The sequence below is a fragment of the Gossypium hirsutum genome, chromosome A10, assembly GCF_007990345.1.
Source record: "Gossypium hirsutum isolate 1008001.06 chromosome A10, Gossypium_hirsutum_v2.1, whole genome shotgun sequence".
NCBI lineage: Eukaryota > Viridiplantae > Streptophyta > Magnoliopsida > Malvales > Malvaceae > Gossypium > Gossypium hirsutum.
Window position 1 is genome coordinate 115,584,866 of NC_053433.1, and position 144,179 is coordinate 115,729,044.

Genomic DNA, 144,179 nt, shown 5'->3' on the forward strand with positions numbered 1-144,179 from the left:
AGGAGGATTTAACGCAACTCGACTTTAAATTTAGTCAAGACCAAATGTGATTATTAGATATTGAAAGATTTTATACTAAGAAGAAATGGATATATCAGCATTTAGTCTCTAAAATTGACAAATTTTCTCAACTCGATTCTTGAAATTTTTTTAGCCCATAATAGGATTGGAACTTGGTAAGTCTATCAATTTTGATTCATGTGGTGACGTGGTATTTTAGAATAATGTCACATCATGACTTAATTTTTAAAATAATGACATTAAATGATACCAAAATTTCACATGATCATCACATAGGCCGAAATTAAGAAAAATATCTGATCCTAAAACTCAAATAAACAAAATATGACTTGACACTAAATATTGCTTTATCCCCAAAGTAACATAACTTAGAGAGCTTTTATCTCTCTATTAAATCCAATTTAACTCTAAACTTAATTATTGGATATAGAAAAATCTAAATTCAAAAAAATAAAATCAAAATAAAGTGATAAATTTTAATAATTTCCAATTTTCCCGCTTTTGACTAACGACGCTGTCATTTTCAGCCTTATTGGCTCCCACCACACTTTTTTTTTAGATTTTCTTTAAATAATTTATTTTTTAATTTTTAACACTTTCTTTGGCGGGAAATTTGCTTAACCAAATTTAATACTCAACTTCAAGTCCGGAACATTAACGGCACCGTCACCACTTGTCTCGAAAATTACGTATGCGGTTCGGCCAAAAACGACGGTGACGGTGGAAAAAACGACAGCCGTTAGAAAAAAGGGCGGGGAAGTGATAAGGTAAAGGACGTAAAGACATAATGACAGTTAAGCTGCCGGATCTTTACTGGTGCCACGTCATCAAAGATTCAGAATCTATGATATTTGCACAATGAGAGATTTTGATTCTCTCACCAGCGAGTTCACGGGGATTTTGTGATACCTAGGTTAGCTGGCAAAGTCTAGGGGCCCATTATTGCTTTATTTTAGGCAGGGAAGATTAAAGAGTACCTAAAAATTATGTGATTTTAATTGTCATATATTAATTATGTATAATTTTACATACAGTTGATAAATTGACAGTGTACTTTTTTTAATTCTATAAATATTTTAAAAATTGTTATATTTATAAATGAAATTTTTAAATTTCACAAATAAATTTAAGAGATTAACAAATGTCCTATACTATATAGTAAAATATTAAAAATTAAATAGACTATGTTAATTTTGCAAGACTGCTTGTCATATTAAAAAAATGCTCACCTTTTTTAAATATTTTTCTATAACTCTATAAGCTGACAGGGGTAAAGGTGTGCACGGGTCGGGTCGGATTCAATTAAAAATTTAGATTCATTTGTTAGGCCCGGGCCTAGGTCGAAAAATGGACTTAAAATTTTACCCAAGTCCGACCGGGATAAAAATGTTAAAATTTGGGCCCGACTCGGCCCGCCCATATTAATTTTTATATTATTTTTATATAATTTTAAAAAAATATAATACATCAAAAATGCTAAAAACATCAAAATAAATATTTCACAACAAACTAAAAATAAATTTATATGTATACTTAAATTACACTAAGATAGATACAATCTAACAAGCAAATGCCTTTAAAATAATAACAAAATTAATAATAAAATAAGTTTTATGCAATATCCAAACAATAATAGCAAAAATAGTAGTAACATAATAGTAAAATGGTAGCAACATAGAAAGAAAATAATAAGAAAATAATATTAAAAAAATAGATCATTTAGTGAATTCGGGCCAAAAAATGCCTTACTCGAGGCCCGCCCTGTTTTTTAAATGGGTATTATTTTTTTGTCCAAGTCTATTTTTTGGGCCTATATTTTTACTCAAACTCTCCCATATTTCAAACAGGTCGAGTGGCCCGACCCATGAACAGGTCTAGACAAGGGCCTGACCCTCCTAAAATAATTTTTTTTTTTAACTTTACCCTTCTCGACCAAGATAATGTACTAAATATTATTTTATAAAAAAAGTAATGCATATAAAAATTTATTTTTAAAATAATCTTGCAGTTATTATTATTATTCCAAATTTCTTGACTTTTTTTTTTCTTATAGTTAAATTAATTATGAAAGAGTGGAGCGGGTGACTTGTCTACTATATATGACTTTTATTAATGATTTATGTGTGCGATGGGATCTGTGACACCAACAATATGATTATAAGATATATTTCCTCAGCATTTCATTGTTTCTTTATTATTATTATTATTAATTTTTTGATAATTTTTTGCTATAAATTACTAATATAATAATAAATAAATAACACACTTGAAAAAGAAGGAAAAAACCTAATGATAACAAATAATGCATGGAGGGATGGCTTAATGATTATGTTTTGTGCTTTAATTAGGGCCATAAAATGCGGCTGATCAATGCACCATTTGCCTATGTAATTGAAGACTCTCACTATGACCTACTACATGCAAATCATGCAAAACCCTACAAAAAGTGGGACACCAATTACCCTTAGACCAGTGAAACTATCGTAGGGGTTTCTATGTTATGAATTGGACAAATTAATTTATATATATTTAATAATTCTGTTAATTTTTTTATCAATTTCTATTATTAAAAATTGATCTCAGTATATTAATATATTGTGCACGTGGCATGCCATGTGTTGTCATCTAATTATTTCGTTTGCCATGCCAGTTTTTAACAGGACAAATGAATGAAAGTTTGAATTAACATAGAGGGAACAAAATGCAATCTGATTCCTAATATAGTGGCTTCCCTATTACTTTTACCTCCTTAGACCTATTCTCCATAAGAGTGTTTCGTTTGGCACCACAGTAAGCTTAATTTATTTTGATCGAGTTTGAGTAAAAATTTACTGACTTTTCACTTACTCGATTTAGTTTAAATTCAAAATTTTAAATAATAAAACAAATTATTTATACATATCAAATTAAATCAAACTTAAACCTAAAATTTTTTTAATATTGAAGTTGCTGTAAACCTCATAAACACCTTTAATTATCGTATTTTCTTATTTTTTAAGCATCATTGATCTATCTGCATATTACCCAATGAAAAATAATATATATTGCAAAAGGGATCCTAGTTCATTTTGCGACTCTTCTAGATAACATTCCTATTAAAAAAAGAGTTTGAATATTATAGATGTTGTCCAATCAATAGTAATTCCAGAAAATATTGTTACAAAATTTTTTTGAATATCTATATCCATATATATAAAAGTGTGTGTAGAGGATTTACTTGACATGGAGGATATATCTAATTGCCCCACTTGGTGACCAATATGACTAGACTTTCTCAATGATTGCAAGTTTGTTTTTTCAAATGCTTTTTTTTCTAAAAATTGTTGTGAATGTAAGTCAAAACCCTTACATTTTACCAAATCAAAATTCTATTATTAACATATTAAGTCACTTATGCTAATTTTGTTAAGTATTTATAATAGAAAAATTGGATATATATATATATATGCGCACACTATAATAAAATTTATTGATGAGTTTGATGTCATAAATCAATTCAGCACTAACTCGAATAAGAAAAAAATTATTTTTCTTAAAGAGATTATTATCTATTATTATAACAATATTTTCATATTTTAATATTTTTATAATTAATAAAAATTTATACATATAAACATATATGCATGTTAATTTTATATCTAAATCCATTGCTTGAAGAGTTATTTTGCTGTTTTGCATTATTGCCCACTTCTCCACTAATTTCACCATTGATAGGGCTAGAAGGATGTTAAAAATGATGGTGAAAATACCCAAATTTAAGCAATTAGCAATTGATAATAATAAGTGATTTACACGTTATTATAATGAGGTTCCAAATTTTGCAATTATACCAAAATTAAACTATAGACTTTGACTCTTAATTATAGCCGTTTATTAGAACCCTTTTAAGGGGTAGAAGAAGATCACTTTGCAATTTTTGAGTGCAAGTGTGCCATCACTGATTTTTGTTAGCCAATTGTATGGTTTAAAAACTTGAAATTGAAAACCCAATTAGCCATGAGGACTGATCACTTTCGTAATTTTGAGGTTTCAAGAGTTGCTTAGAATTATCATTTTGAATTTAAGTAATATTTGTAATGATAAATTGTAATTTATAGCATAATTATAACTTGTAATTTCGAATATTGAAACCCTTAAAACTCATACAATTTATACTATAGAAATCTTAATGTACCAAGTTCGACTTCCATTTTGTATAAATCATGTTTGGGTTGTCTTTATATTTATTTATCTTTAAAACTGGTTTAATTTGGCTCTGGATGTTAGTTTAGTTGCGTTTTGTAGTACTTAATTTTGATTATAATTAATTCAAATATGTATGGTTTATAATTTTAATTGTAGTCGTAAATTTAAAAAGAAGGAAAGAAAGAGTGAGAAATATTATTATTATTTTTTATAATACAAACACTAAAACTCTTACTATATAAGGGAGGAATCCACGTATGCTGTCAAATTTAAGTAATTTTCATGATTCTGTAACTTTATATATGATTAATATTTTAACAATTGAAATATTAAATTTATCAAGGTATATATACTCGTCATGCATGTAAATTTTTGAATGAATTTGATACCTCTATCATGTCGGTTTGTATTAATATATATTTAACAGTTGAAATCCTTTTTACATAAAAAGAATAGTTAAAGATATTTAATTTATATTAAATTTAACGTGCATGATTTATATGAATAGAATATAAAATACCTGTATAAGTGAATCTCTTCCCAATATATATATATTGCAATAGATTAAGATGATTAAGATTATCAGCAAAGAAGGAGAAGACAGTAGTGGGGGTGGAAACTGAAATTCCTTTTGGATGAGATGGGTATATAGCTTACATAAAGCTTTTTTTTGCCTATTGATTTCATTTCATTTCATGTTCTATCAAACTTACTTCATTTGCGAGTTACTTGATCTTTTCATGATTTTGACCCTATACCCTTTGCAGCTATAAGCTGTCTACCATTGTACATAACATTGGTGACAGAAAAAACAAATTTAACTATGTATTTATCAAAAATCATAAAAATGTAATCATGGCACAATATTAATTTAAAGATTTGAATTTAAGATTAATTTTCCAAAAAAAAGAAATTATGTCTATATTATTGTATAAAATTTATTGTCTTTGGAGGATCTCGTTGAATAAATCACTTTACTAACGAGGTTCAACGACTAAAAATATTTTACTTACAAGAAATATTTCGTCTAGTATAATCAATAATACTTATCTCTTACATACTCTATATGTGAACCTCATCAAATCAAATCAAGACATGAAAAAAAAGGATGACAAATATCCTATGACTCAATAGCTTCTAAAAGCATATTGATATCGGGGTCCTCAAGGATCAGATAGAAAATCTATAAATACTTCTTATTAGACATGAAACAAGGGATGATAATTACAAATACTCTCGTTAAACTTCCCCAAACTCTTTCTTCCTTCTCTAACACACCACAAAGTTACTTTCTATATCTCTTAACATAATTATGGAATCGTCATCTTCAATCATCCAATCACATTTCTATATAAATAAAACTAAAAATTATTTATTACATCACAGATTGAATTGAAATTTATGTATAATTTTCATGTTTTGTAATATAAGAATATGAGCGACCACAAAAAAATTACTATATAAATTTACATAAGTAAAATGACATAGTGTAATCTCATTTAAAATATATAGTTGTAAAGTTTTATATAGATGTTATTCCTTAACATGGTTGATTTCCTTTACTTTCATTTTCTTGCTCTATATTTATAGCATAATAACATAGAAAGAAGATAAGAATGAGTGGATAACATAAAATACGTGTTGTAAGAATAATATGGTCATTGATCCATCCCTATTTACTCATAATTTTAGCTTACTTAATTCTATTTATACCAAATTCAAAATCATGAGCACTTCAGCCGCCCAAATACCCACATTATTATCTTCATAAAGAAGGTATAGATATAAGATCACTAATTTTGTGGAAAATTTTGAATTTCACAAACATATTTATAAATATGATATAATAAAAATAATTACATTTTATTATTTATTATCATAAAAAAATTAAATATATTATTTAATACAGTTAAAGGTAATTAGAGTTTATGGTATTACCGAAACCTATTCCTTTGGCGTGCGGATGATGTCCCAACGACTCATGCTATGGCATTTGCTACTCATTTTATCCAAGACTGGGTTGCTTCTAAAGTTGCTCACTCCCAAGCGCAATTGCATGCATTTGGCCTCCATCGGGCTTTCTAAATTGCAACGTTGATACACCACTACTTATGGATCATTAATGCCAAGGTTTTGTCTCCCATACTGCAAGGATAGCCCAGAGGGGTTCATGAAGTTTAGGGAAAGCCTTGGTTGGTGGAGACATGACCTAAAAGTTCATAGGAGAGGTGTCGGTATTGTGCGAAACATTAATTATGTATATTACACTTGCAAGGGTTTGAACCACCAATTGAGGATTATATTTGTTAACTTTGCATCCATGGTATAATAAGTACAAGAGGCAAAACCCTGACAAGAGGACAATACATTTTATTGACAATCTGAGACCAAACTCCCTTCAACAAGTAAAAGTAAGTTTCCATTGATGATTTGACATGGAGACCTTGAGCAACCAAGGTTGTAGAACCAACAAATTGATAACCAAGTAGATTAATGTGTTGAAATGACTAGACGACTGCTTAATAAACAATCTTTAGCTAGCCTTTTGAGCACTCTAAGGACTAGGTATAAGTATCCAAATATGTTTCATTTTCTTTCTATCTAGATTTTAGCTTCATGATTGATTAACCTAAGCTTGCTTGTTTGCTCACTCCAACTTTGCTGATGTGAGCTTTGAGAGTGTGTCACATAAGTTGTAACACTTCAAAACTCATGTTCATCTTGTATGAATGCTCGACCTTTGATTTCAGTCTATCTTCTTCAAAGAATCGTCTCCAGGCTCCGTCCATCACCAAGAAAACATTAACAAACACAAATTATTTAAGGCAAAATGCTTCAATTGGATCAAACCTTTTACGAGTTGTTCACATAATGGCCAAACTTTTCAAAATGTTGAATAAGGATTAAATCTTTTTGAAAGTACTCAAATAAGTACCAAACATTTTCAAAGGTGTTTAAATAAAAGCTTTTCAAATACAATATAGTGGACTTCAATTTAAGTTTTTATTTTCAAATAATATCTCACTCGGCTATCATGTATTCCATTCTAAATGCTTCAATATTCACTTGATTTGGTACTAAAAACTTGGGTAAATTGTATAAAAAACCTTTATTTGATCAACTTAAAAAAGATATGGCCATTATTAAACTATTTTGAAAATTTTGACCTTTAAGTATCCTCCCAAGTCATTTCACAAAGTCGGACTAGAGTCAAGCTCAACAGGGTTTTCTTTCCCCGCTAATTCTGCAAAGCCCGTTCCCTTGACCGTGGTTTCGCTGGATAGTAGACAGGGACAGTGGAAATCTCGTTAATCCATTCATGTGCGTCACTAATTAGATGACGAGGTATTTGACTATCTTAAGAGAGTAATAGTTACTCCCGCTGTTTACCCGCGCTTGGTTAAATTTCTTCATTTTGACATTCAGAGCACTGGGCAGAAATCACATTGCGTGAGCATTCGCAGGGACCATTGCAATGCTTTGTTTTAATTGTTTCAAGTCTTGTATCCGAAATTAATATTATTTGACCTTTAGCTCCCATTTTGTGTAAATCATGTATGTATTGTCTCTAGATTTACTGAGACTTAAAATTTATATTCATAACGAGTAAGTTGTTTTTAAAATTATTCGAAATTGACTTTTGCTATGATGTTTCGATTATAGTTGATTCAAAATTTAATAATTGAAGTTAAGATTAGCATATATTTTGAAATATTCCATACCAAAATCTCCCAATCTCTTTAACCAATTTAATCATTCAAATTTTGAAAAAAAATAAAAAAAACCCATCAAATCATGTGATTTTTTAGGGTTAATACAAAGAGAATCTGATGTAAGCAAGTAAAATTTAACCACTAAGAAACATCAAATCTTGCCCCAAACCCAAAAAAAAAAACAAATTATTGGTCACCAAAATTTAAAATTTTAAAAAAATTCAAAAAACAAAGAAGAACTTTACTCTCTTAATTGTTAATTAAGTTAGTAAATTAAACCAAAAGAAGACAGATGTCAGGTGTGTTGGAAAACAGGACAAATGTCTCCAACCACTGGGCCATTCCCTTTCCAGTTGTTTTTCACATCTTCCATTGGCAATTTGCCCACTAAAAGCTTCAATTTTTATTTCCAAGTTTGGGTTTTTTGTTTTTATTTTGTTGATTTTTTCCTTTTAAATTTTAAATCTTTTTTAAATTTTATTTATTTTTTCTCTGTCTCAAAGTGACCCTGAAACCTTAATAAAAGCACAGCTTGTCTTCAACATTCTCTACTCATCTCCTCTCACTTTCCTTCCATTTCCTTTCTTCTCTTTTCGGTTGGGTCCCTCTCTCTTTCAAAACCCAAACTTGGGTCCTCATTATTAAATCTTCTCTCCCAAGCAAATCCTTTCCTCCTCACCTCCTTTCATTCCCCTGTTTTCCTCTGTTTTTCTTGGTCATGGCTGAGTTGATGGACGATGCTGAGTTTTGGTTGCCGGCGAAGTTTTTAACCGACGATGATGTTCTTATGAAGAAAGGGAAATTCGAGAACGAAATCGGTGGAAAAAAGGGTACTGAGTTGTTGGTATCTAGTCATGGTTTCCCTTCTGAGTTCCCTTACGAGTTTGACTCCTTCTCGCCTTTGAGTTCACCCGTTGAATCTGTTGTTGGCTCTACGGAGACTGAAAGTAGTGATGAAGATGAGTTTCTTGCTGGATTGACTCGACGGCTCGCTTACTCAACGAGTCAGAAGCTTACTGTTCCTGCTACCTTTTCCATGGACAAAAACGAGGTATGATAAAGTTCTTTTCTTCTTTTTTCGTTTATGTTGATTGTTGAACAGATTTTAAACTTGGGTTTCTTGTTTTGAATTAGAAAAACGGAGCTTTAGCGAGTTCACCAAGGTCGACACTGAGTGGACTCGGTGGATGTTGGTCATCTTCAAGCAACGGTAGTCCTAATGGTCCTTCTCAAGTACCATCTCCACCAACAACACCTTTTGGTCCTCAAAATGACACTTGGGATCTCATTTATGCTGCTGCTGGTCAAGTTGCTAGGCTAAAAATGAGCAATGAAGTGCCTAAATATACCAACTTTAACCATGGTAGAACCTTATCCAAACCGCAAAATCATTCCTTTATGAAAAACAACACAACCACAAACAGCTTGTATTCAGACCAAACCCTTCCTTTCAATCAGGTAAACCCTTTAGTAAAATTTTAAAAATTGTATTTTGGGGCTTGTTGGGTTCAAGTTCTTATGGTCTTTTTTTTTGTGTTTTTAGTTTAATGGAAGGCAAGTTAAGGCAAGTAACTGGCAAGCACAGGTTCAACAACAGCACCAGCAACAGCACCAGCACCAGCACCAGCACCAGATTCAGACTAGATTAAGGAACAATGTTGTTGGTGGGAGACCACTGGGGCTACCACAATCTTCATGGCCTCCACTTCAAGCTCAGCCCCAACAGCAGAAACATTCACAAAATGGGATGAGAGCTATGTTTCTTGGTGGATCTAGTGGTGTCAAGAGGGAATCAACTGGCACTGGTGTGTTTATACCTCGCAGATATGGCAACACCACCAACACCACCACTCATGAACCTAGAAAGAAATCAGGTACTAAAAACATAAATTAGACCACTTCCATGTTCCATTTTGTAGGGATTTTTTTCTAAGTTCTTTTCTTGGCTTTGTTCTTTAGGCTGTTCAACAGTGTTACTACCAGCAAAGGTTGTTCAAGCTCTAAATCTCAACTTCGATGATACCAAAAACCATGTTCAACCTCAATTCAATCCCACTTTTGCATCAAACTATGGTATAAAACTATAACTCCAAAGATTCAAATTCCTTGTTTATGTTAAAACCAATGTTCTTATTGTTCAAATTTTGTGTAGATGCTTTGGTAGCAAGAAGAAATGCACTGTTGACACAAGCAAGAAGAAATTATAGACCAGATGGAAGCTTAAACTTGCCTCAAGAATGGACTTACTGAAAATTTAGTCCAAATTTTGTCCAAATTTTCTCTCAAAATAGTGTTTATTTTGATGGAAAAAGATAGTAGGGTAGTAGCTTTTATGATAGGGTATATGGTATTTTGGTTTATATATATATATATATATATATAAAGAAGAATTCAAGAATGTGAGTGTAGTTTAGAAATAAATAAAATAAAATAGTATTTTTAAGTTAACAAGTTATGGGGTTCTTTTTTCTCTATCTTTCAAGGAGATTTGAAGATTTGCAGCTTCTGGGGGTGATTAACTCTATAGGAACAAGAATTAGGGGAAGGAATGGGTTTTTTTTGGTTGTAATAAATGGTTTTTTTTAATATTTTATATAATTTTATGAGGGTAATTTGGATTTCCTGCCTTTGAAATTTGGGAGAAAATTGTAGAAGGAAGAAAAAATCCAGACCCCTCTTTGTAATATCCCCTTCGGAAGAATATATTTTTACTAATAATAAGAAATTCTTATTATTATTTATTATCTTGCTTGGAATGCTTGTTCTAATTTGTATATACTTTCCTTAACAATTAATTGCATGCTTGTCCTTCATTGAAGGATATGATAATAAATGGAACATGACAATAAGATTTTTGCCTTCACAAATTTTGTCTATCTACTCACAAGGTTCAATTATTCTTAAAAGTACATATTTCTTGTAATTTTTTTGGATAAGATAATTTTATTCAATTTGGTCCTAAAAATATTTTTTATAATTTTTGTTGATTTGATGATTTAATACATTGAGATTATATCATATTATTTAAAAGAATTAAGTGATATCGTGGTAAAACATTAGAGTGTTAGAATTAATCCGAATAATAAAAAAGTTTAGAGACTAAATTTAGGGATTAAATATTATTTTATCCCTTCTTAAAGACTAAATCTTCTCATAGCAAGCAATTAATTGACTTAATCTAATAAATCCAAAATTAAGAAAAGAAAATCCTTTTGCCAAAAGCAATAAATCAAATAGGACTACTTTAAATAGATATAAAAAGTAAAAGCAAAAAAGAGAAAAGAAAAAATTGCATGCTTTGCTTCAACGTGAAGTAGCGGTGGTGGGGACAATGACATTATTGAAAGTGATAATTAAAAAATAAAATAAAATAAATTAGAAAAAAAAATAATTATGGGATAAAATTTGCCGTACGTTTTTAGCCTGAAATTTTAAATTTGGAACCCATTTTTATTTTATTTTTGGTTTTTGGTACTTAATTTAAATTTAATTTTTGGGCACTTTCTTTTTTTTCAAAATTTTTTGAAAAGAATAAACAATGGATAAATCTTTGTTTCTACAGCTTCTTCTCCTTGGTGTTGCTGCAGTATTGACCTAGTCAAACATCTCTACAGTCTTCATTTTAAGTATTTGCATTAAATATACCAACTTTATTTGCATTAAACAATAAAGCTTGAGTTAAAATGGGACAACTTAATTTCGGTAGAATTAATTTTAGTTGGTGGAATGATCTATAATAAATTGGAGGAATTATGCTGAGATTAAAAAGTAAAATTTCTTCACGTTTTGAGATTTTAAAATAATGTTATGATCATATGACTAAAATAATTTCAAGTGGATTGCTTATCGTATAATTGTTTGGAGAGCTAAGCGTAATATTGTTTTTTTGCGTTGTTAGTACTTTAAGAGCGTAACCACTTTATACGTAAATAATTTTTTTTTTCAATTTCATTATCCCAATTGTGATTTTTTGAAAAAGGGTAGTGAGTTAGTGTCAATTGAAGATTTAAATATAAATATTTTTTCGATTGAGTAATTCAAGAGTAATTTGTGTTATATGATGATAATTTTAATCTAATTTGCCGTGTTGAAAAAAAAAAAACGTATAATGATTTTTGTGGCCTTTCAACTTAACAAAAAAAATCATTTTAACTTATTTTTATTTTACTTTTTTTAGCTCTTGAATTTACATTTTTTAACAAATCACCTTAAAATGGATTGCTACGTAGATGGTACGTTTGCATTTAATTAATTTTTTAAAATTTAAAATATATTTTTTATATTTTAATGAGTTTAATTATTTTTAATTTTTAAAAATAATTTTTATAATTTTTTTTAAATTTTTAAAAATTAAAAATTATTTAAATGCTGATATGCTATTCACACAGTAATTTACATGCATGCAACGTCAATAAAATTAGAAAACGTTAATTTTTTCATTTATTTTGTGATAATTTAATAAAATATATAAATTTTAAAATTAAAAAAAAGATAAAAAATTAAATAAAGAGTTAAAATAAATTTTTTTAAAAATTAGAAAGAGAAAAAAGTTATTACACTAAAAAGGAAAAAAGATTCCTAACATTTACAAGCAAATTTGGTGAAGGCGGCAAGAAAGCCATAGGAGTGTAGAATCCTATGTCACGTAAGGTTAAACACTTGCAGTAAAAATGAAGTTGTTTTTGGCATCACTCACTAAATTGCTTTACAAGTAAATAGAAAATTTAAACATAAATCTTTTAATCAAAGGGTAATTCGTGTTTTATGCTGATAATTTTAACCTAATTTGTAGTGTTAGAAAGTTAGAAAAAATTTCTCAATATTTGGTCCAAAAGAAAACTGCAACAAGACTAGAGTAGAACTGTTTCAATCTTGAAATTTTGTTTGAAATTTGAGTAAGTTTAGATAATAATATTATACTTGAAAAATGAATTTATACAAAAAAATAAGCTCATTTGAAATATGGATTAGACTCAAAATTGAATGTTTGAACTTTAGTCCAACTCGACCCAAATTATTTTCTAAATTTTAAATACATTATATTATGTTATTTTTATATATTACATAATTTATAACACATAAAAATCAAATCTATAATAATATAATACTATAATGTAAGTATTAAAAAAATATTAAGATGTTTATGTAAATATTTTAATAAATGAATTTTTTTATTAAATATTAAATTAAAGCAATCTATTAATTTTTTAAATAAAAATAAAAATAATGAGTAAACTTAATATAAATTTAAGTTAGTCATTTACAAATATAAATGAGCCTGAACAAAATTTTACGTTTATATTTCGAACTAAATCAAACTTGAATAAATATAAAGTATACTTAATCTCAATTCGAACCCGATCCATTATCACTTTTAATCTATCTATGCCACTCGTAAGCTTAAACGTAAAAACGAGGAAAATTTTCGTTTTTGGTATGCGTGTCACTCAACTGCCTTATAAGAAGGAGATTTCCCTTGCCTTATCTAATTTCCATCCATTAAAATAAATAGTGAGAGTGGTTGAAGAGTAGTGCCATAAATTGAGATCTCCATTTCAAAATTTCAGGTTCATTGGTCCTACTGATTCTTAGAAGATTTGGAAAAACCCCCTTTGTTTTACTTTGTAATTTGTTTTGAAAGCAATGGCTATCCAAGATTCAAAGCATGAGGAAGAAAAATTAAGAGAGTCAAAACATGTTGAAATCAAAACATTTTCAAATAAATAAAGATGTAGCCCTCATGAATTTTTTTCAAATGTAATCTTTTTCTGTGTAAGTAGTAATATGTGACTGACCCTTTTCTTTCCCCTGTTACTGCTATCGTCGTTGGATAAGAAATATATCGTGGCAAAGTATGATTATAGATAGAAACCAAAGTTAAGTTGATGATTATTGGAAAGTTTAGATTTAAATTTTAAAGTTCGAAATTTGAAAATTTTAAACTATTTTTAGATGGAATCAAGATGAGTATTCAAGTTTAGGTTAAAGAATCGTAAGTGAGTAGATTTATAAAGACTAATTAGAGAATGTCAGAAGTAGGGTTGGGAAACGACGAACAAATCTTGTTTAAAAGATAAGAAAGCTTAGAAAATGTGTCAATTCTAGTTGGAACCATTGAGTAATTTTTTTTAAATGTTTAAGTAAGGTTTTTAGAATCAAATTGGTGGTTGAACTGATCAGATCATTTGTTATCAATTCAATTAGTTTCTTCAGTTTAATTGAATAAATTATTAATAATTTAAAAAATAAAGGAAAATAGTTTGATGCTTGTTCAATCGATCCAACTGGTCAATTCAATTGGTTTAACCGATTCGTGGTTTTATCGATTCAACCCTTTATTTAGACCAGTACCCAGACTGGTTCTTAATACAACCAATCCGACTGATTTGTTTGATCTAGCTCGCAGTTGAATAGTACAGTAAAAAAGTGTTCTAAAAGAATGTGGCTGAAGGTTAAAATGTCATTTTTAAACATGATTGTAGAAAGTTAAAAATTAATTAAGTTTTGTGATATTTAAATAATTTAATATAAGGATAAACAAAGTATAAATTTTAAATACTTTAAAGTATTTAATATAAATTATTTATAAAATTAATGGTATATTAAATATTTTAAAATCTTAAATGTAATAATAATTTATTAATAATAATTTATACTTAAATAATTTAATTTGATGATAAATTATATTTAAATAATATAATATAATGGTACATGAAATATTTAAATAATATAATATAATATATAATTTTTGACCCAAAAATCAACTATTCTTCTTTATTTTTTGTGGTGGAAAAGTAATTTCGGCTTCTCAAATGCAATTAGAAACGGTCACCAAAACCCAAGTTTAACCTCACAAAACCCTAGTAAGCCCACTACCTTAGCCGTCAACACCATCAAAATAAGGAATAAAACCAACCATGCAACAAAAGGCAGGAGGTCTCCAACGACAGCACCACATGTATGCATACCACTAAGCATGTGCTAGGGATAAAATAAAAACATTGAATGTGAAAATCAAGTAAAAAGGACAACTCAGGTTCAACTTTTATTGCCATTTTGTCTTTTATAAAATGACTTAACATTGATAAGTTGATAACTAGACAAGAGATCTAAATACAATTTTTTAAGGCCAAGTGAAAAAAAGTAGGGCAATGGATAGGCAAATCAACAGTGTTGAAATGGAGCAAAGGAAAGGCAGAAGATTAGTGTTGTTTCCATTACCATTACAAGGCCACATTAATCCCATGTTTGACCTTGCAAACATTCTTCATTCAAGAGGGTTCTCAATCACCATTATCCAGACTACTTTCAACTCTCCCAACCCTTCAAACTACCCTCACTTCACTTTCCGTATCATCTCCGAAGATTTGCCTGAAAACAATCGATGCACGAAGGATCTCATCGCGTTCGTCTCGATGCTCAATGCGATATGTGGACTGCCTTTTCGTGATTGCTTGGCTGATTTGTTGTCCGATACTTCAGAGGAGCCGATTGCTTGCTTGATTTCCGATGCTATACTTTACTTCACTCAAGATGTTGCAAATGAACTTAAGGTTCCTAGGATGGTATTGAGGACTGGTGCTGCCTCTTCCTTTTGTGTTTTCTCTTCTTTTCCTCTCCTAAGGGAAAAAGGGTACCTTCCTATACAAGGTATGTATATGACTATATATATTTGCGTATAAAAATGATTATAGCATCGTATATGTGACGGTCATATTATTCAACGGCAGATTCTCAGCTAGAGGAGCAAATAGTTGAGCTTCCACCATTAAGAGTAAAAGACCTCCCAGTGATCCACACAAATGACCCTGAAGATCTTTACAATGTGGTGGTTGGCATGGTGGAACAAAGCAAAGCATCAAATGGTATGATATGGAACACTTTTGAAGAACTAGAAGGGACTTCCCTTGCAACACTTCACCAAAAACTTGGGGTTCCATTTTTTCCAATTGGTCCATTCCATAAATGCTTTGCAGTCACTTCAAGTACTACTTCAAGCAGTTTGTTAACACATGACCAAAGTTGTATTTCATGGTTAGATAAACAAGACCCTAAATCAGTCATCTATGTGAGCTTTGGTAGTTTAGCATCAATAAGTGAAACCCAATTCTTGGAGATAGCTTGGGGTTTAGCTAATAGCAACCAACCATTCTTATGGGTGGTTAGGCCAGGTCTAGTCCATGGTTCAAACTGGGTTGAACCATTGCCAAATGGGTTCTTGGAAACATTGGGGGGGAAGGGACATATTGTTAAATGGGCTCCTCAACAACAAGTGTTGGCTCATCCATCTGTGGGAGGTTTTTGGACCCACAATGGGTGGAATTCAACTTTGGAGAGTATTTGTGAAGGGGTCCCTATGGTTTGCATGCCTTGTTTCACTGACCAAAAGGTTAATGCAAGGTATGTGAGTGAGGTTTGGGGGATTGGTTTGCAATTAGAGAAAGGGCTTGAGAGAGGGGAAATAGAGAAGACAGTCAAAAGATTAATGGTGGACAAAGATGGGGAAAATATAAGGGAGAGAATGTTGAATTTAAAGGAGAAATCAAATCTTTGCTTGAGTGAAAGTGGGTCTTCAAAACAAGCACTAGACAGCTTGGTTTATCACATTTTATCATTGGAATCACTTACTTTTCATACTCATTAAAGATTGTGAATAAGCCTCTCAATCCCCAGTTAATAAAATCTTTGGGAGCTTTAGTTAATTTTATCCAATTTCTAATGTTATGCTACTTGTTTGTTTTAGTGATTTGGTTACTCAAATAATAATAGAAATAACATTAAATTTAAATCTCAAGTTTTATATATTTTTCTAATTGACCTTCATTATTTTTCTTTTGAGTTAAATTTAACTCTTAACTTAAAAAAAAAATTAAATTTAACCATCAATCTTTCACAAAAAGTTGAATTATTGTTTTAAAACAAAAATACTGAGTAAAATGTTAAAATTTTAAACATGAAAATCTGCATGATAATCCACATGTACTTAATACTAATTTTTCCTTGAATTTTATGAATTTTTTTATAAATTCTTTTGAATTTTGAGTATTTTTATAAATTTTAAGTTATTTTGTTGACGTAGCATATAAAACAAATAGTGCCATGAAATGGCAAATCTAGAGGGGGCTAGCATGGACCCCGATCCCCCTTAAAATGTAAAATTATTATTAAAACTCTTAAATTTTTTTAAAAATTTTAAATTAGTAAAAGTGAAATTGTACTTTGGCCCTCTTAAAATTATAAAAATTAGATTTAATCCTTTAAAAGTTATAAAGATATAGACTATAAAAAATTAAAATTTCATTCGACTCTCTAAAAGATTGTTCTGGCTTCGCCCCTGATGTACATGTTCGTATGAATTACATCTAAATTGCCATCTAAGTTTAGGTCGCTACAACAACATTATTAAAAAAAATAATTTAAATTTTTTAAAAGGTTAAGGGTTAAATTTAACTTAAAAATAAGAATAAAGATAATGTCAAATTGAAAAAAAAAAAATTAACATTGAAAACTAAATTAATCATTATCCCCAAGTAAAAAAACCCGCGCATGAGACAGCATAAACAGATAAAGTGAAGTTTATATATATATATATGATTCGTTGCCTTTAAATTTTGATAGAAGAACATAAATCACATTAAAACACCCCTCAAACATATTTTTAAGTAAATTCTTTCCTTACGAAACTATAATCGTTTTGTGGTTTTCAATCTCTTCATTCTAATATCTTCAATTAGACGGTCCAAATTGTTAGAAGAAGACCCACCAATACTAACACATTGATTGATTACCTTAGCCATGTCTGTTGCCGAATTCACGAACTCCTTTTGATCCACCATCACATCGTTCACCATTTTCTCCACTATCTTCCTATCACTTACATCCTTCATATCCAACCCTATTTTCCACACCGTACTCACAACCCTACTAGTCACTTGTTGATCGGCAAAGTACGGCCAACAAACCATAGGCACCCCGGCAACGATGCTCTCCAAAGTTGAGTTCCACCCACTATGCGTCAGGAACCCACCAACTGCCTGGTGGTTCAAGACCACCTCTTGCGGCGCCCAATCGACAATGTAGCCTCGATCCTTACTCTTCTCCATTAGCTCTTTTACAAAATCCTCCCCTTCACCATCTTTTCCAATCACGGAATCTGGCCTTACAACAAACAAGAACTTCGTTTTACTGTTAAGAAGTCCATACCAAAGCTCTACGAGTTGATCCCTTGACGTGCTTGTAATGCTACCGAAACTTACGTAGATAACAGATCGATTTGGTTGCTTATCGAGCCAAGGAATGCAGCTTTTATCCTCTTCCCGAAGGGTATTCGAAAATTGATCAAATGATTCTCCATGTTTTGCCTTGAGTCTTGTGTTTAATTGAGCATGTAAGGGTCCAATGGGGTAGATGTTAGCGCATTTAGTGCGTATTTGAGATAGTATAGGTTCGTCGAGCTCGTCAGTGGTGTTGAATATCAAGGCATCGGCTTGAGTACTTTTTCGTGTTTGTTTAACAATAAGTTGAACAGTTGAATCTTCAATGTCTGGTTTTCGACAAAAACTAGGAAGATCTTGACATCGAAGATAAGTTTCCATGCCTGGCACTGTTGTTATCAACCTGTCCATGTCTTCACTTCCTTTCATATTTTAACAAAAACCCATCAACCTAAGCAAGCTTATGTATAGGCATTGACATTTAAAACTTGTTTTAGAGATCAATCATTCCAGTGTAGACAAGAACTAGACCCAACCTAAAAAACCTTACTGTAAACCTGAATGATTCAAACCTTTTATTTCTCATATTAAAAATAATTCAAATTTGAAATGACTCAGAACAAATAATTCAAAATGACTTGAATTCAAAAACTAAATCTAAATGAAGAAAAACCAAAACAAACCCAACTCGAAAACCAAAACAAACCCAACTCGAAAACCTTACTGTAAATCCAGAATGATTTGGATTTGAAATCAACAATGACATGAGCTTAAGAGTTAAACCCGAATGACTCAAATTCTAAATCACTCAAATTCAAAATAACCCAAATTAAAATATCCAAATTCGAAATGAATCAACAATCTTAAAATACAAATTAATCCAACCAAGAGTGACCCAAATTATCCAATTGATTACCATGCCATTCTTACTAATTAGCTTTAAATTAGATTTAGATACTTTGGGATTATGGTTCCAACTATTCTAGATTAGAAACAGTAGTCAACATCATTGAAATGAAAACAAATTTGATAAAAAAAAGAAGGTTGATTTTACCTCTGATAGGAAGCTCCCCAGCTTTGATTATATCAGTAATAGAATAATAAACCCAGAAACTACGAGGACTGCTGGTACGAAAACCAATGATGGGGATACCAAGCTCATTCGCAACATCAATAGCATACCCAGAAAACCCATCTGCAATTACACAATCTACCGGTGGGTTGCTATTAATCATCATCTCTCTAAAACTCTGCTTGATTTTCATTACAATGGCTTCTTCATACGTCTCAAGGAACCAATTCCCTGATCTGGGATGATCAAGAGGGAGACCATCGGTTATGGTCTTGAGTTCGAACCCTGGGTATCTTTTAAAATAGGCAACAATGTTGGTGAACTTGATCAGGCGTTCATGGTTATGGTGGGAATTGAGGAAAGTGAGCTTGAAACGGCGAGGGCTAATAGTTCAGCTAGCTTAATCATGGAGTTTATATGGCCTTGTAATGGGAGAGGGAAGATGACAACATGTGGAGGACGACATTGTGAAGGAGAATCCATTTCCATGTAAATTACAGGATTGGTTTTTTGACGGGGATTTTGAGTTTTTAAGTGCTTTAAAGATCAGTGTTTTGGGGGGCTGCTGTTGAATGGTCAACAATGTCTGTTAGGACACGGATAGGAGAAATTTAAGTCAAAAAGTAGGAATTTATGGATAAAAACAATACTATTACTAATTTGACCATTCAATATTAACATCATCACAATTAACCTTTTGATTTATTAGCAAATATTTACCTTAGTTAACTCAATAATTAATTCTATACGTTCTTTAGGCCCATTAAGAGGTAAATACTGACCACAAAGATTAAATTCTCGATCATTTATTAATGTAAGAAAGGCCTTTACCATCTTAATTAATTTCCTTGATTTATTTGTCATTATATTTAACTAAGGATAATTTTGAAGAGTTATTAGTATAATTCACTTAGTTGTTTAAAGAGGTACTCTAATTAAAGAAATTGAGGCCAAATTACACAAGTTCAATGAGGGGAGTGTATTGGTGCTACTATTGAAGATGAGTTCTCTTTTTGTATGCTTATTGCTTTAAAGTATTTTTTTATGGGTAAACTATATCATTAGTTATTAAATTATGGGTAAATTTTTATTTTGGTCATTGAATTATTTGAAACATTTCATTTAAGTCATTGAAATATTCAAAAGTTTTATTTAAGTCATTGGGCTGTTAAGTTTTTTTTTTTAAGTTCTACAAGTGTGCTCCAAGCAACAATTTAAACATATTTTAGATCCAATTCGATCTGACGGCCAGTGTCAGAGATCGAAGAAAAAGGTTAGTTGAATTTTAGTTCTCATATTCGTGACGTCTAAAGCTATTTCAAAAAAAAATTTGAACTGTAAAAGAGAGAGTAAAAGAGAGCTTTTGAAATTTTAACTGTCTCTTTTTAATCGAATTTAAGTAACTATTTTTATGAATTTAAGTAACTATTTTTATACATCTTTTTAAGGGTAAACAATAGATTTCGTTATTATAATTGGTGAATATATTCAATCAAGCATGGATATTTTAAAGATTTTTAATACGTTTCAATTATTTAATTTAAAGAGATATTACAATAAAAAAAAAAACTAAACCGAAGACCTCTCATTTTTTTGGTACCATATGAAGGTATTTGATTGAAACAAAATTTTAGCAGTTACTGCTAACTTCTATGAATAAATTCATATTGAGATAAATTCATTCCTTAAGAAACTATCATAGTTTTTGGGGTTTTCAAGCTCATTATTCTAATATCTTCAATTAAATGATCCAAATTACTATAAGAAGACCCACCAACATTAACACTTTGATTCGTTACCTTAGCCATTTCGGCTGCCGATTGTACAAACTCCTCCTTTTGATCCACCATCACATCTTTCACCATTTTCTCCACTATCTTTTTATCACATATATCCTTCATATCCAACCCTATTTTCCATACCTCACTCACAACCCTACTATTCACTTGTTGGTCAGCAAAGTAAGGCCAGCAAATCATAGGCACCCCTGCGACGATGCTCTCCAAAGTCGAGTTCCATCCATTATGCGTAAAGAACCCGCCAACGGCTGGGTGGTTCAAAACCGCCTCTTGTGGTGCCCAATTTACTATGTAACCTTGATCCTTACTCTTCTCCATAAGCTCCACTACAACATCCTCCCCTTCACCATCTTTTCCAATCACAGAATTCGGCCTTACAACAAGCAAGAACTTCGTTTTACTGTTAAGAAGTCCATACCAAAGCTCTACAAGTTGCTCCCTTGACGTGCTCGTTATGCTACCAAAACTTACATAAATAACAGATCGATTTGGTTGCTTATCGAGCCAAAAGATGCAGCTTTTATCCACTTCCCAAAGGGTGTTCGAGAAGTGATCATATGATTCTCCATGTTTTGCCTTGAGTCTAGTGTTTAATTGAGCATGTAAGGGTCCAATGGCATAGACACGAGGGCATTTGGTGCGTATTTGAGATAGTATAGGCCCATCGAGCTCTTCGGCGGTGTTGAGTATCAAGGCATCAGCTTGAGAGCTCTTTTGTGTCTGTTTTACATAAAGTTTGATAATTGAATCTTCAATATCAGTTTCTCGACAAAAACTAGGAAGATCTCGACATCGAAGATAAGTTTCCATGCCTGGCACTGTTGTTAACAACCGGTTCATATCCTCACTTCCTTTAATAGTTTAACAAAAGCCTAGTTACTAGTGTCATCATGTATAATAAATAACATTAAAAGTTTAATTTAGGAAGTGCCCTCTTTTGTGAGTCGTACATGGCTCTCCACGGATGACGAGAACAATACTATCAATTGTTGGGGTCGGGTTGATTGCTCAGCTATTGACATTTCATTAACTTCTCATTATGGAGCGAATGCCCTCCACAGAACTAAAAACAGTTCTAAACATGGTTGAAACGAAAACAAAGTTGATAAAAAAGAAGTTAATTTACCTTTGATAGGAAGCTCCCCAGCTTGGATTATATCAGGGATGGAATAATAAACCCAGAAACTACAAGGACTGCTGGTACGAAAATAAATAATGGGGATTTCAAGCTCCTTTGCAACATCAATAGCAAAGCCTAAAACCCATCTGCAATTATGCAATCCACTGGTGGGCTGATATTTTCAAGCATCTCTCTCAAACCTGGCTTCATTTTCATTTCCAGGGCCTCTTCGTACATATCAAGGAACCAATTCCCAGACCTGGGATGATCAAGAGGGAGACCATCGGTTATGGTCTTGAATTCGAACCCTTGGTATCTTTCAAAGTGGGCAGCAATGTTGTTGAACTTGACCAAGCGTTCATGGTTGTAGTGGGAGTTGAGGAAAGTGAGCTTGAAGCCGGCGAGGGCCAGCAGTTCAGCTAGCTTAATCATAGAGTTTATATGGCCTTGTAATGGGAAGGGCAAGACGAGAACATGTGGAGGAGGAGGTTGTAAGGACCGATCCTTTTCCATCTAATTTCAGGATCTGTTTGAGGGGTTTTTTGAGATTTAGGAGCTCAACAACGAAGGTTTTGGGAGCTAGATAATGGCCAAACTATGTCTTCTAGGCCATTCTAGGCCATCGATAAGGTAGAAGTGAGTATTCCATCGAGTAGATTGAGTGAAAAATTTTCGAATCAATTAAATTATTTAATTAAATAAATTTATTCAATTATTGATGGTATGAAATACAAAATTATACATGGGAAATTGGGAGGGAAATCCTCTGCCCCCAACCAGTGCCCCATCTGTGTCCCAAAACAAAACAATGCCACATATGTATATTTTTAAATTGTAAAGCATGCTCCTTTTACTAATAAGTGTTCTTTCCTAATTTATTTATTAGTTTATATATTACTCGTAAAAGAACCAAAATTAAAAAAAAAATTATTGAAGAGTGCCTTATACTAGCTTAGTAGATTGAGGGTTTTTTTTTATAAAAATAACTTAAATAATTTAATTAATTATCAAAATGATTTATCTTTTTAATTAAGTACAAGAATGACCTGAAATCTATAGTAAAAGTTGGTGGAGCCAAATCATTTGGCTCCACCAACATGTCACGTCAGCAGCGAATATAAAAAAAATTAATTTTTTGGTGGCACCATTCTATAAATACTAGGGTGATACTGAAATTTCTAAAAATGTGGGGGGACTTAAAAAAAATTAACCATTTTCTAATATGGAGCTATGTTTGTCTTTTATGTTTATTTATGTTTTGTCTTTTATGTTTATTTATTTATTATTATTAACTTTAAAAATTTGAAATATATATTTGAAATATTTTATTAATATATATATTTTTGTAAATTTTAAATATATATTTTGAAATTACTTTTTAAAATTTTAAATATTATTTTTTAAATTTTCTTAAATTTTAAATATTATTTTTTAAATATTAAATATATTTTTTAATAATATAAAATATTTAAATATTTTAAACTTTCAAATTTATTATTAGTTTTATAATAATTTGTTATTAGTTTTATAATATTTTAAATATTATTTAATTTATTTTATAATATTTTAAATTATGATTTTTAAATTATTTTTAAAGATACGAAGGGACTTAAAAGAAATTAACCAGGCGCCACCAGATTCCCTGACACTGCTGCTACTTTTTTTTTATGATTAATTTTAAAAGAATTGAAATATATTCAAACGGTTTTTTAAATTTTAAAGATAATTTAAAATTATAATTTAAAATATTATAAAACAAATTAAATAATATTTAAAATATTATAAAACTAATAACAAATTTGATAGTTTAAAATATTTAAATATTTTATATTATTAAAAAATATATTTAATATTTAAAAAATAATATTTAAAATTTTAAAAAGTAATTTCAAAATATATATTTAAAATTTACAAAAATATATATTAATAAAATATTTCAAATATATATTTCAAATTTTTTAAAGTTAATAATAATAAATAAATAAATAAACATAAAATACAAAACATAAAAAAGTCAAAAAAGTCAAAATAGTAAAAAAAGTATAAAAAAGAAAGAAACTAACATGGTAGTAGGGGAATCTGGTGGTGCCATATTAATTGGCTTCACCAGAAAATGATTAATTTTTTTTAAGTCTCTTCATATTTTCAGAAATTTAAGTATTTCTCTAGTCTTTATACATGTGACGCCATTCTTCATGGCTTCGCCAAAAAATTAATTTTTTTATGCTCCCTACTGACGTGGCATGTTGGTGGCATCAAATCATTTGGCTCTACCAACTTTTACTGTAGATTTCAAGTCATTCTTGTACTTAATTAAAAAGCTGGGTCATTTTGATAATTAATTAAATTATTTGAGTTATTTTTATAAAAAAGCTGTAGATTGAGTTTTGACAATATGATTTTTGAGTGAAATCTAAAATATTAAATCAAATCATTAAGTTTTTTTTATTAATTAAGGCTTTATATTTATCTTTGTATATATAAATCATATAATAAGTATTGTATAATTAAAAAAAAAGTTAGATTCAAATATACATGTTCAAGAGCCAAATTATTTGTCCAACTTGAAGATCCTCCAAAATTTAAGAAGGTTCAACAAGAATATTAAGACTCAAAATGAGCTTGGACAAAAAAAATTAGGCCTATTTGAAATATGGATAGGCCATTATTCATTAGTGTGACGTAGTAGATTGCTATGAGGAAAGTTATCTTCACACAATGTGTGTGTATGACGTGTATCGTGGGGTCCATTTCGTTATTCCTTTAATTAGTTCGAGGTTGTTACACTCAAGTGGTTCCCACATAATCGTATTCACATTTGAGGACCTAAAAAGCAGGTGGCTGGTCCTTTTTGAAGGGAGTGGATGGCCTTACCCAAGAGTGTTGAGAACGAGTGGTCAAGGGCGCAAGATGTTATTACTACCTTAATCCAAGTGGGTAGTCTGTCAAGGCACAGTTTCAGATGGGGTCATCAGTGAGGTCAATGCTACTTCTGATGCTGACACGTGTTTGAATGGTGAAGGAGTATAGCAATTACCCTTCTAAGTCGAATGGAAGGTTACAAAATAGCATTCCGTGAGACATTATTTTAATTAAGCATCTGATGGTGGGAAATAACTTACTCTATCAGAGAAGACAAAGAAGCACTAGAGTTATTCTAGAGTAACTGTCATATATACATAGTTTTTTTAAGAAAAGTGGCCATGATATGGAGCATTTGACACTACACAAGTGGCTATATGACATGTTTATGGCTATTTTTCTCAAAACGGTGCGTTTAAGTATGCTCAAGAGTTCTATAAATCTGGTTTGCTATCTTCTTTGAAATTACTTTTGTCATTTTAGGGTTTCAAAGTTTTCTTGCTATTATGCTATTTGAAGTTCCTTTTCGGTGGTTTCAATTTGAAATTTTTAACTTTTCATCGTCATTTTTGCCGTTTCGACAAGTTAAACATGGTTAGACTAGCAAGGAGATGAGGAATAGTGGGTAGAGTTTCACCGTCGAAAATAAGGGAACGACAATGGTTCTTAGGGGAATTGCAATGATTTAGAGTAATAAAGGGAAAATCCTTGAAGAGTAGATGGTTGTAGATAAGATGGTTGCACGTGGAGAGTATATGTGTATTACCATAGAGCGGGAAATACAGAGGGTGTTAAGGTGCAGAGGGCTTATTCAAAACAATCATAAATATGAATTTAGCGTTTTGGATAAGAAGCATTATTTGAGCTTCATGCTTAGGCCAAACTACAAAGGGGGAATGCCAAGATTCTATCTGCCATTGTATTTGTTAGAGGCATGGTTTCTCTTGCTTCTTCACCAGTTTGTCATGAACTTGCTAAATTCTAATTGTTGGCATCCAGCTAGCTAGTTGGAAGCTCTTGGTAGTTGATAATTGGATTCATAATCAAATATGGGCAAAGGGACATATAGCTTGATGTCTCACTATTAAAGTATATGTACAATCTAAAGGAAAAACAAGGTCAGAGAGGGATTTATTTCGTGGTCCAAAGTGAAGGGACGAAGCAACTTATCTATGGAGGAGTGGGCAAGCTGCAACTGGTTAAAGACGTGTCGTTGGAAAAAAGAGAGCGATTGGATAATTCTGTAACCGGTCGTCACTAAGGTAAGTTATTTTTCCCTTTTTTTAATAATTTTTTATTATGATTTTTTCTATCCTATCATGGATTGTGCAGGGGTGTGCAAATGATAAATTCCTATGAATATAATAGTCATTATAAGCCATATATTGTCAACCTTTTTCAGCTTAGAGCTAGTGGGGCTAAAGCTAATGCTATCATTGCTAAATTGGGTTTTGAAAAATCCCATTGAGTGGAAGCGATTAGCTTTTCTGATGGTATTTGGTTAGGTTGGAAAAATTCAATTGATCTAGAGGTGGTTGGTCATCAACCTCAATTTATTCTGGCTCGTATTCGTTCTTTTCTCTAATCCCAACTCATATTTATTGTCTTTGTTTATGACAGTCTTGATAGATAGAAAAAGAAAGAATTGTGGAGAGATTTAAGTCTTTCTATTCTGTGTGGGCATTATCCTTGGCTGGCCATTGGTGATTTTAATGCCATTCTTTTTTCGGAAGAAAAAAAGGCGTTCATTTGAAAGGATACAGATGCTCGCTTTTTGGTGATTTTATGGATAAGGCTCAACTTCTTGATTTGGGCTTTTAGGGCCATCCTTATACTTGGCATTGGGGTAATCTTTTTGAGAGATTGGATAGGGCTTTGGGTAATGAAGCTTGGACGGAGTCCTTTCCAAACTGCTTGGTTACTCACCTACACAGAATTAAATCAGATCATAAGCCTCTCTTTCTAAAACTTTGTCTAGACTTTAATCTCTACCGGCCTTTCAATTTTTAGCTAGATGGTTGAAGCACCCAAATTTTTTAAAATTTGTAAAAGATAATTGGATTTTTTATGGAGATATGCCAAGTACGATAGCTGGTTTCATTGATAAACTCAAATATTGGAATAAATGCATTTATGGCCATATAAAATCACCAGAAAATTTAGTTAACCCATAAGCTCTCTAATTTATAACGAGCGATGGACCTGTTTGGTACTAATTATCTGGCCTAGTGTAAATTGGAGGTCCAGGGAGAGATTGAAAATATTCTTTATCATGAGGAGATACCTTGGAAACAAAAATTGAGATGCGAATGGTAAAAACTGGGGGATCATAACAACAAGTATTTTCACAAACGTACAATTTAGGGAAGAAATTTCAATAGAATTACTGCTTTATGTAATTTAGATGGGTGGTGGATCTTTGAAACTGTTGTCCTTAAAACATAAGTAGTTAAATTCTTTCAGAATCTTTGTGGAAGGCTCTTGGCCCGGTAAGGAATTTACGTTTAAGTGGGTTTCCGAATATTAACCAAGAGGATATTGATTTCCTTGGGAGGGCTATTTCTAATGAAGAAATCAAGATGACCCTTTTTAATATGGCTTAACTGAAAGCTTTAGGAAGTGGTCATTTTCAGTGGGATAATTGTTCTTTCAGACTCAGTGGGATAATATAGGATGAGCTATCTGTGAGTAGGTGAGGAAGATTTTTGAAGGTGGAATTATTGACTCAAAGTTTAATAACACTCTTATTGTCTTAATCCCTAAAGTTCCAAATCTTGAAAATTTCTCGCAGTTTAGACCCATTAATCTTTACTATAAGTTGGTAATGAAGGTCATTGCAAACAAGTTTAAAAGCATATTTCCGAAGATTATTGGTCAAGAACAAGCGAGATTTATAGTGGGAAGAAATATCATTGATAATATAGTCATTGCATAGGAAGTCTTACACTCTATGAAAACTAAGAAGAATCTCCATAAATGGTTATCCATATTGATTTGGAGAAAGCTTATGATCGTAGACGCTTCACTCCATGTAGCATGTATTTCTTATTATTTTATTCATGTTATTATGAATGTTATTTCGACGTCTACCATGTAGGTTTTGTGGAACGGAGCTCTAACTTCCAAATTCAAGCCTGTAAGGGGAATTCCTCAAGGCTGCCCCCTGTCTTCATTCCTTTTCATCGTTTGCATATAGTGGTTGGGGCATCGCTTTCATTCGACTATTTTGTCAGAAGAGTGGAGCCTTATTCGATTATAACTTGTAGGGCCAAAACTCTATCTTTTCTTTACAGATGATTTAGTGACTTTTAATAGAGCTAATTTGGAGCACAGTGGTTTTCTTAAAAAAATTTTGGATAACTTTTGTGAGCTTTCTGGTCATAATGCCAATGCTAGGAAGACTAATGTCTTTTACTCTGCTAGTTTAAGGAATATTTAAAGAGGGGAGTTAATAGTATCTTTGGTTTCCAAGAAGTTAATGATATGGGGCATTATTTAGGAGTCTCTCTTTTTTTATCAAAGAGTTACAAAAAGCACTTTGGATTTCTTAGTGGAAAGAGTTCGTAATCGCTTATCTAGCTGGGACGTTAAAAAGCTTTCTTTTGCAGGGAGGGTCACTAGCACAAACAGTTCTGTTGAATATTCTGAGCTATCTCATGCAATCTATTTTGATTCCGAAGGGCATTTGTGATTTAATCAAATAAATGATAAGGCAATTCATCTGGGGTGCTTTTGATGGAAAAAAGAAAATGACTTTAGTTGGGTGGGATTCCATTTGCGAACCTAGATCACGTGGAGGTCTTGGGTTTCATTGTCTATGCGATCAAAATAAAACCTTCATGATGAAAATTAGTTACAGTCTTATCACCAAGGCTGAAGCTTTATAGGTTAGGGTTCTCAGAGAAAAGTGTAACACCTCCTAACCCTAAACCGTCGCCGAAATAGAGTTATGAGGTATTACCTGACATATCAAATCAAATATGAAATTTAAACAGATAATTTACATACATTTCATAAATATATCATATGTTTATCCAAATCAATTCAATTGATTTCATTCAATCCAATTCAAATACCATACCAAAATAACCCAAACATGCCATTTCATAATCTTAACTTTTTATTTATATTGTATATAACCATCCAAGGTTAATTTATAATACCATTCACAAACATGTTTCAAAATGACCTATACAATCAACCTAGGTAAATGCCATTTTACAAAAGAGAATATACATCACCACTTTGCTGAGTTTGGGATTGGCTTGGGTGCTGATCCGGAACTTTTGACTTCAACTAACTTGTGCACGGAAACAACCGTACACTGAGTATATACACTCAGTGATATTACTATAATACAAATTTTAAAAGCAAAATAAATAAATAAATATGCACTAACCTTTCATTTCTTAACAATAGCTATTTCAAATAACTTTTTTCCATTTTGATTCATACATTATTTCACTATATCAAAAATCCATTCCATGAACCTATGGTTCAAACATCTCGTTTTCACATATCAATTCAATATCTCATTCCAATTCATTTACCCCTATTAACTTAACTCGGACTTTGACGGATACACGAATCCAACCAAGCACACCAGTACAACACCTTTTGCCTCATCAGCCTTGTCGAAGTGAATCGGTACTTAGTACCTCATCAAATTTAATCCGAAGCAATAATACAACATATAGTGCCTCATCGGATTTAATCTGAAGCAATAATACGACACATAGTGCCTCATCAGAATTATCCGAAGCAATATTACGACACATATAGTGCCTCATCGACTCGAGGTCGAAGTATCCCTGAACATTTCCAATCCTATGGCATGCCAACTATATCTGACTTAGCCTGACTAGTTAATAGGGTTTCCAATTCACTTTCTCAATTCAATTTCAATTAAATTCATACCAATCACAAATTCTCATATTTTCAATTCAGTATCATAATAACTTATTTAATTCAATTCAAATAACTTTCAATTTCCAATCAATATATATTCAAATATTCACATAATTCACAATTCAATATCATTTCTTACCTCAATTCCACTTACCACACACGTTAATTAAAATTCAAAAATAAATAATAACTAAATTCGAATTATAGTAATACAAACTGTAATTTCGAATCACTCATTGTCGACTTTTCCTTTCCTTTCTTGGTCGATGTCTCCAGCAGATGTTAGCTATGAATATTAAATAAGTTAAAATTATCAATACAACATCAAATCACATCAAATATTTAAATTTTCTATTCAATTTTTACCTTAATTTCAATTTAATCCCTAACCAAAATTATTTTCATTTCTATCATAATCTATACCTTATTTTCACTTAATTTCTACTTATAACTTAACTTAACCCTCAAATTTCATCACAAAACCCTAAATTCAAATTTCTTACAATTTAGTCCTTATTACACAAAACTTATAACTTATTCCATAATTTAATCCTTTTTCCAATTCTAATTTAGAATTTCTATCAATTAAATCCTTAATTCATCAATTAATTCAACATAAACTATATCCAAAAATCTACTAACTTTCAAAATTTCAATATATACCTAATAATATTTTGTTCTAGGATCATAAAAACTCAAAAATCACAAGAAAATGAATTAAATTGACTTACCAAATTAGCTTGGAACCCTAATTTCCCTTTTTTTCTTTCCTCCTTTGTTTTTCTCCCTATTCTTCTCTGTTTTTGTTTGCTATTTTGTTTATGTTTCTTTTCTTTCTTTTGTTTATAATATAATATAATATAATATAATATAATATAATATAATATAATATAATATAATATAATATAATATAATATATTTTAATAAAAAATATCTTTGATATTTCTATAGTAAACCGCCTCAATAGTTGAAAATGGCATAATTCCCTATTTGGTCCTTTTAACTTTCTTTAATCTATAATTAAACTTTCACCTCTATTGCAATTTAATCATTTTTCCTAGTTACTCTTATTTTAAGTTGATTTACCTAACCATAACCTAATTAAAATCACAACTAACTTCGTAAATATTTTTAATAAATATTTACGAATCTATTTTACTAAAATGAAGACCAGACAACTCACTTTTTTGATGCCCGAAAATTTTGAGTTATTACAAAAAAGTATGGAATTAATGAGATTATGCCGGATTGGATCATGAGACATAGATGCTCCTTCATGTGAAAATCTGTGGTCAATGTTTGGCCTTTACTGTGTAATAATATGATTTGGTTAGTGGGTAATGGACGGGCTGTTCGTTGTTGGGAGAATGCTTGGGTACATAATGTGGGACCTTTAATTAATCATGTCCCAAGTCATGTGAATATCTATTCTGATTGTAAAGTGAATGAGATGGTAATGGAAAATGGTACATGGAACTTTGACTTATTTTGGGTATGGTTCCCAGAAGAAGTCATCCAATGTATCAGTAGCATTCCACCTCCCATAGAGTCAGCAGGGGTAAATACTCTTTCTTGGTCTAAAACTACTACCGATGTCTTCTCAATTAAAAGTGCATATTAGATGCTAAATGAGGAGTCTTGGAATGCAAAGAATGACACTCAGAAAAGCGTTCGAAAAATTTCAGGCCCTCAAATAGTTAGACAGTTCATGTGGATAATCCTAAAGCAAAGACTTTTAACTAACTCTGAAAAGGTCTGAAGGGGAATTGGTCATGATGAGTCATGTTTTCTTTGTGGTCACCATACAGAGGATGTTTTACATGTTCTTAGGGACTGTCCATGTGCGAAGGATATTTGGACTCAAATCATTTCCCCCAATCAAAATAAATGGTTCTTTGAAGGTAATATTTCGGAATGGTTGCTCTTGAATCTACAGGACCAATCAAATAATAACATGAGAGATTCAGTCGGGGCTTACTTCTTCGGGATAATACTTTGGCACATTTGGAAAAATCGTAACCTGTTCATCTTCCAAGGAAAATTAATGAATCTAGAGGAAATTATTAAGGTTTCCTACAGTTTGGGCAAAGCAATATTCCTCAGTCAATAATGAAGTCTTGGTGATGGATCTACAGCAATCTTCTAAGCGTTTGGAATCAGGTATGGGTTTTCTTTTTAATATTGAAGGTGTTGTTAATTCTATTTTTGGTTTTTTCACTCTAGGTAGAGTAATATGTGATGGGAAGAGAAATTAGATTTTAGGCTATAATCATTTTTTGGAGAAGTGTTCAGTTGTAGCTGCTGAGTTTTAGGACATATTAAATGACTTACACATACTTAAAAAACAATGATATGATGAAATCACCATTCATTCTGATAACCTCAAAGTCGTAGCAATTATTAGCGATAACAAGCCTCAAAGAACTAATCCTGCTTTAATTAAGATGACTCTAACATATTCTTGCTAACGAAAAGATATGATTATTGAGATATGTTCCTAAAATGAATAACAAAATTACAGACGTATTAACAAAAATAACCCTATTAAATGATGAAAGTTTATATATGTTTGATAGCCGTCATGGAGATTAAGATATTCTAAAAGATGAGAGCACTAGACACAATTTATTTATAAATACTTTAATATAATCCTATAGTTTTGATTATTATAAATAAAAAATTGCATTTGCATCAAATCAGCCTGCAATTAATGACAACATTGTCAAACTCGCACTTTTAAAACTTGCAAAAAGAAATCAGAAAGATTACATCTTATTGCATGTCACGTGACTGCAATTATTTATTACAACATGATTTTATCATAATTGCAATAATAAGGACCACCGACACTGTCACATGATTTAGCCAATTTGCCCATTTTCATCGACCCTTTCATGCACCATTTCTGAAAAAATAAAAAAAATAAAAAAATCCCAAACAAAGCCGACTTCTCAATTGTTGGTCCAAAAAGTAAAGTCAACATAACATTGCTCTCCATTGGGATGAAAATGTAACAACACCTAGCAAATATTGTTAAATCTTAATAATTATTTTATTATCTATTTCGTTCCATCATAGATATTTAATTTTATAATTTATTAAATATATCCATTCTCATTTTACCATACGATTGTTTCATTTTGATTTTTCTTAATTATTTTTAATATTTTAAACATAATTCTTTAAAAGAAATTGAAACATAATTTTGATTACTTGGAACTGTTAAGAGTAATGCAGTTGTAACTGCATGCAAAAAGTAGCTAGTTTGTTAAAAGCTGGTGTTAGTTAAATAGCAGTTACTTTGCTTACGTCAGTTAGACTTCACTTGTATAAATGCATGCACGTATCAATTTTGAAAGCAATGAAAAACAATAATTCTCTTCTTGATCTTTTATTTCTTTCTGTGTTAGTTTCTATTTGCTTTAACATGGTATCAGATTAAGGCTTCTCCTGGGTCAGCTTTCTCGTCTATCCGCTGTGCTACTCTTTTCTTTTTGTTGTCATGGATTGTGCTGCGGCTGATGGTGTAGTCGACAATAGGTTATTTTCTACAAAGAAGATTAGTATTCTTCTTGATGATAATACCTATTTGCTGTGGAGGCAACAGGTTCTCTTGGCACTAAAAGCGCATAAGCTTCAAGGGTTCTTGGACTCACAGCAAACTCCTGTCCAGTTTATTGCAGGTGACAATGGTGGTCTTCGGGAAAATCCAGAATTTGAGTGGTATGAACAGCAAGACAGTGCGCTTGCATCGTGGTTGCTATCTTCGATTAATCCAACTGTTCTTCCTCATCTCATTGGTATGGACACCAGTGCTAAAATCTGGGATGCTATTATTGCTTTATATGGTACGCAAACAACCTCCAAATTAATGTTTCATCGAAGATCTTTGCACTCCCAACGCAAAGGTGACTTGAGTATGAAAGAGTTCTTGATGAAGGTTAAGAGTTGTTGTGATGCTTTGGCTAGTTATGGTGAAGTTATCAGTGAGCGCGAGCATGTTACAGCAATCTTGATTGGTCTTTCTGCTAAATATGAATCTGTAATTTCTATTGTTGCAGCAAGTCAAGTTCCTTACACAGTTCAAGGAGTCATGTCCATGCTTCTTGATACTGAAAATCGGCAACAGGTTGTGATCTCTGATGTTTCTAGCTCAGCCAACATGGTGTCTCATCAGAATTCAGAAACAACTATTGTTGACAATAGTTCCGTACCTGCTTACAAATCATCAACTAGTTCTCGGGGCCGTGGTCGAGGGCGTTTCTCTGGCTCAAAGATTCAATGTCAGCTATGTGGAAAGCCTGGGCATCTAGTCGACCGCTGCTACCATCGGTTTGACTCCACTTACAAAAGTAGTAACTATCGGCCTCCTCCTCAAGCAAACATTTGTATGGTCAACTCCAGTCCCACTACAATACCGTGGTCATCACCTCCTCAACAAAATATGCAGTGGTTTCCACCAGGTTGGTGTTTTCCAATTCCCTCTCCATCTACCTGGCCTAACCCGTGTGTTGGTAGCCCATCTCAACAGGTCAGCATGCCTTCCTCTGGCGTAGCACAATCTCAGGCTTATGTGGCTACTCCTGAAACAGTGGCTGATAACTCCTGGTACCCAGACTCAGGTGCCACACATCATCTTACAAATTCAATTACTTCTCTTAGTGATAGTGACTCACACAAAGGACCAGGTAAAGTGTTTGTTGGCAATGGTTCTGCTCTTCCTGTTCTGTCTACAGGGCAGTCATCACTAATTACTCGATCTCGACCATTGTATATGAGATCCTTGTTGCTTGTGCCTAGTATTACTAAAAATCTTTTATCTGTGTCAAAGTTTGCTAAAGATAACAGGGTGATGTTTGAGTTTTTTCCCACTTAGTGTCAGGTCCGTGATTTGCAGACTAGAGAGGTTCTCCTGAAGGGTTCTGTGCATCATAGCTTGTACAGACTTCATCTCAACAAACTTCCTCAAAGTGGACTGTCTTCAAAACATGCTCAATGTCTTACAGTTAGCAAAATGCTCCTTTAAATGTTTGGCACTCTCGGCTAGGGCACCCCTGTCGTGCTATTCTTACAAAAGCTCTTTCACATTGTAATATTTAGTTTACTGATAATAAAAAGCTTGTTGAGTGTGTTGCTTGTCATATGGGTAAAGAGCATAAACTCCCTTTTTCCAAGTCAACTACAACATACAACTCTCCTTTACAGTTGATCGTTGCTGATGTTTGGGGGCCAGCTCCAATTGTCTCTAATGGTTTTCGTTACTACGTTGCCTTCACTGATGCCTATTCTCGTTATACATGGCTTTACTTCTTGAAGAGCAAGTCAGAGGTTGCTACTGTTTTTCCTCAGTTCCATCGTCAAGCTGAACGAGTTCTTGGAGCAAAGCTACATGTTTTACAAACGGATGGGGGTGGAGAGTTTCAGGCATTAAAGCCCTATCTAGCTGAACAAGGGATTGTCCAGCGTCTCTCTTGTCCATACACTTCTGCACAGAATGGCCTTGTTGAGCGCAAGCACAGACAGGTGGTTGAAACAGGTCTGTCCATGCTTGCTCATGCTACCATGCCTTTAAAATTTTGGAATGAAGCTTTTTGCAGCGCAGTCTTCCTGATCAACAGGTTACCCTCTCAGCCTTTGGGAAATATATCACCTTATGAGAAGCTATTTAAAACAAAGCCAGACTATGCATTCCTTCGAATTTTTGGTTGCCTGTGCTTCCCAAATCATAGACCATTTAACAAAGTCAAACTCCAGTTTCGGTCTTCACCCTGTGTGTTCCTAGGTTACTCATCATTGCATAAAGGCTACAAATGCCAGGACACAACTGGAAAAATCTATGTAACACGTCATGTCACATTTTATGAGCACATTTTCCCATATAAAGTTTTTTCTCCATCACTTGTCTTGTCTAACCCAGTGTCTCAGTCTAGTGCAAAACTTCTGGTCCTACCTCTCAAACAAATATCTCATGCTACCCCACCTACCACCACTTCTTTTCATAATCAACCTACACCACCTAGTCCCTCACCTACATCACCTCTTTCCTTGTCTGACCATCAAGCTGTACAACAACAACCTAACCCCACTATTTCACCGAATTCACTTTCACCTCATACGTTAACACCTATCACCCCTACGTCAGCCACCTCATCAATGTCACCTACACCTCAAACATTACAAGCTTCTCATTCAAATTCCCTCAACATACATCCCATGGTTACCATAAGCAAAGTTGGAACTTTCAAACCAAAGGTTTTTATGAGTACAGTCCAATGCTCTTCAGCAGAGGTTCCTTCTGATATTCACACTGCAATGACATCTCCAGACTGGCAAACAGCTGTTCGTGATGAATTACAGGCATTGACTCGTAATAACACTTGGACACTCTGCTCACTACCAAGTAATCGGAAGGCAGTCGGATGCAAGTGGCTGTTTAAGATAAAGAAAAAGGCTGATGGATCAGTGGACAGATACAAAGCTCGGCTGGTAGCAAAAGGCTTCTCTCAACATGCAGGATTTGATTTCTGTGACACGTTTAGTCCGGTGGTTCGAGCCTCCACTATTCGCACGGTTCTTGCTCTTGCTGTTATAAATGGGTGGTCATTAAGGCAAGTTGACATTAATAATGCCTTTCTCAATGGAGAACTGACTGAAGAGTTGTACATGGAGCAACCCCCTGGTTTTGAAGTATGTGATTCCTCGGGTCAGAAGCTCGTTTGTAAGTTGCACAAAGCTCTCTATGGTCTGCGACAAGCACCCTGTGCATGGTTCCAAACTCTTAAACAGTACCTTGTTGATCAGCTTGGTTTTCAAGCATCCAAGGTTGACTCCTCCTTGTTTATTCGTGAATCTGATGGAAAGAAACTTCTGCTCATGGTCTATGTTGATGACATTGTTCTCACAGGTAGTTCTGATCAAGAAATGGCAGATGTCATACTTCACCTTCATAGCAAATTTGCTCTCAAGGATATGGGAGAGCTCAATTTCTTTCTGGGAATTGATGTTCAGCACACTAAACAGGGAATTCTACTCAGTCAGAAGAAGTATATTGTTGACTTACTTAAAAAAACTGGGCTAGTCGAGGCCACCCCCACACCAACACCTGTGGTAAGCAATCCAAAGTTAGCCGCTTCAGTTGATAGTCCTCCATTGGTAGATGTTCACTTGTACAGAAGTGTTGTAGGGATGCTACAATATGTGTGTATAACACGGTCGGATCTGTCGTTTAGTGTCAATAAACTCAGCCAGTTCATGAATGCTCCAAGAGAAGCTCATTGGAGAGCACTAAAACGGGTTCTGAGATACCTAGCTGGTACCATAGATCATGGTTTGTTTCTAACACCCAGTCAACTCAAACTAGTATGCTACTCTGATGCAGACTGGGCATCATCCATTGAGGATCGACGGTCAACCTCCGGGTATGTTGTGTTCTTAGGCTCAAATCCTGTTGCTTGGTGTTCAAAGAAGCAGCCAGTTGTGTCAAGATCTTTGCTGAAGCAGAATATCGTAGTCTCGCAAATTGCGTTTCTGAGCTCTTATGGCTTCAACAATTGTTGGCTGAAATAGGCATTTTCCATCCAAAGTGCAAGTTGTGTGGTGCGACAATTCCTCTGCAGTCTCTGTGGCTGAGAATCCCACGCATCATGCTAGAATGAAGCATGTTGAAATCGATCACCATTTTGTCAGGGAAAAAATCCTTGCAGGTCACTTACAAGTCAATTTTGTGCCATCTGATCAACAAATTGCAGATGTTCTAACTAAACCAATTACTCCTAAGATGTTTTCTACGTTTCGATATGCTCTTAGGGTCTTGTCGCCTGATGAACTTAAAAATCAGAAATCGACTGACTAGGGGAATGTTAAGAGTAATGCAGTTGTAACTGCATGCAAAAAGTAGTTAGTTTGTTAAAAGCTAGTGTTAGTTAAATAGCAGTTACTTTGCTTACGTCAGTTAGACTTCACTTGTATAAATGTATGCACGTATCAATTTTGAAAGCAATGAAAAACAATAATTCTCTTCTTGATCTTTTATTTCTTTCTGTGTTAGTTTCTATTTGCTTTAACAGGAACAACCCTCCCAAGTAAAAAGGAAAAATTCTCTAGCAATTAATTTATCTTAATTTTCTTATATTAGCAACTAGAAATGAGAAATTAATGTTGTCAAAATTGAATTGTATTGATTAGCTAAATTGTTTGAATTGAAAATTAATAGATTTAACGATCCGACACTTCTTATTAAAATAGATAATAAGCGAACTGTTATGAACAAACTATTATGAACAAATTAAAACCTAATTAAACGGGGTTTAGAAACTTTAAAAAATCGATTAAACCAATATTTTATTTAGTATTATATTATTATGTTTTTAATTAATTTTTTTATCAATTTTTATTTTATTTTTGAGTCCTATCTTGTGAACCATGTTACAACCAGATTTGCCTCTTAAGATTTGGTGGAAAAGAAGAACAATCCGAGATTTGAAATGATACCAAAGAGATTTGAGTATTTGAGAAGAAGAAAAGAATAGAAAAAAACCGATCTTTTAAGAAATAGTTAGAATAAATGAGAAGAGGGAAAGACAAAAAGGAAGTGGAAGAGAAGTTTACAAGTCTAAAGAGTAAAAGAGATGAGTTGCATATTTGCAAGGAACTTTTAAATTCTTTAAAAGTGGATTTACAAATTTTCAATCAATGGGCAATATATAGTTTTAAAGTGGACTTACAAAACTTTGAGATTTCAAAATTTATAAAAAAATGGATTTTATATTTATAATTTATTTTTTATTGAATCGATTGATCCAATTAATTGGACCAACTGAATTAGGAATCGGTTGTCTGATCAATTTGATCACTAATTTAATTATGAAAAATTTGTCAGAAATCACTAAATTTGAACTAAGTAATTCAAGGTTTAAACATATTTTTATATTTTTACTCTTTTAGTGTTGCTATACCTCTTTGTTCCTCGAACACATGTCAATACCAGATGCATCGTAGACCTCCTATTAACTTCATTTGAAGTAACATTTTGACAGACCACCCGTTCCTCTCGGAGAGAGCCATCCGCCCATTTTAAGTATTAACATTCTCCTAGCATGAACGCACTTTTTATATGATAAGGAGTCCATTTAGGATAATAATCTCATACTGATAATGTTTATCTGGCCATGTCATACCAGTGAACAAGAGGAAATATTCCAAGGAATGATGTAAAAAGATCATTCTTTTAGCACCCTAGAGTTACTCTGAGCAATTGTCTTCTTGGTCAGCCTATCTTCTTGTTCTTGTTTCGGCTCTTGAAATCTTTAGATGAATTGACCTCCATTATAGCATCTTGATCTCCTTCTTATCTTCCTTTTTTGTTGTACATTGTATCAACAAATATATAGGGTAAAATGGTAACTTTATATAATGGGTAGGGCGGAACAAGAAAAATAATTATTATAACCGCTTCATACTCATAGTGTAAAAAAAAATCCATCTTATAATGCATCCACTTTTTAAGAAAAAAATAAAAATAAAAAGTCATCTCCAATTCTTTTCTGTTTACTGGGGGATGTATTGTTGCTACTATCGAAGGGGAGTTATTAAGAAGCTATCATTTTTTGTGAGTTTTCAAGCTCATTATTCTAATATCTTCAATTAAACAGTCCAAATTACTATAAGAAGACCCACCAACATTAACACATTGATTGGTTACCTTAGCCATTTCAGATGCGGATTTTGCAAACTCCTCCTTTCGATCCACCATGACATCATTTACCATTTTCTCCACTATCTTGCTATCACATACATCCTTCATATCCAACCCTATTTTCCACACCTCACTCACAACCCTACTATTCACGTGTTGGTCAGCAAACTGAGGCCAGCAAATCATAGGCACCCCTGCGACAATGCTCTCTAAAGTCGAGTTCCATCCATTATGCGTAAAGAACCCGCCAATGGCCGGGTGGTTCAAGACTGCCTCTTGTGGTGCCCAATTTACAATGTAACCTCGATCCTTACTCTTCTCCATAAGCTCCATTACAACATCCTCCCCTTCACCATCTTTTCCAATGACGGAATTCGGCCTTACAACAAGCAAGAACTTCGTTTTACTGTTAAGAAGTCCATACCAAAGCTCTACAAGTTGCTCCCTTGACGTGCTCGTAATGCTACCAAAACTTACATAGATAACAGATCGATTCGGTTGCTTATTGAGCCAAAAGATGCAGCTTTTATCCACTTCCCAAAGTGTATTCGAGAAGTGATCATATGATTCTCCATGTTTTGCATTGAGTCTAGTGTTTAATTGAGCATGTAAGGGTCCAACGGCATAGACACGAGGGCATTTGGTGCGTATTTGAGATAGTATAGGCCCATCAAGCTCTTCGGCAGTGTTGAGTATCAAGGCATCGGCTTGAAGGCTCTTTCGAGTCTGTTTTACAACTAGCTTCATACTTGAATCTTCAATGTCCAGTTTTCGACAAAAAGTAGGAAGATCTCGACATCGAAGATAAGTTTCCATGCCTGGCACTGTCGTTATTAACCGGTCCATGTCTTCACTTCCTTCAATTGTTTAACAAAAACCCATTTACTAGTGTCAATGATCACAAGCCCAATTAATTCAAACTCAAATCAGATTCAAATTTATTTAATCATAGAAATTTAACAACTCAAATTCAAAATGATCTAAGCTCAAACATGATCACAACTTTAAACGACTCGAACTTAAAAACAACGGGAACAAGTTACCCAAAGTGGTCCAAACTTAAGTATTAAACCCGAATGAAAACAATCCTGAAATGATTCAACTTGAAAATTGAAACAAAAAACCCAGCTAGCTAACCTAAAGTGACCCGGAAACAAAATGACCCAAAATAACTCAAATTTAAAAGTTAAATTAGTAAATCTAAATGACAAGAACCCAAAATGATTTTAACTGGAAACAATCCAAACCTCTTAAAAAAAATTGAAACTCAAAATCATTCAAACATGAAATGATTTAAAATTTTTAAATTCCGATTTAATCCAACTTAAACCAAATCAACTCGCCTAATTAACAGGAATATTCCAAACGTCTTTCTTGTTAATTTCTTCAACATGCTTGTAAAATCATTTCGACTTAAGGTTTTATTTGTGTTATTCTAAATTAAAAACAGTGCTAAACATGGTACAATAAACAAGTTGATGAAAAGAAATGGATTTACCATTGATAGGAAGCTCCCCAGCTTGGATTATATCAGGGATAGAATGATAAACCCAGAAACAACAAGGACTGCTGGTACGAAAAAAAATAATGGGGATTCCAAGCTCCTTTGCAACATCAAGAGCAAAGCCTAAAAACCCATCTCCAATTATGCAATCTACTGGTGGGCTACTATTCACAAGTACCTCTCTCAAACTTTCCTTCATCTTAAGTTCCATGGTATCTTCAAACATATCAAGGAACCAGCTCCCTGACCTAGGATGATTAAGAGGGAGGCCATCGGTTATGGTCTTGAATTGGAACCCTGGGTATCTTTCAGAATGGGCAGCAATATTGTTGAACTTGACCAAGCGTTCATGGTTGTGGTGGGAGTTGAGGAAAGTGAGCTTGAAGCCGGCGATAGCTAGCAGTTCAGCTAGCTTAATCATGGAGTTTATATGGCCTTGTAATGGGAGGGGGAAGACGAGGACATGAGGAGGACGGGATTGAGAGGATCTATCCTGCTCCATCTAATTGGAGGATCTGTTTATGTGCTAAAGAATCGACAATTTGGAAGCTATTTAATGGCCAAAAGATGTCTTTGGATAGGGTGGAAATTGTTGTCTAATTTGACCATTATATTAATTTATGAGTTGAGAAATAAATGATATATTTATCATTTTTAGGAAACTAATTAGGCTCTTATCTGTCCAAGGGTGAATTTAGAAATTTTTTTTCGGGTTGAAATTAAATTATAATTTTTATAATAATAAAAATATAATTTTATTATCTTTAATACTTTATATTTTTATAATTTTTAAAAGATTAAATTAAAATTTTATCATTTTTAAAGAGTTAAAAGTATATTTTATTTCTAATAATTTAAAATTTTAAAAGACCTACATAAAAAAAGATTCATTTTAAGGGGATTAAAGCCACTATTAGCCCCTCTAGCTGCGCCCATATACCTATCCTCAATGACCTTATTTTCCATTTCCATTCCAATGTGGAATTATGGCAACTTGCCTACTTTAAAGCATTTGGTGTGACATTCTCTCCTATTCAATCTCGTGACGTCCTAGTCACAAGCTACTGTGTCATAGTTGGTCCACTATATCATCCCACTTTCTGAGAAGCTTATTGTGAAATTGGGCAGTCAATGATTGCTTTGATACCACTTGTTATGAGATCATTACTCTTTTCCCAAAAGACACGTGATTCGATGTGTGACGCATAAGCTTATATTCTTAACGACTTTTCCTTTCTTTTTGAAATTAATATATTCTATCTTTTTTTAAAGTGCTTGACGTGATATTTATTTTCCGAATATGAGAAATTATTAAAAAACAAATCTAAAAGTTTATTTAAAAGTTGTATTATGATTTATTGGGGCTGGAAAATTAATTTTTTTTAATTTTTTAAAATTTAAGAGAAAATATGGTTATAATATTATTTTTGTTTTCTAATATTTATTTTGAACTCACCCATTTAAAGTAAGTTAATTAATGATTTTATTTATTTATTTTTCATTAAAAATATTTTTTTATTTCATGTAATTAATGTAAATTAATATTATTGAAATTGTTGAGCATAATTAAAATATTACACCAAATAAAACCTTCAAAACCATAAACAAAAGCTTAGAATGAAAATAATATAGGCTTCAAAAACATAAATAAAAATTACTAGTTAATTTATAGTCACTCGAATTCAGAAAGTTATAAAATAGTCATAAAATTATTTAAAGTTTTTATTTAAGTTACTGAATAGTTAAAATCGTTGTTGTATGGTTTTCTCTGTTCGCATCGCTTGCACCAATTGAAAACTTTTTTCCCCTTTTCTTGTATGGTTCAATTTCTTTTCATATCTACGAACCAAAATCCAAATAACTTTCTTCTTCGATCTCCAACACTGACTACCAGATCGAATTGGATCTAAGGTATGTTCTTATATTTCTTGATGGGTACTGATCTACCATACTATTCGTCGAATTGTTGTTTGGAGCACGTCAACCAAACTTAAAATTAATGAATTAAATAAAAACTTTCGAATAGTTTAGTGATTATTTTATATCTTATCAATTGAAAATCATATATTAGTATAAAAGTAAAGAAATAAGATTATTAATTTGAAAGTTGACAAGGATGCAAGAGGTAATTAAAGAAATTAGGGTCAAATTGTTTAATTCGAAATTAGCAGGAACCTAGGAAATAATTTAATAAAAAAAGTGAGGATGGGAAAGGCCCCTCATTTTGTTGTCCCTATCTCAAAATTTCACTTTTTTAACAATTTTTATTCATCATTCTTATGTCCTCAATTAGACAGTCCAAATTACAATACGAAGACCCACCAACATTCACAGATCCTTTAGCCAATTTAGCAAATTCAGCAGCTGATTTCAAAATCTCCTCCCTTTTTTCCACCATTAAATCATTCACCATTTGCTCCACAACTCTTCTATCACACACATCCTTCATATCTAATCCTAATTTCCACACTTCCTCCACAAACCTACTGTTCAATTGTTGGTCAGCAAAGCAAGGCCAACAAATCATGGGCACCCCTGCTGTCATGCTCTCCAAAGTCGAATTCCGTCCGCTATGAGTTTAAAACCCACCGATAGCCCCATGGGCCAAGACATCTTCCTGTGGAGCCCAATCCACTATGTACCCTCTTTCTTTTGTCCCTTCCACGGGCTCCATTAGTACACCGTCACATGTTCATTTGGATAATCCTAAATCAAAGACTTTTAACCAACTCTGAAAGGGTTCGAAGGAGAATTGGTCACGATGAGTTGTGTCATCTTTGTGGTCATTATACGGAGGATATTTTACTGGTTCTTAGGGGCTGTCCATGTTCAAAGGATATTTGGACTCAAATCATTTTCCCCAATAAAAATAAATGAATCTTTAGAGGTAATATTTCAGAATGGTTGCTCTCGAATCTACAGGACCAATCAGATAATAACACGAGAGATTTGGTTTGGGCTTGCTTATTCGGGATAATACTTTGGTGCATTTAGAAAAACCGTAACCTGTTCATCTTTTAAGGAAAATCAATGAATCTGGAGGAAATTATTAAGGTTTCTTACAGTTGGGCAAAGCAATATTCCTTAATCAATAATGAAGTCTTGGTGAAGGATCCGCAACAGTCTTCTGAACGTTCAAAATTAGATATGGGTTTTCTTCTTAATACTGAATGCGTCGTTAATTATATTTCTGGTTTTTCTGCTGCAGGTGGAGTAATATGTAATGGGAAGGGAAATTGGATTCTAGGAATAATCATTTTTTGGGGAAGCGTTCGGTTGTAGCTGCTGAGCTTTGGGACATATTAGATAACTTACACATGCTTAAAAAACAAAAATATTATGATGTTACCATTTATTTTGATAGCATCAAAGTTATAGCAACTATTAGTGGTAATAAGCCTGAAAAAACTAACTCTACTTTAATACGGAGAATTTAACATATCTTTTCTAACGAAAAGAAATGGTCATTAAGATATACTCTTAAAGAGAATAATAAAATTATAGACATTGTTACTCTTGAAGTTTTACATATGTTTGATAACCCTAATGGAGATTCAAGATATTCTAAAAGATTGAGCACCGGAGACAATTATTATAAATAAAAAATTGCATTTGCATCAAATCAGCCTGCAATTAATGACAACATTGTCAAACTCGTACTTTTAAAACTTGTCAGAAAGATTACATATTTATTGCATGTCACGTGACTGCAATTATTTATTACATAATTGCAATAATAAGGACCAGCGACACTGTCACATGATTTAGCCAATTTAACCATTTTCACCAACACTTTCATGCACCATTTCTGAAGAAAAAAATAAAAAAATCCCAAGCCACTTCTCAATTGTTGGTCCAAAAAGTAAAGCCAACATAACATTGCTCTCCATTGGGATGAAAATGTAACAACACCTAGCAAATATTGTTAAATCTTAATTATTTTATTATCTATTTCGTTCCATCATAAATATTTAATTTTATAATTTATTAAATATATCCATTCTCATTTTACCATACGTTGTTTCATTTTGATTTTTCTTAATTATTTTTAATATTTTAAACATAATTTTGATTACTTGGGACAACCTCCCAAGTAAAAAGGAATGAAAAATTTACCTTAAAAATTAAAAATTCCCTAACAATTAATTTATCTTTATTTTCTTATATCAGCAACTAGAAATAAAAAATTAATGTTATCAAAATTGAATTATATTGATTAATTAAATTGACTGGATTGAAAATTGATAAATATGATCAATTAACACTCTTTATTAAAATAGATAACAAGTAAACTGTTATAAACCAATTAAAACTCAATTAAACAGGGTTTAGAAACTTGAAAAAAAACCGATTAGAATAATTTTTTTTATGTAAAGAAAGAAAAAGAAAAACATGAGATTTGATATGATACGAAAGAGATTTGGGTATTTTAAGGAATAGTTAGAATAAATGAGAAGAGGGAATGACAAAAAGAAAGTGGAAGAGAAATTTATAAGTCTAAAGAGTCAAAGAGATGAGTTGCATATTCGCAAGGAACTTTTAAGTTCTTTAAAGGTGGATTTATAAATTTTTAATCAATAGGCTATATATATATAATCTTAAAGTGGAATTAACAAAACTTTAATAATGAGATTTCAAAATTTATAAATAATTGGATTTTATATTTATAATTTAATTTTTATTGAATCGATTGATTTAATCAGTTGAATCAATTAAATTAAAAATTGGTGGTCTGATCGGGTTCGATTATGAAAACATTGCCAGAAACCATTAAGTCTTAACTATGTAATTCTAGGTTCAAACATATTTTTATATTTTTACTCTTTTAATGTTGCTATACCCCTCCGTCACTTGAACACGTATCAATATCAGATGCATCATAGACCTCTTGTTGACTTCATTTGAAGTAACGCTTCAATAGACCACTCGTTCCTCTTAGATGGAACTATCCACCCACCCGTTTTAAAGTATTAACATTCTCTTAGTATGAATGCACTCTTTATGTGATAAAGAGCATTTAGGCACAATAATCTCGTACTGATAAGGTCCTATGATATACGCTTATAAATATCCTTTACACATTTTGCAGGATTGAATGTTTATCTGGCCATGTCATATCAGTGGGCAAGAGAAAATATTCTAAGGAATTATGCAAAAAGATCCTTTTTGTTAGCACTCTAGAGTTACTAAGCAATTGTCTTCTTGGTTAGTTTGTCATTTTGTTCTTGTTTCGGTTCTCAACCTCTTTAGGTGAATTGGCCTCCATTGCACCATCTTGACCTCCTCCTTATCTTCCTCCCTTATTGTATGTTGTATCAACAAATATATAGGGTAAAATAATAACTTTATATAATGAGTAGGGCGGAGCAAGAAAAATAATTATTATAACCACTTCATATTCATAGTGCCAAAAAAAAAACCTTCTTTACCATGCATTCACGTTTTAAGAAAAGAAATAAAAGCCCGCTTCCATTCTATCCTGTTTATTAGGGGAATGTATTGATGCTACTATCGAAGGGGAGTTCTCCTTTTGCATGCTTATTACTTTTAAGTATTCTGTTTATTCATAATGTTTGCTACTTGCTACTTCTTTATGTTAGCTCATTTTATGAAGATAATACTCTAGTTGTTAGTGTCAAAGGGTGAGAATGTTAGTGTCATTGATAAAGGTTGAGGTGGATGAATGTGGAAGTAGATCGTAAAGTTTGTTTAAGTCGAGAATTTGACTTAGGACTTTAGACGTTAGGAAAGAAATTTGGATTTTGACACAATTTGAAACGCAATCAAATCCAGGTTAGATAAACTTTGAACTCCATGAAGGCATCTTAACCCAGAAATGCTTGGATCCCATCCAAAAAGGCGTTGCAAGTTTGTTGATTTTCTAAACTTGAAAGTTGGCACCATCGGTGAATGAAGTTTAATAAATTTCATCCTATCCATACATAAATCATTTCCCCTTTTCTCGAAAAGATTCATCCTCAAATATTGTTTTTGACTGAATTTTGATTTGATTTGTTTGGCTTTTGACACTATTGTTGGGCTTTGAGGTAATGTGAACTCATCACATCCATTAGTCTAAAATTGGGTCTTGGGACTTGCATCATTCGTCAATTACTCAGTTAGTCACAACTCAGTTTGCAATTTAATTGTTTGTAACTTACCTATTTTATTGGCATATTTTGATAGGATTTAAGTAACTATTGTTGTACATCTTTTTAAGGTTAATAATAAAAAAATTGGGTGATTGTAATTGATCTAAGATATTCAATCATGTAAGGATATTTTTAAAAGTTTTATTGATCAAGATATTCAATCATGTAAGGATATTTTTAAAAGTTTTACTGCTATTCAATTACTTTGTTTAAAGAGATATTGCAATAAAAAAAATTAAAATGAAGAGAACCCGCCAACGGCTGGGTGGTTCAAAGCTCATTTTGTGAGTTTTTTCAAGCTCATTATTCTAATATCTTCAACTAAACAGTCCAAATTACTATAAGAAGACCCACCAACATTAACACTTTGATTGGTTACCTTAGCCATTTCATATGCGGATTTTGCAAACTCCTCCTTTCGATCCACCATCACATCATTTACCATTTTCTCCACTATCTTTCTATCACATACATCCTTCATATCCAACCCTATTTTCCACACCTCACTCACAACCCTACTATTCACGTGTTGGTCAGCAAACTGAGGCCAGCAAATCATAGGCACCCCTGCGACAATGCTCTCTAAAGTCGAGTTCCATCCATTATGCGTAAAGAACCCGCCAACGGCTGGGTGGTTCAAGACCGCCTCCTGTGGTGCCCAATTGACTATGTAACCTCGATCCTTACTCTTCTCCATAAGCTCCATTACAACATCCTCCCCTTCACCATCTTTTCCAATCACGGAATTTGGCCTTACAACAAGCAAGAACTTCGTTTTACTGTTAAGAAGTCCATACCAAAGCTCTACAAGTTGCTCCCTTGACGTGCTCGTAATGCTACCAAAACTTACATAGATAACAGATCGATTCGGTTGCTTATTGAGCCAAAAGATGCAGCTTTTATCCACTTCCCAAAGTGTATTCGAGAAGTGATCATATGATTCTCCATGTTTTGCATTGAGTCTAGTGTTTAATTGAGCATGTAAGGGTCCAACGGCATAGACACGAGGGCATTTGGTGCGTATTTGAGATAGTATAGGCCCATCGAGTTCTTCGGCGGTGTTGAGTATCAAGGCATCGGCTTGAAGGCTCTTTCGTGTCTGTTTTACGACTAGCTTCATAATTGAATCTTCAATGTCCAGTTTTCGACAAAAAGTAGGAAGATCTCGACATCGAAGATAAGTTTCCATGCCTGGCACTGTCGTTATTAACCGGTCCATGTCTTCACTTCCTTCAATAGTTTAACAAAAACCCATTTATCAGTGTCAATGATCACAAACCCAATTAATTCAAACTCATATCAGATTCAAATTTATTTAATAATAGAAATTTAACAACTCAAATTCAAAATGATCTAAGCTCAAACATGATTACAACTTTGAACGACTCGAACTTAAAAACAACGGGAACAAATTACCTAAAGTGGTCCAAACTTAAGTATTAAACCCGGATGAAAAAAATCCTGAAATAATTCGACTTGAAAAACCCAGCAATCTAGAATGATTTGTACTGGGTTTGACACTAACCTAAAATAAATGGACACAAAAACCCAACTAATTATCCTAAAGTGACCCAAAAATAAAATGACCCAAAATAACTAGAATTTAAAAGTCAAATTAGTAAATCTAAATGACAAGAACCAAAATGATTCCAATCCAAAACAATCCAAACCTCTTAAAAAAATTGAAACATGAAATGATTTAAAATTTTTAAATTCCGAATTAATCCAACTTAAACCAAATCAACTCGCCTAATTAACAGGAATATTCCAAATGTCTTTCTCGTTAATTTCTTCAACATGCTAGTAAAATCATTTCGACTTAAGGTTTTGTGTTATTCTAAATTAAAAACAGTGCTAAACATGGTACAATAAACAAAGTTGATGAAAAAGAAGTGGATTTACCATTGATAGGAAGCTCCCCAGCTTGGATTATATCAGGGATAGAATAACTAACCCAGAAACTACGAGGACTGCTGGTACGAAAAATAATAATGGGGATTCCAAGCTCCTTTGCAAAATCAAGAACTAAGCTTAAAAAACCCATCTCCAATTATGCAATCTACTGGTGGGCTACTATTCACAATTACCTCTCTCAAACTTCCCTTCATCTTAAGTTCCATGGTATCTTCTAACATATCAAGGAACCAGTTCCCTGACCTAGGATGATCAAGAGGAAGGCCATCGGTTATGGTCTTGAATTGGAACCCTGGTTATCTTTCAGAATGGGCAGCAATATTGTTGAACTTGACCAAGCGTTCATGGTTGTGGTGGGAGTTGAGGAAAGTGAGCTTGAAGCCGGCGATAGCTAGCAGTTCAGCTAGCTTAATCATGGAGTTTATATGGCCTTGTAATGGGAAGGGGAAGACGAAGACGAGGACATGTGGAGGACGGGATTGAGAGGATCGATCCTGCTCCATCTAATTGGAGGATCTGTTTTGAGGGGCTTTTTGAGTTTTATGTGCTAAAGAATCGACAATTTGGAAGCTATTTAATGGCCAAAAGATGTCTTTGGATAAGGTGGAGAATGTTGTCTAATTTCACCAATGTAAAAGCCCATTTTGCCCGAGCCCATACCAATAAAATAACAAAACCCAATAAACCAAATAAATAAAGTCCAAAGTACAAAACCTAAATACAAATACCCAAAACCCAGTTACAACCAGACCCACTACCTAAACACTAAAAAACCAACACCAGCCCAAAACAGTGAAGCCCGATAGGCCCAAGTCTCCAAAAATTTTTTGGAAAGCCAGAAACCCTAGGGTTTTTGGCGCCGTTGCCCCATACACTGCTCCACTATAGCGGCCCCATACCCCCACGCGTCTGACACCATCTGCCGCTGCATGCTCCTCCTCCACTACCAGCACCTCCATGCCCTGCAAGATCAAGACAAAAAAACATGATAGAATAATAGAAAAAGGATGTAAAAAGGGGTTATAAAACCCGAAATGAAGGACTGAACAACGGGGTTTTTTTTTTCTTCTTTTTTTTGTTTGTTTTTTTTCGGCATTTGAATACAAAAAACAGAAGTTAGAGTTAAAAAAAAATACATAGATCTCAGTACTGAGATAGCAAGCATTCGGAAAAAAGGAAAGGCAAACGGAAAAGGTTACTTTTTTTTTATATCCATTTTCATTCGATTTCTATATACATATCTATACATTTTTAAAGTTAATATAAACCTAAAATCTATATATTCTAAGACCAAGAATAAATAACAAAAAAAATAAAAAATTTTACCTTTCCGGCCACCGCGTGAGGTGGCCGGCGCCGGCGCCGGCGAGCCTCCGGTGGCCGTCCGGTGACCCCCCTTGGCCGGAAATCGCTCCGAGCTCCCCTCTCCTCTCTCCCTTTTCTTTTTTTTCCCTTCAGCTCTACAAATGGTTTTTTTTTGAAATTTTTTTGACTTTTATAGGGGGTCAAAACGCACCGTTTTGGACCCCCAGTTTAAACAAATAAAACGACGTCGTTTTGAACACGGGTCGGGTCGACCCGACCCGCACCAGGGAGGATCCGCGTGTTTTTCTTTGGAAGGGCTAATTGCACTTTTAGCCCTTCCGCTTTTTTGGGAGTTTACAATCAAGGTTTTTTTTTATTTTTAATTTGGCTCCATGGTTTCGCCCCGAATTCATCCTGGTCCTCCCATGCTGCGCAGCGTTTTAATACTTGGGTTTATTGCGCTTTTGACCCTCCAAGTTGCATGCGTGTTACAATTAAGTCCCTTTTCTTTGTTTTCATTTTAAATTGGTCCTACAACTTTGTTTTTAATTCAATTTTAATCCTTTTTTCGTTTATTTTTGTATCTTTATTAAATATCCTTATTATTTTTATATTATTAGTATTATTAGTATTACTATTATTATAATTATGTACTAGTGTATATTTTTATTACGTACGTGTATACACATATATTTTTTCGTATTTAATATTTTTCATTTCACTTTATTTTAATATTTTATTAATTTTATGTTCGTTTCTTTTATATTCCAATGTTATTACTATTATTATTATTATTATTAGTTTATGCTTTGTTATATATTTATATATTTATAATATGTATATATACGTACTTATACATACTTAAATATATTTTTCACATTTCATAATTCTTATATACTTACATATATTTATGCATATTTTACATCATATACATACTTATATATTCTTTATACTCTTAAAAATGCTTTTTGTATATTTCACATATTTTATAATTCACATACATATATTTTATATTATCACGATTTGTAAATATATAAATACACATTTACATTTTTTATAATACTTACCGATTTTATATATATGTACATACTTATCTATGTTTTCATATTCTGTAATTTATATATATTTCTTATTTTATGGCTTTAAATTATACATGCATATATATTTTTTTTTACATAATTGTATTTATTGTCATCATTGTTATTTGGTGTTTGTTTATTTATCCATGTACACTTGTGCTTTTTCTAAAATGTTAGTTCTATTTATTTATTTGTATGCTTTGTTTATGTAATCGCCTCGTCATTTCATTTTGCCTACTGTATTATTGTTACTCACTTTGCCTTGCTCACCTTGTCGTATTCGTTATTGTTTTTGTCAAGCATTAATACCAAGCATCAAAAGGAAAATTTTCTAAATAAGGCAATATTTCGCGTTTGGAAAATCGAGAAAACGTGCCCTAACGTGCTGGGTTTCGATTTCTCGTTCGACTAAATAGCCAAATATCCTCTTAAAACTTCAAAGTGTGGTTTCATTAAACTATAAGGTGATCTTGGTTTCGATGATTTAGAGTATCGCGTCCTAACGTGCTGGATGTGATATTCCTTCGGAACAAGAGAATCTTATATTCCAATTCACGTCATCAGAGTTTCTTTCAAGGATCGTATTTTTAAAAAAAAAAAACTCTTCAAATTTCCAATTTTCGACACTAAGACACTAATTAATCAACTAGGTACCAATTTTGGGCGTATCGAGGGTGCTAATCCTTCCTCGTGCGTAACCGACTCCCGAACTCATTTTTCTGAATTTCGTAGACCAAAATCGTTGTTTTAATAAAATTAAATCATTTATTAAAAACAACCACATTTTAAGGTGACCCGATCACACCTCGTCAAAAAGGGATTGGTGGCGACTCCCGTTTTCATTCTTTTTTCAAAATCCAAGTTGACCCCGTTTTCATCAAAAAAAAATGGTGTCAACAACCAATATATTAATTTATAAGTTAAGAAATAAATGATATATTTATCAATTTTAGGAAACCAATTAGGCTCTTATTTAAGAATAAGTTAGAAAATTTTTTCATGTCTAAAATTAAATTATAATTTTTATAATAATGATAAAAATATAATTTTATTATTTTTAATAGTTTATATTTTTATAATTTTTTAAAGATTAAATTAAAATTCTATCATTTTTAAGGGGTTAAAGTGTAATTTTATCTCTAATAATTTAAAATTTTAAAAATTTTAAAAGACCTACATGAAAAAAGTTTCATTTTAGGGGGATTAAGTCCACAGTCGGCCCCTCTAGCTACGCCCATTGACCTATCCTCAATGACCTTATTTTCCATTTCCACTCCAATGTGAAATTATTTCATATTGCCTACTTTAAAGCGTTTGGTGTGACATTCTCTCCCATTCAATCTCGTGACGTCCTAGTCATAAGCTACTGTGTTTGGTCCACTATGTCATCCCACTTTCTAAGGTGCTTATTGTGAAATTGGGCAATCAAGGATTGTTTTGATACCAATTGTTATGGGATCAATACTCTTTTCCCAAAAGACATATGTGATTGGATGTGTGGCACACTTGCTTATATTCTTAATGACTTTCCCTTTCTTTTCGAGATTAGTACATTCTATCTTTTTTTTTAAAGTGCTTGATGTGATATTTATTTTTCAAATATGACAAATTATTAAAATAAAAAAATCTAAAGAGTTCATTTAAAAGTTGTATTATATTTATTGGGGTTAAAATTTATATATAGGTAAATTAATTTTGTTTTAATTTTTTATGTTTTAAGAGAAAATATGGTTATAATATTACTTTTGTTTTCTAATATATATTTTTTGTTAGATTTGTAAAATAAATCTGAAATAAAATTGAATAAATCAGGATCTATCATGTCAAATCATCAAAAACAAAGCTAAATGCGGAAGCGTACTTGAATCCATGAATTCCTTGAAGTTTTACCAGATCTTGGGGATTTGATCATTCAAATTAGAACACAAGAAATTCAGAGAATATCTGTTCTCTCTTTCCTAAAAATGGGATATTAGAAAAGATATCTTGTGTATAATTTGGAAATCATAACTCTAATATTTATAACCTTGGCATATTAGTTCTAATCAAATTATAATTAGCACTTCATTAATTAGAATTTGATTAGAACTCAATTACTAGAGTATCTACACATATTTGACCCATACTTTATTTAATAATTAAAGCCCAATAAAATTCTAACCAAATTAGATCACTTTTAATTTGGGCTAACCTATTATGATAGTAAATAATAACATGTAATTACACTTATTATATATGTGACGTCTATGTTTTTCAACAATCTCCCACTTGGACCACATATATATACTAATGACTCTATAATTACATGTCATTATATTACCTTATGAGCTCAAAATTTTACTATTATATCCAAAAAGTATTCCGAACAATCTCGTCCATTAATTATGTTAACATAGAACCAAAACGACTTTCGTTACATATATCGTAATTAAATCCATCCATGATCACGTATATTAACACAACCAAATGACATAGATCAAGTATGGATGTGTAGGATGGAAGTTACATGCAATATGATCTAAACATGTCTATTTCCAACTGGTTCTCTTTAAACTTAAGTGAGGTCAGTACCAAAATAATAAACATAATGAATAAACTGAATACTTTATTTCTGATCAGAAAATAACCAAATACATAAATGTCTGAAAACAAACATAAAACAAATAAAATATAAACTCCCACTAAATCATGATATCCTCAAACAATGTAACACCTATATAAGTAGTGTGCTCATGAAAGACCTTGGGTGGTAAACCTTTTGTGAGCGGATCTACTATCATGGAGTTTGTCCCAATGTGCTCTATGGATATTTGATCATTTTGCATTCTTTCTTTTACAACTAGGAACTTTTGTCAATATGCTTTGACTTAGATGAACTCCTGTTGTTATTGGAATATAGTACTGCTGACTTATTGTCACAAAATAATTTGAGTGGTCTTTCTACATTCTCCAAAATGCGCAACCCTGTGACAAAGTTCTGCAACCATATTCCATGGTTTGATGCCTCATAGCATGCTACAAACTCTGCTGCCATAGTGAACAAAGCTACAAGTGTTTGTTTAACACTTTTCCAAGATATAGCTTCTCCAACTAACAGATACATATAGCCTGATGTAGATTTCCTACTATCTTGACATTCAGCGAATTAGATTCAGAATACCCTATGACTTCCAAAAGATCTGATCTCTTATGAGTAAGCATGTAATCTTTTGTTTTCTGAAGATATCTCATAACCCTTTTGGATATCTCATAACCCTTTTGGCTACTATCGAATGGTGTATACCAAGGTTGTTTAAATATCTGCCTAACATCCCAACAATGTACGCAATGTCTGGACGCGTACAAACTTGAGCATACATTAAACTCCCAACAGCTGATGCATACGGAATCTTTTGCATTTCCTGAATTTCAAGGTTACTTTTAGGGCATTGAGTAAGACTAAATTTGTCTCCTTTAGCGACAGGGGTGTCACCTGGTCTACAACTCTGCATGCCAAACTTTTTGAGTAATTTATTGATATAGCTCTTTTGTGATAATCCAAGAATACCTTGAGATCGATTTTGATATATCTAAATTCCTAAAACAAAAGAGGTGTCCCCAAGATCTTTCATCTCAAAATACTTAAATAAAAACCTATTGGTTTCGTGCAATAAACCTATATCATTAGCGGCAAGCAAAATGTCATCAACATAAAGAACTAGAAATATGTACTTACTCTCATTGAATTTGTGATACACACAATCATCAACAATATTCATCTCAAAATTGAACGAAATAATTATTTGATGAAACTTGTGGTACCATTGACGGGAAGCTTATTTGAGTCTATAGATGGATTTTGTCAATTTACAAACCATATTCTTTGAGTCTTCTGACTCGAAATTTTTTGGTTGCACCATATAAATTATTTCTTCAATATCGTCATTAAGAAATACAGTCTTAAAATCAATACCTTCTTTTTGAGTATATTATTTAGCTACAAGACGCGCCTTATACCTCTCCACATTACCATTTGCATCCCTCTTGGTTTTAAATATCCATTTACAACCAATTGGTTTTGCACCTTCAAGTAATGGGACAAGTTCCCAAACTTTATCGTCTTGCATAGATTTATACTCATCTTTCATGGCATCAATCCACATTTGAGAATTAGAACTTTTCATGGCTTGATTGAAGTTGATTGGATTAGCTTCCATCATTCCATTATCATTCTCATGTTCTTAGAGAAATACAATATAACCATCTGGAATAGCATTTCTCCTTTCTCTTGTGGACCTCCTTAATGGCACTTGTTCTTGAGGTTGTTGAGTTTGTTCTTCTGGAACAATTACCTCATTTTGAATTGGGAGTTGTTCAACATTATCTTGTAGAGGTTCTGGATTCACTTATTGATCAATGATAAGTATAAGAACCTTAACATCGTCAAAAGAGATAGTAGGATTTGAGTTAGAATCTAATTCCTCCTCAAAAGCAATGTCTCTAACCTTATTTCTCCCCTAAACCCAACATCCTCAAAAAATGTTGCAGTTCCCGTATAAAAAATATTCATTATTATGGAATCATAAAATTTATAGCCCTTAGATCATTCAGAATAACCAATAAAGTAGCTGCTTACTGTTTTGGAGCCCAATTTCTTTTCATGTGGCCTATAAAGCCTTGCCTCAACTGGACATCCCCAAATGTGAAAGTGCTTTAGACTAGGCTTTTGACCTGTCCAAAGCTCATAAGGTGTTTTTGCAACTGCTTTATTGGGTACTCTATTCAAAATGTAAGCTGCTGTCTTTAATGCTTCTCCCCGGAGGGACTCAGGTAAAGTAGAATGAGCAATCATGCTCCTTCCTATATCCTTAAGATTTTTGTTTCATCTTTTAGCTACACCATTCAGACTAGGTGATCCTGACATGGTGTACTATAGGGCAATACCGCATTTCTCTAGGAATGGACATTGTTCACCTGAGCCATCATATCTACCGCAGTACTTACCATTACGATCAGATCTGACATTTTTAATCCTTTAATTTTGTTGAGTTGTTTCTCAACTTCAGGTTTATAAGCTTTGAACATGTCCAAAGACTGAGATTTCTCATGAATGTGATATAGGTACCCATAACATCAGTAATCGTCTATGAATGTTATGAAATATAGTTGACCATTCCAGGATGCCATATGGAATGACCCACAAATATTTGTATGAATTAATTCTAAGACTTTTGAAGATCTTTTGGCACCTAATCTCTTGGTTTTGGTTTGTTTTCTCTTAATGTAATCGACACAGACATCAAAGTCTGTGAAGTCAATGGACTTTAAAATACCATCAGACACAAGGTGTTCAACTCTAACTTTTGAGATATGACCTAAGCGCATATGCTATAATGATGTTGAATTTTCCTTATTTAATTTGCATTTAATACCACGTGATTCCACATGCAAGGTTTCATTATAGGATGCAACTGTTTCTAGCAAATAAAGATTGTCATAAGTATTTAAATAACAAGTTCCAATAACATTTGAATTTAAAGACAAATTAAATTGATTGTTTTTGAATGAACAATAATATCCAAATTTGTCCAATGAAAAAACAGAAACTAAATTCCGTCTAAATGACGGTACAATAAAAGTATCTTTTAAAGCCAAATAAAAACTAGTTCCTAATAACAACCTAAAATGCTCAATCGCTTCCACTTCTACCAATTTTCCATTGCCTACAAAGATGTGTCTTTCACCATCATTTGGCTTTCTGTAACTTAGGCAACCCTGCATAGAAACTTTTATGTGAGTAGTAGCACCAGAATCTATCCATCAAGTGTTTCTAGATACTGAAGCTAAATTAATCTCAGAACAGACCAAATTAAGAATTATACCTTTCTTTGCACGCCAAGCATGATATTTGGTACAATCTTTCTTTACGTATCCAGACTTGTTACAAAAGAAGCAACTCTTTATAGCTTGTTGTTGTTTCTTTTGAGCTGGGCCCTTAGCAACTTCATTATGCTATTTTCTTTTCTTGCCCTTGCCTTTAGGGGCATTGGCCAAATGAGCACTTTTAGAATTATCACACTTCAACCTTTCTTCCTCTTGCACACAATGAGAAATGAGCTCATTTAGGGTCCATTTCTCCTTTTGATAGTTATAACTAATTTTAAATTGATTAAACCATGCAGGAAGCAATACCAAAATCATAAGAACAAGAAATTCCTCAAAAAGCTCGATCTTAAGTGCCTTAAGTCTTGAAGCAGTATGGAACATCTCCATAATGTAGTCCCTTACGTTTCCTTGACCTTTATACTTCATAGACATCAAAGAAGTCAGAAGTGATATCATCTCAACCTTATCATTTTTAGCAAAACGTTTCTCAATTTCATCAAGGAAACCCTTGGCTTGAGTAATCTCTTTAAATTCTATGCCCCTAAAGGCTTCTAGAATGCTGTGTTTCATGATCATTAGACTCATACGATTTGAACGATCCCACCTCTTAAAATCCCTCTTAACATCAGGGGTGCTTTTCGCAGTAAGAGGTGCAGGTTGTTCTTCCCTTAGTGCAAGGTCTATGTCCATACAACCAAGCACTATAAGTAAGTGTCTTTTCCATTCCTTAAAATTAGTCCCATTAAGCATGGGTATAGAATTTATATTAGCAGATATTGTGGCAGCAGAAGATGAATTAGTTGAATATAGAACAAAAACAAGCTTAAATCAGTATTTATAAGTAAACAATAAATTCAAGATAATGACTAATCCCATCTCAAGATATCAAACACAACATTAATATCAAGTCTTTGGACGGTAATATTAACAGTAAGCGGTACTCTTGTTGTAGCAATCAAACATTGTAGCAATCAAACATTGACAGTAAATTATGTCAAACAGTGAATTGATCTTTGGACTAACTTATTGCTCACATAAAATACCTTATAATTGTCACACAATTATCACTCAGATGTCGTTGAAATTATGTCAAATATTAACTTACTTTTGGGTCAATTAATAAACGCATGAATCACAAAAACATATAATCATCTTAATATTTCAAATAAACTAATCTACACAAAAGAGGTCACTTTGGCAATATTTTTTTCCAACTAATTTATTTAAAATATTAGATATCCTTAATTAAAAGCCAAAATATAAATTTATTTGTTTCAAAATATTTACCTTAATTTCATCTTTCAATCAAATTAAAAGATAATTATATATATTTATAAAACAACATGTATTTATTATATATGTTTATAATCAAAAAATAAATATGAACTAAGTTATGCCTATTTACTGTTAACTTTTTTTTAATCCATCAAAAAAATAATAATAAAAGAAAAGGAAAACCTTAAAATTTTAATGGCATGCATTATTAGTGTGCTCCGATATAAAGAATAAAAATAAAAAACAAAACATTATCGTTGGCCGACTTCAAATTAAACTTTCATGCTTCTTTCTTTATTTATTATAAAAACAAATGCAAGAGTGTAGACATAAATTGAATTGTAGACCAATTCTACAAAGTAAGAATTTAAAATTATTTTTATTATTTTTTATTTTTATAAATTGAAAAAAATATACTTTAATATAATCCTTCAAAAATCAATATATATCCGAAATATAAAACCCATAAAATTTTATGAATCAATTGTTTAAAGAAGAAACTTTAATCAATTCCCAATGATTTAACATGACGAGACTTTGATACCACTTGTTAGATTTGTAAAATAAATCTGAAATAAAACTGAATAAACCAGGATCTATCATATCAAATTATCAAGAATAAATAAAAAACAAAACTAAATGCAGAAGCGTACCTGAATCCATGAATTCCTTGAAGTTTGACCTGGCCTTAGGAATTTGATCTTCCAAATTAGCACACAAAAATTTAGAGAATATCTGCTCTCTTTTTCCTAATGATGGGATATTAGAAAAGATATCTCGTGTATAATTTGGAGACTATAACCCTAATCTTTATAACCTTGGCATATTAGTTCTAATCAAATTCTAATTAGCCCATCATTAATTAGAATTTGATTAGAACTCAATTATTAGAGTATCTACATATATTTGACCCATACTTTATTTAATAATTAAAGCCCAATAAAATTCTAACCAAATTAGATCACTTTTAATCTGGGCTAACCTATCATGATAGTAAATAATAACATGTAATTACCCTTATTATATATGTGATGTCCATATTTTCCAACATTTCCAACTCACCCATTTAAAGTAAATTAAATGGGTGAGTTGGAAATGTTGAGCATAATTAAAATATTACACCAAATAAAACCTTCAAAACCATAAACAAAAGCTTGAATGAAAATAATAGGCATCAAAACCATAAATAAAAACTACTAGTTAATTCATATATTGGTCACTTGAATTTAGAAAGTTATGAAATAGTCATAAAATTATTAGTAGTTTTTATTTAAGTTACTGAGTTGTTAAAATCGTTGTTGTATGGTTTTCTTCGTTTACATCACTTGCATCAATTGAAAGCTTTTCTTCCCTTTTTCTTGTACACTTCAATTTCTTTCTATGAAACAACTTTGAACATCATGTATATGCGAACCAAAATCTAAATAACTTTCTTCTTCGATCTCAAACACTGACTATTAGATCGACTTACATCTAAGGTATGTTATTCTATTTCTTGATGGGTACTGATCTACCATACTATTCGTCGAATTGTTGCTTGGAGCTCGTCAACAAAACTTAAAGCTAATGACTTAAATAAAAAACTTTCGAATAGTTTAATGACTATTTTATATCTTGTTAATTAATCAAAATGTGAACTTATTAATATTTTAAAACCTTGGATCTAATTTTAAAAAAAGAGGGTAAATTACACCAACAGTCACTCAACTTCGGGATACTTAATAAAACAGTCACTCTGGTTTCAATTCAATTACTCAAATTTAAAAAAAAATAACAAAACAGTCACTAACTTTACCGAAAAGTGACAAATCAATTACCTACTAACAGTTTCTATTATAGACCTAATGAGATAGGTGACGTTGCCAGTTAATTAGTTGACGTGACCAGTTTACTAGCCACATTGGATGTCTACAGTGCAAACCCACCCAATTTAAGCAGAAATTGAAAAAAAACCCTAATAACAGAAGAAGAAGAAGAAGAAGAAGAAGAAGAAGAAGAAGAAGAAGAAGAAGAAGAAGAAGAAGAAGAAGAAGAAGAAGAAGAAGAAGAAGAAGAAGAAGACACTGTAAAATCCCTCTCAAAGTCTCTAATGGCCCTAATACAATAACCCCATAAACAAATCCGCAGCACTGACGACAAGTGCTCCGGCCACCACCACTTGCACCGCCATTAAACTGGGTTAGGGTTTTTTTCCCCAATATTCTTCTTCTTCTTCCCTTAGTTGCTGCTGTTGTGGATAACTTTCAACCTCCCCCAGCACTTGCACAGTCAAATATATACTTCACTAATTTTTCCAAGGCTAAATTTGTCCCACAGAGAATCTTGAAATACTAAATCACAAAAAAGAAGAAGAAGCCTTCTCTGCCTATTTTTGGTCAATAACAATACATAAGTAACTAGAATAAAAAACAAATATTGAAGGACAATAAGAAGAATAAAGCATGAGAAAGAGAGAAAGATATGGGTTTTTAGTATTTCTCCAGTATCTAAATCCTAATTTTGGTTTCAATTTCTTTTTATTGTCTTCTCCTTTCAATTCAAAGTGATTAGACAGGTGAAGTAAATAAGGTGAAGAAGAAAAACAGTCAACACAGAGAAGAAGAAGAAAAATAGCTTTCCCACTATTTTTCTTTTTCAGATCTGAGTTTTTTCTTTTTTTCTTTTTCGTCATTTGCACGTGGGATGCCAACATGGCAAGTTAACGGGCCACCTCAACTTTTTGTTATGTCTACAATGATAGTGATTTTTTGTTATTTTTGAAAGTTGAGTGACTGAATTGAAATCAGATTTATTATTTTATCAGCTACCCAAAATTGAGTGGCTATTAGTGCAATTTACCCAAAAAATTCCATCATTATTGCATGCCATGTGACTGCAAGTTAATTTATTACAACATGTTATTTTATGTCTTTAATAAAACAATCGAAATTGCAGCAAGGGCCGCCGACAGATTTCTCAATTCTTTCTTTTCAACCATCAATTTCATTCACCATTTTCTTTAAAGCAATTTTCCTATGCGAAACATCTTTAGACTTTAGTCCCCTTCACTTTGATAATGGTCCCTACCATTTTGATACCAAATAATTTAAGTTCAATTTTAATAAAAAATTTAATATGTTTTAATTAATTTCAATCAATATCAATTTATATTGATGATTATCATAACTCGTATCAATTAACACGAGATAAAAATATCTTAAACTAATTTTTAACATTTTTATCTTATCAATTGAAAATCATATATTAGTATAAAAGCAAACAAATACAATTATTAATTTAAAAGTTGACAAGAATGTAGGAGGTGATTAAAGAAACTAGGGTCAAATTATTTAAATCGAAATTAGCAGGAACCTAGGAAATAATTTAATAAAAAAAGTGGGGATGGGAAAGGCCCCTATGTCAAAATTTCACTTTTTTAACCATTTTTATTCATCATTCTTATGTCCTCAATTAGGCAGTCAAATTTATAATACGAAGACCCACCAATATTCACAGATTCTTTAGCCAATTTAGCAAATTCAGCAGCTGAATTTTCTTATTCTCGAAAGAGATTTTAACATACTTTAGGGATTTCTATGGATCAAGGCAAGTGAATAAATTGTTTAATTTAGATTCAAAATAATAAGTGAAGTTTAGGTGGATTCTTTTCTGAGTATTGTCTCTTTCATTAATTTTCTTAAAATATTTTCCTAATTCATTCTCTGTTGCGTCCTTCGTAATTAGTTTAGTTTTAGATTAAAAATAACCCTTCAATTTATAGGCTAAATAATAGAAAAAAGGTAATTATTAGTACTTTTAGTCCTCATAGATACGATATTCCCGACTCACCATAGCAATATTACTATTCAATAGGTGCGTTTGCCTTTGTCGTGATTTTAGTTAATTTAGTGAATCATCAACACATTTAGTGGGATTGAATGTTTATATGGCTATGTCATACCAATGGACAAGAGGAAATATTCTAAGGAATGATGCAAAAAGATCATTCTTTTAACATCCTAGAGTTACTCTAAGCAATTGTCTTCTTAGTCATCCTATCTTCTTGTTCTTGTTTTGACTCTTGACCTCTTTAGATGAACAGCCCTCCATTGTACCATCTTGATATCCTCCTTATCTTCTTCTTTTGTTGTACGTTGTATCAACAAATATATAGAATAAAATAGTAACTTTATATAATGGGTAGGGTGGAACAAGGAAAACAGTTATTATAACTACTTCATTACGTATTTTAATTTGGATTTACTTTTTTCCAGGATAAAAATCTTGAAATTCAGGATAAGAGTAATGATGTGGCATAAAACTATTGGAAAGAGATATAAAAAACGTGGCGTCACAGTTTCATACAATCATTTCCCTCATACCCATAGTGTAAAAAAAAACTCCATCTTATCATGCATCCACTTTTTAAGAAAAAAATAAAAATAAAAGTCCGCTCCCCTTCTATTCTGTTTACTGGGGGATGTATTGATGCTACTATCGAAGGGGAGTTCTGCTTAAGAAACTATCATTTTTTGTGAGTTTTCAAGCTCATTATTCTAATATCTTCAATTAAACGGTCCAAATTACTATAAGAAGACCCACCAACGTTGACACATTGATTGGTTACCTTAGCCATTTCATATGCGGATTTTGCAAACTCCTCCTTTCGATCCACCATCACATCATTTACCATTTTCTCCACTATCTTGCTATCACATACATCCTTCATATCCATCCCTATTTCCCACACCTCACTCACAACCCTACTATTCACGTGTTGGTCAGCAAACTGAGGCCAGCAAATCATAGGCACCCCTGCGACAATGCTCTCTAAAGTCGAGTTCCATCCATTATGCGTAAAGAACCCGCCAATGGCCGGATGGCTCAAGACTTCCTCTTGTGGTGCCCAATTTACAATGTAACCTCGATCCTTACTCTTCTCCATGAGCTCCATTACAACATCCTCCCCTTCACCATCTTTTCCAATCACGGAATTTGGCCTTACAACAATCAAGAACTTCGTTTTACTGTTAAGAAGTCCATACCAAAGCTTTACAAGTTGCTCCCTTGACGTGCTCGTAATGCTACAAAAACTTACGTAGATAACAGATCGATTCGGTTGCTTATTGAGCCAAAAGATGCAGCTTTTATCCACTTCCCAAAGTGTATTCGAGAAGTGATCATATGATTCTCCATGTTTTGCATTGAGCCTAGTGTTAAATTGAGCATGTAAGGGTCCAACGGCATAGACAAGAGGGCATTTGGTGCGTATTTGAGATAGTATAGGCCCATCGAGTTCTTCGGCGGTGTTGAGTATCAAGGCATCAGCTTGAAGGCTCTTTCGTGTCTGTTTCACGACTAGCTTGATAATTGAATCTTCAATGTCCAGTTTTCGACATATAGTAGGAAGATCTCGACATCGAAGATAAGTTTCCATACCTAGCACTGTCGTTATTAGCCGGTCCATGTCTTCACTTCCTTCAATTGTTTAACAAAAACCCATTTACTATTGTCAATGATCACAAACCCAATTAATTCAAACTCATATCAGATTCAAATTTATTTAATCATAGAAATTTAACAACTCAAACTTGAAATGACTTAAACCCAAACATGATGGCAACTTCGAATGACTCGAACTTAAAAACAACGGGAATAAGTTACCCAAAGTGATCCAAACTTAACTGTTAAACCTAAATGAAAAAAATCCTGAAATGATTCAACTTGAAAAACCCATCAATCTAGAATGATTTGTAATCAGAATGACTCAATAAATGAATACAAAAACCCAACTAATTATCCTAAAGTGACTTTCAAATTTAAAAGTCAAATTGGTAAATCTAAATGACAAGAACCCAAAGTGATTTGAACCCGAAACAATCCAAACTTTTTAGAAAAATTGAAATTCACAATCATTCAAACATAAAATGATTTATAATTTTTAAATTCCGAATTAATCCAACTTAAACCAAATCAACTCGCCTAATTAACAGGAATATTCCAAATGTCTTTCTCGTTAATTTCTTCAACATGCTTGTCAAATCATTTCGGCTTAGGGCTTTGTATTATTCTAAATTAAAAACAGTGCTAAACATGGTACAATAAACAAAGTTGATGAAAAAGAAGTGGATTTACCATTGATAGGAAGCTCCCCAGCTTGGATTATATCAGGGATAGAATGATAAACCCAGAAACAACAAGGACTGCTGGTACAAAAAAAAATAATGGGGATTCCAAGCTCCTTTGCAACATCAAGAGCAAAGGCTGAAGTCCCATCTCCAATTATGCAATCTACTGGCGGGCTACTATTCACAAGTACCTCTTTCAAACTTTCCTTCATCTTAAGTTCCATAACTTCAAACATATCAAGGAACCAGTTCCCTGACCTAGGATGATCAAGAGGGAGACCATCGGTTATGGTCTTGAATTGGAACCCTGGGTATCTTTCAAAATGGGCAGCAATATTGTTGAACTTGACCAAGCGTTCATGGTTGTGGTGGGAGTCGAGGAAAGTGAGCTTGAAGCCGGCGATAGCTAGCAGTTCAGCCAGCTTAATCATGGAGTTTATATGGCCTTGTAATGGGAAGGGGAAGACGAGGACATGTGGAGGACCGGATTGAGAGGATCGATCTTGCTCCATCTAATTGGAGGATCTGTTTTGAGGGGATTTTTGAGTTTTATGTGCTTAAGAATCGACAATTTGGAAGCTATTTAATGGCCAAAAGATGTCTTTGGATATCTAATTTGACCGTTATATTAATTTATAAGTTAAGAAATAAATGTTACATTTATCATTTTCAGGAAACCAATTAAGCTCTTATCTATCCAACAGTAAAGTTAGAAAACTTTTTCATGTCTGAAATTAAATTATAATTTTTATAGATTAAAATATAACTTTATTATTTTTAATAGTTTATATTTTTATAATTTTTAAAAAATTAAATCAAAATTTTATCAAGGGTAAAAATGTAATTTTATCTCTTCTAATTTAAATTTTTAAAAATTTTAAAAGACCTACATAAAATAAAATTCATTTTAGGGAAATTAAGGCCCATGTCAATCCTTCTAGCCATGCCCATGTACCTATCCTTGGTGACTTTATTTTCCATTTCCATTCCTATGTGGAATTATTGCATCTTGTCTACTTTAGAGTGTTTGGTGTGACATTCTCTTCTATTCAATCTCATGACGTCCTAGTCACAAGCTACTATGTTACAGTTGATCCATTATGTCATCCCACTTTCTGATATGCTTATTGTGAAATCGGGCATTCAAGGATTGCTTTGATACCATTTGTTATGGGATCATTACTCTTTTCTCAAAAGACATGTAATTGGATGTGTGGCGCACTTATTTATATTCTTAATGACTTTCCCTTTCTTTTTGAGATTAATACATTCTATCTTTTTTTTAAGTGCTTGACGTGATATTTATTTTTCGAATATGACAAATTGTTTAAAAAAAACTAAAAAATTTATTTAAAAGTTGTATTATAATTTATTGGGGCTAAAATTTATATCTAGGCAAATTAATTTTGTTTTAATTTTTTTTAAGTTTTAAGAGAAAATATGGTTATAATATTATTTTTGTTTTCTAATATATATTTTCAACTCACCCATTTAAAGTAAATTAATTAATGATTTTATTTATTTATTTTTCATTAAAAGTAATTTTTTATTTCATGCAATTAAAATAAACAAAAGCTTGAATGAAAATAATAGGCTTCAAAATCATAAATATTGGTCACTCGAATTCAGAAAGTTATAAAATAGTCATCAAATTATTTGAAGTTTTTTATTTAAGTTACTGAACAGTTAAAATCGTTGTTGTATGGTTTTTTTCTATTCGCATCGTTTGCACCAATCGAAAACTTTTCTTCCCCTTTTCTTGTATGGTTCAATTTTTTTTCATATCTACAAACTAAAATCTAAATAACTTTATTCTTTGATATCCAACATTGACTGTCAGATCGACTTAAATCTAAGGAATGTTCTTCTATTTTTTTGTGGGTACTGATCTACCACACGATTTATCGAATTATTGTTTGGAGCTCATCAATTAAACTTAAAGCTAATAACATAAATAAAAAATTTTAAATAATTTAGTGATCATTTCATATATTGTGAATTAATTAAAATATAAATTTATTAATATTAAATAACCTTGGATGTAATTAAAAAAAAACCCTATCTTTATTGCATGCCATGTGACTGCAAGTTAATTTATTACAACATGTTTTTTTATATCTTTAATAAAACAATCGAAATTGCAGCAAGGGCCGCCGACAGATTTCTCAATCTCTTCTTTGTTTTCAACCATCAATTTCATTCACCGTTTTCGTTAAAGCAGTTTTCCTATACGAAACATCTTTATTCCCCTTCACTAGCTACTTCGGGCACGGACAGAATCAAGATAATACATTAGAGGATAATAGTCCCTACCATTTTTATACCAAATAATTTAAGTTCAATTTTAATTAAAAAAATTTAATATATTTTAATTAGTTTCAATCAATATCTATTTATATTGATGATTATCATAACTCGTATCAATTAATACGAGATATTAATATTTTAAACTAATTTTTAATATTTTTATCTTGTCAATTGAAAATCATTTGTTAGTATAAAAGTAAACAAATACGATTATTAATTTAAAAGTTGACAAGGATGTAAGAGGTAATTAAAGAAACTAGGGTCAAATTGTTTAATTCGAAATTAGCAGGAACCTAGGAAATAATTTAATAAAAAAAGTGGGGATGGGAAAGGCCCCTCATTTTGTTGTCCCTATCTCAAAATTTCCCTTTTTTAACAATTTTTAATCATCATTCTTATGTCCTCAATTAGACAGTCAAAATTACAATTCGAAGACCCACCAGCATTCACAGATCCTTTAGCTAATTTAGCAAATTCAGTAGCTGATTTCAAAATCTCCTCCCTTTTTGCCACCATTAAATCATTCACCATTTGCTCCACAACTCTTCTATCACACACATCCTTCATATCTAATCCTAATTTCCACACTTCCTCCACAAACCTACTGTTCAATTGTTGGTCAGCAAAGCAAGGCCAACAAATCATTGGCACCCCCGCTGTCACGCTCTCCAAAGTCGAATTCCATCCGCTATGAGTCAAAAACCCACCGATAGCCCCATGGGCCAGGACATCTTCCTGTGGAGCCCAATCCACTATGTACCCTCTTTCTTTTGTCCCTTCCACGAGCTCCGTTGGTACAACGTCACATTCTCCGTCGTTTCTGGGCACATTCTCGGGCCTTAAGACCCACAAAAACCTCTTTCCACTATGGACAAGCCCAAACCAAAACTCCATGAGTTTCTCCCTTGGCAAAACTGCAATGCTACCGAAACTTACATAAACAACAGATCCCTTTGGTTGCTTGTCAAGCCATGAGATGCAACTCCGATCATCTTCCCTAAAACTATTCGAGGATCGATCCGACATTGTCTGATTCGTGTCGGCAAGTCTTGCCTTGAGATGCTCATGGAGAGGTCCAATGGTGTAGATTTTGGGACACTTGGTCCGCATTTGAGATAATGTAGCTCCTTCTAGCTCTTCGAAAGTGTTTAAAATGAGTCCATTGGCCTTGAAATTTTTGCTTGTTTCTCGGGCCATAAGTTGGAGAAGTGGGTCCTTTACATCACTAACTTTGCAGAAGCTAGGAAGGTCTCGGAATCTAAGAAAAGTTTCCATGCCTGCTACACTTGTTATCAAGCAATCCATGTCTTGATTACCTTATAATTTTTTGACAAAACAACACATTGTAAGTAGATAAGAAAGCTCAAAGACTCGAGAATCACTTTTCTTAAGACTTTTATAATGATTATTAATCTTTGTATTATATTAAAATTTGAGATTTAATCTTTCTATTTTAATTTGATATAATTTAGTGTCTTCATTTTTATAATATCAGCATGTTCAAATTGTGTTAGTTGCTGCTTATGTGAATTCTTTAATTTTAATATTATCAAATCATATAGTTATAGTCATACATAAAAATCCAGTTAAATATGTTTAACTACAATAAATTTACATGTTAATCGAAAGTTTTAAGATTTTATAAATTTTACCTATAATCACTTTAGTGTACCAAATTTAAAATAACAAACAAACTAAAATTATAATTCAATGTTTTGTGCCCATTCAACTCAATTGTCCCAATGCAATTAATTTTAATTTTAAACTTTTCTAAACAGTGTGGGATTAAACTAATCATTAACATTACAATTTTGTGAACACTAATTAAAAAAATATTATATGCATTATGGGGAGGTTGACTTTATTAAGAGAAGTCTAATAGTAATAGTCTCATTAATGTTGACTCATTGAGAGATCTACTAACTTTAAATTGACAACAATTTATAGACTTCTTTCAATGGGTTCAACCTTCCCTCAACAAATTAAATAATATCACATACCTTTAATTGGAAGCTCTCCTGCTTGGATCATATCAAAAATAGAGGAAAAAACCCATATGCAACCAGCACTAGTGGTACGAAATGGAATAATGGGGATCCCAAGCTCGTTAGCAACATCAATTGTAAGCCCTAAAATACCATCTCCTATGATACAATCCGGAGGTGGGTTAATCTCAAACAACATTTGTTTAAAAATTGGCTTGGTTATCAATTCCAAGCTCCCAAACATATCCCTCATGGCAGCGCCTACACGAGGATGATCTTGGGAAAGACCATCTGGTATCGTCTCGAATTTGAACCCTGGATACTGAGCAAAACGGGAAAGAATATCGGTGCGACGAACGAGACTTTCATGGTTGTACTCGGAGTTTAGGAAGGTGACCCTTAGGCTTGCAAGTGCCAAAAGCTCAGCAAGCTTGAGCATGGAATTCACATGGCCTTGTGCTGGGAAAGGGAAGATGAGTACATGAGGAGATTGGTGCACTGCCTCCATCTTTTGGGGTGTCTTCACTCGATTTTTCTTGTGAATATATATATAAACTAGATACTAGTTTACATATAATATTTGTATCGATTTCATAAGTAATTTCCCTTCAATTTTGATTATAATTTATGAAATGTCAAATTGAGTGACTCACTTAAATTTTTTGCATCGTACAAAGGAACAAGTGGGGAAAAAAAAAGAATCAAGACTTTTGGAGTGATAATAAAAGCACCTCGAATTGTCAATTGGCCATTGCTTAACTAAAACCTAGAGATTGCTAAAATCTTTGGCTGCATTGCATTAAATTGGCCTGAAATTAATTTTTTTTTAAATAATGAGTTTTTTTTAGACCGAATCCCAATCCAAACTTAAATTATTTTAAGAAAAATCAACCCTCAATTTAATCTATATAATTTATTAAAATTACTTTTTATTGAATTTATATGTGGAAGGATAGAGAAAAAAGAATGTGAATACAAATTTGAATCTAGCTCGTATTCGGATAAAACTATCCTAATAATAATATTATATAACACCAATTTTAAATTTGGTTTCTTCTACATCTATTCTTTATAAAAAAGTATTATATATAAAAGTTTAAACTAATGTTGTTATCAACGTACATCTACTAATGACATTATACAAATAGGACTAAATTAAAGTAGATCTATTAAATTTTAAAAGTTAGCATAATAGAAGGACTAAAATCATAATAAACCAGTTTTTTCTAACCTTTTGATACAGTGTTGGGCCGAAGACAACTTTGTATGTAACCCACTACCCTGGACTTTGCTTGTGCTTCAAACCTTTGCTGGCTTTCGGCATAAATCTTTTATGTAATCGAATAATTTTTTTTATACAATACCAATTTTTAGTAATAATCTTTTTCCGAATTTTTAAATTAAAAAATACTTAAACCTGCTTAAGGATAGGTAAAAAAATTGAATCTTAAAATTTCGATTTAACCCGACTCAATTTGTTAGAGTTAGAATTAGGTCGGAATTAGATTGAAGGTAAATCCACTTTATCTTATTGCAAAATATTTACAATAATATCTCTAATATATATACATATATTAAGTTTTTTGCTTTTGATGAATAAATATATAAATAAAAAAATATATTAAAATTTATTTTTAGATTGAAAAAATTAATTTTATTTACTTCAAAATAAAAAATAAAATAATTAAAGATTATTTTCTTAAAAATAAAACAATTAAATTAAGTTCGGGTTAGAATGAGGCAGGCAAGATCAAGCCTTCACTAAAGGCTAATACTTTCAGGGTTCGTAATTTTTCATACCATCAATGTCATTTCCATAATTTAAATTTAAATTTTCTTTTTAAAAATTTAATATGTCTTACAATTACACCTAATACTTATTAATTTAATTGACTATTAACAAATTAAGATAAAACTCACCAATAATTATTATTAGATTGAACGGTAGCGAGTTGAATTATTTTATGGTAAAGAGTTGAATTACTTCTATGCAAGTTGAATGATTCAAGCTTTGCAAAAGAAAAAAAAATCACTTTTTACCCTTTAAAACTTATAACTTTTCAAATTATTATGCGATAAAATTTATCTTCAAAACTATTAAAATTATAATTTCATCCTTTAAAATATTATAAAATATAAATAATGAAAATTCCACCTCATTAAAAAAAATCCCACCGCTTGAACTTGCATGGAAAGTTTGAAGAAAAGCTTGAGAAATTCAAAGAAGATGGTCTCAAATTCAGCCAAATGGTGACATATCTTTACCATCTCATGCCACGGAATGCCACGTACATTCCCCTAATCATCATCTATCACTTTATATAAACACCCTCTTCACCACTCTCCTCTCCCATCATCATCACCAACCTTTCAACAATGGCTATGATCCCATCCCTTTTCGGCAACAACAACACCACCATCTTCGACCCTTTCTCATTCAACATGTTCGACCCATCAACCGAAACCTCAACAGCCATAAGCAACACCAGGATAGACTGGAAAGAAACCCCAGAGGCACATATTTTCAAAGCCGACGTACCAGGACTTAAAAAAGAAGAGGTAAAAGTAGAGGTTGAAGAAGGTAAAGTGTTACGAATCAGTGGTGAAAGGAGTGTTGAAAAAGAAGATAAGATTGATACATGGCATAGGACTGAAAGGAGTAGTGGTAAGTTTACGAGGAGTTTTAGGTTACCTGAGAACGTAAAAATGGATCAAATAAAAGCTACAATGGAGAATGGTGTGCTTTGTGTAGTTGTGCCTAAAGAAGAAGAGAAGAAACGTGACGTTAAGAACATTCAAATATGTGGTTGATGTTAGTGAAGTTTAAGGAATGGTTGGGTAAGGATGTTTTTATATATGTTGTGTGTTCTATATGGTATTAATGTAGGGAAGTGTTTGAAGACAAATGGGTTTGTGTTTGGGATTTTGATAAGAAATGTTGGTTTGTTTTGGTTGTATGTTGTTAATTATGTGTTTTGAGAAATGGTAATTAGAAATATATGTTTACTATAAGTCAGTATTCACAAATTCAGAATATAGCAAAAGCTTTTAATTTCAATTTCAATTCTGGACATGAAGGATTTCAAAAAATAAAATTAATTCTAAGTTCGATTTAAATAATCGAAACAATGTAGCATAGTTCATTACATGAAGATTAGACTAATCAGCCAAAACGAAAGAAAAACAACAAGATCCCACACTCTAACCTGCATACATACATGTTTATATGGGTGAATGTTGGATCTAAGTGCTACAGCAGCAAGCTTCAATAGAATGCTTGTCGAGCAAGTCTCGTGACTTGCAGCAGAAACAAAGCAGAAAACTCAAATAGATTTTGAAGCAAAACTAAAAATGGTAAAAATGGAGAGCATATGGATGAAAACTTGTTGAATTCATTCAAAAAACTGAATATGGCTTAAAGCCAATACAAGCTTACAACTTGACAAAACAGTAGGTTAACCTAAACTTCACCTACTACCACTAACAAACTTAGTAACTTGAGCTAATTAACTTGTACAAATCAACAAAGCTGATTAATCAGCTCAATCACCATCAGTTTTACATCAAATATAAACCTAACATAGTTGAAATACAACTACGTTACATTGCATTAACTTAAAAATACAAAATAAGTGAAAACACAGCTTGCTGGCTTGATGAACTTGCAGCTTCTGCATGTAGTGCCCTCGACAGTCTTGGTTGCTGCATGCTGACCATTGCTTCAACACTCCTCCTTAGTTAGCATGTTGCAAACTCCCATCTTAGTTCTTAGGTGTTGAAACTTGGAAACACTGAGTGTCTTTGTCAAAATGTCAGCAGTTTGCTCTTCAGAACTACAATGAACTAATTTGATAACATGAGCTTGCTCCATTTCTCGAACTGCATGAAGTTTGATGTTGAAATGCTTGGTCCTTCCATGAAAGACAGGGTTCTTTGCAATTGCAACAGCAGATAGGTTGTCACACATTATCTCTGTTGCTTCCTTTTGCTCATGGTTAAGATCAGCTAAGATTTTTCTAAGCCATATGGCTTGATTAACTGCTGCAGCAGCAGCTATATATTCAGCCTCTGGAGTAGATTGTGCTACTACTGCCTGTTTCTTTGAACTCCAGCAAATCATACCAGAGCCTAGGTTGAATGCATAACCTGTTGTGCTCTTCATATCATCCAAAGAACGTGCCCAATCACTATCACAATAGCCAACTAACTTTAAGTTCTCAGCCTTAGTAAATTGCATTCCATAGGACAAAGTTCCCTTGATGTATCTTAGAACTCTTTTTGCAGCTCTAAAGTGACTTTCATTTGAGCAATGCATGAACCTTGAGAGTAGACTCACAGCATACATTATATCAGGTCTGGTAGCAGTCAAATACAACAAACATCCAACTAGACTTCGATAGGTTGTTTCACAAACCTTTTCATGCTTATCTTGGCTCGAGAGTTTTTCTCCAACAGCAATTGGTGTGCTGGTTGCTTTGCAATTCTCCATTGAGAATTTGTTGAGAACCTTCATAGCAAAGGTCTTTTGACTAAGCCAAATTCCATTTTCAGCTTGAGTTACTTCCATGCCTAAGCAGTAAGACATCAATCCCAAGTCAGACATCTCAAAGTGTTGTTGCATTTTAGCTTTAAAGCTACTTAGCATCTCTCGATCTCCTCCTGTCACCAGTAAGTCATCGACATATATTGACACAATGAGCTGAATTTCAGTACTAGTCAATTTAACATAGAGAGTTGGCTCACTTAGACTTCTCTCGAATCCCAAACTGGTCAGATATCCATCAATTCTGCTATACCAGGCCCTTGGAGCCTGTTTCAAGCCATACAAGGCTTTGTTGAGTTTGTACACCATTTCTTCCTTGCCAGACACCTTGAAACCTTGAGGTTGCTCCACATAAATCTCCTCTTCAAGGAATCCATTCAGAAATGCTGATTTTACATCAAGTTGGTGTATCAGCCACTGTTTTTGTGCTGCTAAGGCAACTAGCAGTCTGATGGTGTCTAGCCTGGCCACTGGTGCAAAGGTTTCCAGGTAGTCTGATCCATACCTTTGACTGAAGCCTTTCACAACCAATCTAGCCTTTAACTTGTTTAGGCTACCATCAGCATTGTTCTTGACTCGATAAACCCATTTGACACCAATAATCTTCCTGTTTGTTAGTCTATCAACCAGACTCCAGGTCTGATTCTTTTCAATCATCCTGATTTCTTCAATCATTGCTTGCTTCTAGTCCTCCTGGCTTTCTGCTTCTTCAAAGCAACTTGGTTCAACAGTAGCCACTTGTGCTCTTTCATAAACATCAGCCAGTGATCGAGTGCCTCTGATTGGAACATCATCTACATCCATTTCAGGTGTGTTTTCATTATTTTCAACTTGGTCCAATGCCAGATCTTCAGCCACTGCCTCTGGTTCAGCCTTCTCCCAATTCTAGTGTCCTTTTTCATTGAAAACAACATCCCTGCTAACCAATATCTTGTTTGTAGCAGGTTCTAGGATTCTGTAGCCCTTTTTAACCAAGCTATAGCCGATCAGGATCCCTGCTTGAGCTCTTTTATCTAGCTTGCTTCTCTTCTCAGTTGGAACTTGAGTGTAGCACAGACAACCAAAGGTTCTGAGATGAGCCAGTGATGGCTTAAACCCAAACCAGGCTTCAAATGAAGTCTTCTCAGCCAGAGCCTTGGTTGGGAGCCTGTTTTGGAGATAAACTGTTGTGTTAACAGCTTCAGCCCACAGAGTTTTGGGTAAATTCTTCTCAAATAGAAGACATCTTGCCATGTTCATCAAGCTTCTGTTTTTCCTTTCACTGACCCCATTCTGTTGGGGTGTATACACATTAGTCAACTGGTGTTTGATACCTGCTTCTTCACAGTAGGCTTGGAACTGAGCTGAGGTGTACTCAGTTCCATTATCTGACCTCATTGCTCTAAGTTTGCAACCAGACTCAGTTTCAACAGCAGCTTTATACTTCAGGAACACAGATGGAACTTCTGATTTCTGTTTTAGAAAATAAATCCAGCAGTATCTTGTAAAGTCATCAATAAATAGAATAAAGTACCTGCTTCCTTTGAGAGACTCAGTCTTCATTGGTCCACACATATTTGTATGCACAAGCTGGAGCTTCTCTGATGCTCTCCATGTTGTGCTTGTTGGAAATGGCAATCTTGCCAATTTTTCTTGCTGACATATCTCACAATGCTCATCATTCTTCACTGAATCGATGAAATTTTCTGCCAGACCTTCATTGACCATGCGGGCTATGGATTTGTAGTTTGTATGTCCAAGCCTCTGATGCCAGAGTCTAGAGTCATCAGTGGAGGTTATGCAGGCTGAATGTAAGTCATTTGGCCAGTCTACTTCAAAACATTTATCAGTCATGGTGACTGTTATGAGGTTTGATCCACTTGGATAAAAAATTTGACATTCTTTCTCCTTGAACACAACTGAGTAACCTTTCTCAAGTAGTTGAGTTATACTGAGAAGGTTCCTATCGATTTCAGGTACCAAAAGTACATTTAAAATGATTTTGCCACCTGTAGAGGTATGAATCAGCACATCTCCTCTTCCTTCAGCATTAATCAACTGACCATTTCCAATTTTTACCTTGGTTTTGCAGGTTCTGTCCAGGGTTTTGAAGATAGTTGCATCTGGTGACATGTGGTTTGTGCATCCACTGTCTAGAAGCCAGCTCTTTGAACCCTTCTTCTGATTTGCTGCACATGACACAGCAAAAACATGTTCTTCTTGATCACTGCTTTCTTCAGCTACTCGAGCTTCTACCTTTTGTTGCTGAAATTGATTCTGTCTTGGTTTGCTTCTATTCTTGCAAACTTTTTCAACATGGCCTTTTTTCTTGCAGTGTTGGCATACTGCATCTGGTCTAAACCAGCATCTATCTTCTGGATGACCAGCTCTTTTACAATGTCTGCAGAGTTGGTCACTGCTCCTAGCAGCATCAGGCTTAGGCCTGTTTTTCTAGAACTTTTTGCCTTTGTGAGTTTTGATGCTCGAGGCTTCTTTGGCTTGAAAAGCCCCTTCCTGGTGCTCCTCTTGTCTGCTGGCTCTTCTTTGCTCTTGTGCATACAAGGCATTGATTAGCTCAGTTAAGGAGATAGTTGTCAAGTCCCTTGAGTCTTCGAGGGATGAAATTTTAGCTTCATACCTCTCTGGTAGAGTGGACATGACTTTCTCAACTATTCTAGCTTCACTGAATTGCTCTCCTAGGAGCCTTATGCTATTTACAACAGCCATAATCTGATTTGAGTACTGCTTAACTGTTTCTTCCTCTTTCATTTTGAGATTTTCGAAATCTCTTCTCAAGTTGAGCAGCTGTTGTTGCCTTGTTTTCTCAGTCCCCTGAAATTCTTCTTTCAGCTTGTCCCAAGCCTCCTTTGGTGTTTCACAGGCCATGATCCTCATAAAGATCACATCTGTCACACAATTCTGTATGCATGACATGGCCTTGTGCCTTTTTGTTCTTTCATCAGTGTGTTGCCTTATTTGAGCAACTGTTGGATTAGCTCGAAGAGGTGCTGGCTCAGCATCTGAGTTAACAACTTCCCATAGGTCGAATTCCTGCAGGTAAGTCCTCATCTTAACTGGCCAAATGTTGAAGCCCTCTCCATTGAAGACAGGTGGTGAAGCTGGTGAAAAACCTGATGATGCCATGGTTTTGATACTGAACTACAACAGGTCCTTTAAGAATATGGCTCTAGATACCAATTGTTGGATCTAAGTGCTACAGCAGCAAGCTTCAACAGAATGCTTGTCGAGCAAGTCTCGTGACTTGCAGCAGAAACAAAGCAGAAAACTCAAATAGATTTTGAAGCAAAACTAAAAATGGAGAGCATATGGATGAAAACTTGTTGAATTCATTCAAAAACTGAATATGGCTTAAAGCCAATACATAAACAAGCTTACAACTTGACAAAACAGTAGGTTAACCTAAACTTCACCTACTACCACTAACAAACTTAGTAACTTGAGCTAATTAACTTGTACAAATCAACAAAGCTGATTAATCAGTTCAATCACCATCAGTTTTACATCAAATATAAACCTAACATAGTTGAAATACAACTAAGTTACATTGCATTAACTTAAAAATACAAAATAAGTGAAAACACAGCTTGCTGGCTTGATGAACTTACAGCTTTTGCATGTAGTGCCCTCGACAGTCTTGGTTGCTGCATGCTGACCATTGCTTCAATAGTGAAATAAAAAGGAGGCGAAGTGGAGAGGCAGTTGCAGAAAGTAATAAATGAGTGAGGTGAGAAGGGAAGGCAAGGGAGGGTCATGATGACTATTCACAAATGGGCTCAGATGGGGCTTTGCTCCATTCTCTACGTGTCTCAGCTCAATCAAATGCATACGAAACCATTACAATCAAATTCAGCCAAATACATAGAAGTCAAATTGAGCGAACCTTAACAATGAAGCAAGAGGCATAAAAGGCAAACCTTTAATGCATGAAAGCTAATTCAATTCTGCTAATCATTTTTATTAAATTGTTATTCATAAAAATTTTTATTGCTTGCCAGATCCATAGCACAATTCTATGACATTGGATCGGCTATTCAACTGGCCGTAAAATAAGTTGGAACAATTTTGTGGTGTTCTAAGGAGTTGGAATAATCTCGGCCTTCCATAAAAATATACCTCTCCCGAAGTAGTAGAACATTAATTCTTCTCGCATGAGTTGGGAGTTGAAGCAATATATTATAAAGGCCAAATGTTAAATTTTAATATAATATAGGGATCAGAATTGAAATTTAATTATTTTTATATAATTAAAAAGTAGAGGGTCTCAAACTGAAAGTTAACCATTATTGTTAAGCATTGGGGTGATAGTTAACCATTATAGTTTTTTGTCACTTTCAATAAACGATGTGACAAATTTTCAAGTTATCATCTCTAGAGAACTATTATACAACACCTTAAAAAGGAAGACTTGAAATTGGGTCCTTAGATGGAGAAACAAGATATATAATATAAGGTTGCTGGTGAGATAGTATACATAGAAACAAGGTGTAATTGATGACTTAATAATCTGGTAACTCCAAATCTATGTCCACTGTAACCGAATTCATTTTTGTTTAGCTACTTTTCAGCTATTTGTTTGGGTATAAATTGTTGAGAAATGTCTTCGTTTGGGTTCAAGTTGTAGATAAGTATAACTGAATATTGCATTCAAAAAATGGAAACTCAAGTGAAGTACATGTGGGTTATAGTATCTACTGTGAGTATAAGCATTGCAGGATTCCATGGAGTGGATGTAACTCATGATTATTATGGTCCCTGTGGGAAGCATGACGTAAAGAAGGAAGCTCAGAAGCTGTCTCCATGTACTTACGCAACCAAACATCGGAGAGCTCCAGTTTCCGAGCGTTGCTGCACTATAATAGAGAAAAAGCCTAGCAATCCACAGTCCCTGTGCTATTTTGCAAACTCGTATGCCGGAGTGAGAAATAAAATTCAAGTGTAGCTAGCTTTCTCCAATCATATTTAAGATATCATCCTTATTATTTAGGGACGGTAAAACTCAAACCATCATTCGGAATAGAGAAGATTTTCTTTTAAAAAGTGAATGCGAGATGATTTTTATAGTAGTTAAAACAATTAACACACAAGCTTGTAACACAAGGTAACTTGAAAAAAATACCATAATTTCACTCACTGGAACAAAATGGGATCATGGCAACATGGATTCGTGGCTGATTCGATGCTCGTCTTGTGGTGTTCATCCGATCTTCATCTGTTTAAGAAGCTTAACCATTAGGTGAGACCTGTTTTGGATTAAGTTATAAAAATTATACCATTGAGAGCAATTATTTTAATTAGTTAATGACAACCTTAACCATCAAATCCTCTTCCTCTTGCATTTTTTTCGCAGAAAACAATATCAACATTATGAATTTTGATATTTGAAACTAATTTCTAATTTCCCAACATAAGGTTAATTTTAAGAATGTTGAATAGATTAAAGTAAAAAAATATTAGCTTTGGTTGCATTAAAATTTTAACCTATTTACAATCTAATTAATTAGCAGAAAACAACCTAATAAAAAGTAACGAAACTCATAGCTTTCAAATGGTTAAACAAAATTAAATTCTAGGTTTCTAATCTAAAGCACGATTCAAACTCAATCAATAAAAAATTAGAAGAATAAACAATTCATGTAAATTAAAACTCAAACTTTTAAAAGTAAATACCTTTTTTGAGAGGGAAAAGATTTGATTTTTTTTTGTTCAATCACTTGAATCTCATTCGTGAGTTTCCATTTTCGTTTTATGAAATTTCGGGTATCTAATGCAAAATTTTGTAATTCCATTTTGTTATGCATTTTAAGCTTATATTCATTTCACCACTTTGGAGAATGATGTTTTCAAGCTATGGCAGAAATCTTATAGATATCTAAGCAACTAAAACCAAACATAAACTGAACAATTCTCCAAATACACAAACCAGGCAATGGCTAACATCTCAAACATATAATCCACACAATAATAGCAATATTAAGAAGCTCACAACTAAAAATACCTGTTACATCTTACACATTTATGTTCCACCTCTCCATATATCTTCATTTTCAATATCCATTTAATGCATATCTGTTGCGCGGAAGCTTGTGAAAGAGTAAAAATATTGTACTGAAAAATCACACTAAGTTCAATTCCCAGGAAAGAGAGATAGATCACGAAGATCACTTAAATACCAAGTCTTTCCTAGCCAGAATATCTCTCTATCGTAATTTAATAGCACAATAAATCACTACAATCACATTCACAAAATATGCAAAATAAATAATAAAGAACACCAGAATTTTAACGAGGTTCAGCAAATTTTGCCTACGTCATCGGGCACTACCAAATATATTTCACTCCAAAAATTACAAGTGAAATTTACAAATAGGGAGAGAGAATAATGCCTTAAGTAGAGAATGGCAATTATGGGATGAAGAAAGTAAGAAATGATTAGGCCTATTTATAGTTGAGGTTCAAGGATCAACTTGCAATGTCCCTATACAATTAGGGACCAAAATTGCAATTATCCCATTCCAACTTTTAACCCAACTTGCCAACCAATCTTACTTACTACTTTCGGTGCCCACCCTTTTTTGACTTTTCAAACAATGGGTGGGTTCCAATAATCTCCACCTTGAACATTTGATTAGGATAATCTTATCTTCACACAATTCTTTCTGCCTTTGACAACAATACTTGATAGTGCCTTCTTCAACTGTTAAACTTGCAGGATATTAATCAAGTTCAAACAATGTTCAAACTTGGTTACTGTTATCAATATCCTTCTTCATATTCAGTATTCATTTGATGCATTTCTCGTTGGTTGACGTATTACATATTTCTCAACTTCTTGTATTCCATTGATACGAACCAGGCTCTCTAAATAAGCATGAAGGGAGATGGCGAACCAAAAATGATCTAGATAAGTATTAATCTCAAGCTTCTTAATCTCTAGGGTGGAGGCGTCAAATAGTACTTCATCATTTGTGTCTCTAAGAAACAAGTCACCATTTTTTCCAAATCCCAATGGGTATACAACTCTAGAAATGGATTTAATATTGAATTGTTTAGTCCACACTCCTTCACTTGTAACCCATAAATCAAAAGACGTATCAATTCTTTGCGATGGGTAAACAATAGCACCAAGTGATCCATTAAACACCAATAGATCAACATAGTATTCTGGGAAAGACCCAACGAATTCTGGGATAGGTAAAATTGAGAACTTCTCATTCCCCATGTCAAATGAAAGAATTAGTCCTCTAAAATCAAGATATGCCCCTGTCTCTGTTTTCCAATAGCAAATTCCATCTACATAATTATTTCCCAAAGTTGTACAAGTTGGTGTAAAATCAGGAGATGGAATTTCCTTCCAGGAATTACTTCTAAGAGAATACAACTCAACTGGGTCCATAAAATGAGGATGTGGATGTTCTTCTTCACTATTAACAAAAGTAAGATCAACAAATCGTATGACTTTGTAGTCATCATTTTTAGAATCAAACCCAAAAGCAGCGTTGTCAAAAGAAACGTTATCTAAAGTAAGGTAGGTTTCTTCGAATGGGGAAAAATATGGAGGGCGTTGGATTGAAGATGGTGGAAGGATTTTAAACTCTCTGGTTGATGGGTTCCAAATGGCAGCCTTATCCGTTGAAGAATCAAGTAAACACAATAATCCATGACAAGCACCATAAACAGAGGGGATATCATCCTTAAAAAAGGGCAAGTGAATGTTCTGTTTTACTATATAATTTTGATCTTTTTCAGTTGAAAGTTGAGAGAAATAAGGTTGGAAGGTGTTACCATCACAGCGACTAAGTAGATTAAGGATGTCGTTTTCAAGGTTGTTGTGATAATTATTGGAAATGAAATGAGGAGTTTGAAAAGAACACCAATACTTACAAACACAGTTGAAGCGAGGAAGGGATTTAACTGGAAGCTTTGACAGAATTTCCATAACCAAAGCTTCTGGCAATTCAAACCTTGGCCTCTGCATCTTGCTATTTTGATTTTCTTTGAAATTGACTAATAGGAATAAATAAGCAAGCAAAATGGGAGTTGGTAGGTGTCATCTATGGTCCAAACCTTAGCCATGAAGCAAAGAAGCATAAAAGGTAAGCATTTAATATGTTTTAGGCAAATTTCCTTATTTGCATTTTTATCCATATTAAGAATAATGTATTTTCATAAAATAACTAATGTGTTTTTTGTATTTTAAAAGTTAACTCAGCCATTAAGATGTAATGTAGTAGTTCAAACTTCTGAGTTTGGTTTCTCAATAATTAAATTTATTATTAAAATTAGATTTATCCATAATCGAATTAGGCTGAAATTTTCTCAAGTTTTCCTAACGCGACTAATGCCTTATTTATTAAAAGTATATAATCATGTTTTAAAGTAGAAAAAAATGATATTTACGAAACACACAAGGTTTTATAGGAGAAAACACTGAGAAGATTAAATAGGAACATACCTTAAAAAGGAAGACTTGAAATCGGGTCTTTAGATGAATAAACGAGATATATAAAACAACAAACTTAGATTGTGGATCAATTTCATATATAGGGTTGCTTGAGAAAAAGCATACATAAAAATTGTAGGGTTTGAAAAGATGAAAACTTTTTCCCTAACTGAAGTAGAATTAAGAATTATGATTGATTTAAATTAAGTACTTGATTAATAAAAACAATTTTCTATTTGGGCAAGGAATTAGTTTAAAATTAGGAATTCAGTACTTTATGGGGTAAAAATAAGAGAATAAAATATTTTAATTGAAAATGCACAAAAGTTCCAAACTTAAGACCAAAGAGAAGTTTTAACACTAACAAACTCAGCCTTAACATAAGCCTTCAAGAAATTGGTTTTAAGGGTTATTTTTAATGCATTCTAAGTTTGCTTACCCTATTTTTATTATTCTTTTAAAAAATTTAAATTTTATCCCTATTTCTTCTGCCCCTAATTTTGGGATGTGATAAGACAACTCAAGCTATTTTGACGGAGTATAAAATGTAAGTTTAGCAATTACGGTTATCCACAATTGAATTGAATTTTTTTATTTAATATATAATTGATTTTAATTTTTTATTATAAAAATAAATATTATAAATTTAAAATAATGAAAATAATTTAAAAGTTTTTGTAAAATCATAATTTTTTAGAACTATTTATGGAAAGGGCTTTTTACATAAATTTACGTAAATATTTATGGTGGGGATTGAAACTCAATCAATAAAAAAAAGGAAAAAATCGAAAATTGGAAGAGTAAAGTAAATAAAAACCCAAACTTCTGAAAGTAAATACTTTTTTGAGAGGCAAAAGATTTGAATTTTTTTTTTCAATTGCTTGAATCTGGTTGGATAGTTTCTATTTTCGTTTTTAAATTTCCTTTTTCTCTGTTTGAAGACGACTTTAAAGGAAAGAGTAACATGCGAAAGAATTGCATTGGACTTTGTAAAGATAAAACACACATTAAAAATATGTATTATTAGTTCTGTTGGACTTAAAGATTTTGGGTTATAACAGTAGTAGAAATTATATAAAGAAAGATATTGAATGTTATGGGATTGGGTTTCGTTTATTTTAAATCTATATTCGGATTAGTGTTATTTCAAAATCAAATCGTTTTGAGTTTAAATCATTCAAATTTGTTGATCGGACTTTATAAAGATAAAAGAACATATTAAAAATATGTAATTTTAATTGGATTATTTTAAACTATGACATAAATACTTGAGTCTCAAAATAAGCACTAGCTCAATAAAACACATATGATAATTAAAAGTACTGTACTAAAACACATCTTGATAAAGCAGATATTATATTAAACATTTTTAAACATATATGAGACAATTGTGGTAAAGGTAGCTATGGAAATTCTATGGTATCGGATCCACTATTGCACAGGCCGTAAAATAAGTTGGAACAATTTTGGGGAGTTCCAAAGGTTTGGGATGGCCTCGGTCTTCCATAACAGATAAACATCTCCCCGAGTAGTAGAACTTTAGTTCATCTGTGTTTACTGCATGAAATTTGTGGAGATGCTCCTATAAGTCGGAAAATTGTATCCACAACTTGTCGGACCGTATAGGTAGATCCACGTGTTAGTCCCATAACTAAATCCCAAAACTCATTAAAACAAATAAGAGACAATAGAGTATATTAAACACAAATAGGAATATGAAGGGAAAATAAAAACAAATTATTCGATATACCTGAATTTAAATTTGTCCTAAGTTGTATGGCCGATTGGAAGTATGACAGAGGATGTTGTGCAAAGTCGGAACATGTGCCATGTTTCATCCATTCCTTGAACCAAAACTCAAAGTCTTATGCCATTCAGACAATCTAAAACGAACTGCTGAAATCTCTTCTGCAAATTATCCTGCTCGAGAGTATGGTTGGTTTTTATCTAAGTTATATTTCTACATTTTCTGTAATTGTTCTAGGTGATAGTGGGTATGTTTTATTTTATTTTATTTTTGCAGTCTTGATTTGTTTGCAAACCAGAATATATTTTGTAGTTTTATTTTAATGCAAGAGTAGAAAAATGCAGTTTTCTATGATTATTAATATGATCTTTTGTCATATGTTCTTCAGAACAAGATATTACACAGCCGGATTGAAGCTATACATATTCAGTTTGCTGAGAAAGACCGTGGTTCTGCACTTGCTGAAAGTTCTATTCCAGATTCACATGGTGATTCTGGTTTGCAGAATGTCATCAATTACCTCCGACGGACAAAACAAATAGTATTGTTTTAAGCTGGAAAGGTTGGTTTTCTTTTTAAAGGAAAGTTGATTCTCCCTTACTTCTTAGATTTCCAGAACTGTGCTGTGTTCTGTTTCTTTATGTGTGTTTGGTTTATTAACAAATCTGGTTTTTTTGGGTGTTCAATTTTACTGATGAAAAATAAATATTCCTCAAATTATTGCTTGTCATTTTCTTTTATTTTCTTTTTTTTCATACTGGGTATTCAACTTTAATAATAAAAGAATGGAATTTAAGGGTACTCAAGAGAAGATTTTAAGTTTCGTTCTTGGGAATTTTGACTCTTTTATTTTTTTCTTTTGTCCTTTTGTTTTCTCATGTGTTCTCTGCAAATTTGAATTTCTGTCTGAATTATAGTTGAAACCGTTTACTTCTGCATTTAAAATGGTTTCTACTTTAATAATACTGAAAAATTAATAATTTTATTAGATGATTTAAAATATGTAGTGTCGGGTTTTCTAGATTATTGATTAAGTTGTATGTTTGTCGGCAGACTGGTCAAGCTATGGCAAGTGCTCTCAATGTTGTACAAACATCTCATTCGTATGGGGATTTAATGCTTCTAATGAAACATGCTGAACTGCAACAAGTGTGTGCTTCTCTTGGTGGTTTTTTTTACTACGTTTTTAAGTGATAAAACTTATGTTAACTTTGTGAGGAATCGGGTCTCGTAACACGTGATTCATCTAAATATCTATTTGTTCTAGTGTTAATAATTCTTTTAACATTTTAACTTATCATAGATGCTATGTTTTGATTTAGCATTCTTGTTTATCATGTAAAGAAATTGTCTGGAATTTTAATAGCAAAAATTGGAATTTTTTTTATTGTTGTCTATGTTTTACTTGTGAATTGTGATTGCAATGGTTTACCTTCCTTTGGTGTAAAATCTACTTGGCCAATTGGAATGTTCAATGATTTATTTAGCCCTTGTACTCAGCAATATTACTTCTAATTGTACTGCAACACATCTATATGCCCATTTCTTACCTGTAATCATGTTGCATATGCTTTGGCTTTTTAAATCGTGAATCATGATTAATGAAAATGAGATGGATAGCTGATGCCTTTCCTGATTTTCAGGTTTGACAAGGAACTGAACAAGTAAGTTGCTATTAAAGTTATTGATTTAGAAGAATCGTAAGTGGATACCTTTGTTATATTTTCCTTGATTTATTCCTCATTAAAGTGTCTTGTAGCAGGTGCTTGCTATGAGCAGCAAAGTATGAATGAATGTGATTATCAACTTTACAAATATACATAGTAAAGTTTAAAGTATGAATCGAATTGCTATGAGCAGCAAATTTAGCGATAAAACAAAGTCACACCAAATTGCTATGAGCAGCAAAGAAAAATTTTTTAATTGCAGAAAACCAACTTCCCTTCTTTCCCATACTGCCAGAAAATTTAGGGACCGCACGACTTGTGGTTGATTTCGATAGGTGGTGGACTGGTGAGGAATCTGTGAATGTTCTCTTAGAAGCTGCAGGCCAAGGTAAAGTCTTCCCTTTCCAAATTCGGAACTTAATTTGTTTATTTTTATTATTTTAGAATTTTTATATTTATAATTTTTTTCCTTATCCTAAAAAATGTTTTTTTTTCTTGAAAATCACAAATTAATTTTATTAATTTAAGACAATCTAAAAAAAATTAAAAATAAATTAAAACAAGCATGTGCCATGAACTAAATCTTTGTTTTGAGCAGGTAAGTCCATGGAACAATTTTTTATCCTTGTAGTTCATGTTTTATTTTGATTTTTCTGTGATTAAACTCTAGTACTCAGGGCAGTAGTTGTTGCGATGTAAAATCTGTTGTCTATCTGCCTAAATATATAACAAAAGGTAGAAGTACATATTGGAGATACTCTCACATGCACATTCATTCGTTTGAAACACGATATCTAGTTATTTGTCTTTGAACTGAGTTGGATTTTCCATGCTTATGTAGGAACACATGTCTTATGCCCTATTTTCATTTAAGGACCGCCAAGGAAATTCTGAAACTAAAAGCTGATTGATCGGATGTGTATGCCGGCTTTCATCAACTACTTTCGAAGGCCTTACTAGGAATTGAAGTGGTGTGCAAAGAGATTGCTTCTTCCGATCTGATTTTTCGATATAAATACTGGACAAAGTATGGATATTTTACTGCTGTTAGTAAAATAGGATTCTCTTCTTAGGATCTTAGTTTCTTCACTTGTATTAGACTCAACAATGGCTTGAATTGCATTGGTGTTGATTTTACTAAAATTTCGAGGTTTACAATTTTTAATTTTTATTAATTATTTATATTTTCTCACTTTTATTAATTTTTATTATTATTTAAACTTTCTTTATTTGCCTTCTTTTATCATTTTCATAGAAAATTTAATTTAAATAAATTTTTTATTTATCCTTAAAAGTATATTTAAAGTTCAAATTAAAAAAATAAAACATAATATAATATTTATAATAAAAATAAATATTATTTAATTAAAATAATTTTTTTGCATGATATGTTTTTAGCGGCGTTTTTGCGAGAAGCGTCGCTAAAGGTTTGTTCTATAGCGGCGTTTGAGATAAAAAGCGTCGCTAAAGATCATGGTCTTTAGCGGCATTTGTGGGAAAGTGCCGCTAAAGAACATGATCTTTAGCGGCGATTGTGGGAAAAGCGCCGCTAAAGAACATGGTCTTTAGCGGCGTTTGTGGGAGAAGCGCCGCAAAAGTTAGCGACGTGTTCAATAGCGGCATTTTTTGCGGCGCTTGTGAAAGCGCCGCAAATACTTTTAGTGGCGCTAAAAAGCGCCGCTAAAGGCCTAAAAAAGCGCCGCTAAAAGCCTATTTTGGTGTAGTGCCAATAGGTAAAAATGTGTTAATAAGGATAATAATAATAATATAAATAATATGCTAATAATATAATAGGAGTAAAAATAGACATAATAATAACATGTGCATAATACGGTATTAAAAATATAATATAGTATTAAAAAATGTATACATAGTATATATACTAGGAATAATAATAGTAAAAACAATCATGAATAATGCTACATAAATAGATATATAGTAATAGTATATACATAATATAGTTATTAAAAATATATACATAAATATATGAAAAATACAATATTAAAAAAGATATATATACGATACATATATATATTAGAAATGATAATAATGTTAAAAAACAACTATTAATGATATTACATAAATATATACATATATACTATAAATAAATACATGATAATATTAAAAGTATGTACATAACATATAAGAAAATATATATATGCATATATTCACATGATATAGTGTTAAAATATTTACATAATATATACATATAAGTATTGATTAAAAAATAATACTAATAATAGTAATAGTAAAATACTAATAAATAATAGATATAGTAATAATAAGAATATATAAACGACAATGTGTACCGGAGAAAATAAAAATAATAAAAGAAAATTAGTAACGTTATATATACGTAAACATATACATATATTGAAAACCTATGTACATAGTATTAGTATTTAAATATATATAATATAATATTTAAGAAAAACTGTACACAATATATACGTACTTGATATAGCTTTTAAAGTATATATGTATTACAACATTAGACACACACACATATATATATATATATGATAACATAAAAATATATAACTAAAAATATTTAAGAATGTATACATAATATAGTATAAAAATATATATATACATAATATAGAATTTAAAATATACCTAATATATTAAAAGAATATATACATAATATAAAGTTAAGAAAAATAATAATAACAAAAAAAACTATTAATAATACTATATAATATATATACATATAAGTATTAAGTGAAAATAATACTAATACTAATGCTAATAAATAATAAATATAATAATAATAGTAATAAAATATAATAGTATATATAATATTAAAATTATAATAAAATAATGAGAAAAAGTGAAAAAATGGATAAAATTGAATTAAAAATGAAGTTTTGGGGTGAATTTCGAAATAGAACAAAAGAAAGGGACTTATTTGAACGCGCGCAAAACATAAGGGGACCGAAACAGTAATTATTCCTTCCATCAAAACGCAGCACATCAACGGGGACTAAATTGAAAATCACGACAAATTTTGGGGCCAAATTAAAAATAAAAATGATTTAATTGCAAAGCAATAAAAAAGCGGAGGGGCTAAATGCGTAAATAGCCCCTCCAATGAAAACACGTGGATCCTGAAGTTGGAGCGGGTCGAGTCAGGGGTCAACCATGGGTATAGGCCAAAACGACGTCGTTTTGGGTTTAAAAGGCAGCCCCCAAAACAACGTCATTTTGGAAGGCTATATAAGGCCAATTTTTTTTAAAAAAATTTCACTTTTCATTTTGTTTTTTAAAAAAAACTCCCTTTCTTCTTTTGTTTCTCTCTGCAGGTGCCTGCTCCGGCGAGGGCCCCGGCCAGTCCCCACCACCGATCACCGCCGGCGACCGTCGACTGCCACTGCACGCGGTGGCCGGAAATCCAAAAAGGTATATTTTTTATTTTTTTATTTTTTTAAAATATGTGTGTAAAAAACAGTAAAGGAAAATAAATCTAAGTGTATAGATAGATTCGAAAAAAAAAGCAAATAAATAGAAAGGAAAATAGATAAAAAAAACCTTTTGTCGAATCTATTCCTTTGTTTTAAGTATTTCTCGCTATGATCGAACGCTTCTATTGGTGTTTGAATCTGAATCTTTTTTTTGTTCTATTTCATGTCCACTTTTACATTGATAAACAATGGCCTTTATAGCCGATTTGTTTTTCACACTCTTTGTTATTGTTTGCATTTATCTCTGCTACTATTTCTTTGCCTTACTACTGTGCTCTGTTTCTTCTTTCTTTTCGCAGGCTTTGCAGGCGATGGGACAAGGCTAAAGGGTGGTTGAAGTGTGGTCAGAGGCGGTAGCACTAGGGGCGACAGCCACTTGGATTAGAGGGCTAGGGTTTGTTGTTTTTCTGAAAATATTATGGGCTAGGGTTTTGGTTTTGGGTCTGCAAAATTTGGACCTTGGGTTTGGGTTAGATTTTAGGGATTATTAGACCTGAGCCAAAATTGGGTTGCACATAAAGAATCATAATCAGTAGCAGATTTACCAGTCCACATCTCCATAAGAGTTTTTCCATTTATTGCATCTGACGGTAAACGATTAATTAGATGGCACGCATATGTAACTGCTTCATCCCATAATTCCTTGCCCAATCTAGCATTAGACAACATACATCGAACTTTCTCCAGTATAGTCCAATTCATACGTTCTGCCACCCCATTCTGCTGTGGTGTATCCCGAATAGTGAAGTGTCGTACAATGCCCTCATCTTGACATAATTGTAAAAATGGGTCATTTTTGTACTCGATACCATTGTCTGATCGAAGTCGTTTGACCTTTCTACCAGTCTGAGTCTCCACCATCTTCTTCCATTTCAGAAATGCATCCAATACTTCACTTTTTCTTTTCATTAGATACACCCATACTTTTCTTGAATAATTATCAACAAAAGTAACAAAATAGTGCATACCTCCCAAAAAAGCCACTTTGGTAGGTCCCAACACATCACTGTGAACGTAGTTGAGAATTTTTTTTGTATTGTAAATTGCTGAACCAAATTTTACCCTCGTTTGCTTGCCCAGAACACAATGTTCATAGAATTCCAATTTGCAAGAATTTACATCTTTCAACAAGCCTTGCTTCGCCAAAGTTTGCAAAGCTTTGTGACCAGCATGTCCCAATCGCATATGCCATAACCTGGTAGCCTCTGAATCTGTATCTTTCGCAGAAACTGTTAATGTTGATCCAATAACTGTACTTTCATTTAAATAGTACAAGTTATTTCTTCTTGCGCCTTTCATCACTGTCAATTCCCCAGCTACTACCTTTAGTAATCCATCTCTCAAAGTTATTGTGAGCCCTTTAGATTCTAGGGCCCCTAATGAGATGGGATTTTTCTTCAAACTAGGTACGTAGCGAACATATGTCAAGACTTGGATTGAGCTATCATGATTCTTCAATTGGATTGTACCTACTCCCATTGTCTTACAAACACTGTCATTGCCCATAAAAACAACTCCACCTTCTAGTTTTTTAAGACTAGAAAACCAGTCCTTATTAGGACACATATGGTAAGTACATCCCCAATCCAAAATCCACTCATTCGTATGACATGTCATTGCCATGCCAACCAAGCTAAAGTCCGACTCCTCATCATGCTCTCCTACACATCCATCAGAAATAGCCTTGCCCTTTTGCAATTTAGGATACTTCTTTTTCCCATGCCCTTTCTCACGACAAAAATCACATTCATCTTTGGTGGGTCTCTCTTTGGACTTGCCCCTTCTACCAGGTTTGTTGCTGTGTGAACGATTTCTTGTTGTTAAAGCTTCTGCAATTGTATTTTTGTGATCTCTTTTATCTTTCTTTCGAGTCTCAGATCTATAAAACGCACTACAGACTGCGTCAAATGTGATTGTGTCATTCCCATGAAGTAATGTAGTGGTAAGCTGATCATATTCATCAGGAAGGGAATTCAACAACAATAAGTGCAATGACCCAAAATCCGTGGGCACCAGAAAAGTACATTATCGGGCTTCCATCTTAGTGAAACGGGTTTGTAAATAATTATTAGGAATAATTATGAGTCTGGTTATATGCCTAATTAGGTTTTATTTAGGTGAAACTAGTTTAATTTAGAGTAATTAGTAAAAAGGACTAGATTGAGTAAAGGTTAAATGTTTAATTCTAAAACAATAGAAAGAAAAAGGGATTAAAATGGCAATTAAGCCATTTGTAATAATTGAAGCGGCAAAATGGATAGAAAAATCTAAGATTTTTCTTAGATTTTATTAATTATTATTGTTTGTAACGCCCCAATTTTCGGGAATCCTGTGAATGTTGGCATAGGTTTAATTATATTAGTGGGCCTCTAGAAAGCCCAAACTTAAGATAGAAACTGACAATTTTAGTTAATTTTTGTTCTATAAGAAAAATGGGGTGAAATTATGAAATAGAACCTATGTGAAATGTTTGAAAATGCTATAGGCTAAATTGAAGTGGCCAAATAAATAGGAGTGCAAAATAGGAGGATTTGCATGACAAACCTCCCATTTTACATGAAGTGGCCAGCCATCATGTTGTTGTAGACAAAATGTGCACTTGATCTCCATAATTTATGGTACAAATTGATACAAATTGATAATAGGTTAGGTAAATGTTCCATGATAATGGGTTAAGTAAATGTTTCATGATAACGGGTTAGGTAAATGTTTCATGATAAGAATTTCATGTCTTTTGTATTAAAGAATTAAATGGATGAAATATGAAGTTTTATTAAAAGAAAAAGGGGTGAAAAGAACAAAGTTTTGTCCATCTTTGTTCATCATAGTTAAAAGTTAGAGAAGAGAAAGGAGAGGAGAAAGCTCTTGAGTATTCGGTCATTAGGAGGAGGAAAATTGAAGGTAAGTTCTTGGTACCTTGCTTCTATCTTGATGTTCATGAGTTCTTCTTGATTCTACCTTAACTCTTGAAGCATATTTTGGTTTTTAGTTGTGTTGTGAGCATTTACTCATGAATTAAAATGAAGGAAATGGTTGTTGTTTCATGTTCTTTTGATGAAAAAATGGAAGATAGGTGAAGTTGAGCCAAACAAATGAGCATGCATGTGCCTTAGATGCTAAAGGGAAAAATCGGCTAACATGTTGTGCTTTAAAATGATGAAATGGAGATTATACTTAAGTAAAATCATAGATATGTGATGATTGATTGGTGATATACATGTTTAAATAACATGCATGCAAGGTATGTGTGAAAGAGTGATTTGGTAATAAATCTACTTGGGACAGCAGTAGTAACGTGAATTTGGAAAATCACCATAAATTGTGGGAGATGAATTAGAAGCTGAATAAATTATGTAATTAAATCTTAATGAGTCTAGTTTCAAATGAAATAAACTAGAACATATTTTGAATTCTGTACAATGAGAAATTTGATTTGTAATGAAGAGTGGTCAGATTAGTCAAACAGTGAAACATGGGAAACTTTAAGAAAAATCTGGTATTGATTGACCATACCAAAAATTCTGAAAATTTTATGGATGGCAGATATATGAGTCTATTTTCAGGGAAAATTAACGACACTTGATTTGGAGTTTTGTAGCTCCAGTTATAAATGATTTAGTGACTGTTGCTTAGGAAGACAGCTTGCAGTGAAATTATGATTATGTGGAAAACATTGGCAAAAATTTGTTAATGAGTTGCTTATTGATTTCTTATAAGCTTACTATGATCTGTAGGTGTGGTTGGCCGAATATCGTAAAGGGTTAATACGTAGTTTGTATTTGAATAGTTAGATTAACGTGTTAGTAATCCAATTGTAGGCGGTTCGTGTGTGGATCTCGTCAGCATATCGTCGCAAACAGGTGTGTAACTAACACCCTCTTTCTTAGTCTGGATCGGCAAAAGTCGAAAAGCCGAAATGCCGAAAATCGGTATTTTGTAGATTTGCGAGTGTGCAAATGCTCGTGAGGTAAATCGATTAATGTTTTTGGTAAGCTGCAAAATTTGGACTGCAAAGTGCATGATTTCTGTGCCCTCGATATTTTTGGGCTTAATGGGCCAAAATTAGAATGATGGGCCAACGGGCCCAATTCGGTAAGAACCCTCGGTACGTGATTCTGTTAGTACGTGAAAAGTAGGAATATGCATGAAAAACCCTAAAATAGATAAATTACTGAAATACCTTTAAAAGTGGAAAATTTACAGTTTTACCCCTAGTAGATAAATTACCGAAATACCCCTAGGATTAAATTGACCTAAATGCATGTTTGACTGTTGTTATTTACTGCATGACATGTTATTATCTGATGCATGGGATTGGGATATTGACGGAGGAAGTACTGAACGTGGCTTGTCCACATACTGGAGGCTTTGCCTCAATTTACTGTTAACTGAGTAGCAAGGCTGCAACTGTGGAGTGTTGGGCTGCGTGGGTTGAGCTATTCCCCACATGGAGTGTATGGCTGGTACGGGTGGAGTGTAGTGGTTGGTGGGTTGAGTAGTCTCCCCAAATGGGCTTGCATATGTTACTGATGTTGCATGTATTTTGAAATGGGCCTATGGGCCATACTGTTATCTGAATAAGGGGCTAAGGCCCAGTTTATTGTAATCTGAAAAGGGCTCTGGCCCAGTACCACTGTTACCTAAATGGGCTTAGGCCCAATGGGCTTGAGCTGACTTAGGCTTTGAATGGGTTTTCCTTACACACTGAGTTTCCCCAAACTCACCCCTTTTATTTTCATCTACGCAGGAAATCCCCAACCATAGTGGGCTTGGAGCTGTGAGGGAATTCGGAGTGGCCACCCGTTCTAAAAGTTTGGTTTTCTTCTGGTGAACTGGACATCCTTTTAATTACGTTTGAGGTTTTGGGCTTTTAAATGTAATAAGGCCGCTTATTTATTTTTGATGGTTTTTAATATGTATTACTAAGATAGGTATTACTTATTTTAACTGTTGAAATTGGATAGCTTTAGGGCGCGTTTTCAAAAACAACAGTTGATTTCAAAATAACACGACAACAAGCAAAGCTTCCGCAATGAAAATATTTTCCAAAATTAATCACTTTTCCTAAAAATGACTTAATCGAATCGGTTTCCTAGAAATATCCATGACGTTAAGGTGTGGCAAAGGCGGTATGCATGTCTAGGATTGGATCCGAAGGGAGCTTGGTACTTAAGCAGTCCGATGGACTCACCACCTCTTGTCCGGTTTCCTACCTGGTGCACAGCTTCCATTCACTTTAACCCTTAATGAATTAATCTTTTGAACATCAAGTACGATTTTCTAGACTTAGAATGGAATTTTTTTTAAAGTTTTTGATGTGGCATGCCGGATCCTGCCATGACTTCTGGGTCGGGTTTGGGGTGCTACATTGTTAATATTATTATTATTATTATTATTTGATTTAAAAATTTTGTTATTAGATTATAAATAAATTAAAATTTGTGCCAAATGTATGATGATAAAAGTGTATATGTGCGATATGTGTATTTATACACATGTAAATATATATTATTAATAATTATTAAAATAAGACAAGTGCGTAATTATTATTGGTACATATGTTTAAAATATATATAATTTCTTATATAATAAGTAAATTATAATAATTAAATTATAAGATTTTTTTATAATAAACAAATTGAATAATGACAATTGTAATAAAAATATTGGTACATTGTTATAAAATAATTTGTTTACTTAATATTAAAGTAATATAAAATAACTAAAAGAAATAAGTAAATAGGATAAAAAGAAAGTAAAAGAAAGAAGAACAGAAAAGAACCAGAGAACAAAACGAAAATAGGGGAAAAAAGGGGGAAATTGGGATTTTAAAGCTTCAAGTTTAATTGGTAAGCTAAATTTAGCCATTTTCTCTTAATTTTGATGTTTTAGAAGCTTTAAAACAAAGTATTGTTGGAATTAGATTAAGGTTTTGGAAGTTCTTAGGTTTTTAAGCATGGGTTATGTTGAACAAAAAGAAGAATTAGGGATTTAATTGAATGAATTTAAAGTTAGAATTGAAAAAGGGATTAAATTGTAAAAGAAGCTATAAGTTTTGTGTTTTAGGAAATTAAATCGAATGAAATTTTAAATTAGGGCTTTATAGTGAACACTAGATTGTTAGGGTGAATATGGGAGGAAATTGAGTAGAAATGAAGTATAAATTAAGTTAAACAAATAAAAGAGTTAATTAGGATTAAATTGGAATTAAGGAATAAATTGAATAAAAATTCAATTAATTATTAAAGTAATGCTATAATTAATAATGTAAATTGTTATTATTATTTTCGTAGCTAACAAGGAAAATGAGGTATCGGCATCCAAAGGAAAAGAAAAGATCGTTGAGGAGTAAACGCGTATTCCGAGTTTGTATTACTATAACTCAAACTATTTATTAAATGTTATATTAAATTTGTAGTAATGGGACATCTAAGATAAGGTAAATAATAATATTTGAAATTAAGTAAGAATATGTGTGAATATTGAATTATATGTGAATTGAGATAATAAATGTTTTGAATTGATCGAATATTTGAAATTGTTGTGGAAATGAATTTGAAATTAGAAAAGTAAAATAATATCCTATTAACTTGTCGGACTAGATTGGATACAAATGGCATGCCATAGGATTGTGATGTGATGAGGAGATTTGTAGCTCGACCGAGAAGATGATTCTGTTATTATATGTTTTGGTTTAACCAAAGAGGCATTTTTCTCTATTTCAAATTTTGCATTGGTCACAGTAGTCCTTGCTGATGATGATACCTCTGCCATTTTTCTCCTCAATCCCAACTACTGTATACGTGAGCAGCGCCAATACGTGAATAGTGTCATAAACGGTCATATTCTCCAAGTACGAATCTAGCTCTGATACCAATTGTTGCGCAGAAGCGTGTAAAAGAGTAAAATTATTGTACTGAAAAATCACACTAAGTTCAACTCCTAGGAAAGAGAGGTGGATCACGAGGATCACTTAAGTACCAGGTCTTTCCTAGCCAGAATATCCCTCTATCGTAATTTAAAAGCACAATAAATCACTACAATCACACTCACAAAATATGCCAAAATAAACAACAAAGAACACTAGAATTTTAACGAGGTTCAGCAAATTTTGCCTACGTCCTCGGGCACTACCAAATATATTTCACTCCAAAAATACAAGTGAAATTTACAAATAGGGAGAGAGAAAACAATGCCTTAAGTAGAGAATGACAAATATGGGATGAAGAAAATGAGAAATGGTTAGGCCTATTTTTAATTGAGGTTCAAGGATCAACTTGCAAAGCCCCTATACAATTAGGGACCAAAATTGCAATTATCCCATGCCAAATTTCAAACCAAATATCGGTGCCTTAAATGTTCTGATTTCTAGTGTCAATTTTTTGACACCCATATCTTTGACTTTTCAAAGATATGGGTAGCTGCTAATAATACATAATCGAATTGGGTTGAAATTATCTCAAGTTTTCCTAAGGTAACCAATGCCACATTTATTAAAAGTATATAATCTTGTTTTAAAGTAGAGAAAAATGATTTTATAAAACACACAAGGTTTTATAGGAGAAAACAGTGAGAAGATTAAATAGGAACATAGCCTTTTTAAATTGTGATTTGTGATGGGAAAGAAATTCAAGCATTGTTTAGTTTGACATCAAACACATTGAAGCCAGTGATTCTTGTTTTTGTCTTTCAATGTGTTTTTTTCTTTTACTATTATGAAAAACAATATATAATCAAATCAAAGATGCACACACAGGGGCTAGCATGAAAAGTTTTCTATTTTGCTATTTATAATTTCTAAAATTTTAAATTAATAATGATAAAATTACACTTTAACCCCCTAAAATGATAAAAATTTATTTTAATTATCTAAAAGTTATAAAGATATAAGCTATTAAAATGGTGAAATTGTATTTTTATTATCGTAAAAATATTAAATTTAATCCCCCAAAATAAAACTTTCCTAGCTTCACCGCTGATCGACAATGCTAATATAAGTTTGTCACAAAAAATGGCATTATAGTGGACTTGAAGCTAACAAAAAAAATTAACGATGTTAATGCTTCTTTAAATTTATGTCAGAATTTTAATTAGAATTAAATATTTAGACTAAATAATGACATTATAAATGTTGAAGTGCCAAATTATAAAAGAAGTATAAAGGCCAAATCTCGAATTTTAACACAATATAGGGACCAAAATTTAGATTTAACTGTTCTTATATAATTAAAAAGTAGAGGGACTGAAACTGAAAGTTAACCAGTAATGGGGATAGTTTTCTGTCATTGTCTCTAACAATGACAAATTTTTATCAAACTATTTTGTAGTGACCAATTTTGGCCCGGGCCTGCTAAGAAATCCCAAACCTATATATATAAAATAAATAAATAAATAATAAAAAAATGTAGCACCCCAAACCCGGCCAGACGTTATGACCGGATCCGACATGCCACATCGAAGCGTTCAAAACATTTTATATTGTTGATTCAAAAAAACTTACTTAGTGTTTTAAAAGATAATTTCATTATAGCTTAAAGTGAATGGAAGCTGTGCACCAGGTAGGAAACCGGAAAAGAGGTGGTGAGTCCATCGGACTGCTTAAGTACCAAGCTCCCTTCAAATCCAATCCTAGACATGCATACCGCCATTGCCACACCTTAACGTCATGGATATTTCTAGGAAACCGATTTGATTAAGTCATTTTTAGGAAAAGTGATTAATTTTGGAAAATACTTTCATTGCGGAAGCTTTGCTTGTTATCGTGTTATTTTGAAATCAATTGTTGTTTTTGAAAACGCGCCCTAAAGCTATCCAATTTCAATAGTTAAAATAAGTAATACCTATCTTAGTAATACATATTAAAACCATCAAAAATAATTAAGCAGCTTTATTACATTTAAAAACCCAAAACTTCAAACGTAAATAAAAGGATGTCCAGTTCACCAGGAGAAAATCAAACTTTCAGAACGGGTGGCCACTCCGAATTCCCTCACAGCTCCAAGCCCACTATGGTTAGGGATTTCCTGCGTAGATGAAAATAAAAGGGGTGAGTTTGGGGAAACTCAGTGTGTAAGGAAAACCCATTCAAAGCCCAAGTCAGCTCCAGCCCATTGGGCTTAAGCCCATTCAGGTAACAGTGGTACTGGGCCAGAGCCCTTTTCAGATTACAATAAACTGGGCCTTAGCCCCTTATTCAGATAACAGTATGGCCCATAGGCCCATTTCAAAATACAAGCAACATCAGTAAGCATATGCAAGCCCATTTGGGGAGACTACTCAACCCACCAACCACTACACTCCACCCGTACCAGCCATACACTCCATGTGGGGAATAGCTCAACCCACCCAGCTCAACACTCCATAGTTGCAGCCTTGCTGCTCAGTTAACAGTAAATTGAGGCAAAGCCTCCAATACGTGGACAAGCCACTTTCAGTACTTCCTCCGTCAATATCCCAGTCCCATACATCAGATAATAACAACATGGCATGCAGTAAATAACAACAGTCAAACATGCATTTAGGTCAATTTCACCCTAGGGGTATTTCGGTAATTTATCTCATAGGGGTAAAACTATAAATTTTCCACTTTTAAAGGTACTAACAGAATCACTACCGAGGGTTCTTACCGAATTGGGCCCGTTGGGCCATCATTCCAATTTTGGCCCATTAAGCCCAAAAATATAGAGGGCACAGAAATCATGCACTTTGCAGTCCAAACATTGCAGCTTACCAAAAACATTAATCGATTTACCTCACGAGCATTCGCAAACTTGCAAATCTACAAAATACCGGTTTTTGGCATTTCAGCTTTTCGACTTTTGCCGATCCAGACTATGAAAGAGGGTGTTAGTTACACACCTGTTTGCGACGATATGCTGACGAGATCCACACACGAACTGCCTACAATTGGATTACTAACACATTAATCTAACTATTCAAATACGAACTACGTATTAACCCCTTACAATATTCGGCCAACCACACCTACAGATCATAGTAAGCTTATAAGAAAACAATAAGCAACTCATTAACAAATTTTTGTCAATGTTTACCACATAATCATAATTTCACTGCAAGCTGTCTTCCTGAGCAACAGTCACTAAATTATTTATAACTGAAGCTACGAAACTCCAAATCAAGTGCCGTTAATTTTCCCTGAAAATAGACTCATATATCTTCTATCCATAAAATTTTCAGAAATTTTGGTATGACCAATCAATACCAGATTTTTCTTAAAGTTTCCCATGTTTCACTGTTTAACTAATCTGACCACTCTTCATTACGAATCAAATTTCTCATTGTACAGAATTCAAAATATGTTCTCGTTTATTCCATTTGAAGCGAGACTAATTAAGCTTTAATTACATATTTTATGCAGCTTCTAACTCATCTCCCACAATTTCTGGTGATTTTCCAAAATCATGTTACTGCTGCTGTCCCAAGCAGATTTATTACACACCTAACTTGCATGCTTGTTATTTAAACATGTATATCACCAATCAATCATCATATATCTATGATTTTAATTAAGTATAATCTCCATTTCATCAATTTAAAGCACAACATGTTAGCCGATTTTTCCCCTTAGCATCTAAGGCACATGCATGCTCATTTGTTTGGCTCAATTCACCTATATCTTCCATTTTTCATCAAAAGAACATGAAACAACAACCATTTCCTTCATTTTAATTCATGACTAAATGCTCACAACACAACTAAAAACCAAAATATGCTTCAAGAGTTAAGGTAGAATCAAGAAGAACTCATGAACATCAAGATAGAAGCAAACTACCATGAACTTACCTTCAATTTTCTTCCCCAAGTGACCGAACATTCAAGAGCATTCTCCTCTCCTTTCTCTTTTCTAACTTTAGGCTATGATGAACAAAGATTGACAAAACTTTGTTCTTTTCACCCCTTTTTCTTTTAATAAAATTTCATATTTCATCCATTTAATTCTTTAATACAAAAGACATGAAATTCCCATCATGGAACATTTACCTAAACCATTATCATGGAACATTTACCTAACCCATTATCATGGAATATTTACCTAATCCATTATCATGGAACATTTACCTAACCCATTATCAATTTGTATCAATTTGTACCATAAATTATGGATATCAAGTGCTCATATTATCTACAACAACATGATGGCTGGCCACTTCATGTAAAATGGGAGGTTTGTCATGCAAATCCTCCTATTTTGCACTCCTATTTATTTGGCCATTTCAATTTAGCCTATAGCATTTTCAAACATTTTCGCATAGGTTTTATTTCATAATTTCACCCCCTTTTTCTTATGGAACAAAAATTAACTAAAATTGCCGGGTTTTATCTTAAGCTTGGGCCTTCTAGAGGCCCACTAACATAATTAAACCTATGCCAACATTCACAGAATTCCCGAAAATTGGTGCGTTACAACTCTACCCCCTTAAAGAAATTTCGGCCTCGAAATTTACCTGATCCAAATAGTTGAGGGTATTGTTGATGCATAGTCTCTTCTGATTCCCAAGTAGGTTCTTCCCTTCCATGATTACGCCACAGTACTTTTACAAACGGAATCGACTTCCTTCTTAGAACTTTAACCTCTCGATCTAAAATTTGGATGGGTTCTTCCTCGAAGGTCAAATCAGTCCTTACTCAATCTCCTCCACTGGCACAACATGTGAGGGATCCGATCGATATCGTCTTAACATAGACACATGAAAGACGTCATGGATTCTGTCTAACTCTGGTGGTAACTCTAACTGATACGCTACTGGCCCTACCCGCTTAAGAACCTGATAAGGCCCTATAAACCGCGGACTCAATTTACCTTTCTTGCCGAATCTCAAGATCTTCTTCCAAGGTGAAACCTTTAAGAAAACCATATCCCCAACCACGAACTCTATCTCTTTGCGCTTTAGGTCTGCATACGACTTCTGTCTATCAGATGCCTCCTTTAATCGATCTCTTATCAACTTAACCTTACTTTCAGTATCTCCCACCAACTCCGGTCCAAGCACTTGTCGTTCACCCAACTCTGTCCAACACGTAGGCGTACGACATCTCCGCCCATAAAGTGCCTTATATGGAGCCATCTGAATACTTTCTTGGTAGCTGTTATTGTATGCAAACTCAGCCAATGGCAAGTAGTCCTCCCAACACCCACGAAAATCGATGATACAGCCCCTTAACATATCCTCCAAAATCTGAATAACCCTCTCCGACTGTCCATCTGTCTGTAGGTGAAAGGCAATACTGAAATCCAAACGTGTACCCAGCGCCTCTTGCAGCTTCTTCCAGAACCGAGATGTAAACCTAGGGTCTCGGTCTGAAATGATCGACACTGGCACTCCATGTAGTTTCACTATCTCTGCCACATACAACTTAGCCAACTTTTGTAGGGAGTAATCAGTACGAACTGGTATGAAATGGGCCGATTTGGTCAACCTATCCACAATCACCCACACCGAATCTTTCTTTGATGGTGTCAAGGGCAGCCCACTCACAAAGTCCATAGTTACCCTCTCCCACTTCCAAAATGGTATCTTCACTGACTGTAACAGTCCAGAGGGTAATTGATGCTCAGCTTTCACTTGCTGGCATGTTAGACATTTCCTTACAAACTTCATTACTTCTCGTTTAAGTCCAGGCCACCAGTACAATTCTCGTAAGTCGTGATACAACTTGTTCCCTCTAGGGTGCATGGCACAAAGTCCTTCATGAGCTTCCTTCAATATTGTCTGCCTCAAATTAGAGTCCTTCGGAACACAAATTCTTCCTCGAAAACACAGAACTCCTTCGCCATTTAACCCAAACTCAGAAGTTTCCCCTTCCTTAACTTGTTGAAAACGAGCGACCAAAGACTCATCATTCAACTGCTTTTCCTTAATTTGATCCACCCAGGTTGGCCTCACTTGCAACTCAGCCAACAGACTTCTATCATCATACAGACTCAGATGAGCAAACATTGCTCTCAGATCAGATATAGTTCTACGACTTAGAGCATCGGCTACCACATTAGCCTTGCCTGGTGATACTCGATCGAATAGTCATAATCCTTAAGCAACTCAATCCATCTCCTTTGCCTAAGGTTCAGCTCCTTCTGAGTCAACAAATACTTAAGACCCTTGTGGTCTATGTATATAATACACCTCTCCCCGTACAAGTAATGTCTCCAAATCTTAAGTGCAAATATCACTGCCGCCAACTCCAAATCATGAGTAAGATAGTTCCCTTCATGAGGTTTAAGCTGTCGTGATGCATATGCAACCACCTTACCCTCCTGCATTAACACACAGCCCAAACCCACGTGTGATGCGTCACTGTACACAGTAAAATTCTTCCCAGACTCCGGCTAAATTAACACAGGTGCTTCAGTCAGAACTTTCTTCAACTTCTCAAAAGCTCCCTACTGCTTCTCAGTCCATACAAACGGTTCTCCTTTCCTTATGAGTTTTGTCAGGGGTGCTGCCATAACAGAAAAACCTTCCACAAACCTTCTGTAGTATCCTGCCAGTCCTAGGAAACTCCGTATTTTCGACACCGTCCTAGGTGCCTTCCACTCCAAAATTGCTTCAATCTTTCAAGGGTCCACCTTAATCCCCTCAGCAGAGACTATATGTCCTAAGAAGGTTACCTCCCTCAACCAAAATTCACACTTGCTGAACTTCGCAAAGAGTTCCTTCTCCCTTAACACTCGCAGCACTATATGGAGATACTCATCATGTTTCGCTTCAGTTTCAGAATATACTAGGATATCATCAATGAAGATGACTACGAATCGATCCAAGAATGGTTGGAACACCCGATTCATCAGATCCATAAATGTTGCAGGAGCGTCCGTCAGTCCAAATGGCATAACCAAAAACTTGTAATGACCATACCGAGTCCTGAATGCCGTCTTATGGATATCCACCTCATTGACCCTTAACTGATGATATCCAGATCAGAGGTCGATCCTAGAAAATACAAAAGCCCCTCTAAGCTGGTCAAACAGATCGTCAATCCTTGGCAATGGATACTTATTTTTAATTGTCAGTTTGTTCAATTGGCGATAATCAATGCACATCCGCATCGTATCATCCTTCTTTTTCACGAATAGCACCGGTGCTCCCCATGGAGACACGCTTGGCCTAATGAAGCCTCTATCCAACAACTCTTGAATTTGAGCCTTTAACTCCACTAACTCCTTCGGTGCCATTCTATACGGTGCGATAGACACGGGCGCCGTTCCAGGCAACAAATCTATTCCAAACTCAACTTCTCGGTTCGGAGGCAATCCTGGAAGCTCTTCTGGAAAAACATCTTGGAACTCCTTTACGGTCCTAACCTTATCCACTGTCAATCCCTCCTCTTTTGACTGACTTACAAATGCCAAATAGGCCTCACAACCTTTCCGAATCCACTTTTCGGCTCTTAAAGCCGACACCACATTGGAAAAATAATCCCTTCGCTCACCTATCACCATAACCTCCTCATCCTTTGTGGTCCTTAACACCATTCGTTTAGCAGCACAATCCAGGGTCGCCTTATGCTTAACAAGCCAGTCCATTCCCAAAATGAGATCAAACTCTCCGAACAGTAACTCCATCAAATCTCCAGGGAAAATCCTACCTTGAGTTTCTAAGGGTACATCCCTATACAGTTTGTCTACCCTAACCGAGTGACCCAAAGGAATTAGTACAGATACCCCACTCACAATCTCCTCAGAGCAGTCCAAGTCATCCATAATCCGTTCTGTGGCCTCCAACCAATATTCCACCATATTCGGGGCTATACCAGACACGCCCCTAAAGATCTCCACTCCGTTAGCCTGAAGTTGTTCAGAAATAGATCCCCGAACTCCATTGCCCGTACTTGCCCCGGCAACCCTTTCCAAAACACGAAGCATTGTCTGTGACAGGGCATCATCCCCGGCACCGCGGTCATGAGACTCTACCTCTGTTGTCAGTGGTACCGGTGCATCCACCGCCGGCATATGTCTCGAAGACGAAGATCTCGCTTGAGCACTTCCTCGGCTTCGTCCACGGCCTCTTGTACTCATATCGTATTATATTAATTACGAATTTTTATGCATCAATTAATATTCTAGTGTTTATTACAGATGTTTTATGAATCAGACAGTAGTTCAGAGTTTGTTTTCACAGAATTGAAGTCTAGCTACAGTTTCAGTCTCTTATAAAATTTTCCTATGGTTTCAGTATCATCCTATCTAGAGTATCCTAATAGGGTTTCAGTACAGACAGATAATTCAGAAAAATATTCAGAAAAATTCAGAATACTTATAGACTTGAGCCGGAGATTCGGAATGCCACCTTCTAAAGATCTAAATTTTGAAAATTAAGTTTTTTGTATTCTTTATAAAATTTTTGCTTTCGAAAATCTTTATTTTTGTAAACCCATTCCACAGTCGAGTTTTTGCAACCTAGGCTCTGATACCACTAAATATAGCACCCCAAACCCGGCCCAGACATTATGACCGGATCCGACATGCCACATCGAAGAGTTCAAAACATTTTATATTGTTGATCCAGAAAAACTTACTTAGTGTTTTAAAAGATAATTTCATTATAGGTTAAAGTGAATGGAAGCTGTGCACCAAGTAGGAAACAGGAAAAGAGGTGGTGAGTCCATCGGACTGCTTAAGTACCAAGCTCCCTTCAGATCCAATCCTAGACATGCATACCGCCATTGCCACACCTTAACGTCATGGATATTTCCAGGAAACCGATTTGATTAAGTCATTTTTAGGAAAAGTGATTAATTTTGGAAAATACTTTCATTGCAGAAGCTTTGCTTGTTATCGTGTTATTTTGAAATCAATTGTTTCTTTTGAAAACAAGCCCTAAAGCTATCCAATTTCAATAGTTAAAACAAGTAATACCTATCTTAGTAATACATATTAAAACCATCAAAAATAATTAAGCGGGCTTATTACATTTAAAAACCCAAAACTTCAAACGTAAATAAAAGGATGTCCAGTTCACCAGAAGAAAATCAAACTTTCAGAACGGGTGGCCAGTCCGAATTCCCTCACAGCTCCAAGCCCACTATGGTTGGGGATTTCCTGCGTGGATGAAAATAAAAGGGGTGAGTTTGGGGAAACTCAGTGTGTAAGGAAAACCCATTCAAAGCCCAAGTCAGCTCCAGCCCATTGGGCCTAAGCCTATTCAGGTAACAGTGGTACTGGGCCAGAGCCCTTTTCAGATTACAATAAACTGGGCCTTAGCCCCTTATTCAGATAACAATATGGCCTATAGGCCCATTTCAAAATACATGCAACATCAATAACATATGCAAGCCCATTTGGGGAGACTACTCAACCCACCAACCACTACACTCCACCCGTACCAGCCATACACTCCATGTGGGGATAGCTCAACCCACCCAGCCCAACACTCCACAGTTGCAGCATTACTGCTCAATTAACAGTAAATTGAGGCAAAGCCTCCAGTACGTGGACAAGCCACTTTCAGTACTTCCTCCGTCAATATCCCAATCCCATGCATCAGATAATAACAACATGGCATGAAGTAAATAACAACAGTCAAACATGCATTTAAGTCAATTTAACCCTAGGGGTATTTCGTAATTTGTCTCCTAGGGGTAAAATTGTAAATTTTCCACTTTTAAAGGTATTTCAGTAATATATCTATTTTAGGGTTTTTCATGCATATTCCTACCTTTCACGTACTACAAAATCACGTACCGAGGGTTCTTACCGAATTGGGTCCGTTGGCCCATCATTCCAATTTTGGCTCATTAAGCCCAAAAATATCGAGGGCACAGAAATCATGCAATTTGCAGTCCAAATTTTGTAGCTTACCAAAAACATTAATCGATTTACCTCACGAGCATTCGCACACTCGCAAATCTACAAAATACCGGTTTTCAGCATTTCAGCTTTTCGACTTTTGCCGATCCAGACTATGAAAGAGGGTGTTAGTTACACACCTGTTTGCGACGATATGCTGACGAGATCCACACACGAACTGCCTACAATTGGATTACTAACACCTTAATCTAACTATTCAAATAAGAACTACGTATTAATCCCTTACAATATTCGGCCAACCACACCTACAGATCATAGTAAGCTTATAAGAAAACAATAAGCAACTCATTAACAAATTTTTGTCAATGTCTACCACATAATCATAATTTCACTGCAAGCTGTCTTCCTGAGCAACAGTCACTAAATTATTTATAACTGGAGCTACGAAACTCCAAATCAAATGCCGTTAATTTTCCCTGAAAATAGACTCATATATCTTCTATCCATAAAATAGACTCATATATCTTCTATCCATAAAATTTTCAGAATTTTTGGTATGGCCAATCAATACCAGATTTTTCTTAAAGTTTCTCATGTTTCACTATTTGACTAATCTGACCACTCTTCATTACGAATCAAATTTCTCATTGTACAGAATTCAAAATATGTTCTCGTTTATTCCATTTGAAACTAGACACATTAAGCTTTAATTACGTAATTTATGCAGCTTCTAACTCATCTCCCACAATTTATGGTGATTTTCCAAAGTCACGTTACTGCTGCTGTCCCAAGTAGATTTATTACCAAATCACTCTTTCACACCTAACTTGCATGGTTGTTACTTAAACATGTATATCACCAATCAATCATCACATATCTATGATTTTACTTAAGTATAATCTCCATTTCATCAATTTAAAGCACAACATGTTAGCCGATTTTTCCTCTTAGCATCTAAGGCACATGCATTCTCATTTGTTTGGCTCAACTTCACCTATATCTTCCATTTTTCATCAAAAGAACATGAAACAACAACCATTTCCTTCATTTTAATTCATGACTAAATGCTCACAACACAACTAAAAACCAAAATATGCTTCAAGAGTTAAGGTAGAATCAAGAAGAACTCATGAACATCAAGATAGAAGCAAACTACCATGAACTTACCGTCAATTTTCTTCCCCAAGTGACCGAACATTCAAGAGCTTTCTCCTCTCCTTTCTCTTCTCTAACTTTAGGCTATGATGAATAAAGATGGACAAAACTTTGTTCTTTTCACCCCTTTTTCTTTTAATAAAATTTCATATTTCATCCATTTAATTCTTTAATACAAAAGACATGAAATTCCCATCATGGAACATTTACCTAAACCATTATCATGGAACATTTACCTAACCCATTATCAATTTGTATCAATTTGTACCATAAATTATGGATATCAAGTGCTCATATTGTCTACAACAACATGATGGCTGGCCACTTCATGTAAAATGGGAGGTTTGTCATGCAAATCCTCCTATTTTGCACTCCTATTTATTTGGCCGCTTCAATTTAGCCTATAGCATTTTCAAACATTTTCACATAGGTTCTATTTCATAATTTCACCCCATTTTTCTTATGGAACAAAAATTAACTAAAATTGCCGGGTTCTATCTTAAGCTTGGGCCTTCTAGAGGCCCATTAACATAATTAAACCTATGCCAACATTCACAGAATTCCTGAAAATTAGGGCGTTACAAAAAACCACAGTCCAATTGCAGAAACCAATAGCCCGAACTAACAGCCCCAAACCAGCTACATAACCCCAGCCCAACAACTAAACCTAACCCAAACTTACAAGGCCCGATAGGCCCAAAATACAAAAATTAGACAGAGCCCTAGCTGTCTGCTTGCGCCGCAGCAGTCCGAGCCCCCCAGCGCCTCCGTCCACGCCAACCCTGGCCTCCGTACCGTCCAGCACAGCCTCTGTACGCCAACACAATCCCGTACTCGAGCGCCACTCACCTGTACCTGCAAAGAAATGGACAAAACGACAACATATGCAAGAGAAATAGCAAAAAAAATTGTATATTTTTTTCTTCTTCTCTCGGCTATAAAATCCGGGTATTTTTCGATTGTAAACTTCTTCAGATTTTTTACGAAGATACAGATATTGAATACAAAGCAAGAAAAGCAGAGGAGGTGATTTTCCTTCTCTTTTGAATCCTCATTTTTTTCTTTCTGTTCAATCAATTTCCTCATTCTTTGATACGAAAAAGGAAGGGCAAAGGCAAAATAAAGGAAAAAACTTACCTGGACCTTGAGTGACTTCGGACTGGAGCCATGGCGGAGACGTTGAGCGCCGAAATCGGCTAAGATCGGGGCGTTGCGGCCATCGTTTCCCTCTTTCCCTCTTCCCCCTTTCATTTTCTTTCTTTTCGGCCTGCTGAATACTTAGGTCTAGGGTTTCTTTTTTTTTTTCTCTTTTCCTCTTTATTAATCAGTAACATGAAACGGTGTAGTTTAAGGCTTGTGTTGGTGGCCATGAAACGGCACCGTTTCTGCAAACCCGACCCGATCCATTCCAGGTGCCCCGAGGACCCGCGCTTTTCCGCGGTGATGGGCTATTTTCAAGATCGCTCCCTTCCTTTCGCATTGGTGCTCATTTAGGTCTAGCCCAGATTTCTTCATTTTCTTAAATCTGACCTGTAATTTGCGCGTGCTCGCATTTTAGTCCACGTTTGTGCGCTGTGTTTTGGGGGTCTGGATTATTTCCAGACTTGCCCCCTACCCATTCGCGCATAATGCACGCAGGTCCCCCTTTTTTTTTTAAATAGTTCATTTCTTTTTTTAATTTGTCCCCTCTTGTTTAATTCTTTTCTAATTGAGTCTCTTTTTATTTATTTTATGATTCATTACTGTCTTAAAAGTGTATTCCACATGTTTATCCTTGTTTATTCTATTTTATATTTTAGGTTATTTTAATACTTTTATGTTGTCTTTTAAATCCCTATTGTATTGTTTCTTATATATGTCATATTATTGCAACATTTTACATAATGTTTTGTAAATATCCATATATATTACTGTCATGCTCATATAGCTCATGGTAAATTTAATTCTCATCCCATATGATGGTTTCCATGTCACTTTACTTGCATAATTTCTTTCCAAATCTATATACATATATATTTGTACATGCACAACCTCGTTTTGTTTTGTAAAGTCGCTTTGAATTTCTTTTTGCATTAAACTATTTTAACATTCCTACATAATCACTTATTTAAATATTAATATCTATACTTATATATAATACACGTATGCTTTGTATTAAAGTCAATTTTATTATATATATTAACCTTATCTTGTTTTACATACTCTTTTAAAATTTATTCTGGCATTGTATTATATAACCCCATGTAATGTTTTCTAAGCTATTGTCATTATATGTATATACATTTGTAGACATTCGTACTTAATTTATACGTTACTAAACCCGCATATTTTATACATATTTTTTTCTTTTACGTATATAAGTATGTTCTTAAATTTATTGTGTAATTTATAATAAAATCAATTTAGTCCTATACATATTATCATTTCTATATGAATTTACATGTACTTACTTTTAAATTTATACACTTGTTACTTTTATAGATTTTTTTTATTTTATTTTAAAATACTTTTGCTTTATAATTTATTCAAGTATTTTCTTTATATATATGTAAAATTATTTTGGAAATTCCATCTTTGTAATTATAAAGTGATCATGTTTTAATATTCCTTTATCCTATATTACTCTCGTGTTTTACATGGCCTCTTATTTAAATCCTTTGATATAAAGATATGTATATAAATTTTAGACTAACCTAAGATTTTACATATATTATTATTAATTTAATGATTATTTTCAAAGCTATTTATATGTACATATGTTTTATAAATCTGTTTGGAGTATTTATGTTTTGTCATATACCTTTGTTATTCTTTTGTATTATATATTATTTAAATTATCATGTACTTTGTCAACTTTTAAATGAATTTGTGTCTAAAATACCTTACATGCAATTTGATTTAAACCATTATTATATAATATCTATTTTGAAAATTATACGTCCATCCCTAGTATTTTGTACAAATTGGTCAACCTACATTTTATGTGTCCATGTATTCGTCTTTATTTTAAAATAGTTTTACACCATATCATTTCTTTACTTCGCATCTTGTTTTATGCATTTAATATTAATCCTCTTGTTATGTCATGCATGTTATCGCTGCATATTATTTATTCATTGTTTCATATTGTCACATCAATTATTCTCCATGCATTATTGCAATCGGATTACACTTTTAGGTTAGCTATTTTTAATTATTAGTACGTTAGTTGATCACATCTCGTACATGCCTATTACCTCATATCGTTTTCCATCTTGTTTTTGAAATATGGTTTTTCTATAAAACCCGAATCTCATGATCAATTTCGTCTTATTTCAAATCGAATTAATACATCTTAAGCTAGCTTTATAATCATTCATTCAAAATTCTTCAAAACGAAGACGAGATTCGATGTTTGGCGATTTGAGAATCAAGCCCTATCGTGTTGGGTTGCATTTTTTCATTTCTCCAAAATAATCGAATATCACTTCGAAATTTCACTCATGTCTTTTAAAATTCTTCAAAACGAATACGAGATTCGATATTTAGCAATTCGCAGAATCGTGGGCTAACGTGTTGGGTTGCAATTTCGCGTTTGCTCAAAATAATCGAGTATCCCTTCAAAATTTCGTTCATATCCTCTAAAAATTATTTAAAACGAAGGCAATATTTGGCGTTTGACAGTTCGAGAATCATGCCCTTTCGTACTGGGTTGTGATTTCTCGTTTTCTCAAAACGATCGAACATTCCTTTATATTCTCACTCATGTTTATAAAAAAAATACTTAAAAACGAAGACGATGTTCAATGTTTGGCGATTTGAGAATCGTCCCCTATCGTGCTGGGTTGTGCTTTTTCATTGGTTCAAAGTAATTGAACATCCTTTTGGAATTTCACTCACATTTTCTAAAATCTTTCAAAATGAAGGTGATGTTCGATGTTTGGCGATTTGAGAATCGAGCCCTATCGTGTTGGGTTGCGCTTTTTCATTTCTCCAAAATAATCGAATATCTCTTCCGAATTTCACTCGTATTTTCTAAGGTGCATCAATGTCTGATGTTTGGAAATTCGAGGAATCGTGCCCTACTGTGCTAGGTTTCAATTTTTCGTTGGACAAATAGTTGGGCATCTTCTTGTTAATTTCAAATTATAAACTTTCAGACATCGAAACAATAAGATTTTGGCAACCAGCTCGGGTTACTCAAACGTTATAAAGAAGAACCACATTTCAAAAACTTTTTAACTTTAGACATAAGGACAGAATTTAATCGATTCGATACCAATTTTGGGCGTATTGAGGGTGCTAACCCTTCCTCATGCGTAACCGACTCCCGAACTTGTTTTCTCAAAAGTTCGTAGACCAAAATTGTTGTTTTAATAAATCAAAAATGTTTTATTAAACTAACCTCATTCTTAGGTGATCCGGTCACACCAAAAAGATCGGTGGCGACTCCATATTTCTATTTTAATTTCCAAAAAGTCGATCTCCCCCTTTTTTTAAATTTAAAATATTTTAAATCGATGGATGGTTTCGACATATTTAATTCAAAATTTGAATTTTTATCGAGTTTTTCAAATCGAATCAGATTTTGCTCACCCCTAGTTTTGAGAGTTTTTCTTAGAAAAAATTCTAAATAAAAATTTTAAGGTTTGAAATATGAACTATTTATAAAACGCTTTTCCTAACTGAAATAGAATTAAGAACTAGGATTGATTTAAATTAGGGACTTAATTAATAAAAACAATTTTTTTTATTTGGGCAAGGAATTAGTTTAAAATTAGGAATTCAATACCTTATGGGGTAAAAATAAGAGAATGAAATATTTTAATTGAAAATGCACAAAAATTCCAAACTTAGGACCAAAGAGAATGCTAAGTTTTAACACTAGCAAACTCAGTCTTAACATAAGCCTTCAAGAAAATGGTTTTAAGGGTTTTGGCCAAGTAGAGAAAATGAATAAAAATCAACAAAGGATGCAATCAAGGGAGTTTGAATATAAGACCTTAGCTTGCTTAACACTTTAACCATTAAGCCTGGTAATCTATTCTTTATCAACAATTAATTTTTAATGCATTCTAAGTTCGCTTACCCTATTTTTATTATTCTTTTAAAAAATTTAAATTTTATCCCTATTTCTTCTACCCCTAATTTTGGGATATGACAAGACAACTTAAGCACTAACTCAATAAAACACATATGATAATTTAGAGTGGTGTAATAAAACACATATTGATAATTCAGATATTATATTAAACATTTTTAAATATATATGAGACAATTATGGTAAAGCTAGCTATGGAAATTCTATGGTATCGGATCCACTATTGCACAGGCCATAAAATAAGTTGGAACAATTTTTGGGAGTTCCAAAGGTAAAGGATGGCCTCGGTCTTCCATAACAGATAAACATCTCCCCAAGTAGTAGAACTTTAGTTCTTTTGTTTTTACTGCATGAAATTTGTGGAGATGCTCCTATAAGTCAGAAAACTGTATCCGCAACTTGTCAGACCGTATAGGTGGATCCACGTGTGAGTCCCATAGCTAAATCCCAATATTCATTAAAACAAATAAGAGACAGTAAAGTATATTAAACACAAACAGGAATGTGAAGGGAAAATAAAAATAAATTATTTGATATACCTGGATTTAAATTTGTCCTAAGTTGTATGGCCGATTGGAAGGATGACAGAGGATGTTGTGCAAAGTTGTTGGTGTTAACGAGCAAGGGAGCAGCTGGTCGAGCTTGGCTTAAGCAGCAAGTCACAATGCTTGCTGAACAAACAAGAAGGAATCGAGCAAAAGAAAAGAAGAAGGAAGAAAACAGAAGAAGAAGTAATGGAATCAATTGAGAGTGTTGATGAAAATGAAGTGTATTTCAATCATCCATAACCATTAGCATGTTACCATTACATATATCAGAATAAAAAAAAACTTACAAGTCAAATTTCTACCTAAACATATACCTACTTCCACTAAGCTTTTCAAATAACAAAAACTTAACTTGTACATTAACATAAAGCTGGTTAACAGCTCCATCAACATCAAATTACATCAATCAAAAAACTTATAGTAAACCAGACTTCAAAATGAACAAAATATTAGTTCAAATCCAACAGCAACACAAAACCAAGGTTGCTGGATGCTTGTCACGAGCTTGCATGGCCAGCTTCCAGCTGCACTTGCTTCATACCAACTGCATGGAGATTAGCTTCAACACTCCTCCTTGAGCTCCATGCTGCAAACTCCCATAAGTCTTCTTAGCTTGTTGAACCTTGATGTACTTAGACCCTTGGTCAAAATATCAGCTATTTGAGCCTCCGAATTGCAATGAACCAGCTTTATTTCACAAGCTTGCTCCATCTCCCTTATCACAAGCAACTTTATGTCAAAGTGCTTAGTTCTACCATGGAAGACAGGATTCTTTGCAATTGCAACAGCAGACTTGTTATCACAAAGTATCTCTGTTGCTTCCTTTTGATAAAGGTTCAAATCTGCTAGGATTTTCCTTAGCCACATGGCTTGATTTACTGCACTAGCAGCAGCTACATACTCAGCCTCAGCTGTTCATTAAGCCACTAAAGGCTGTTTTTTGGAACTCCAACAAACCATTGCTGACCCCAATGTGAAAGCATATCCTAATGTGCTTTTTATATTGTCTTTAGAACCAGCCCAATCACTATCTGTGTAACCTGTCAACTTTAGTTTTTCAGCCTTGCTAAATAACAGACCATAATTTAGAGTACCTTTAATGTATCTTAGCACTCTTTTCGCAGCTTGAAGATGCAGCACATTGCAGCAGTGCATGAATCTAGAGAGTAAACTTACTGCAAACATGATGTCTGGCCTCGTTGCAGTCAAGTATAAGAGACAACCAATTAAGCTTCTATAAGTGGTTTCACAAACTTCTTCATGACCCTCATGGCTCGATAATTTCATCCCAACTACAACAGGTGTAGGAGTTGGCTTACAATTCAGCATTGAAAACTTTGTCAACATTTTCAAGGCAAATGATTTCTGATTCAAGAAGATTCTTCCTTGTTTCTGGCTTACTTCCATTCCTAGGAAGTATGTCATCAGCCCCAGGTCAGTCATCAGCCCCAGGTCAGTCATCTCGAACATTTTCCTCATCTTTGTCTTGAAATCTGTTAAAACATATTTATCACCTCCTGTGACTAGTAAATCATCGACATATAATGACACCACAAGCTGAGTTTCAGAATCATTTTTCTTGATGTACAATGTTGGTTCACTGACACTTCTTTGGAAATTCAAACTGAGCAAGTAAGTGTCAATTCGAGCATACCAAGCTCTAGGAGCTTGCTTTAGGCCATACAAGGCCTTTCTTAGTTTACACACCATGTCTTCCTTGCCAGATACCTCAAACCCCTGTGGTTGCTCGACATAAATTTCCTCCTCAAGAAATCCATTTAGAAAAGCTGATTTTACATCTAGTTGATAGACATTCCAATGCACTTGAGCTACAAAAGCAACAATCAGCCTTATTGTGTCTAATCTAGCAAATGGTGCATATGTTTCAAAATAATCCAGGCCATATTTTTGACTGAAACCTTTCACCACAAGTCTAGCCTTCAGTTTATTCAAACTTCCATCAGCATTCTGTTTGGCCTTGTAGACCCATTTTACTCCAATGACTTTTCTGTCAGCAGGTCTGTCAACTAGCATCCAAGTCTGATTTTTTTCGATCATGGCAATCTCATCTGCCATTGCCTGTCTCCACCCCTCATCAGCATTAGCCTCTTCAAAACTGCTTGGTTCAACTTGAACCATTTGAGCTCTTTCATAAATCTCAGCAAGAGTTCTTGTTCCTCTGACAGATTCATCATCCAGATCCATATCAGGACCATTTTCAGCATCTTCAGTCTGATCCACTATCAGGTTCTCAGAAGTAGCCTCAGATTCACCCTTATCCCAGTTCCAGCAAGCATGTTCATCAAAGATTACATCTCTACTCACTTGGATTTTATTGGTTAAAGGATCCAAGATCCTGTAGCCTTTCTTAACAGCACTATAACCCATCAGAATCCCAGGTTGAGCCCTTTCTGATAGTTTATCTCTTTTCACAGCTGGTATGTAAGCATAGCATAGACAGCCAAACACCCTAAGGTGCTCTACAGAGGGTTTGAATCCGAACCAGGCTTCAAATGGAGTCTTTTGTTCTAAGGCTTTGGTTGGAAGCCTGTTTTGTAAGTAGACTGCAGTGCTAACTGCTTCAGCCCACAAGTTTTTAGGCAATTTCTTCTCAAACAAGAGACATCTGGCCATATCCAATAGACTTCTATTTTTTCTTTCACTGACCCCATTCTGCTGAGGTGTATAGACATTAGTTAACTGATGTTTAACACCAGCTTTATTGCATAATGCTTGGAACTGAGCAGAGGTGTACTCTATTCCATTATCAATCCTAATTGTCTTCAGCTTGGAGCCTGTTTCTGTTTCAACTGCAGCCTTGAACTTCACAAATACTTGAGCTACTTCTGACTTGTGTTTCAAAAATAAAATCCAACAGAATCTAGTATAATCATCAATAAAGAGAATGAAATACTTACTTCCATTCAAGGATTCTGTCCTCATAGGGCCACAGACATCTGAGTGCACCAATTCCAGCTTAGTTGTAGCTCTCCAGAATGTGTTTGTAGGAAATGGAAGCCTGGCTTGCTTTCCAATTTGACAAACCTCACAGATATCTTCACCTTGTACTGACTTGGTGAAGTTTTCAACTAGTTCCTTGCTAGCCATTTGAGCCAACGATCTAAAATTGGCATGACCAAGTCTTTGATGCCAAAGCTTGGTGTCTTCTGTTGAAGCAACATAGACACTATCTAGCCCCTTGTTCCAGTCCACAACAAAACTCTTGTCAGTCATGGCTACTGTCATGAGTATGGACTCTTTTTGGTCACTAATCTGGCACTCATTTCCTTTAAAGAGCACTGTATATCCTCTCTCAAGCAGTTGAGCTATGCTCAGTAAATTTCTATCGATTTTAGGTACAAGCAATACATCTGAGATGAGTTTGTTACCTGAAGGAGTGGATATCATCACATTACCTTTGCCCTCTACCTGAATACATTGTCCATTTCCAATTTTAACTCTAGTCTTACAGCTTTTGTCTAGAGATTTGAAGATAGATGCATCTGGTGACATGTGGTTGGTGCAGCCACTGTCAAGGAGCCACCCTTTTGTAACCTTCCCTTTTTCAGCTAAGCATGAGACTGCAAACACTTGTTCTTCACTGTCACTACCTTGTTCAGCTACCCGAGCCTCAGCAGCCTTGTGTTGTGGTTGATTCTGACCAGGTCTGTCTTTTTTTTACACACCTTTTCAACATGGCCTCTTTTCTTGCAATGTTGACATATGGCATCTGGCTTGAACTAGCATTTTGCCTCTGGATGACCAGGCTTCTTGCAATGCCTGCACGGTCTATCCCATTTTCTTGGAGCATCTATTTTGGACCTATCCCTCCAATTTTTCTTACCTTTATAGGCAGTATTACTCGAGTTAGGCTTGACTTTGGCCTGAAATGCACCCTCCTGATGCTCCTCTATCCTGCTGGCTCTTCTTTGCTCTCGAGCATAGAGAGCATTGATAAGCTCAGTCAGGGAGATCCTTGTCAAGTCCCTCGAGTCCTCTAAAGAAGATATCTTTGCTTCATATCTCTCTGGTAAAGTAGAGAGAACCTTCTCAACTATCCTTACTTCATCAAACTGCTCACCAAGGAGCCTTATACTGTTTACAACAGCCATTATCCTGTCAGAGTATTGCTTGATAGTTTCCTCTTCTTTCATTTTCAAATTCTCGAAATCCCTTCTCAAATTTAGAAGTTGCTGCTGCCTAGTCCTCTTAGTGCCTTGGAATTCCTCCATCAGCTTGTCCCAAGCCTGCTTCGGGGTATCACATGTCATGATCCTGGTGAAGATCACATCAGAAACACAGTTCTGAATATAGGACATGGCCTTGTGCCTCTTGGTCCTCTCATCTGCATGCTGACGAATTTGAGCCATTGTGGGGTTGGCCCTCAATGGAGCTGGCTCAATGTCTGTGTTGACAACTTCCCACAAGTCGAAAGCTTGGAGGTAGGTCCTCATCTTGACCACCCAGATATGAAAACCTTCACCAGTGAAGACTGGTGGTGCTGTTGGAGAGAAGCTAGCAGAAGCCATTCAAGTTTTTGAATCAAGCAGAACAGGTCCTCAAAGACAAGAGCTCTAGATACCAATTGTTGGTGTTAACGAGCAAGGGAGTAGCTGTCGAGCTTGGCTTAAGCAGCAAGTCACAATGCTTGCTGAACAAACAAGAAGGAATCGAGCAAAAGAAAAGAAGAAGGAAGAAAACAGAAGAAGAAGTAATGGAATCAGTTGAGAGTGTTGATGAAAATGAAGTGTATTTCAATCATCCATAACCATTAGCATGTTACCATTACATATATCAGAATAAAAAAAACTTACAAGTCAAATTTCTACCTAAACATATACCTACTTCCACTAAGCTTTTCAAATAACAAAAACTTAACTTGTACATTAACACAAAGCTGGTTAACAGCTCCATCAACATCAAATTACATCAATCAAAAAACTTATAGTAAACCAGACTTCAAAATGAACAAAATATTAGTTCAAATCCAACAGCAACACAAAACCAAGGTTGCTGCATGCTTGTCACGAGCTTGCATGGCCAGCTTCTGGCTGCACTTGCTTCATACCAACTGCATGGAGATCAGCTTCAACAAAAGTCGAAACATGTGCCATGTTTCATCCATTCCTTAAACCAAAACCCAATGTCTGACCCTGTCGATTCCAAGTTCAGCCATAGTGTGGGCAATTGGTTCCAAAGAGCTACATCACCTATCAACAAGTTCTTTTAAATAAGAAGCAAAAAATTTGATTAGATTATAGATAAATTACTTAATAGTTTCAAGCGAAGAATGTACGTATGCGTACTTGGAGTTGTGGCGGGGTTGTAATAGGTTGTGGATGGGTGCAAGGATTCCTTGCATTGTACGGGGGCACCGGCATGTCATGAGCGTCTTGCGCCCAAATTCCATGTATTTTGAATTCAGTTGGGATTGGGAGTTTACAGTTGAGAGTAGAGCTACAAACTGAGGGAGGCCATTGAAGTGCCAATTTATAGAAGTCTACCACTGGAATTACTGGCGGCTGGGGTACTGCAAATCCTACCTGTAATGAAAAATGATAAAATGGATTTTTACAAATTTATAAATCAAAAGAGAACTACTCCATATATAGATATTACATGCATAGATGGTTGGGCTGAGATTGGATGATTGTGCTTTGCAAGCAGCTGGTTTATGATCTCCTTTATAAGCTTGGCACACAGATTTCACAAAATTTTCAAAGTCCTGGAACCGTGAAATAAATATTGAAGTTACTTGTCACAAAATGCTACTTCACAATCACACCAAGAGAGAGAAATAAACAAACTCACTTGTCCGAGTGGCTGATTATTCACCACCACCCATGGCACATATTCTTGAGGTGGCTTCATATGTGCAGTCTCGTTAGTATATTGCAGCAGAAGCTGCATTTTATTAATTTGGAAATTCAATGTTAATTAAATACTAATGTTAATTAAATACTAGGACATGCAGCCAACCTTATATCCAAATCCAGTAGTATAGCATTAATTTGTTGATTTTCTCCCCATTCAATCTCAGCATTTCAGTGCCATTTTTCCACAGTGCTTCAACTGGCCCCGTTTTAACCTTTGTTGCTCTGTGCTGCGAATGAATTCCACAGTAGAGTAATTAAACACGAGTTGGGGACAAGTACAAATACTTTTGGCTAATAGAAGTTACCACATATGACGCATATTGTTATCATCCCTAAAAAACAACTATACACCACCGTAAAAAATGATTTGCATGAAGATTACAATGATAATAAAATTGTTTATTTATTTATGTACGAAGGTCGCAGTTTACAGGCCCTCAGATGAAAAGGATTTAAATTAATCCCAAAGTTTTAATGTACAAAAGAAAACATGTGCTGATGTGCAAAAGTATCAAAGATCCCATTTATAGTAAACAATATAAATGGGATTACCAAGTTAAAGTAGAGCACGTTACTCGACTAACATGCTACCATTGTGGTCAATAGAGACAATAATGAATATACGAGCACACTCATCAAGGCTAACATAAACAGGTACATTGTTTGAAAAGTTGAAAAATCCGCGCTCATCAGTGCTAGAACTTTGAATATCACAAATAACACAATATTGTGTGCTTTTTTTAGGGTAGATAATACAAAACTTTGTAATCCTGTTATGCATTTTGAGCTTATATATATTTCCCTACTGTGGAAGTTTATTCGTACATAATGGTATTTTCAAACTATAACAGAAATATTATAGTTACACTAACCAAATAAAACCAAAACATAAACTAAACAAATTTCCAAATCCACAAACAACATTAAAAAAATGGATAAAACAAAATTAATTTTGTCAAAATAAATCTAAAAATTTAAAACAAAAAATTAATATAAAAATTTGAGAGCTGATCTATGATGGACAATTGAAAAACTTTAAAAACTCCGACCAGACTGAACCAATATCACACATATAGTAAAACTCTATTTATTTATAGAAAAGATTTAACAAAAAAAGTTTAACGATGTTAACGCTTCTTTAAATTTATGTCCGAATTTTAATTAGAATGAAATATTTAAATTAACTAATGACTTTATAAACATTGAAACACTAAATTATAAAGAAAAAATCAAATATAAATCTCAAATCTCAAATTTTAACATAGTATAGGGACCAAAATTTAAATTAAACTATTTTTATATAATTAAAAAGTAAAGAGATTGATTTATCTATTTAGGTATGAAAGTTGCACTTTACCAGCACTTTAGTGTTTGATGAAAAGGATTTAAATTAATTATATAATATAAACTACCATGCGACATTAATAATTATGTAATATACAAATTCTTTATACCTATACAGACTTCATTTATACATACAACAAAGTTAGGGACAGGGCACACTTTACTGCATGCTGCCATTGTAGTCAATAGAGGCAATCATGAACATACAGAGCATGTTCATCATGATTAATATAAATTGGTATTTTGTTTGAAAAGTTAAAAAGTCTTTACTCGTAATTAGGGGTGAGTATTAGATCGAGTCGAGTCGAATTGAGTTAAAAATTTCGAGTTAATCGAGTTGACGAATCCTATTTTAGCAACCGAATTCAATTTAAATTTTTTCGAATCGAGTCAAATGGAATCAAAAATTTCGAGTCGAGTCGAGTCAAGTCAAATTAATGAATCTTATTATTTATTCTCAATGTTCCGTTTACATTGACCGATTATTTTATAAGTAGACGAAGTATAAGCTTTTAGATTAATTTTAAGTAAAGGAAAAAAGGAGAGTGGAGCGATTCGGGAAGGAAACTAAGACTAGTGGGTAAACATTTATCAAAACAACATAGTTTTACCTTTTAACTTGATAGTTTTTACTTTTAACTTTTCTTGTAAACATTTATCTTTTTTTATTTGAATTTTCGGATAACTCGAATTAGGAGTGAGTGTTCGATTGAATCGAGTGAAACCATTTGAGTTAAATTAGAAAAATTAATAATGTTAAATTAAAGTCTTGTACAATATAACTAATTTCATGTTAGAACACAAAAATTTGAAACAATATATATTTGAAAACTTTTTTTAAGCAAAAAAAAGAGAGAGAGAGAGATATTTTAGTATGATAAATTTGAATTATTAATCACTTAATTAGATTCCAAAATTATTATTTTATTAAATTTTTATATATTTTTAGTTTTTTTAAAAAATTATAATTTTTAAAAAATATAAATATTAGAATTTCTATAAATATCTTGAATTTTAAAAATTATTTTCAAATTTTGAAAATTATTTGATTTTTTTTAATTTTTGTTAAGAGAGAGACCAATTTACTTATTTTCAAAATTGACAGAGACCAAAATAGTATTTATACTAATCTATTCTTAACACTAAAACCTTTGCTTGCTTAACACTTTAACCATTAAGCCTAGTAATCTATTCTTATCAACAAATAATTTTTAATGCATTCTAAGTTCGCTTATCCTATTCTTATTATTCTTTTAAAAAATTTAAATTTTATCCCTATTTCTTCTACCCTTAATTTTGGGATGTGACAAGGCAACTCAAGCTATTTTAATGGAGTATAAAATGTAAGTTTAGCAATTATGGTTATCCACAATCGAATTGAATTCTTCTTTATTTAATATATAATTGATTTTAATTTTTTATTATAAAAAATAAATATTATAAATTTAAAATAATGAAAATAATTTATAAGTTTTTGTAAAATCATAATTTTTTAGAACTATTTATGGAAAGGGCTTTCTATATAAATTTACGTGAATATTTATTGTGGGATTAAAACTCGCTCAATCAATAAAAAAGAAAAAGGGAAAATCGAAAATTGGAAGAATAAAGTAGATAAAAACCCAAACTTTTGAAGGTAAATACTTTTTTGAAAGGCAAAAGATTTGATATTTTTTGTTCAATTGCTTAAATCTGGTTGGATAGTTTCTATTTTCGTTTTATTAAATTTCCTTTTTCTCTGTTTGAAGACGAATTTAAAGAAAAGAGTAACATGCGAAGGAATTGCATTGGACTTTGTAAAGATAAAAGCACACATTAAAAATATTGCATTGGACTAAGTCGCTTCCTATAACCAAGTTTGAGCATTGCTTAGACTAGGTTGGTGTTTATTATTGAAGTTAAACCCTTAAGGGGTTTTATGAAAGAGGTGGAGAACTTGTTTATTGAAAGTTCGCGATGAAGAACTTGTTCATTGAGAATTTATGTCAAGGTGGAGATTGTTAGAATTAAGTGACCCAAATTCTTATTTAAATAAAATACGATAGAAAATAAAATAAAAGCAAAATCCATATAGAACTAGACTTCTTTTATTTTATTTTAGAATAAGGTTTTTAAACCTTATTAAACTTCATCTATTTTATATTGATTAGGATAGAGTGTTTCAATCCTATTAGAATATGGCTTTACAAGTCTATAAATAGACATAGTTTATTACTCTTGTATTGATTCAAATTTCGACATAGTGAATTTTCTTCTCCTCTGCCATTGGTTTTTTCCCGAAAAGGTTTTCATGTAAAATTTGTGTGTTCTTTATTTTATTATTTATGTTTTTTTATTTTTCTCACTCTTATATTCCATTGATACGAACGAGGCTTTCAACATAAACATGAAGAAGGGGATGTTATACTGAAAATTATCTAGATAAGTATTAATCTCAAACTTCTTCAGCTCTTGGGTGGAAGGGTGAAATTGGGGCTTTTTTATTAAATTAACCCAAAAAATAAATAAATTATCAAAATAACCCACCTTTTTAATAAAATACAAAAATAACCCGTTTTCTACAGTAAAAAGTGGTGGAGCCATATGATATGGCGCCACCACAGTGCCACGTCAGCAACAGGTATTAAAAAATTATTTTTTGGTAGAGCCATGTTGAATGGCGCCACCAGTATAAAATACCAGGGAAATACTTAAAGTTTTGAAAAAATAGGGGACTTAAAAAAATATATACCATTTTCGGGTGGCGCCATTCTAAATGGCGCCACCACTTTTCCTGACACCTTTTTTTTATATTTCTTTTGTTTTTTTTTCCTTTTATTTTCATATTTCTTTTTTTTTACTTTTTTATTTGATTTCTTAATAAATTGTCTTTTTATTTTTTTTACCTTTTTGATTTTTTTCTTATTTTATTTTGTTTATTTTTTATTATTAACTTTAAAAAATTTGTAATGTATATTTTTAAAATTTTAATTATTATTTTTAAAAATATTTTTTTAACTTTAGATATATATTTGTGAAATTAATTTTTTATATATTTTAAAAATGTAATTTTCAAATTAATTTTTAAAAATTTTAAATATTAATTTTTAAATATTAACCATATTTTTAATAATATAAAATCATTTAAACTTTTAAAATTTGTAAATACAATTTCTTTAATTTCTTTTTACATTTTTAACTTTTTTTTAATTTTTGAAAAGTTTGGGGGACCTTAATAATAATTTTTCAATTTTCTGGTGGAGGCATTTCAAATGGCGCCACCAGTTTCTGCCACCTTTTTTTTTTTTATCTTTTTACTTTTTTATTAAATTTTGTCTTTTTCTTAAATTTTTTTTCTTTTTTAACTTTTATATTATTTCCTTATTTTATTTTGTTTATTTAATTTATATTATTAATTTTAAAAAATTTGTAATGTATATTTAAAATATTTTACAATTTTTTTAATTTTAATTATTATTTTTAAAATTATTTTTTTAACTTTAGATATATATTTGTGAAATTATTTTTTTATAAATTTTAAATATATATTTTTCAAATTAGTTTTGAAATTATTAGTTTTATAATATTTGAAATGTATGTTTAATATTTTATTAATTTTACATACAATTTTTTAAATTTTATTTTTAAATTCTTTTTTTAACATTAGATATATATATTTAAGTTTTAAAGTTTAAATTAAAATGTATATATAGTTATTATAACTAGTCACATCATATTAGTGATGTGACTATTAATAAATTTAAATATTAATATAAATATTAAAAAATTATTTTTTTAAATATTAAATATTTTTTTCTTTTTTATTGTTTTGTTTTTTTATGTAAAAAAATCAAAAAATTAAAAAAATAAAAAGACAATTTATTAGAATTAAAATGAAAAAGTAAAAATAAAAGAAATATGAAAATAAAAGGAAAAAAAAAGAAATATGAAAAAAAAGGTGTCAGGAAAAGTGGTGGCGCCATTTAGAATGGCTCCACCCGAAAATGGTATTTTTTTTTAAGTTTCCCGTTTTTTCAGAACTTTAAGTATTTCCCTGATATTTTATATTGGTGGCGCCATTTAGAATGGCTCCACCAAAAAATAATTTTTTTAATACCTGTTGCTGATGTGGCACTATGGTGGCGCTATATCATATGGCTCCACCACTTTTTACTGTAGAAAATAAGTTATTTTTGTATTTTATTAAAAAGGTGAGTTATTTTGATAATTTATTTATTTTTTTGGGTTAGTTTAATAAAAAAGTCTGAAATTGGAGTACTTTATTATTTGTGTTTCTAAGAAACAACTCGTCATTTTTCCCAAACCCCAATGGGCATACAGCTCCAGAAATAGATTCAATACAGAATTGTTTAGTCCATATTCCTTCACTCGTAATCCATAAATCAATTCCTTTGGATCCGTAAGTAATAAAACCCAGTGATCCATTAAACGCCAATAGATTAAAATAGCATTCTGAAAAAGGCCCAATGAATTCCGGAATTGATAAAATCGAGAACTTCTCATTTGCCATGTCAAATGAAAAAATTGGTCCTACAAAATCATGAAATACCAGACACTCTGTTTTCCAATAGCAAATTCCATCTATGCAATTACTCCCAAGAATAGATGAGTTAGTGCATAACCAGGAGATGGAATTTCCTTCCAGGAATCACTTCTAAATGAATACAACTCAACATGGGGCTCAAAATGACGTTCGTCTTCACTATTAATAAAAGTAAAGAACAACAAATCGTATGACTTTGTAGTCATCAGTTTTAGAATCAAACCCAAAAGCAGCGTGCCTAAAAGAAACCTCGACTCAAGTCAAGCGACCTTCTTGGATGGAGGAAAAATATGGAGGGCATTGTATTGAAGACGGTGGAAGGATTTTAAACTCTCTGGTTGATGGGTTCCAAATGGCAGCCTTATCCGTTGAAGATTCTTGTAAACACAACAATCCATCACAAGCACCATGAACAGAGGGGACTGCAGTCTTAAAAAAAGGCAAGTGAATGTTTTGTTTTACTGTATATTGTTTATCTTTTTGGTTGGAAAGATGAGAGAAATAAGGTTGGAAGGTGTTACCATCACAGCGTATGAGAAGTAGATTAAGGTTGTTGTTTTCAAGGTTGTTGTGATGATGTTTGGAAATGAAATGAGGAGTTTGAAAAGAACATCAATACTTACAAACACAGTTGAAGCGAGTAAGGGATTTAACTGGAAGCTTTGACAGAATTTCCATAACCAAATCTTCTGGCAATTCAAACCTGGGCCTGATCTGCATCTTGCTATTTCGATATTCTTTGAAATTGACTAAGAGGAATAAATAAGCAAGCAAAAAGGGAGTTGGTAGGTGTCATCTATGGTCCAAACCTTAACCATGAAGCAAAGAAGCACAAAAGGTTAGCATTTGATACGTTATAATAATTAAATGCGATTTAGGAAAATTTCCTTATTTGCATTTGTATCCATGTGAGGAAGGATTAAGATAAAATATAATATAATACATACCTTTTGAATATAATCCCCAATTTTTAAAAGATTAAATTTAAAGGATACAATATGCTCACATTTAGGGACTTTATATAATAATCAATTTTTTATTTTTAAGAATTCAATCTCTCTATTTTTTTTAAATTACAAATTTTGGTATGGTTAACACCGTTAAAATTGTTAAAATTCTTTGGCATAATTGTCAAAAATATTCTCAATGTTTATGGGTTTTTGAGTTGAGCCCCTAACTTTTTTTTTTGGATGAACACCCTCAATGTTACGATTTTTTAATAAATTAATCTAATTTTAATGGGGAACATGAGTTAACCCTAAGTCAAGTCACATGTCAATGAATTAGCCTATGGAACATGCCGCATAAGCAGCAGGCCATAGTTGATGTCATTTATAAAAATAAAATTGTTTAACAATTTTTTTTTTCATTTTGTTTCAATCTTGTTTGTTCTTCTCCTCTTTCTCGCTCCCCCTCTAGCTGCCACATTTCAATGTAATGTATATTTTCTCAACTCAAGTGAAATACATGTGCGTTATGGTTCTGTTTATTGTGAGTATAAGCATTGCAGGGTTCCATGGAACTCAATAGCTTTTAAAAAGGCAAATAAAATTAAATTCTTAGTGGGGATTGAAACTCAATCAATCAAAAAGGAGAAAAAGCAAAAGTTGGAAGAATAAAAAATTAATGTAAATAAAAACCCAAACTTTTGAAAGTAATTACTTTTTTTAGGGGGACAAGATTTGATTTTTTTTGTTCAATTGCTTGAATCTGGTTGGTGTGTTCCCATTTTCGTTTTATGAAATTTCCGTTTTCTCTGTTTCCAAACTTTCAATTGTTTATTGTGTGCTTTTTCTAGGGTATATAATGCAAAACTTTGTAATCCCATTCTATTATGCATTTTGAGTTTATATTCATTTCACTACTTAGGAGAATGATATTTTCAAACTATGGAAGAAATCTTATAGATATCTAAGCATCTAAAACCAAACATAAACTGAATAATTCTCTAAATACACAAACCAGGCACTGGCTAACATCTCAAACATATAATCCAAACAATAATAGCAATATTAAGAAGCTCACAACTAAAAATTCCTATTACATCTTACACATTTATGTTCTCCCTCTCCATCCATCTTCATATATATTCAATATCCATTTCATGCACATCCTTCTTCATATTCAGTATTCATTTAATGCATCTCTCGTTGGTTGACGTATTATATGTTTCTCAACTTCTTGTATTCCATTGATACGAACCAGGCTCTCTAAATAAGCATGAAGGGAGATGGCAAACCGAAAATGATCTAGATAAGTATTAATCTCAAGCTCCTTAAGCTCTTGGGTGGAGGCGTCAAATAGGAGCACTTCATCATTTGTGTCTCTAAGAAACAAGTCACCATTTTTTCCAAATCCCAATGGGTTTACAACTCCAGAAATGGATTTAATATTGAATTGTTTAGTCCACACTCCTTCACTTGTAACCCATAAATCAAAAGACGTGTTAATTCTTTCCGATGGGTAAACAATAGCACCAAGTGATCCATTAAACACCAATAGATCGACATAGTATTCTGGGAAAGACCCAACGGATTCTAGAATAGGTAAAATTGAGAACTTCTCATTCCCCACGTCAAATGAAAGAATTAGTCCTCTAAAATCAAGATATGCCCCTGTCATTGTTTTCCAATAGCAAATTCCATCTACATAATTATTTCCCAAAGTTGTTTCCGTTGGTGTATAATCAGGAGATGGAATTTCCTTCCAGGAATTACTTCTAAGAGAATACAACTCAACTTGGTACATACTATGAGGATGTGGATGTTCTTCTTCACTATTAACATAAGTAAGAGTAACAAATCGTATGACTTTGTAGTCATCAGTTATAGAATCAAACCCAAAAGCAGCGTGGTTAAAAGAAACGTCTTCTAAAGTAAGGTAGGTTTCTTCGAAATAGGAAAAATATGGAGGGCGTTGGATTGAAGATGGTGGAAGGATTTTAAACTCTCTGGTTGATGGGTTCCTAATGGCAGCCTTATCATTTGAAGGATCAAGTAAACAAAATAATCCATGACAAGCACCATAAACACAGGGGACATCATTCTTAAAAAGGGGCAAGTGAATGTTTTGTTTTACAATATAATTTTGATCTTTTTCAGTTGAAAGTTGAGAGAAATAAGTATGGAAGGTTTTACCATCATAGCGCCTAAGAAATAGATTAAGGTTGTTGTTTTCAAGGTTGTTGTGATAATTATTGGAAATGAAAGGAGGAGTTTGAAAAGAAAACACCAATACTTACAAACACGGTTGAAGCGAGTAAGGGATTTAACTGGAAGCTTTGAGAGAATTTCCATAACCAAAGCTTCTGGCAATTCAAATCTTGGCCTCTGCATCTTGCTATTTTGATTTTCTTTGAAATTGACTAAGAAGAATAAATAAGCAAGCAAAAAGGGAGTTGGTAGGTGTCATCTATGGTCCAAACCTTAACCATGAAGCAAAGAAGCATAAAAGGTAAGCATTTGATACGGTTATAGTAATTAAATGCAATTTAGGAAAATTTCCTTATTTGCATTTGTATCCATGTGAGGAAGGATTAAGATAAAATATAATATAATACATACCTTTTGAATTTAATCCCCAATTTTTAAAAGGTTAAATTTAAAGGATACAATATGTTCACATTTAGGGACTTTATGTATATTTGAAATTTAGTACTCAATCTTTTATTTTTAAGAATTCAGTCTCTCTATTTTTTTTAAAATTACAAATTTTGGTATGGTTAACACTGTTAAAATTGTTAAAATTCTTTGTCATAATTGTCAAAAATACTCTCAATGTTTATGGGTTTTTGGGTTGAGCCCCTAACTTTTTTTTTTTGGATTGAAACCCTCAATATTATGATTTTTTAATAAATCAATCTAATTTTAATAGGGAACGTGAGTTAAACCTAAGTCAAGTCACAGGTCAATAAAGTAGCCTATGGGATATGCCGCATAAGCAGGAGGCCATAGTTGATGTCATTTATAAAAATAAAATTGTTTAACATTTTTTTTTCATTTTGTTTCAATCTTCTTTGTTCCCCTCTTTCTCGCTTCCCCTCTAGCTGCCACATTTCAATGAAATGTATATTTTCTCAACTTAATGAAATGGTGATCAAGTTCATTTTTTCTCAATCATCTTGTTCATTTTACTTTGTTTTGCTTCGTTTTGCTATTTGTTTCAAGTTCTTTTCTGCTCAAGCTTCCTTTCTTTAACTTTGTTGCTGCCAATGTTCCAACAAATACTGAGACATGCAGCCAACCTGATATCCAAATCCAGTAGTATAGCATTTGTTGATTATCTCCTTATTCAATCTTAGCTTTTCACTACAATTTTTCCACAGTGCTTCAACGGGCCCCCCTTTAAGCTTTGTTTCTTTGTGCAGCGAATGAATTCCAAGTGCTCTTTCTACACCACAGTAAAGCAATTAAACTCAAGCCGGAGACGAGTACAAATACTTATGGCTAATAAAACTTACCACATCAGATCAAAAATGGATGACACAACTATGTATAGTGTTTAAGTGGCATTTTTCTTCTCCATGATGCACATTGTTGCATAAACTATAATTAGTTACAGTAGCAAAAAGAAATTGAACTTCATTAGTTACTAATGAAAATACATTAAAATGAAGAATGGACTTGTGTTGGTGTTAACGAGCAAGGGAGCAGCTGGTCGAGCTTGGCTTAAGCAGCAAGTCACGATGCTTGCTGAACAAACAAGAAGGAATCGAGCAAAAGAAAAGAAGAAGGAAGAAAACAAAAGAAGAAGTAATGGAATCAGTTGAGAGTGTTGATGAAAATGAAGTGTATTTCATTCATACATAACCATTAGCATGTTGCCATTACATATATCAGAATAAAAAAAACTTACAAGTCAAATTTCTACCTAAACATATACCTACTTCCACTAAGCTTTTCAAATAACAAAAAACTTAACTTGTACATTAACACAAAGCTGGTTAACAGCTCCATCAACATCAAATTACATCAATCAAAAAACTTATAGTAAACCAGACTTCAAAATGAACAAAATATTAGTTCAAATCCAACAGCAACACAAAACCAAGGTTGCTGCATGCTTGTCAAGAGCTTGCATGGCCAGCTTCCAGCTGCACTTGCTTCATACCAACTGCATGGAGATCAGCTTCAACACTCCTCCTTGAACTCCATGCTGCAAACTCCCATAAGTCTTCTTAGCTTGTTGAATCTTGATGTACTTAGACCCTTGGTCAAAATGTCAGCTATTTGAGCCTCCGAATTGCAATGAACCAGCTTTATTTCACAAGCTTGCTCCATCTTCCTTATCACATGCAACTTTATGTCAAAGTGCTTAGTTCTACCATGGAAAATAGGATTCTTTGCAATTGCAACAGCAGACTTGTTGTCACAAAGTAACTCTGTTGCTTCCTTTTGGGAAAGGGTCAAATCTGCTAGGATTTTCCTTAGCCAAATGGCTTGATTTACTGCACTAGCAGCAGCTGCATACTCAGCCTCAGCTGTTGATTGAGCCACTAAAGACTGTTTTTTAGAACTCCAACAAACCATTGCTGACCCCAATGTGAAAGCATATCCTGATGTGCTTTTCATATCGTCTTTAGAACCAGCCCAATCACTATCTATGTAACCTATCAACTTTAGTTTTTCAGCCTTGCTAAATAACAGACCATGATTTATAGTACCTTTAATGTATCTTAGCACTCTTTTAGCAGCTTGAAAATGCAGCACATTGCAGCAGTGCATGAATTTAGAGAGTAAACTTACTACAAACATGATGTCTAGCCTCGTTGCAGTCAAGTATAAGAGACAACCAATCAAACTACTATAACTGGTTTCACAAACTTCCTCATGACCCTCATGGCTCGATAATTTCATCCCTACTGCAACAGGTGTAGGAGTTGGCTTAGAATTCAGCATTGAAAACTTTGTTAACACTTTCAAGGCAAATGATTTCAGATTCAAGAAGATTCTTCCTTGTTTCTGGCTTACTTCCATTACTAAGAAGTATGTCATCAGCCCAGGTCAGTCATCTCGAACATTTTTCTCATCTTTGTCTTGAAATCTGTTAAAACAGATTCATCACCTCCTATGACTAGTAAATCATCGACATATAATGACACCACAAGCTGAGTTTCAGAATCATTTTTCTTGATGTACAATGTTGGTTCACTGACACTTCTTTGGAAATTCAAACTGAGCAAGTAAGTGTCAATTCGAGCATACCAAGCTCTAGGAGCTTGCTTTAGGCCATACAAGGCCTTTCTTAGTTTACACACCATGTCTTCCTTGCCTGATACCTCAAACCCCTGTGGTTGCTCGACATAAATTTCTTCCTCAAGAAATCCATTTAGAAAAGCTGATTTTACATCTAGTTGATAGACATTCCAATGCATTTGAGCTGCAAAAGCAACAATTAGCCTTATTGTGTCTAATCTAGCAACTGGTGCATATGTTTCAAAATAATCCAGGCCATATTTTTGACTGAAACCTTTCACCACAAGTCTAGCCTTCAGTTTATTCAAACTTCCATCAGCATTCTGTTTGGCCTTGTAGACCCATTTTACTCCAATGACTTTTCTATCAGCAGGTCTGTCAACTAGCATCCAAGTCTGATTTTTTTCGATCATGGCAATCTAATCTGCCATTGCCTGTCTCCACCCCTCATCAACATTAGCCTCTTCAAAACTGCTTGGTTCAACTTGAGCCATTTGAGATATTTCATAAATCTCAGCAAGAGTTCTTGTTCCTCTGACAGGTTCATCATCCAGATCCATATCAAGACCATTTTCAGCATCTTCAGTCTGATCCACTATCAGGTTCTCAGAAGTAGCCTCAGGTTCACCCTTATCCCAGTTCCAGCAAGCATGTTCATCAAAGATTACATCTCTACTCACTTGTATTTTATTGGTTAAAGGATCCAAGATCCTGTAGCCTTTCTTAACAGCACTATAACCCATCAGAATCCCAGGTTGAGCCGTTTCTGATAATTTATCTCTTTTCACAGCTGGTATGTGAGCATAGCATAGATAGCCAAACACCCTAAGGTGCTCTACAGAGGGTTTGAATCCGAACCAGGCTTCAAATGGAGTCTTTTGTTCTAAGGCTTTGGTTGGAAGCCTGTTTTGTAAGTAGACTGCAGTGTTAACTGCTTCAGCCCACAAGTTTTTAGGCAATTTCTTCTCAAACAAGAGACATCTGGCCATATCCAATAGACTTCTGTTTTTTCTTTCACTGACCCCATTCTGCTGAGGTGTATGACATTAGTTAACTGATGTTTAACACCAGCTTTATTGCATAATGCTTGGAACTGAGCTGAGGTGTACTCTGTTCCATTATCAGTTCTGATTATCTTCAACTTGGAGTCTATTTCTGTTTCAGCTGCAGCCTTGAACTTTACAAATACTTGAGCTACCTCTGACTTGTGTTTCAAAAAGAAAATCCAACAGAATCTGGTATAATCATCAATAAAGAGAATGAAATACTTACTTCCATTCAAAGATTTTGTCCTCATAGGGCCACAGACATCTGAATGCACCAATTCCAGCTTAGCTGTAGCTCTCCAGGATGTGTTTGTAGGAAATGGAAGCCTGGCTTGCTTTCCAATTTGGCAAACCTCATAGACATCTTCACCTTGTACTGACTTGGTGAAGTTTTCAACCAGTTCCTTGCTAGCCATTTGAGCAACGATCTAAAATTGGCATGACGAAGTCTTTGATTCCAAAGCTTGGTGTCTTCTGTTAAAGTAGCATGGGCTGAGTCACCTGACCAGTTGACTTCAAAACATTTGTCACTCATAGTGACTATCATGAGGCTTATTCCATTTGGATCTGTGATTTTGCACTCCTGGCCCTTGAACACAACAGAATAACCCTTATCCAATAGCTGAGCAATGCTGAGTAAGTTTCTATCAATCTCAGGTACCAGAAGCACATTTGTGATGACTTTGTCTCCAGTGGAGGTACATATGTGGACATCTCCCTTTCCTTCAGCCTTGATGAACTGACCATTGCCTATTTTCACTTTGGTTTTGCAGCTTCTGTCCAGGGTTCTAAAAATAGTTACATCTGGTGACATGTGATTAGTGCAGCCACTATCAAGAAGCCAACCTTTGGTGACCTTGTTTTTTTGTAGCTAAGCATGAAACTGCAAAGATATGTTCTTCACTGTCATTGCCTTGTTCAGCTACTCTAGCCTCTTCATTCCTGAGTTGTGGTTGATTTTGACCAGGTTTCCCTTTCTCTTTGCAGACCTTCTCAACATGGCCTTTCTTCTTGCAATTTTGGCATGTAGCATCTGGTCTGAACTAGCATCTGGCCTCTGGATGACCGGGCCTTTTGTAGTGCCTGCAAGGTTTATCCCATTTTCTCGAGGCATCAGTTTTGGATTTATCCCTCTAATTTTTCTTGCCTTTGTAGGCACCATTACTTGAGCTAGGCTTAACTTTGGCCTGAAATGCACCCTCCTAGTGCTCCTCGATCCTGCTGGCTCTTCTTTGCTCCTGAGCATAAAGAGCATTGATAAGCTCAGTCAGGGAGATCCTTGTCAAGTCTCTCGAGTCCTCTAAAGAGGATATCTTTGCTTCATATCTCTCTGGTAGGGTAGAGAGAACCTTCTCAACAATCCTTACTTTATCAAATTGCTCACCAAGGAGCCTTATGCTGTTTACAACAGCCATTATTCTGTCAGAATATTGTTTAACAGTTTCCTCCTCTTTTATTTTCAGATTCTCGAAATCCCTTCTCAAGTTAAGAAGCTGCTGCTGCCTTATTCTCTCAGTGCCTTGAAACTCCTCCTTAAGCTTGTCCCAAGCCTGTTTTGGGGTGTCACAAGTCATAATCCTAGTAAAGATCACATCAGAAACACAATTTTGAATACAAGACATAGCCTTGTGCCTCTTAGTCCTCTCATCTGTATGCTAACGAATCTGAGCCACAGTGGGGTTGGCCCTCAGTGGAGCTGGCTAAATCTCTGTGTTAACAACTTCCCACAAGTCAAATGCTTGGAGGTATGTCCTCATCTTAACCACCCAAATATGAAAACCTTCACCAGTGAAGACTGGTGGTGCTGCTGGAGAGAAGCTAGCAGAAGCCATTCAAGTTTTTGAATCAAGCAGAACAGGTCCTCAAAGACAAGAGCTCTAGATACCAATTGTTGGTGTTAACGAGCAAGGGAGCAGCTGGTCGAGCTTGGCTTAAGCAGCAAGTCACGATGCTTGCTGAACAAACAAGAAGGAATCGAGCAAAAGAAAAGAAGAAGGAAGAAAATAGAATAAGAAGTAATGGAATCAGTTGAGAGTGTTGATGAAAATGAAGTGTATTTCATTCATACATAACCATTAGCATGTTGCCATTACATATATCAGAATAATAAAAAACTTACAAGTTAAATTTCTACCTAAACATATACCTACTTCCACTAAGCTTTTCAAATAACAAAAAACTTAACTTGTACATTAACACAAAGCTGGTTAACAGCTCCATCAACATCAAATTACATCAATCAAAAAACTTATAGTAAACCAGACTTCAAAATGAACAAAATATTAGTTCAAACCCAACAGCAACACAAAACCAAGGTTGTTGCATGCTTGTCAAGAGCTTGCATGGCCAACTTCTAGCTGCACTTGCTTCATACCAACTGCATGGAGATCAGCTTCAACAACTTGTAAACCTGGCAATGGGTTTCAGCATTGCCCCAAGGGACCAATCTTAGATTGATACTGGTATGGAGGTCAGTGTGGAAGACCTTGATGAGGTCATTGGAGATAAAAGAGGCACAACGTGGGCATAAACTTATTTCATAGTATAGTGACAGAGTAACCCTGTCATTAACATTATCTAAAGAGGAATGGAAAGGAGAAATAAGCCAGAATATTGCTAGAGCAGCCAGAATATAGAAGATAAATGGTTAAAGATAAGCCATTGTTTTAGTGGTAGCTTTTGCACAATGTTGAACCTCCATTGTGCAAGGCTTCTTGTAGTTGAGAATTGGGATGATAAGTATTGTTTTTTTGTCAGTTTCAAAAACCACGTGACAAATTTGCAAAAATAGCTAGAAAAACATTATAGTAAAATATGTCATTAACTTTTCTTAACATGGCTTTAAATGTGTCTGTTTCAATCTATATAAATACGGTGATTCGGCTTCACAAGTAATTGCTCATAATGGTTTATTGATTCTAATCAATGTAATAATTTATATACATGAAAGTTGTTGGAATTTTTGTTTCTTTAAAATTTTAGTAGGGTTTAAATCTTGATTAAGAGTATGGTAATTATTGGTTAGAGGAGAAAAAGGAATAATTTGTTTTTATAAGTACTTATATTCACGATATGAAGTAATAAAATTTATAAAATAAGATCGTACCCAAAAATTAACTATTACCACGATTAAGGCAAGCGCATCTATCGAACAGTAGTATAGCTTAGTGGTAAGATCGGAATGTCGAACCCAAAGGAACAAAAAGTACTAGTACTGACTTTCTTTCTATTATTTAGCCTAAAAATAAAGGAGATTTTATTAAACTAAATTAATTACTAAACTAAGCTAAGAATGCAAAAAGAATGAATTTAGGAAATGTACTTTTGGAAAAACTACTTGACTAAGATAATACCCAAGGAAGAATCCACCTATACTTCACTTGTTAAATTATCATAGATGTTCAAAGTCAAATATTAACTTAAATGCTACAATAATTAATGCAAAAGGGAAATTATGAGTGATTGTTGCAGATCATACCATAGGTAGAAAGGGAGGAAACAGTGGGACAATCGAGTTTTAAAGTAGAAAAAAATGATTTTACAAAACACACAAGTTTTTATAAGAAAAGATTAAAAAGGAACATAGGCTTTTTAGGTTGTGATTTGTGATGGGAAAGAAATGATAAAACTTTGATTTAATTCTCTAAAAATTATAAAAATACAAGTTATTAAAATGGTAAAATTGCATTTTGACTATCGTAAAATTATACAATTTAATCTCCCTAAAATGAAATTTTCCTAACTTTGTCCCTAATTGACAATACTAATTTAAATTTACCCCTAAGTCATATTTTTAGATCCCACAGAAAATTTTCATTACCCAAGCTTCGGGTAGTTGAAAGCTCCTCCTTTGCATCTTTGTTTTGATTTGTGAGACACTTGCAAGTATAACTATGCCATTTTGGAAGGAGAATCAGAGTGCTTATGGAGCAAACCTTAACAATGAAGCAAAGAAGCATTTAATACATTAATTTTATTCTTTTGGTTACAGCGATGTTTAATTTTTAAGAGTTATTAAAACTCTTTATTTGCAACCCCACGGTTATCCGAAATATAATTAAATTCTTTTTTATTTAATATATAATTTATTTTAATTTTATTATAAAAAATATTATCTGTTTAAAATAGTATAAATAACTTAAAAATTCTTGTAAAATCATTATTTTTTTGCAAATATTTATGAAAAGGGTTTCAAATTTGTCAAATAATATTAAAAAAAGCACAAAACAAAGTCAATTTTGTTAAAGTAAGTCTAAAAATCTAAAATAAAAAATTAATATTGATAATGCTCTAGAATAACGTGTTTTCATGTATTAGTCATGTGTTTATTCTAAGCTTGATCCTACTAATTTGAGCTATTTATGTCTTTTTATCTTTTAGGGACTGATTTGGAGGCAAAAGCAAAATTAAGGGACAAAAGTGCGAATTTGGGGACAAAATGTGCTGATATGCGACACAGGAAAAAGATTGTGCCAAAAGTGCGTGTCGAAACCATTTTTAGATGTTTTAAAAAAAGCGGCGAGAATCGACTTTGGATTTTGAAAAATGAAAAATAGAAGTCGCCACCAATCATTTGTTTTTATTGAGGTGTGATCGGGTCACCTCGAAAAAGTAGTTGTTTTTAATAAACAATTTGATTTATCAAAACAACGGTTTTGGTCTACGAAAATCAGAAAATAGGTCTGAGAGTCGGTTACGCACAAGGAAGGATTAGCACTCTCGATACACCCAAAATTGGTACCTAGTTGATTAATTAGTGTCTTAGTGTCGAAGATTTGAAAATTTGAAAGAATTTAAAATACGATCCATTTTTGTTAAAAACGCTCGAATAAATTAAAACGAAACGTTTAAGACACTCTCGTCTCGAAGCAATGAAATGTCACGTCCAGTAAGTTAGGATACGACATCTAAAACTTTTGAGAACGAGCGTGCCTTTGATTTAAAATTCAAAAGGATATTCGGTTATTTGGTTTAAATGAGAAAAATCGAAACCCAGTAAGTTAGGGTACGATTTCATGTATTTCCAAACACTGAATATTGCCTTCATTTGCAAAAGGTCTTATCTCGAGTCAACAAGATGTCATATGCAGTAAGTTAGAACACGACACCTCGAGTCTTCGAGAATAAGTTTTTTATTTCAAAAACTTGTATTTACGATTTTAAAAACGACATCCCATTATTTGGATTAGATGAGAAAAATCGAAACTCAGTAAGTTAGAGTACGATTTCCTCGGATTCCCAAACACGAAATGTTGCTTTTATGAAAGAATTTATTTCGCATAAGATAATAACAAAGTAATAATGATAAAGCATAAATAATAATAAGCAAGATGACAAAAACATAATATTGAAAAATATTAATAACGTTTCATATATATATGCATATTAAAATATATACGTAATAATAGGAATAAAAAGTATATACATAATAGTATTAAAAATATATATACATAATATTTATATATTAGAAATAATAATAATTTTAAAATATCACTATTATTAACGATACATAAATATGTACGTAAATATAGGTATATTAAAAAGATATATGTACATAATATAGAGTTAAAAATAAATACATAATATATATTAAAAAACATATAAACATAAGCATGTTTTAAAGTCCCGTAGAACCTTATAAGGGACAATATGAATGTTTGCAAATGGTTTTTAATAATGAATGCATAAATGAATGTGAATGGGATGTATTATTCGGTAATTCCTCGTAACCCTATTCCAGCATCAGATACAGGTTAGGGATGTTACATTTGAGATTTAATAGAATTGTTGTATATTGCTTTCTATTATTTAAATAGTTAATGAATAGTGATATTTTCTTATTGTTAACATACGAGCTTATGAAGCTATATAGCTTACTTTGTTGCTTTTTCATGCTTTATAGTGATTTCAAAGCTTGCTCGGATCCAGGGATCATCAGAGACTTCGCCACAATATCCACTATCATTTTGGTACTTTTGAAACTATGTTTTGGTAATATGGCATGTATAGGGACTTTGAGTCATTTTCATATATGTTTTGTTATGTATTTTGGTAATGAATTTATCCATTAAAGTTGGCTTGTAAATAATGTGTGTTTGGTTTTGTGTTAGCCATTTGAGTTAGCTTATTTTCGTAATTATGTGATGTATGTGTATATGTGTTAATGCCTCTTAGTGATGTGGTTCATCATTGCTTGGGAATGGCATGGTGAATGCAACATTTAAGGTAGCTAATGGTAGATGAATTGAGAATGTTTGTGCTTATGGTTTAGGCTAACAAATGCTCAGATGAAATGGTACATATGAATGCTTTGTGAATGTGAATTGGTATGATTTGGAATTAGCAAAATAGAGCATTATAAGCATGATTAGGTTTTGGCATTGAAATGGTAGGAGTTATGCTTGATTTGTTGTTTTGGATTGTCTATTATGCTTTGTTTTGTTTCCATTTGTGTAGGTGAAGGTGTGTACCAAATTGGGTGGCAAAATGGCTTGGTAAATAGCCCACTTTTATCCATACAGGTAGAGGCACGGGCGTATGTCTCAGTCGTGTGTGACACACGGTTATGTTACACTGCCGTGTGTCCTATGGTGTTGATTTTAAAACCAATTATGCTCCACACGGGCGTGTGATTGGTCATGTGGCACAAGTCAATATACCCTCCAGTTTTCACACGGCCTGGCACACGAGCGTGTGAGGCCATTTCGAATGGTACATGGGCTAGACATACGGGCATATGGTTTGGCCATGTGAGCAAGTTAGAGAGTTACACGGGGTCGGAAACGAGTTGGGACATAGCCATGTCATCGAATGTCCACATGGCCTAAGACACGGGCATGTCTCTTGGCCGTGTGAGTGACATAATAGGGGCACACCGGCATGTGGCCCCTACAGTTTTTAAAAATTTTCTAAGTTTTCAAGATATTTCTTAAGTTATCGGTTTAGTCCCGAACCTCTTTTAAAGCATGTTTTGAGCCTCATTGGCTCATATTAGGGACATTATGAATGAATATGAACGATGTTTACTTGATGATGATTTATGTATGTGAAATGTAAGTTAAATTGTGTATTAAGCTGGTAATGTTTCGTAACCCTATTCCGGCGTTGAATATGGGTGACGGGTGTTATATTATTGATTCTAGTCAATGTAATAATTTATATATATGAAAGTTGTTGGAATTTTCGTTTCTTTAAAATTTTAGTAGGGTTTAAATCTTGATTAAGAGTATGGTAATTAATGGTTAGAGGAGAAAATGAATTGATTTGTTTTTATAAGTACCAACCACTACTCTTTCACATGAAATAGTGTAGAATATTAATTTAACAAAAATGGATTTGCTTTTACATATGAACTTATCTATCATAATACTAATGCAAAAGGGATACTATGAGTGATTGTTACAGACCATACCATATATAGAAATAGACAAAATAGTGCGAAAACCAACAAAGCCAAGACTTGATTTATTTATCAAATCCTTGCTATCTCAGCTCAGCCATCAAGATGTAATGTGGTAGTTTATACTTCTGAGTTTAATAGTTCAGGAATTAAATTTATTATCAAAATTAGATTCATCCTTAATCGAATTGGGGTGAGGTTATCTCATGTTTTCCTTGTGTAACCAATGCCTCATTTATTAATAGTATATAATCATGTTCTATGTTTTAAAGTAGAAAAAAATGATTTTACGAAACATACAAGGTTTTATAGGAGAGAATAGTGACAAGATTAAAAAGGAATATAGCCTTTTTAAGTCGTGATTTGTGATGAGAAAGAAATTGAAGCATTGTTTAATTTGGCTTCAAAAACATCAAAGACGGTGATTCTTGTTTTTGTCTTTCAATGTGTTTGTTTCTTTTACTATTATGAAAAACAATTATATAATCGAATCAAAGATTCACACACAGACTGACATGAAAAAATTTCTATTTATGTTGTTTATAATTTCTAAAATTTTAAATTAATAATGGTAAAATTACACTTTAGCCCTCCAAAAATGATAAAAATTTAATTTAGTTCTCTAAAAATTATAAGGATATAATTATTAAAATGGTGAAATTATATTTTTACTATCTTAAAAATATATAATTCTATCCCCTCAAAATAAAACTTTCCTAGATTCACCCCTGGTCTACAATGCTAATATAAGACAAAAAATTGGCATTATAGTGGACTTGAAGCTAACAAAAAAGTTAATGATGTTAACGTTTCTTTCAATTTAGGTCAGAATTTTAAATAGAATAAAATACTTAGACGAAATAATGACATTATAAACGCTGAAACACCAAATTATAACAAAAGTATAAAGGCCAAATTTAAAATTTAACTATTTTTATATAATTAAAAAGTAGAGGGTCTCAAACTGAAAGTTAATTAGGATTATTGTTAAGCATTGAGGGTGATAGTTTTCTGTCACTTTCAATAAACCATGTGACAAATTTGCAAAGTTATCATCCATAGAGAACAATTATACACCACCTTAAAAAGGAAGACTTGAAATCGAGTCTTTAGATGGAGAAATGAGATATATAAAACAAGCAGCTTAAATTGTGGATCAGTTTCATATATAGGGTTGCTTGAGAAAGAGCATATATAGAAACACAAGGTGTAGTTGACGACTTAATGATCTTGTAACTCCAAATCCATTTCCATTGTAATTGGTGGAATTTATCTTTGTTTAGCTACTTTTCAGCTATTTGTTTGGGTATAAATTGTTGAGAAATGTCTTCGTTTGGGGTTCAAGTTTTGCTAAATATTGCATTCAAGAAATGGAAACTCAAGTGAAGTACATATTGGTTATGGTTTTTATTGTGAGTTAAGCATTGCGGGGTTCCATAGAACTCAATAGCTTTCAAAAAGTCAAACAAAATTAAATTTTTGGTGGGGATTGAAACTCAATCAATAAAAAGGGGGAAAATCGAAAATTGGAACAATAAACAATTAATGTAAATAAAAAACTCAAAACTTTTAAAAGTAATTACCTTTTTTTGAGAGGGAAAAGATTTGATTTTTTTTGTTCAATTGCTTGAATCTGGTTGGTGAGTTTCCATTTTCGTTTTATGAAATTTCCGCTTTCTTTGTTTTCAAACTTTCACTTGTTTATTGTCTGCTTTTTTGGTGTATATAATGCAAAATTTTGTAATTCCATTTTGTTATGCATTTTAAACTTATATTCACTTCACCACTTTGGAGAATGATATTTTCAAACTATGGCAGAAATCTTATAGATATCTAAGCAACTAAAACCAAACATAAACTCAACAATTCTCTAAATACACAAACCAGGCAATGGCTAACATCTCAAACATATAATGATCCACACAATAATAGCAATATTAAGAAGCTCACAACTAAAAATTCCTATTTCATCTTACACATTTATGTTTTACCTCTCCGTCCATCTTCATATTCAATATCCATTTCATGCATATCCTTCTTTATATTCAATATTCATTTGATGCATCTCTCGTTGGTTGACGTATTACATGTTTTTCAACCTCTTGTACTCCATTGATATGAACCAGGCTCTCAAAATAAGCATGAAGGGTGATGACCGCCCAAATATGATCTAGATAAGTATTAATCTCAAGCTCCTTAAGCTCTTGGGTGGAGGCGTCAAATAGGAGTACTTCATTATTTGTGTCTCTAACAAACAAATCACCATTTTTTCCAAATCCCAATGGGCGTACAACTCCAGAAATGGATTTAATATTGAATTGTTTAGTCCACACTCCTTCACTTGTAACCCATAAATCAAAAGACGTGTCAATTCTTTCCGATGGGTAAACAATAGCACCAAGTGATCCATTACACACCAATAGATCAACATAGTATTCTGGGAAAGACCCAACGAATTCTGGGATAGGTAAAATTAAGAACTTCTCATTCCCCATGTCAAATGAAAGAATCAGTCCTCTAAAATCAAGATATGCCCCTATCTCTATTTTCCAATAGCAAATTCCATTTACATAAATATTTCCCAAAGCTGTATAAGTTGGTGCATACTCAGGAGATGGAATTTCCTTCCAGGAATTACTTCTAAGAGAATACAACTCAACTTGGTACATACTATGAGGATGTGGATGTTCTTCTTCACTATTAACAAAAGTAAGACTAACAAATCGTATGACTTTGTAGTCATCAGTTTTAGAATCAAACCCAAAAGCAGCGTGGTAAAATTCAACGTCATCTAAAGTAAGGTAGGTTTCTTCGAATGGGGAAAAATATGGAGGGCGTTGGATTGAAGATGGTGGAAGGATTTTAAACTCTCTGGTTGATGGGTTCCAAATGGCAGCCTTATCCTTTGAAGGATCAAGTAAACACATTAATCCATGACAAGCACCGTAAAGAGAGGGGATATCATTCTTAAAAAAGGGCAAGTGAATGTTCTGTTTAACTATATAATTTTGATCTTTTTCAGTTGAAAGTTGAGAGAAATAAGGTTGGAAGGTGTTACCATCACAGCGACTAAGAAGTAGATTAAGGTTGTTGTTTTCAAGGTTGTTGTGATAATTATTGGAAATGAAATGAGGAGTTTGAAAAGAAGGACACCAATACTTACAAACACAGTTGAAGCGAGTAAAGGATTTAACTGGAAGCTTTGACAGAATTTCCATAACCAAAGCTTCTGGCAATTCAAACCTTGGCCTCTGCATCTTGCTATTTTGATTTTCTTTGTAATTGACTAAGAGGAATAAATAAGCAAGCAACATGGGAGTTGGTAGGTGTCATCTATGGTCCAAACCTTAACCATGAAGTTAAGAAGCATAAAAGGTAAGCATTTAATACGTTTTAGGCAAATTTCCTTATTTGCATTTTTATCCATATCAAGAAATAATGTATTTTCATAAAATAACTAAGGAGTTATTTGTAATTTTAAAATTTAACTCAGCCATTAAGTTGTAATGTAATAGTTCATACTTCTGAGTTTGGTTTCTCAGTAATTAAATTTATTATCAAAATTAGATTTATACATGTTGCGCGGAAGCGTGTAAAAGAGTAAAATTATTGTACTGAAAATCACACTAAGTTCAACTCCTAGGAAAGAGAGGTGGATCACGAGGATCACTTAAGTACCAGGTCTTTCCTAGCTAGAATATCCCTATATCATAATTTAATAGCACAATAAATCACTACAATCACACTCATAAAATATGCAAAAATAAACAATAAAGAACATCAGAATTTTAATGAGGTTCAGCAAATTTTGCCTACGTCCTCGGGCACTACCAAATATATTTCACTCCAAAAATACAAGTGAAATTTACTAATAGTAAGAGAGAGAACAATGCCTTAAGTAAAGAATGACAAATATGGGATGAAGAAAATGAGAAATGGTTAGGCCTATTTATAGTTGAGGTTTAGGGATCAACTTGCAAAGTCCCTATACAATTAGGGACCGAAATTGCAATTATCCCATGCCAAATTTCAAACCAAATTTCGGTGCCTTAAATGTTCTGATTTCCGGTGTCAATTTTCTCACACCTATATCTTTGAATTTTCAAAGATATGGATAGCTGCTAATAATCTGCACCTTGAAAATTTGTTTAGGATAATCTTATCTTCACATAATTCTTTCTGCCTTTGACAACAATACTTGATAGTGTCTTCTTCAACTGTTAAACTTGCAGGATATTGATCAAGTTCAAACAATGTTCGAACTTGGTTGCTGTTACCTCCTTGGTCATCATATCTGCGGAATTATCTATAGTCTTAATATTCTGAAGATGAATTTTCCCTTCATCAATAATTTCTCGCTCGCACGAAATGGAATCGTACGTCGATGTGCTTTGTACGTGCATGATAGACTTGATTCTTTGCTAAATGAATATCACTTTGTCTATCACAATACACGTTAATATGCTCCTGAACCAATCCCAAGGTTTTAACCATACCTTGTAACCAAATAGCTTCCTTTACAGCCTCTGTTACAACCATGTATTCGGCTTCTGTGGTTGACAACGCAAGTGTAGACTGTAGTGTAGACTTCCAACTTATTGGTCCTCCAGCAAGTGTAAACACATAATCAGTGGTTGATCTTTGTTTGTCCAAATCACCTATTATCCTACTTGAATAGTAATCCAGCATCCACGGTCTTCTGAATATACTGTAGAATTCATTTCACAGCTTGGCAATATCCTTTTCCAGGATTATGCATATACCTGCTCACTATACTAACTGTCTGTGAAATGTCGGGTCTTGTACACACCATTGCATACATCAAGCTACCCACTATATTAGAATACGGAACTTGCAACATGTATTCTCATTTCATATTCGTCAAACGAGATAGTTATGCAAAAAGCTTGAAATGAGAAGTCAACAGGGTACTTACAAGTTTTGTCTACTCGTTCATGCCAAATTGTTGTATTACCTTATTCAAATACTGCTTTTGAGACAAGCTAAAGCTAACTCAGCCATGAGCTCTATCTCTACATATTTCCATGCCAAGAATTTTCTTAACTTCACCTAGATCTTTCATCTCAAATTCAAAATTGAGTTGAGTCTTCAATCTCTCAATCTCAACTTTGCTCTTAGATGCTATAAGCATATCATCAAAATATAAGAGCAAGTATATGAAAGTTCCTACTTGTAGTTTTTAAAAATACACGCAATGATCAAATTTACTTCTTGTGTACCTTTGCCCTTTCATAAATTGATCAAATCGCTAGTACCACTGCCTCGGAGA

General features: G+C 33.2%; 8 protein-coding genes, 2 long non-coding RNA genes and 3 pseudogenes across 11 annotated transcripts; 4 read left to right on the forward strand and 9 right to left on the reverse strand.

Annotated features, from left to right (window-relative positions):
* Positions 1 to 8,404: 8,404 nt before the first annotated feature.
* LOC121207824 (H/ACA ribonucleoprotein complex non-core subunit NAF1) lies at positions 8,405 to 10,663 on the forward strand. The gene is made up of 5 exons (XM_041078234.1): positions 8,405 to 8,970; positions 9,054 to 9,377; positions 9,463 to 9,793; positions 9,879 to 9,992; positions 10,072 to 10,663. The coding sequence occupies exons 1-5, from the start codon at positions 8,638 to 8,640 to the stop codon at positions 10,167 to 10,169; spliced, it is 1,200 nt and encodes a 399-aa protein (XP_040934168.1). The 5' UTR covers positions 8,405 to 8,637; the 3' UTR covers positions 10,170 to 10,663.
* A 4,351-nt stretch (positions 10,664 to 15,014) lies between these two features.
* Positions 15,015 to 16,707, forward strand: LOC107951666 (UDP-glycosyltransferase 76F1). Its single transcript, XM_016886796.2, has 2 exons — positions 15,015 to 15,569; positions 15,650 to 16,707. Exons 1-2 carry the CDS (start codon positions 15,071 to 15,073, stop codon positions 16,561 to 16,563), a joined length of 1,413 nt encoding a protein of 470 aa, XP_016742285.2. The 5' UTR covers positions 15,015 to 15,070; the 3' UTR covers positions 16,564 to 16,707.
* Positions 16,708 to 17,478: 771 nt separating this feature from the next.
* LOC107951655 (7-deoxyloganetic acid glucosyl transferase-like) lies at positions 17,479 to 19,780 on the reverse strand (annotated as a pseudogene).
* Positions 19,781 to 20,770: 990 nt separating this feature from the next.
* On the reverse strand, positions 20,771 to 22,765 carry LOC107951649 (7-deoxyloganetic acid glucosyl transferase-like; annotated as a pseudogene).
* A 16,234-nt stretch (positions 22,766 to 38,999) lies between these two features.
* LOC107951640 (7-deoxyloganetic acid glucosyl transferase) lies at positions 39,000 to 41,666 on the reverse strand. 2 transcript variants are annotated; one of them, XM_041078235.1, is made up of 3 exons: positions 41,087 to 41,630; positions 39,595 to 40,445; positions 39,000 to 39,248 (listed from the first exon to the last, which is right to left on the reverse strand). In XM_041078235.1, exons 1-3 carry the CDS (start codon positions 41,592 to 41,594, stop codon positions 39,219 to 39,221), a joined length of 1,389 nt encoding a protein of 462 aa, XP_040934169.1. In that variant the 5' UTR covers positions 41,595 to 41,630; the 3' UTR covers positions 39,000 to 39,218. The 2 variants fall into 2 exon arrangements, with proteins under 2 accessions (XP_040934169.1, XP_016742255.2); XM_016886766.2 differs by having other exon boundaries at positions 39,000 to 40,445; positions 41,087 to 41,666.
* Positions 41,667 to 47,365: 5,699 nt separating this feature from the next.
* Positions 47,366 to 49,708, reverse strand: LOC107951633 (7-deoxyloganetic acid glucosyl transferase-like; annotated as a pseudogene).
* A 13,290-nt stretch (positions 49,709 to 62,998) lies between these two features.
* LOC107951618 (7-deoxyloganetic acid glucosyl transferase) lies at positions 62,999 to 65,384 on the reverse strand. The gene is made up of 2 exons (XM_016886724.2): positions 64,797 to 65,384; positions 62,999 to 64,139 (listed from the first exon to the last, which is right to left on the reverse strand). The coding sequence occupies exons 1-2, from the start codon at positions 65,299 to 65,301 to the stop codon at positions 63,187 to 63,189; spliced, it is 1,458 nt and encodes a 485-aa protein (XP_016742213.2). The 5' UTR covers positions 65,302 to 65,384; the 3' UTR covers positions 62,999 to 63,186.
* A 1,979-nt stretch (positions 65,385 to 67,363) lies between these two features.
* On the reverse strand, positions 67,364 to 69,593 carry LOC107951625 (7-deoxyloganetic acid glucosyltransferase). Its single transcript, XM_016886737.2, has 2 exons — positions 69,097 to 69,593; positions 67,364 to 68,412 (listed from the first exon to the last, which is right to left on the reverse strand). The coding sequence occupies exons 1-2, from the start codon at positions 69,587 to 69,589 to the stop codon at positions 67,469 to 67,471; spliced, it is 1,437 nt and encodes a 478-aa protein (XP_016742226.2). The 5' UTR covers positions 69,590 to 69,593; the 3' UTR covers positions 67,364 to 67,468.
* Positions 69,594 to 71,415: 1,822 nt separating this feature from the next.
* On the forward strand, positions 71,416 to 72,093 carry LOC107951636 (class I heat shock protein). Its single transcript, XM_016886760.2, has one exon. The coding sequence runs from the start codon at positions 71,458 to 71,460 to the stop codon at positions 71,890 to 71,892; it is 435 nt and encodes a 144-aa protein (XP_016742249.2). The 5' UTR covers positions 71,416 to 71,457; the 3' UTR covers positions 71,893 to 72,093.
* Positions 72,094 to 80,243: 8,150 nt separating this feature from the next.
* Positions 80,244 to 82,375, reverse strand: LOC107890274 (F-box protein CPR1). Its single transcript, XM_041078236.1, has 2 exons — positions 82,077 to 82,375; positions 80,244 to 81,688 (listed from the first exon to the last, which is right to left on the reverse strand). The coding sequence occupies exon 2, from the start codon at positions 81,597 to 81,599 to the stop codon at positions 80,397 to 80,399; it is 1,203 nt and encodes a 400-aa protein (XP_040934170.1). The 5' UTR covers positions 81,600 to 81,688; positions 82,077 to 82,375; the 3' UTR covers positions 80,244 to 80,396.
* A 2,707-nt stretch (positions 82,376 to 85,082) lies between these two features.
* LOC121207827 (uncharacterized) lies at positions 85,083 to 86,643 on the forward strand. The gene is made up of 3 exons (XR_005902941.1): positions 85,083 to 85,646; positions 85,741 to 85,866; positions 86,320 to 86,643. It is a non-coding gene; the product is annotated as an uncharacterized lncRNA (long non-coding RNA).
* Positions 86,644 to 124,186: 37,543 nt separating this feature from the next.
* LOC107951613 (uncharacterized) lies at positions 124,187 to 127,667 on the reverse strand. Its single transcript, XR_005902942.1, has 2 exons — positions 127,492 to 127,667; positions 124,187 to 125,059 (listed from the first exon to the last, which is right to left on the reverse strand). It is a non-coding gene; the product is annotated as an uncharacterized lncRNA (long non-coding RNA).
* Positions 127,668 to 140,743: 13,076 nt separating this feature from the next.
* Positions 140,744 to 142,208, reverse strand: LOC107889919 (F-box protein CPR1). The gene has a single exon (XM_016814470.2). It carries the CDS (start codon positions 142,201 to 142,203, stop codon positions 140,935 to 140,937), a length of 1,269 nt encoding a protein of 422 aa, XP_016669959.2. The 5' UTR covers positions 142,204 to 142,208; the 3' UTR covers positions 140,744 to 140,934.
* Between the last annotated feature and the right edge of the window lie 1,971 nt (positions 142,209 to 144,179).

Bases quoted from the DNA above. Each gene is read 5' to 3' on its own strand.
- LOC121207824 (XM_041078234.1), top strand. From the start codon at position 8,638: ATGGCTGAGTTGATGGACGATGCTGAGTTTTGGTTGCCGGCGAAGTTT. The intron at 9,378-9,462 runs GTAAACCCTTTA...TTGTGTTTTTAG, and splicing joins AAACCCTTCCTTTCAATCAG to TTTAATGGAAGGCAAGTTAA. The intron at 9,993-10,071 runs GTATAAAACTAT...AATTTTGTGTAG, and splicing joins CACTTTTGCATCAAACTATG to ATGCTTTGGTAGCAAGAAGA.
- LOC107951666 (XM_016886796.2), top strand. From the start codon at position 15,071: ATGGATAGGCAAATCAACAGTGTTGAAATGGAGCAAAGGAAAGGCAGA. The intron at 15,570-15,649 runs GTATGTATATGA...ATTCAACGGCAG, and splicing joins AGGGTACCTTCCTATACAAG to ATTCTCAGCTAGAGGAGCAA.
- LOC107951640 (XM_016886766.2), bottom strand. From the start codon at position 41,594: ATGGAGCAGGATAGATCCTCTCAATCCCGTCCTCCTCATGTCCTCGTC. The intron at 40,446-41,086 runs GTAAATCCATTT...AAACAATTGAAG, and splicing joins TGGGGAGCTTCCTATCAATG to GAAGTGAAGACATGGACCGG.
- LOC107951618 (XM_016886724.2), bottom strand. From the start codon at position 65,301: ATGGAGCAAGATCGATCCTCTCAATCCGGTCCTCCACATGTCCTCGTC. The intron at 64,140-64,796 runs GTAAATCCACTT...AAACAATTGAAG, and splicing joins TGGGGAGCTTCCTATCAATG to GAAGTGAAGACATGGACCGG.
- LOC107951625 (XM_016886737.2), bottom strand. From the start codon at position 69,589: ATGGAGGCAGTGCACCAATCTCCTCATGTACTCATCTTCCCTTTCCCA. The intron at 68,413-69,096 runs GTATGTGATATT...AAAAATTATAAG, and splicing joins AGGAGAGCTTCCAATTAAAG to GTAATCAAGACATGGATTGC.
- LOC107951636 (XM_016886760.2), top strand. From the start codon at position 71,458: ATGGCTATGATCCCATCCCTTTTCGGCAACAACAACACCACCATCTTC.
- LOC107890274 (XM_041078236.1), bottom strand. From the start codon at position 81,599: ATGCAGAGGCCAAGGTTTGAATTGCCAGAAGCTTTGGTTATGGAAATT.
- LOC107889919 (XM_016814470.2), bottom strand. From the start codon at position 142,203: ATGTTGCTTGCTTATTTATTCCTCTTAGTCAATTACAAAGAAAATCAA.